The 144,179-nt window shown below is 47.5% G+C and overlaps 2 protein-coding genes across 3 annotated transcripts; both read right to left on the bottom strand.

The window, feature by feature from the left end:
• Positions 1-40,368: 40,368 nt before the first annotated feature.
• LOC140430026 (sperm-associated microtubule inner protein 10-like) lies at positions 40,369-73,915 on the bottom strand. Its single transcript, XM_072517585.1, has 3 exons — positions 73,749-73,915; positions 49,440-49,548; positions 40,369-40,738 (listed from the first exon to the last, which is right to left on the bottom strand). Exons 1-3 carry the CDS (start codon positions 73,829-73,831, stop codon positions 40,526-40,528), a joined length of 405 nt encoding a protein of 134 aa, XP_072373686.1. The 5' UTR covers positions 73,832-73,915; the 3' UTR covers positions 40,369-40,525.
• Positions 73,916-84,427: 10,512 nt separating this feature from the next.
• On the bottom strand, positions 84,428-131,835 carry phax (phosphorylated adaptor for RNA export). 2 transcript variants are annotated; one of them, XM_072516569.1, is made up of 5 exons: positions 131,673-131,835; positions 115,960-116,645; positions 106,136-106,256; positions 95,108-95,191; positions 84,428-85,075 (listed from the first exon to the last, which is right to left on the bottom strand). In XM_072516569.1, exons 1-5 carry the CDS (start codon positions 131,748-131,750, stop codon positions 84,803-84,805), a joined length of 1,242 nt encoding a protein of 413 aa, XP_072372670.1. In that variant the 5' UTR covers positions 131,751-131,835; the 3' UTR covers positions 84,428-84,802. The 2 variants fall into 2 exon arrangements, with proteins under 2 accessions (XP_072372670.1, XP_072372671.1); XM_072516570.1 differs by lacking the exon at positions 95,108-95,191.
• Between the last annotated feature and the right edge of the window lie 12,344 nt (positions 131,836-144,179).

Raw genomic sequence — 144,179 nt, 5'->3', positions numbered from 1 at the left:
CCACAGATCTTTGAAGGTGGCAACACAAGTAGACAAGGTAGTCAAGAGAGCATACGGAATGCTTGCCTTCATTGGACAGGGCATGGAGTATAAAAACTGGCAAGTCATGCTACAGTTGTATAAAACCTTGGCATGGCCGCACTTGGAATATTGTGCACAATTCTGGTTGCCACACTACCGTAAGGATGTGGAGGCTTTGGAGTGGGTGCAGAGGAGGGTTACCAGGATGTTGCCTGGTCTGGAGGGTGTTAGCTATGAGTAGAGGCTGAATAGACTCTGACTGTTTTCATTAGAAAGACGGAGGTTGAGGGGTGACCGGATAGAGGTCTATAAGATTATGAGGGGCGTGGATAGAGTGGATGGGCAGGTACTCTTTTCGAGGATGGAGGGGTCAGTTACCAGGGGCATAGGTTTAAGGTCCATGGGGCAAAGTTTAGAGCAGATGTGCGAGGCAGGTATTTTACGCAGAGGGTGGCGAGTGCCTGGAACGTGTTGCCAGGGGAGGTTATATAAGCGTTCAAAAGGTATCTTGACAAACACATAGATAGGATGGGTATAGAGGGATACGGCACAAGGAAGTGCTGAGAGTTTTGGCAAAGGTTGGTATCATGAGCGGTACAGGCTTGGAGGGCCGAAGGGCCTGTTCCTGTGCTGTATTTTTTGTTCTTTGCTCTAATCCCCCTAACCTTCACATCTTTGTACTGTGGGAGGAAACCAGAGAATCTGGTGGAAACCCACACAGACACTGAGAGAACGTGTAAATTCCACCACACAAGTCACCCAAGGCTGGAAGCAAACCAGGGTCCCTGGTGCTATGAAGCTAATAACTGTGCCTCCGTGCTGCCCATAATGGCACCTTCCTGTCCCATGCCCCTCAATTCAGAGCACAGCCTCATCCTGCTATCTGACATGATGATTAAGCTGTGGCTGGTGTAATATGGGCCTCTCACCTACCACTTCACACACTTTCCCTCACACCAACCTCCCCTTACGTAGCCCTGCTTTCAGACACCAAAAACTACCACCTGTCAGCCACAAGAATCCTCGGAGAAAGGGAGAAAGAAAAACAGCGTGGCACTGGTGAAGAGGCCCCATCACTTGATTTGATGCAGCCACAAGCTCAAATACGAGCCCAGCACTTACTTGAAGGTTACTTTAGAATTGGAATCAGTGTGTCCCAGGCAGGGATAGGGGGGCTGTCTTTCCGTAGGGCAGCGATCCATTTTAGATATCTGGAGGTGCAGGGGGAACGGGGCTGGGGGGGGGGGTGGGGGGGGGGGCTCCGTATGTACAATCTTACTAGTTTGGTAGGGAGGGTCAAGACGGACTTGGCAAGGTGGGATGGTCTTCCTCTGTCGCTAGCAGGTCAGGTGCAGGTGATTAAAATGAATATGTTGTCGCGGTTTTTGTTTATATTTCAGTGCCTGCCGATCTTCTTACCAAAGTCCTTTTGTAAGGAGGTGGAGAAGATGATTACCTTGTTTATTTGGGTGAGGGAGGTGGCTCGGATTAGGACGGTGCTTCTGCAGAGAGGACGGCTTCCCGAATCTAATATATTATTGCGGGCCAGCGAATGCTGAAAAGGTGAGGAGCTGGGTCAGAGGGGGTGGGGAGTCCCAGTGAGAGCGTCTGTGCAGCGGGTTGGGGCTGAGGGCGTTGGCAACAACACCGCTCCCGATGGCTCCGGGTAAATATTTGGGGAGTCCGGTGGTGGTGGCGACGTTGAAGATCTGGAGACAGTATTTTAAGCTGTGGGCAGGGTCAAGAGAGATGCCGATCAAGGGGAACCATAGGTTTGAGCCAGGAAAATGGGATGGGGGCTTTCGGAGATGGGACAAGAGGGGAGTAAGGGTATTAAAGAATTTGTTTCTGGGGGTTCGTTTTGCGATGTTGGGGGAGAATTATGGACTGCGGCAGGGGAGGTATATAGATATCTGCAGGTCCGGGATTTTGACAGTAAGGAGGTTCAGAGCTTCCCGATGGGGCGGCCTCCACATTGTTGGAGGAGGTAGTGACAACATGGGGAATGGAGAGGGGGGTGGGTTCAACGATCTACGGGAAGATTCTGGTGGAGGACAACGTATCATTGGAGGGGATTGAAGCAAAGTGGGAGGAAGTGTTGGGGGGGAGCATGGAGGATGGACTGTGGTGTGAGGTGCTCCGGCGCGTGAATGCCTCAACCTCGTGCTCGAGGTTGGGGCTGATACAGTTGAAGGTGGTATATAGGACACACCTCACAAGGGCGAGGATGAGCCGACTCTTTGAGGGGGTAGAGGATATGCGTCAGTGCTGTGAGAGGAGCCATGCAAAACATGTTCACATGTTTTGGTCTTATCCGAAACTGGAGGGGTATTGGAGGGAAGTTGTTAAGGTCATCTCGGGGGTGGTGCATGTGAGGTTCGGACCAGGGCCCCTAGAAGCCATATTCGCAGTGTTGGACCAGTCTGGACTGTAGGCGGATGCGGGAGCAGATTCTTAGCCTTCGCCTCCCTGATTGCCCGAAGGCGTGTCCTGCTGGGCTGGAGGTCAGCTTCTCCAACCTGTGCCTCGGCGTGGCGGGGGGACCTGCTTGAATTTTTGATGGTAAAGTTTGAGCTGAGGGGGAGGATGGAAGGGTTCTACGATTCATGGGCATTGTTTATCCTGCACTTTCAAGAATTGGATGCCATCGAGCATTAGCCGGGGGGGGGGGGGGGGGGGGGGGCGGCGGTAAGGGGTTGAGTGTATTGTTTATTGTTTACCATGTATGGGATGACAGTGGATTCCCTTTTGGTCTTTCTTGTTTCGCATTTGGGATGTAGGGGGGAAGTTTGGGATTATATGATGAAGGGGATGCAGGTTGGGGGATTGCTATTGTATTTGTTATTGTTGGTTATTTTTTGTTTGGCGTATATTTAATGAAAAAGTGGAAAATGAGGAGAATAAAAATATTTTTTAAAAAAGGATTGGAATCAGCACAGGGTGAGTCACCAGACATAAGTGGGCTACAAACAGCCAACGGTGAAAAGATGGTTTATTTGCCAGCTCTCTGGAGGACGAATTTGCAAATAAATACGACTGCAGGTGACTCCAATGAGGGCCTTGGTGGCATGAAGGAGAACACTGATGGGCAGAGGGGCTGGTTTAGCAGAGGGCTTAATAGCTGGCTTTAAAAGCAGACCAAGGCAGGCCGGCAGCACGCGTTCAATACCCGTACCAGCCTCCCCGAACAGACACCGGAATGTGGCGACTAGGGGCTTTTCATTTGAACTTCATTTGAAGCCCACTTGTGACAATAAGCGATTTTCATTTCATTTCATGTATCCTGAGATGCTGGGTACACTGGCTGATCTGCTAAGCAGCCTCTTGTCACTGTTTTTTTTAAATAAACATTTTATTGAGGTATTTCTTTGGCATTGTAACAGCAACAAAATCAACAATGTACATAACAAGGAAAATATAAACATAGTGCAAAAATCACTTCCGTCTCCCACAGGTCCTACCATTGCTTACCCCCCTAATCTACGCTAACCTAACCCACTCCTCCCCCCCTCCCCTCTTCTGCTGACGATTAGTTCTCTGCGAGGAAGTCGACAATTGGTTGCCACCTCCGGGCGAACCCTAACAGAGACCCTCTCATGGCGAACTTAATTTTCTCTAGGCAGAGAAAGCCAGCCATGTCCAAAAGCCAGGTCTCCGATTTCGGGGGCTTTGAGCTCTTGTCACTGTTATGGAGGAATCCGACTCTGGCTTGGCAGAGACCAGAAGACCATAAGACATAGGAGCAGAATTAGGCCACACGGCCCATCGAGTCTGCTCCACCATTCAATCATGGCTGATATTTTCTCATCCCCTTTCTCCTGCCTTCTCCACATAACCCTTGATTCCCTTATTAATCAAGAACCTATCTATCTCTGTCCGAAAGACCCTCAGCGATTTGGCCTCCACAGCCTTCTGCGGCAAAGAATTCCACAGATACACCACCCTCTGGCTGAAGAAATTCCTCCTCATCTCTGTTTTAAAGGGTCGTCCCTTTAGTCTGAGATTGTGCCCTCTGCTAGTTTTTCCTACAAGTGGAAACATCCTCTCCACGTCCACTCTATCCAAGCTTCACAGTATCCTGTAAGTTCCAATAAGATCCCCTCTCATCCTTCTAAACTCCAACGAGTACAGAACCAGAGTCCTCAACCCTTCCTCATACGACAAGTTCTTCATTCCAGGGATCATTGTTGTGAACCTCCTCTGAACCCTTTCCAAGTCCAGCACATCCTTCCTTAGATACGGGGCCCAAAACTACTCACAAAATACTCCAAATGGGGTCTGACCAGAGCCTTATACAGCCTCAGAAGTACATCCCTGGTCTTGTATTCTAGCCCTCTTGACATGAATGCTAACATTTCATTCGTCTTCTTAACTGTCGACTTAGCCTGCACGGTAACCTTAAAAGAATCGTGAACAAGGACTCCCAAGTCCCTTTGTGCTTCTGATTTCCTAAGCATTTCCCTGTTTGAAAATAGTCTATGCCTAAATTCCTCCTTCCAAATTGCATAGCCTCACACTTCTCCAGATTGTATTTCATGTACAATCTGAAAAACCTGGGGGCAGCACGGTAGCATTGTGGATAGCACAATTGCTTCACAGCTCCAGGGTCCCAGGTTCGATTCCGGCTTGGGTCACTGTCTGTGCGGAGTCTGCACATCCTCCCCGTGTGTGCATGGGTTTCCTCCGGGTGCTCCGGTTTCCTCCCACAGTCCAAAGATGTGCAGGTCAGGTAGATTGGCCATGATAAATTGCCCTTAGTGTCTACAATTGCCCTTAGTGTTGGGTGGGGTTACTGGGTTATAGGGATAGGGTGGAGGTGTTGACCTTGGGTGGGGTGCTCTTTCCAAGAGCCGGTGCAGACTCGATGGGCCAAATGGCCTCCTTCTGCACTGTAAATTCTATGATTCTATGTGCCACTTCATTGCCCACTCTCCTAGCTTATCCAAATCCTTCTGCAGCCCCCTTACTTCCTCAATGCTACCTGTCCCTCTACAGATCTTTGTATCATCTGCAAACTTAGCAACAGTGCCTTCAGTTCCTTCTTCCAGGTAATTAATATATATTGTGAAAAGTTGTGGTCCCAGCACAGACCCCTGAGGCATACCACTAGTCACCGGCTGCCATCCTGAAAAAGACCCCTTTATTCCCACTCTATGCCTTCTGCCAGTCAGCCAATCCTCTATCCATGCCAGGATCTTACCCTTAACACCATGGGCTCTTATCTTATTTAACAGTTTCCGATGAGGCACCTTGTCAAAGGCCTTTTGGAAATCTAAATAAATCACGTCCACTGGTTCGCCTTTGTCTAACTTCCTTGTTACTTCCTCAAAGAACCCGAACTGATTTGTCAGACATGACCTCCCTTTGACAAAGCTGTGCTGACTCAGTCCTATTTTATCATGCAGGTCCAAGTACTTTGCGTTCTCATCTTTAATAACAGACTCTAAAATCTTACCAATTACCAAATTCAGGCTAACCTGCCTATAATTTCCCGTCTTCTGCCTCCCTCCCTTCTTAAATAGCAATGTTACATTAGCCACTTTCCAGTCCTCTGGGACCCTTCCTGCCTCCAGTGATTCCTGAAAGATCACCACCAATTCATCCACAATTTCCTCAGCTATCTCTTTTAGGACCCTGGGGTGTAGTCCATCCGGCCCAGGTGACTTATCCACCTTCAGACCTTTCAGTTTCCCCAGAACCTTCTCCTTAGTGATGGCCACTGCACTTACCTCTACCCCCTGCTTCTCCTGGAGCTCTGGCATCCGACTGGTGTCTTCCACCGTGAAGACTGATGCAAAGTAACTATTCAAATTCATCTGCCATTTCTTTGTTTCCTATTATTACTTCTCCAGCCACGTGTTCCAGTGGTCCAATGTCTATTTTTGCCTCTCTCTTACCTTTTATATATTGAAAGAAACTCTTCCTATCTTCTTTTATATTACTAGCTAACTTGCACTCCTATTTCATCTTCTCTCCCCTTATTGCTTTTTTAGTTCTCTTCTGCTCGCTTTTAAATGATTCCCAATCCTCTGGCTTCCCACTAATGCTTGCCACTTTGTATGCTTTTTCTTTTGCTTTTATGCTGTCCTTGACTTCCCTCATCAACCATGGATGCCTAGTCCTGCCGTTAGCATGTTTCCTCCTTCTTGGGATGAATTTCTGCTGTGCCTCCCGATTAACTCCGGAAATCTCCTGCCATTGCTGTTCCACTGTCTTCCCTGCTAGGCTCCTTTTCCAATCAACTCTGGCCAGCAACTCCCTCATGTTTTTGTAGTTACCCTTATTTAATTGTGATATGGAGATGCCGGCGTTGGACTGGGGTGAGCACAGTACGAAGTCTTACAACACCAGGTTAAAGTCCAACAGGTTTGTTTCGATGTCACTAGCTTTCGGAGCGCTGCTCGTTCCTCAGGTGAATGAAGAGGTATGTTCCAGAAACACATATATAGACAAATTCAAAGATGCCAGACAATGCTTGGAATGCGAGCATTTGCAGGTGATTAAATCTTTACAGATCCAGAGATGGGGTAACCTCAGGTTAAAGAGGTGTGAATTGTATCAAGCCAGGACAGTTGGTAGGATTTTGAAGGCCAGATGGTGGGGGATGAATGTAATGCGACATGAATCCCAGGTCCCGGTTGAGGCCGCACTCATGTGTGCGGAACCTGGCTATAAGTTTCTGCTCGGCGATTCTGCGTTGTCGCACGTCCTGAAGGCCGCCTTGGAGAACGCTTACCCGGAGATCAGAGGCTGAATGCCCTTGATTGCTGAAGTGTTCCCCGACTGGAAGGGAACATTCCTGCCTGGTGATTGTCGCGCGATGTCCGTTCATTCGTTGTCACAGCGTCTGCATGGTCTCGCCAATGTACCACGCTTCGGGACATCCTTTCCTGCAGCGTATGAGGTAGACAACGTTGGCCGAGTCGCACGAGTATGTACCGCGTACCTGGTGGGTGGTGTTCTCACGTGTAATGGTGGTATCCATGTCGATGATCTGGCACGTCCTGCAGAGATTGCCATGGCAGGGTTGTGTGGTGTCGTGATCACTGTTCTGAAGGCTGGGTAGTTTGCTGCAAACAATGGTTTGTTTGAGGTTGCGCGGTTGTTTGAAGGCAAGTAGTGGGGGTGTGGGGATGACCTTGGCAAGATGTTCATCTTCATCAATGACGTGTTGAAGGCTGTGAAGAAGATGTCGTAGTTTCTCCGCTCCGGGGAAGTACTGGACGACGAAGGGTATTCTGTCGGTTGTGTCCCATGTTTGTCTTCTGAGGAGGTCGTTGCGGTTTTTTGCTGTGGCGCGTTGGAATTGTCGATCGATGAGTCGAGTGCCATATCCTGTTCGTACGAGGGCATCTTTCAACATCTGTAGATGCCTGTTACGCTCCTCCTCGTCTGAGCAGATCCTGTGTATACGGAGAGCTTGCCCATAAGGGATGGCTTCTTTAATGTGTTTAAGGTGGAAGCTGGAGAAGTGGAGCATCGTGAGGTTATCCGTGGGTTTGCGGTAAAGCGAAGTGCTGAGGTGACCGTCCTTGATGGAGACGAGTGTGTCCAAGAATGCAACTGATTTTGGAGAGTAGTCCATGGTGAGTCTGATGGTAGGATGGAACTTATTAATGTCATCGTGTAGTCGTTTCAGTGATTCTTCGCCGTGAGTCCAAAGGAAAAAAATGTCATCGATGTATCTGGTGTATAACGTCGGTTGACGGTCCTGTGCGGTGAGTAGGTCCTGTTCAAACTTGTGCATGAAGATGTTGGCGTATTAGGGTGCGAATTTGGTCCCCATGGCTGTTCCGTGCGTCTGGATGAAGAACTTGTTGTCGAAGGTGAAGACGTTGTGATCCAGAATGAAGCGGATGAGTTGCAGAATTGCGTCTGGAGATTGGCAGTTGTTGGTGTTGAGTACTGAGGCTGTTGCAGCAATACCATCGTCATGGGGGATGCTGGGGATTCAAGGCGGCCTTCAGGACGCGCGACAACGCAGAATCGCCGAGCAGAAACTTATAGCCAGGTTCCGCACACATGAGTGCGGCCTCAACCGGGACCTGGGATTTATGTCGCATCACATTCATCCCCCACCATCTGGCCTGCAAAATCCTACCAACTGTCCTGGCTTGATACAATTCACACCTCTTTAACCTGAGGTTACCCCATCTCTGGATCTGTAAAGATTTAATCACCTGCAAATGCTCGCATTCCAAGCATTGTCTGGCATCTTTGAATTTGTCTATATATGTGTTTCTGGAACATACCTCTTCATTCACCTGAGGAAGGAGCAGCGCTCCGAAAGCTAGTGACATCGAAACAAACCTGTTGGACTTTAACCTGGTGTTGTAAGACTTCGTACTTATTTAATTGTAATACTTTTACATCTGATTCCAGCTTCTCCCTCTCAAACTGCAGGGTAAATTCCACCATATTCTGGTCACTGCTCCCTAAGGGTTCCTTCACATTAAGATCCCTATTCAAGTCTCCCTCATTACACATCACCAAATCCAGAATTGCCTGTTCCCTAGTGGGCTCTACCACAAGCTGCTCCAAAAAAACATTTCTTAAACATTCCACAAATTCCTTTTCGTGGGATCCACTTCCAACCTGATCTTCCCAGTCCATATGCATATTAAAGTCGTCCATGATTATTGTAATATTGCCTTTTTTACATGCTTTCTCCAACTCTTGATTTATTTTCTGTCCCGCATCATGACTACTGCTAGGGGGCCTGTACATAACTCCCATCAGGGTCTTTTTACCTTTGCGATTCCGCAACTCTACCCATAGAGATGCTATGCCTTCTGATTCTATATTGCTCCTTGATATCGATTTAGCTTCATTCCTTACTAACAATGCAACTCTGCCCCCTTTGCCCATCTGCCTGTCCTTTCGATAGGACATGTATCCTTGTATATTTAGATCTCAGTCCTGATCCCCTTGCAGGCACATCTCTGTGATGCCCACAACATCGTACTGGCCAATTTCAATGTGCGCAACAAGCTCATTTACCTTGTTCCGTATACTGCGCGCATTCAATACCCTCAGTCCTGCATTGACCTCCTCCCTTCTCACACTTGTCACCTTTTTATCTCTGCCTGATGGTGATGTTCTCTTATTTTTGTCCTCTATTTCCCCTTCAGTTATGACACCTTCTAAGCTAACGCTCTGGTTCCCACACCCCCCTGCCATATTAGTTTAAATCCTCCCGAGTGACACTAGCAAACCTAGTGCATACACACACTTCCGAATTATGAATTATTAATCAGAACTGCTTGAACACTTGTGGTTTTTGTTTCCAATTGGATTCTAATTCAAAATTTCTTGGGTTCTCCCGGAGTGGTTTTCCACTTCTAGATCGGGTCTCGGCGGAGTCGCCAAAACGTTGCTCTTATTAGCCTTCGTTTTATTAGCTCTAATTCTGTCACCTTTGCTCACGAGTCGCCAGGTATCTTTCTGATACCGCCACGTGGTTCAAGCTCAAGTAATGATTAATAATGCAGCACACCGCTTAGTAAAAGTTAAATCAGCGATCATTTATTATATACAGCAATAAATACTTATACAATAATCCTACTTCTAGACTATTACCTACCACTAAAGGCCAATACTTAACTTTGGTGATGGCCCACCGGGTCAGGGAAACAAATGGTCTATCGAATTGGTCTGGCCTGCGGGATTCAAAAAGGCTGGTCCGGGTCGATAGTCTGGAACACCTATCTGGTAGCGATCGCTGGAGTAACACTTACTTGTTTCTTCGTCGAAGGGTCTCGAAGGTTGCGAGCAGGAGAAGAAGGGTCGATCTGAACTTGGCCCCTATCTTTATAGTTCCCTGGGGCTTCCCGCCTCTCAGGGCGGACCTTGACCCTGGTTCCAAGTGATTGGACTTGGTCCCAATCATTGGGTTCGATATGCTCCAATAATGGGGCGATTCCTTGATCGGGGGTGGTCGTCCACCTTTCTTTGTCTCAGCCACTGCTGGCGCCGGAAAGTCTGGATCGGCTTTATGTTGCTAATGTGTAGCAATTGTTCCCGGGAATGGCTGCTTAGTATGCAGATGGCACAGAAGTTGTGCTGTTAATAGTTGCAGGTATCGGTCTGGGCCGACTTCCCCAGAGCCGAATACACTGTTTTGCCTGCAGCTGTCCGTTTGAGTCCTGTTGGCTGATTTTCCCATCAGCCTCTTTCGTTCGCCATTTTAGATCGGGGTTTGACCATTCTAATCGGGAATCAGCCATTTTAGGTGGCTACAGTGCGCAAAGCTTCGGAGGGTGTTTGCATTTTGAAACGTAATCAGACTGATGTCACATCTGGCTTTCTGTAGTCCTGTGACTGTGCCATGAGGCTATATCTCTAGAGGCAGACCTCTTAAGGCAGTTCAATTAATACCTCTCACTGAGAAGACACTAATGAAGCTCTGAAGTTTTTAACCGTGGAACATTGTGTCAAGAAATAAAATAAAATGTTGCAGAGAAGACACAGCTCCGAAAGGCACAAATAAATGTTCAAATCTGTAAAAAAAAGCTGCTGAAAAGGACAGAAAGAAAGCAAATATATTCCAAAGACTGCAATTAAAATACATATTCCAAACACTATCGGGGAGGAACAGCTACAAATTGCATTCCACCCTAAATCTAACCGACCAACAAAAAAAATGGACGGCAGAGATTTTAAACACCTCAAACGCATATTTTGTAGCCTATGTGAATGTTACATATGAACACAATGTATTGAACATTAGAGCTCAAGAAGAGACAGAAACCACAGAACAGTGATTTGCAGAATCATGTGGACAGCTAATAGATGACCTGATTAAAGATAGAATAGTCTTGGGTGCGCGAGACCCCTCGGTGAGTGCAAGGTTACTGAAAGATGAGACAGCTGTCAAAGTGCATAAGTTGTGAAACGTCAGCTAGAGCGTATGTATGGCAGAGCAAACTGGGAGATACAATATGCTGTGAGACATCCCTGGCAAAAGGAGCAGAGCAATCAAAGACAAAGAGCAAGATACAAATACTACGGAGGGCAGCATACAAAGGAAAATAGGGATTGCCCAGCATGGGGAAAACAGTGTTTTAACTGCAAGAAACAGAATCATTTCGCATACAAGTGTTCAGTTAGGAAACAGCAAAACAAGCCTATACAGATGGCCACTGGGGAAATATCAGCAACAGAATATGATGAACTATACACAATATAATGTGCTGGTTCCGTCAAGTCTATAGAAGACTAATGGTTTGTGACTGCTACAATGATGACCACAGAAGGAGAGTATCAAGCGAACAGGTGCACCATACAACATAATGATTTTCATAGATCTGTGCAAAGTAGCACAACATTTTGATCCAAAAATGGAACCCTCAGAAGTGAGGTTGAGCCTAGATGATAGCACGATACTCATACCAAGATGACACATTAGGCTGAGAGCTCAATAAAGTGGCAAGAAGGAAGATCTACAGTTCCAGATAATAGATGGGATGCAACGGCCACTCTTCTCAGCTGAAGCATGTCTAAAGTTTGGGATGGTAATCTTAAATGTGCCAACAGAGAAAGGGCAGCAAAAGACCCGCGAGAAGGCAGCAGAAAACCCCAGAAAGCTGGAAACAAAAGACTCCAGAGCGAGAGGACAATATTCAAGTTAACCAGAAAATGGTTGCCACCCACATCAGTACAATTAAATGCACAAGCTGAAGGTAAATGAAGCAGTTCTACATGAAAATGTTCACATCAAACCTGAACTGGAAGATTTGAAGTGTAAGATTCAAGCTGAGTATATTTGCATTGCATGATAAACTTAATTCAGGCAAAGAAGTTGCAACCTTGAAAGATTCCGTACCGAGTACAGAACTACCATTAGCCCAAGAGGTCCACATGTCCCCAAAAACCACAATGGAACAACAGCATTCACCAAGGAAACAAGGGCCATGGGAAGGACACACTCCAGACAAGGTACAGCTCGACGCTACAGTGGTTAACATTGCTGCCAAACAGCGCCAGGGACCCGGGTTCAATTATGGCCTTGGGTGTTGTCATAAAATACACCAGTATATCATGGTGCAGATACACACACACTGATGGACACACAGGAAGACCAATCAACACACACAACACCGCAGCCAATCACCAGTTAGAGCACACGCACTATAAAGACAGGCGGCATCAGAGTTCCCGCTCATTCGAGATGCAGCCTCCTAGTAGGACAGAGCTTACAGCTTGCAGCACAGATCTTCACCATGTGCTGAGTGCATAGACTGGTTAGGACAAGGCATAGGTCTTTAGTTCAATCTAATATTGTGTTAACCCACAGTGAAAGTATGTTCAACAGTTTCTGACTTAATAAAATAGTGTTGCACTATTTTAAGTGTTGGTGGCCTGTATGTGTTCCACGGATCCCGAGCACCCAACACATCAGTTGTCTGTGTGGAGTTTGCACATTCTCCCGTGTCTGTGTGGGTTCCCTCCGAGTGCTCGGTTTTCCTCCCACAGTCCAAAGATGTGCAGGTTAGATGGAGTTAAGGGTGTTAAATCTCTGATATTAACTCAACAATGACAAAATGCTGATGTAGGTCAATGTCATATGGACCTGGATTCGCCGCCACCAGCAGCGGGGTCTCCGATGTGGCGGAGAATCAAATAATCTGGATTGGCTCCTGGTATCAGCAGGTGCCGATCAAAATGCGATGCTCCGCCCCCCCTGTTGGCGGCAGGATTGAGTTTCACGCTCGTGTGCCAGAGGCAGGATGTAAATGAATGCAAGGGGTCTTGCATCCATTTAGCAGGCCCAGCATCCTAATCTCCGGCCCTCCGTGATGCTCCGATCCCCTGGGCTGGGAATCACGTGGGCGAGGATTTCTTCAGGTCTCACTAAACATGAGCCTGACGTGGTGGACTTCGCAGTGGGCCAAGGAGGTAGCCTTCCCAATCACAGCTTTCCATCTTCCAGCATTGCAAGCCCCTTCCATCCAGCCTTCTCAATTGCAGCATCTTCCACACCCATCTACCACTTTGCAAACATTAGGCCATGGTATGAGAGGAAATGTAACAGTATTGGATTGACTTAGTTGGTGACAGAAATCAAAGGTTTAGGGTTAGTAAAAACAGAAAATGCTGGATAAACTCAGCAGGTCTGACAGTATCTTTAGAGAGAAATCGAGTTTGCTTTTCAGATCTAAATGAAGGTCATGAATGATTGCTAAATGGGATTACAACTTGCCTTATTTTTAAGATGACTTGGCATCTTGTTCAGATTACAGTAGAGAAACCTTTTAAAGTTTTTGAACTGTATAAAGACAGACTGTGAACAGCTATTTTGTGTGCAGAACCACCAGGACAACTCCAGAAAGGGTTCCAGGCCAAGGGACGATAAAGAGAAAGGTATTAAGAAATCAACTGCGGTCGCTGCCAAGGAAATTCAGGCAATCATCAAGTGCCTTAACCACAGGAGTAGAAATGAATAGGAAACCGCCCTCTCCCAAAAACATGTTGACCTGCTGAGTCCACCTGAAAGAGGGAAAAACTGACTGATCAACTGCAAAAGCTGTTGCAGCTACTTAATCAGACCTCAGGTTTAAACCCATTCACTTTAGAAAGGAAGGAACTCAAGCAACATGCTCACAATGATATCTCACAGAGACTAACTTGAAATCTCATCTTTAAATACCTTATTATCTTTTTATCTACTTTTAATCTTTGCTTTGGTATTTTCAGTGAATAATTTTATCATTTTTACCTCAGTTCATTTCAGCAGTAATAAACTAACCTTTTTCTTGTTTATGACTAAAGCTTGTCTGCCTGGTTATTTTTAAATTGAACCACTCATAAATTAAAAAGGGACGGGCGGTATGTGGCGCAGTGGTTAGCACTGGGACTGCAGCGCTGAGCATCCGGGATCAAATCCTGGCCCTGGAGTTTGCACGTTCTCCCTATGTCTGCATGGGTTTCACTCCCACAAACCAAAGATGTGCTGGTTAGCTGGATTGATGCTAAATTGACCCTTAATTGGGGAAAAAAAAATAATTGTCTACTCTAAATTTTAAAAACAATTCTTAGTTGATGGACCACTTTAAAGAAATACCTTTTACACGGTTGTGACAAACAGGTCACTTGTTCACAGAGATGGTGGTTGAAAAGTTTCAGGCCTGAAGGATTCTCTCTCATGAATCACTGGGCACAACAGAGTTTGAAAGCTTCCAGCTGTTTCAGACAAAATTGTGGCCGAGGTCCTGTAGTGAAGAAAATGTAGGGCGCGATTCAACTGAAAAATGTCAAAGTCTGGTTTTGGGTGCATTTGGCGGGGTGTTTCGCAACAGCTGGGTTGGCGAGATCACGACCCGTATTCATGGCACTTAGTGCCAAAAATGAGCCCCCCGCGAGATGCTTGACATTCCTGGCTCCCTCGTCGTCTGATTTGGCTGACTGTCATGTGAGAGTACCTTTAAGAAATGGGTGTTTATAAATGGGTGTGTATATAAATATCTGTAGTGGGTGTACCTTTAAGAAATGGGTGTTTATTACTGCAGTGATGTCAGAGAGTGGGTGGAGCTGGACTGTGTCAGCTTTTTACTTTCGCTTTAGGCTTTTTGCTGCAGGGTGGGTTTGGTTTCATTTTAGTTTTGGAGAAGCTGAAATCACAGCAGGATTTGTATGAATCTCTGCAAGGTTATGAATGTTCATTTGGTGGTTTCAAAGTGGTAACTGCTCTCAGTAGTGAATTTAAACCTGATGTGCTTCTGTTAAAAGGTGTTTTTTAAGTCTTCTGGATGTTAAAAGGAAAGTAAGGATTACTAAGCGTTGTATTCTTTGGGGGTTGTATTTGAATTAATGGTTGCTAAGATATTCACTGTATGTTTCAAAAAGGTTAACTTGAGTTCATAGAATAAACATTGTTTTCCTTAAAAAATACTTTTCCATTTTTGATGTACCACACCTGTAGAGTGGGCCGTGTGCTCCCCATACCACAATTTATTAAAAGTTGTGGGTCAGGTGAACTCCATGATACACTTTGGGGTTCGCTAAACCCCGGCCCATAACAAATTGGGGGCTCGTCCAAGATAAAAGTTTATCTATTGGATTGGCTTAGTGAACTTAAAGACAGTGAGGGGTGAGCATATTGTGGTTGCTTTTCAGGTGTGGTATTCCAATTTAAGTAGGGAGTGTGTTGTGGACAATGGCTCTTTCAGACGCTCTGAAGGTTTCTGGGGTGGAGACGGTCACACGCAGTACCTTACGGACAGAGACTAAAAGCAGACTGTTAGATTTGACAAAAACATTGCAGTTAACATTACCTGACAAAATACGAAAAGATGAGGTAATTATGGCGGTGGCTAAACATTTAAAGTTGCCTGAGATACAGTTTGACTCATTGGAAATGGCAAAAATTCAGTTACAAATTAAACAAATGGAACATGAGAAAGAATTAAAGCAGGTTGAATATGAAAGAGAGAGAGAGGAAAAAGAGAGAGAGAGGAAAAAGAAAGAGAGAGAGATGGAGAGGACAAAGAAAAGGAGAGAGAAGAAAGGAGAAAAGAATAGACCGAGCAGAACAAAAAGAAAGAGAAAGGGAGATACAGATCCGGGAAAAAGATAAAGAGAGAGAGTTTGAATTTCAGAAAATGGTCATGAAACATGACAGTCAGTTAAAATTGGCAGACGTAAAGGGAAACGTACAGTTGGATGATAATGATACGGATAGTGAGAAAGAGCGTCAAAGTCGAAGGCTTGGTGGGGATCTATTTAAATATGTCCAAGCATTGCCAAGGTTTGATGAGAAGAAGGTAGAAGCGTTTTTCATTTTGTTTGAGAACGTAGCTAAACAAATGAAATGGCCACAGGACATGTGGGTATTACTGATTCAACAAAGCTGGTAAGTAGGGCTAGTGAAGTGTTTGCATCACTACCGGAGGAGGTATCTAGGACGTTTGAGGAGGTGAAAAAAATCCATCTTAGGTGCATATGAACTAGTGCCTAAAGCCTACAGACAAAGGTTTAGAAATTTAAGGAAAGAATTTGGTCAAACATACATGGAGTTTGAAAGACTCAATCAGAGTAATTTTGATAGGTGGATAAGGGCTTTGAAAATAGACCAAATGTATGAGGCTCTCAGAGAAATTATACTCTTGGAGGAGTTTAAAAATTCAATTCCTGATGTGGTGAGAACACATGTGGAAGAGCAGAGGGTTAAAACTGTTAATATGTGGAATTCAGGGTGAGAGGAGTTGTGTTCCATTATTTAAGGTAAGGTTGGAAAGTCCAGTGAAGAGTGGTGAAGTGGTAGTAGGGGTAATAGAGAAACTATCTTGTCTCGGAATACAGTTTATCTTGGGTAATGATATAGCTGGATCGCAGGTGGAAGTGATGCCTACTGTGGTTGATAAGCCAGTGGAAAATCAGACAACTGAAGTGTTGAAGGACGAGTATCCTGGCATTTTTCCGGATTGTGTAGTAACAAGGTCGCAAAGTCACAGGTTAAGACAAGGGGAAAAATCAAAGAGTGAAGATGAAGTTGAAGTGCAATTATCAGAAATGATTTTTGATCAGATGGTTGAAAAAGAACAAGAACAGGTGGAGGATGAGGCGGATATTTTTAGTTCAGGAAAATTGGCGGAGTTACAACAGAAAGATATAGAAATAAAACGGATGTATCAGAAAGCATATACGGAAGAGGAATCTGAGTGCATACCAGAGTGTTATTACTGTAAAAGTGCTGTCTTGATGAGAAAATGGAGACCTTTACATATGCAGGCAGATGAAAAGTGGACAGAAGTTCATCAAGTAGTATAGCCGGTAGGGTATAGAAAGGAGGTGCTGCGAGTTGCATATGAGGTACCAGTGGGAGGTCATTTGGGAATAATGAAAACTCAAGACAAAATCCAGAAACATTTTTATTGGCCTGGACTACATAAAGATGGAGTTAAATTTTGTCAATCATGTCACACATGTCAAGTGATAGGGAAACCTCAACAGTGATGAAACCAGCGCCCTTAATACCCATTCCAGTATTTGAGGATCCTTTTACAAGGGTCCTAATTGATTGCGTAGGATAGCTTCCTAAAACAAAAAGTGGGAATCAATATCTTTTGACGATAATGGATGTGTCTACTAGATTTCCAGAGGCCATTCCAGTACGTAATATTATAGCTAAAAAGATTGTGGAAGAGTTACTTAAATTCTTTACTAGATATAGACTGCCCACAGAAATTCATTCGGATCAAGGATCAAATTTTACCTCAAGGTTATTCAAAGAAGTTATGGATAGTTTAGGAATAAAACAATTTAAATCAACTGCGTACCATCCAGAATCGCAGGGAGCATTAGAAAGGTGGCATCAGCCATTAAAGACAATGTTGAGGGCTTATTGTCACAATTATCCAGAGGATTGGGAGAAAGGAATTCCATTCGTACTGTTTGCATTTAGGGATGCACCTAATGAGTCAACCAAATTCAGTCCCTTTGACTAATTTTTGGTCATGAGGTAAGAGGACCACTTAAATTGATTAAGGAAAAATTGGTGAGTGAGAAATCGGAAATTACATTATTGGATTACATGTCAAATTTTAGCGAACAATTAAATAGAGCAGGTGAATTGGGAGCAGGTGGGACAACATTTAAAAGTTGCACAAAATGTGATGAAACGGGTAGCAGACAAGAAATCCAAAGTTCTTAGTTTTGTCAGTGGAGATAGAGTTTTAGTATTGTTACCAGCGGTAGGTGAGCCTTTAAAACCAAGGTTTTGTGGACCTTATCAGATTGAAAGGAAATTAAGTGAGGTGAATTATGGGGTAAAAACAGCAGATAGAAGGAAGACTCGCCGAGTGTGTCATGTGAATATGCGTAAAAGGTACTTTGAAAGGGAAGGAGAGAAAAAGGAGGAGGTTTTAATGATTCTAACTGAAAGTGACGAACCAAATCCTGATGACTGTGAATTTGTCATACCTCAAATTAAATTGGAAAATGAGGATGTTCTTAAAAATTGGGATAAATTGTTGAGATACCTTCCAGAGGAAAACGGACTGACCTGAAAGAGTTATTGATATCACGTGAGCAAGTTTGTAGAGATAAATTGGGAAGTACTAAAATGGCTATAAATGATGTAGATGTGGGAAATGCTGTTCCAATCAAACGACATCCATACAGACTTTAAAAAATAAAAAAAATTTAGAGTACCCAATTAATTTTTTCCAATTAAGGGGCAATTTAGCGTGGCCAATCCACCTAGCCTGCACATCTTTAGATTGTGGGGGCGAAACCAGTGCAGACATGGGGAGAATGTGCAAACTCCACACGGACAGTGACCCAAGGCCGGGATTCGAACTGCAACCTCGGCGCCGTGAGGCAGCAGGGCTAACCCACTGCGCCACCGTGCTGCCCTACATCCATACAGACTTAACCCTTTAAAATTGGCACAGGTTAACAAAGAGATTGGATGTATGCTTAAAAATGGCATAATTTAAGTGGGTTGCAGCCAATGGAGCTCACCCATACTGATGGTACCTAATCCAGATGGTACCCAATGGTTGTGTGTGGACTATAGAAAGGTTAATGCAGTTACAAGAAAGGACTCTTATCCTATTCCACGTTTCGAGGATTGCATTGAGAATGTGGGACAATTAGCTTTTATTTGCAAACTGTATTTACTTAAAGGCTACTGGCAGGTACCTTTATCCGAAAGGGCAAAGGAGATTTCAGCTTTTATGACGCCAGATGGTATATACCAATTCAAAGTTATGCCATTTGACATGAAAATCGCTCCAGCCACATTTCAACGGTTAACAAACAAAGTTGTTTCAGGATTACCCAATTGTGCGGTATACATCGACGATCTGGTAATTTTCAGCCAGACATGGAAAGAACATTTAAAACATCTGATGGAGTTATTCAATCGACTTCAGGAGGCGGGTTTGGTGATTAACCTAGACAAAAGTGAATTTGGAAAAGCCCAAGTCACTTTCCTTGGCCATACAAACGGACAGGTTTGAATGGTCACACGGGCTGTGAAGACAGGTTATTGAGGAGTTTCCAATACCCTCAAGACAAAGGGAAATAATGCGATTTCTTGGCATGAGTGGATTTGATCGAACATTTATGAAAAAGTTTTGTAGCGTGGTTGCTCCACTGATGGACTTGCTGAAGAAACGTTGAAAATTTCAGTGGTCAGTGGACTTCCAACAAGCATTTGGCTGCCTGAAAGCTGTGATAACCAAGGCTCCTGTGTTGGAGAATTACAAGGGACTCTGCGATCAGATTGAACTAAAGAATCTGACTTTAAAGAGACATGCCGAGGCGTAGAGAAATGGATGGATCGTGCAGAGACCTTCTTGTTCAAAGGGACTGTCAATCGAGAAGGATTTCGGTTGGAGGAAGAACAAAAAAAAATGGACTATATTATTAGACCTGTTTGTGTGTGTTGTTTTTTGAAACGAAAAAGTACATTTACTGTGTGCATTTCTTAAAGGATAGTGAATAGGTGAAAAATGAAAACATCTTGAACTTGATGGTTTGTTTGTTTTTCTTGGGGGGAGGTGTCATGTGAGAGTACCGTTAAGAAATGGGTGTTTATAAATGGGTGTGTATATAAATATCTGTATTGGGTGTACCTTTAAGAAATGGGTGTTTATTACTGCAGTGATTTCAGAGAGTGGGTGGAGCTGGACTGTCTGTCAGCTTTTTACTTTCGCTTTGGGCTTTTTGCTGCAGGGTGGGTTTGGTTTCATTTTAGTTTTGGAGAAGCTTAAATCACAGCAGGATGTGTATGAATCTCTGCAAGGTTATGAATGTTCATTTGGGATTTTCAAAGTGGTAACTGCTCTCAGTAGTGAATTTAAACCTGATGTGCTTCTGTTAAAAGGTGTTTTTTTAAGTCTTATGGATGTTTAAAGCAAAGGATGGAGTGCTTGGTGTTGTGTTCTTTGGGGATTTTATTTGAATTAATGGTTGCTAAGATGGTCACTGTATGTTTTAAAAAGGTTAACTTGAGTTCATAGAATAAACATTGTTTTGCTTAAAAAATACTTTACCATTTCTGCTGGACCACACCTGTAGAGTGGGCCGTGTGCGCCTCATACCACTATCTATTCAAAGTTGTGGGTCAGGAGAACTCCATGATACACTTTGGGGTTCGCTAAGCCCTGGCCCATAACATGACTTGTGCCTCGGCAGCACACAGCTAACCAGGGAGAGCTGTTTTTAACCACTTACTCCCAGTCAGCAAACAAGCATGGCAGCACACAGACCTGCTCCTCGCTTTGGAGATGACACCCTCACAAGTCTTCTCGATGCTGTGGAGGAGAGGCGGGCCACCCTGATCCCTTGAAGGGGGTTGCGACCAGCAGCAGGGTCAGCAATGCCGACTGGCTGTCTGTACGGGCAGCATGACAAGGAGGATCGCTGTCCAATGTAGGAAGAAGACAAAGCGACCTCCACCGAGCTGCAAGGGTAATTCACAACTCTCTCCTGGCATCAGTTCTGCCCCCCCCCCTCCCCCCCCCCCCCCACCCTCCCACCCCCACTCCCTACCCCCGTCCACTGGCTGACACCTCGCATCCTCCCCATATCCGATCTTCATGCTTGTTACTCAGAACCCCCGGCACACACCAGTACAACCCCTTCATGTCCAGGCGCGGTGCCTACACATGTCACCTGCTATAGACTCCCTGACCCATCAATCATGCAGCTCATAACAGTCTCTCTTTGTCCCTGCAGGAGAAAATAGCCCACAATAAACGGGAAAGGGCCAAGATGGGGGGGGGGGAGAAATCCTGGAGATTCAAATCCTCACACGCTGGACATCGTGGGTTGCCCGAGAAGAGAGCAATCCGGTAGCAAAGTTAGCCTGCACCAGGGAAGTGAGGATCCACTGCCTTTCCACCCAGATGACTTGTCTCAAGTGAGACACATTGGGTTGAAACCAATATAATTGACACCATGGGGGAAAATTTGATTTTCCATCAACATTCCAGCTATGATTGTCCTCCTGAATGACTTTACTTGAAATCACACCTCCATTGGGTTGGCAGGTCTAGGAGCCATTGTCATTTTAAGTTTCTTCCATTGAAAAGAGGGGTAATCAATCAGCACATGGGACCTGCATCGGGTTTATCTTGTTCCTTTTCTTTTTAAACAAAAAAACACAATAAAAATACTAGTTGGCCCAGTGGCTGAGTGCATCAGTACAAGAATGTCAGGACACAGGAAACACGGTAGAGCATTAGGCCTATCCTGGCTCCATGATTTTATTAGCTGCACCACCATTTTATTTTAAATCTTTACTTTGCTCCATATCGCTAAATACTTTTACTTTCCGAGTGAAGATGGGGAGATGTGATGGTGCAGTGGTAATATCACTGAACTGGTATAGTAATTCAGAGGCCGAGGTTGAGTGTTGAAATACGGGACTTCCGGTTGCGCTATGCCTAGGTAGGTCGCACGTTCGGCAGCTCCCGCCGGGAACGGACTTTTGGGCTCTCCAGAGGGGCCCCAGCGGCAATTGTTCGACGGCTTCCAGTCTGGGAAGGTGACAGCAAGGTTCTCCCGACATTATATGGATTGGACCAGGAGTGGAGCGGTTAAAAATGTGATCCTGGGGCAGCAAAAAGTGCGAGGGAGGAAAAGCACGATGGCGGCGGGTGGAGACCAAGCAGCGTGGGCGCAGTGGTCGCAGGAGCAGCAGGAATTTCTTAAACGGTGCTTTGAGGAGCTGAAGACAGAAATGCTGGCACCAATGAAGGCGGCGATTGAGAAGCTTGTGGAGACCCAGAAGGCCCAAGGGGCGGCGATCCGGGAGATGCGGCAAAAAGCCTCGGAGAACGAGGACGAGATCTTGGGCCTGGCGGTGAAGGTGGAGGCGCACGAGGCGCTGCACAAGAGGTGGGTGGAAAAATTCGAGGACCTGGAGAATAGGTTGAGGAGGAAGAACCTTCAGATTCAGGGTCTCCCTGAAGGAGTGGAGGGGCCAAATGCCGGGGCATATATGAGCACGATGCTCAATTCGCTGATGGGCGCGGGAGCTTTCCCGAGGCCCCTGGAGCTGGAGGGGGCTCATCGGGTCCTGGCAAGGAGACCCAAAGCCTACGAGCCACCAAGGGCTGTAGTGGTGAGGTTCCACCGCTTTATGGACAGAGAGTGTGTCCTGAGATGGGCCAAAAAAGAGCGGAGCAGCAGGTGGGAGAACACGGAGATCCGAATTTACCAGGACTGGAGTGCGGAGGTGGCTAAGAAGAGGGCTGGTTTCAACCGGGCTAAGGCAGTGCTCCATCGGAAGGGGGTGAAGTTCGGGATGCTGCAGCCAGCGCGATTGTGGGTCACGTTCCAAGATCGGCACCACTATTTTGAAACGCCCGATGAGGCATGGAACTTTATACAGACTGAAAAGTTGGACTCAAATTGAGGGTTTGTCGTGGGGGGATGTTTACTGTGTTTATTGCGTTTGGGGAATGTTCTCTTGGTTTGAGTGCTGGGTGGGGATGGGTGAATGGATTTGATGTGGGGGCTGTGGGAGAGTGTGGGCGTCGGTGTTGGAGGGGCAGGGCCCCACGGAGGAAGAGGGGGAGTGGAGGCCCGGGGATGGGGAGTTGGGGTTAGGCCGCAAAAAGGAGCTGTGCCAGAGGGGGCGGGGCCGGCTCAGGAAAGCGCAGGCTTTTTCCCGCGTTAGGGAAGGATGGGGCTGGGGCCGGGGGGGAATGGCGGTGCTGGAGAGGAGCACACACTGACTGCCAAGGGGTGGAGGGATTCTCACACTGGGGGGTCGATGGAATGGCGGAAGAGGCCAGGGTCAGCAGGAGCCAGCTGACTTACGGGAGTGTCATGGGGGGAGCAAAATGGCTAGTTGTAGATCTAGCGGGGGGAGGGGGGAACAGGGTTGCTGCTGCATTGGCCAAAGGGGAGCTGGAAGTAGGAGAGGTAGTCGGGGCAGGGATCCGCCGCCTGGGGGACTGGAGGGTGAGGGAGGCGCGGGCACGTGGCTGGCCTAGAAAAGGAGATGGCTAGTCGGCAGAGGGGGGGGGGGGGCGGGGGGCGAGTAGCCCCCCAATCCGGCTGATAACTTGGAATGTGAGGGGCCTGAACGGGCCGGTCAAGAGGGCCTGGGTGTTTGCGCACTTAAAGGGACCGAAGGCAGGCGTGGTTATGCTCCAGGAGACACATCTGAAGGTGGCAGATCAGGTTAGGCTGAGAAAGGGATGGGTAGGGCAAGCCCTTCATTCAGGGCTGGATGCGAAGAACAGAGGGGTTGCAATACTGGTGGGGAAGCAGGTGTTGTTTGAGGCACTGAATATTGTAGTGGATAATGGAGGTCGATATGTGATGGTGAGTGGTAGGTTGCAGGGGGTGCGGGTGGTACTGGTGAACGTATATGCCCCGAATTGGGATGATGCCGGATTTATGAAACGCATGCTGAGTCGGATTCCGGATCTGGAGGTAGGAAGCCTGAAAATGGGGGGGGGGGGGGGGGGGGGGTACTTCAACACGGTGCTGGACCCAGCACTGGACCGTTCTAGGTCCAGGACGGGTAAGAGGCCAAGGTGCTCAGGGGGTTTATGGACCAGATGGGGGGAATGGATCCATGGAGGTTTGTCAGGCCACTGGCCAGGGAATTTTCCATCTTTTCCCACGTCCATAGAGCCTACTCCCGGATAGATTTTTTCATTTTGAGTAGGGCGCTAATCCCGAAAGTGGAGGAAACGGAATATTCGGCCATAGCCATCTCGGACCACGCCCCGCATTGGGTGGAGCTGGAGTTGGGGGAGGAGAGGGACCAGCGCCCGCTGTGGCGCCTTGATGTGGGACTATTGGCGGATGAGGGGGTGTGCGGGCGGGTGCGGGGTTGCATTGAAAGATATTTGGAGGCCAACGACAACGGGGAGATGCAGGTGGGGGTAGTCTGGGAGGCGCTGAAGGCGGTGGTCAGGGGAGAGCTAATCTCCATTAGGGCCCACAGGGAGAAGAGAGAGAGGAGGGAGAGGGAGAGGTTGGTGGGGGAGATTTTAAGTGTGGACAGGAGGTATGCAGAGGCCCCCGAGGAGGGGCTACTCAGGGAGCGACGGAACCTCCAGACGGAATTCGACCTGTTGACCACGGGGAAAGCAGAGGCACAGTGGGGGAAAGCGCAGGGGGCGACGTATGAGTATGGGGAGAAGGCGAGTCGGATGCTGGCACATCAGCTTCGTAAGAGGGAGGCAGCGAGGGAGATTGGTGGAGTTAAGGCTAGAGAGGGGAATACGGTGCGGAGTGCGGTGAGAATAAACAAGGTATTTAGGGACTTCTATGGGGATCTGTACAGGTCTGAGCCCCCAGCGGGGGAGGAGGGGATGCGACGATTCCTAGATCAGCTGAGGTTCCCGAGGGTGGAGGAGGAGGAGGTGGCTGGTTTGGGGGCGCCGATTGGGCTGGAGGAGCTGGTTAAAGGATTGGGGAGCATGCAGGCGGGGAAGGCCCCGGGGCCGGATGGGTTCCCGGTTGAATACTACAGGAAATACGTGGACCTGCTGGGCCTGTTGCGAGTGAGGACTTTCAATAAGGCGAGGGAGCAGGGGACCTTGCCCCCGACAATGTCTAGGGCGCTGATCTCTTTGATCCTGAAGCAGGACAAGGATCCACTGCAATGTGGGTCGTACAGACCAATCTCGCTCCTCAATGTTGATGCTAAGTTGCTGGCGAAGGTGCTGGCTACGGGAATTGAGGACTGTGTCCCGGGGGTGATTCATGAGGACCAGGCGGGATTTGTGAAGGGTAGGCAATTAAATACAAATGTGCGGAGGCTCCTCAATGTGATTATGATGTGGAGGGGGAAGTGGAGGTAGTGGCAGCTATGGATGCGGAGAAGGCCTTTGACCGGGTGGAGTGGGAGTATCTTTGGGAAGTGTTGCGGAGGGTTGGGTTCGGGGAGGGGTTCATCAGCTGGGTCAGGCTGCTATATAGAGGCCCGGTGGCGAGTGTGGCTACGAATCGGCGGAGGTCGGAGTACTTTTGGCTGTACCGGGGGACGAGGCAGGGGTGCCCCCTATCCCCCTTGTTGTTTGCACTGGCAATTGAGCCTCTGGCCATGGCACTGAGGGAGTCCAGGAAATGGAGGGGACTGGTCCGGGGGGGGGGGAGAGGAACACCGGGTGTCGTTGTATACTGATGACCTGTTGCTGTATGTGGCAGATCCAGTGGAGGGGATGGCGGAGGTCATGCGGATCCTGAGGGAGTTTGGGGACTTTTCGGGGTATAAACTCAACGTAGGGAAGAGTGAGCTCTTTGTGGTGTATTCAGGAGACCAGGGAAGGGGGATAGACGAGCTACCGCTGAAGAGAGCGGAAAGGAGCTTTCGGTATCTAGGGATCCAAGTAGCTAGGAGTTGGGGGGGCCCTGCACGGGCTCAATTTGATGCGGTTGGTGGAGCAGATGGAGAAAGGATTTTAAACGATGGGATATGCTGCCAGTCCCGCTAGCGGGTAGGGTGCAGTCGGTCAAAATGACTGCCCTCCCGAGGTTTCTCTTTGTGTTCCAGTGTCTTCCCATTATGATCCCCAAGGCCTTTTTCAAACGGGTAAGCAGGAGCATCATGGGTTTTGTGTGGGCGAATAAGACCCCGAGGGTGAAGAGAGTGCTTCTGGAGCGTAGCAGGGACAGTGGGGGGCGGGGGGGGGGGGGGGGGGGTGGCTGGCGCTGCCGAATTTGTGCGGCTATTATTGGGCAGCCAATGTGGCGATGATCCGTAAGTGGGTAATGGAGGGAGAGGGGGCGGCGTGGAAGAGGCTAGAGATGGCCTCCTGTGTGGGCACGAGCCCGAGGGCGCTGGTGACGGCACCGCTGCCGCTCTCGCCGACAAGGTACACCACGAGTCCGGTGGTGGCGGCGACGCTGAAGATCTGGGGGCAGTGGAGGCGACACAGGGGCGAGGTGGGAGCCTCGGTTTGGTCCCCAATTCGGGAGAATCATCGGTTCGTCCCGGGAAGGATGGATGGGGGGTTTCGGAGCTGGCATCGGGCAGGGATTAGAAGAATGCGGGACCTGTTCATCGATGGGACGTTTGTGAGCCTAGGGCGCTGGAGGAGAAGTTTGGGCTATCCCCGGGAAACGCTTTCAGGTACATGCAAGTGAGGGCGTTTGTGAGGCGGCAGGTGAGGGAATTCCCGCTGCTCCCGGCACAGGGGATTCAGGACAGGGTGATTTCGGGTGTATGGGTTGGAGAAGGCAAAGCTTCGGCGATTTACCAGGAGCTGAAGGAAGAGGAGGAGGCCTTGGTGGAGGAGTTAAAGGGCAAGTGGGAGGAGGAGTTGGGGGAGGAGATAGATGAGGGTCTGTGGGCTGATGCCCTGAGTCGGGTTAATTCTTCCTCCTCTTGCGCCAGGCTCAGCCTAATACAGTTCAAAGTTAATCACAGAGCGCATATGACAGGGGCGAGGTTGTGTAGGTTCTTTGGGGTGGAGGACAGATGTGGGTGGTGCTCGGGAAGCCCGGCAAATCACGTCCATATGTTCTGGTCGTGCCCAGCACTGGATGGGTTTTGGAGGGGTTTTGCGAGGACTATGTCCAAGGTGGTGAAAGCCCGGGTCAAGCCGAGCTGGGGGTTGGCATTATTTGGGGTAACGGATGAGCCGGAAGTGCAGGAGGCGAAAGAGGCCGGTATCCTGGCCTTTGCGTCCCTGGTAGCCCGGCGGAGGATTTTGCTATTATGGAAAGATGCGAAGCCCCCTAATGTGGAAGTTTGGATCAATGACATGGCAGGGTTCATCAAGCTAGAGAGGATAAAGTTTGCCTTGCGAGGGTCTGTGCAGGGGTTCCTCAGGCGGTGGCAACCGTTCCTAGACTATCTCGCGGAGCGTTAGGAGGAGGTCAGCAGCAGCATCAGCCCAGGGGCGGAGGGGAGGTGGGGGGGGGGGGGGGATATTTTGGGGTGGCGTTTGGGTGGGTGGGGGGGGGGTTCCCTATTGGTGTTTTTAAATGTCATATGGGGGGGTTATTGTAGATGGGGGAAATCCAATGTACAATTTTTGTATAATTTTTGATTGTTGTGTTCTTGTTTCTTTCTTTTTGTTGAGGGGGGTTTGTTGAAAATCTGTTGAAAAAATTTGAATAAATATATATATATTTTTTTAAAGTGTTGAAATACAACAGTTGGTGGAATTTGAATTCAGTTAATAAGCTGGATTTGAAAAGCTATGCTCCATAATGATGACCATGTATCGATTATCGTAAAAAAGAGATTCTATCCGGTCCACTAATGTCCTTTATGGAAATCTGGCGCTACTACCTGGTCTGAAGTACATGTGATCCCAGACCAAAGTGCGACCCACACCACATCCTCTGAAATGGCCAGCAGGCCACTCAATTCAGACAATTAGTGAATGGGCAACAAATACTGATGCCCCGTCTCAAAACAGTGAGCAGCTGGCCATCCTTCAGCAGCTTCCACTGGTGACTTCCAGGCCGGTCATTCTGAGCGATGACTTCAACTGCATCACTGATGTGGGTGGACGAGCCGACAGCACTGACAGCAAATTAGACGCCATATCCAGACTCCTGATGAAAGAGTTAAAAGATGTCAAGCTGCACGCTACCTGGTCATGGCCAGACGTGTTTGCCTGCTCCAGGATAGACTTCTGCTTTGTGTCCCGAGCTTTCACATTTTAAAACATTTTTCCAATTAAGGGGAAATTTAGCATGGCCTATCCACCTACCCTGTACATCTTTGGGTTGTGGGGGTGAGAGCCACGCAAACACAGGCAGTAAACCAGGGCTGGGATCGGCGCGTGAGGCGGCAGTGCTAACCATTGCACCATCGTGCCACCCCATCCTGAGCTTTCATGGTCAGATCCACTGACGTCGAGCTGGTGTTCTTCTCTGACCACTGCCTCCGTCTGGGCGATTATCACCTACAGGAGGGCCAAAGTTGGCAGGGGAACATGGAAAAAGTTGACGCCAGAGAACATTGAGGAACTCAAAAGGTATTACAAAGGTTGGGGAGCCCTCTTTGAGTCCCTGACTCACTAGTGGGAGACAAGAAATGAGAACATCAAGAGGTTTTAACACCCTCAAAGGGGTTCACATGGCAAGAAAGAGACCGGGGAAAATATATCCCGAGTCCAGAAAAGCATGATGAATCTGCTTTGGCTGCAGTCAATGCGAGTCGATGTCATGGTGGATCTCCAGGAAGTGAAGGACCAGCAAGCCTTTTTCATTGCCACAGAGGCTTCCAAGATCATCATCCAGTCCAGAGACTACTGCGTGAAGCAGGATGAGATGTGATGTGTGTTTCTTCTTGCTAAAGGTACACACAAAAAGCTCTGTGATAAGCATCCTGAAGGAAGAAGATGGCTCAGTAAAGTCATCGCAGTCTGACATTTTGAGGATCAGCAAATCCTTGTATGCTGGACTGCATGACGTGAAGCCCATAGACAGCATGGTCTCCCGGTCCTTCCTGTATTCTATCATGGAGGTTTTAGAGGACAGTGAGCAGGAGAGCCTGAACACACCGCTAACTCTGAATGGGTTGACCAAGACCCTCGACACCTATGAGCAGAGTAAAACCCCCGTAAGCAATGGTTTATTGGCTGAGTTGCATTAGGCTCTGTGGGACTGGATTGCTTCAAATCTGCTGGAGGTATACGAGAGTATGCTTCTGGCCAAGAGCATGTCAGTATCCATGAGGAAAGGCATTATTACCCTCATCTACAAGCGGGATGGAGAAAGGGAAGAAATTAGAAATTGGCGACGCATTTTACTCTTGAATGTGGACTATAAAATACAGTCCAAGGTCATCACTAATCAGTCAGATCTCTTCTGGAGTCGGTGTTCCACCCTGACCAGACTTGCTCGGCACTCGCCAGGAAGATCTCTGATAACCTCACACTACTCAGGATTACGATCGCTTATATGCGGGACAGGGGTGTGAACACTTGCCTCATCAGCCTGGACCCGGAGAAGGTCTTTGACAGTATATCACACACCTTCATGATGGACGTGCTCTCCAAAATAGGGTATGCAGAGGGAATCTGCAATTAGATCCAACTGCTCTACACAAACATCTCAATCAACAGGTGGGAATCAGAAAGCTTCCCAATTAAATCTGGAGTCAGGCAGGGCTGCCCTCTCTCCACCGTCCTGTTTGTGTGTTGTATAGAACTCTTTGCTGAGTCCATTAGTAAGGATTCTGGCACAAGAGGAGTGACGATCCCAAGTAGTGGAAGCGCACAAGTCTAAGCCTACCTGTACATGGATGATGTCACCGTCTTCTGCTTGTAACCACTGTTATAGATCATAGAATCAATCATAGAATCCCTACAGTGCAGGAGGCCATTTGGCCCATCGAGTCTGCACCGACCCTTCGAATGAGCGCTCTACCCATGCCCACTCACCCATCCACCTCGCCCTATCCCCGTAACCCCATAACCTAACCTGCACATCACTGGACACTAAGGGGCAATTTAGTATGACCAATCCACCTAACCTGCACATTTTTGGACTGTAGGAGGAAACCAGAGCACCGGGAGGAAACCCACACAGACACGGGGAGAACAGGCAAACTCCACACAGACAGTGACCCAAGACTGGAATTAAACCCGGGACCCTAGCGCTGTGAGGCAGCAGTGAACCACTGTGCCACTGTGCCGTCCTGGCAGTGCGCCCACTGATCCACATCTGCAACCAGTTCAAACTGGCCTCGGGAGCTATAGTAAATTGTGGCGAGAGCACGGCCATGTTCCTTGGGAACTGGGCCAACCAATCCCTTGTCCCTTCACTTTCAGGACGGACAGCCTGAAGGTGCTTGGGATATGGATCAGAAGTACCAGGGCATGCATTAGAAACTGATAGGAGCGAGTAGGTATAATGAATCAAAAACTAGGTATGTGGGAGCAACTTGTTTATCAGGTGTGAGGCACTATGGTGTTGCTGTGCGTGAAGCAGGTCTGACCCATTCTCCACTTCTGCATTGTTTTCTGCTTCATCTGTGGGTCAGAAATGGATGGCATTCAAAGGGTTGCGATATACAAACCTCCAGATAAAGGGCGAAAAAAATTCCCAATATTGACCTAATCCTGATGGCCACCTTTGTGTATAGCTGCATGAAGCTGTGCATAGATCCTCAGTATGTAAACACCAAGTGTCACTATGGGCTGAGGTTCTGCCTGTCCCTGGTGTTGTGAAGGGTGGACCTGGCCATGCTGCTATGGAATGCTCCAACTAGTTGGACTATCATAGAATTTACAGTGCAGAAGGAGGCCATTCGGCCCATCGAGTCTGCACCGGGTCTTGGAAAGAGCACCCTACCCAAGGTCAACACCTCCACCCTATCCCCATAACCCAGTAACCCCACCCAACACTAAGGGCAATTTTGGACACGAAGGGCAATTTATCACGGCCAATCCACCTAACCTGCACATCTTTGGACTGTGGGAGGAAACCCGAGCACCTGGAAGAAATCCACGCACACACAGGGAGGATGTGCAGACTCCGCACAGACAGTGACCCAAGCCGGAATCGAACCTGGGACCCTGGAGCTGTGAAGCAATTGTGCTATCCATAATCCTACCGTGCTGCCGATACTATGCTGTATCACTTGTGCCTCGTGGAAAAATATATGCAGAGAAACACCTTTGACTGCAAGACCATCAGGCAGTGGTCTGCATGTAATCTAGAATCCCTACAGAAAAAGGCAACGATGGATCCTATCTGATGGTTCTCTGAGCAGACTGTCAAGGTTATTTGGCAGAATGCCTCATCACCAAAACCTTCAAACAAGCACCAAGACCTAGCTTGGCTGGTGGTGAGAAAGGCCTTCCCTGTCAGATCCTTCCTCCAAGCCTAGAATCTGACCCCATCTGCACGTTGCCCTCGAGGTGACTGTCATGGGAGGAGATCGTTGTCTACCTCCTTGTGGAATGTGCCTTTGAAATGAAGGTCGGGAGAGAGATGAGGTGGTTTTTGTAAAGCTTCATCCTGAGCAGCTACTGATGCTGGAAACTGTGCTCCACAGGCTGTTCCCAGAGACTCACACCGAGACAACATCACCAGTCGATTTCGGCGTGAGAACAGCTGGTGAGTCAGTTTCAGCGGGAGCATTGCGGAAGGAGGTTGCTGGGAGGTAAGTCAACCTTTAAAAGCACTTGTCTTTGCAGGGGCAGGCCAGTCGATTTCGGCGTGAGAACAGCTGGTGAGTCAGTTTCAGCGGGAGCATTGCGGAAGGAGGTTGCTGGGAGGCGGGAACAGGAAGTCGACCCGCGGACGTCTGGGAAGACCCTCACCAATAAATTCTGGTGGAGAGGAAACCCGAGACACTACACGTGTAGTGTCTCCCACCCACCCTCCTCTTCTAACCTAATAATAAAACCCATTGGTCTGAGGTAAGTACCATATTTTATTATATTATTATTAATTTTTATAAAAATTTAATTTAGTTGTTAGCCAGATCTTGGTAGAAAGTTAGAGGAATGGCAGGGATGGGAGTGCAATGTTCCTCCTGCAGGATGTTTGAGGTGAGGGATGCAGTTAGTGTCCCTGCTGATTTTACCTGCAGGAAGTGCTGCCATCTCCAGCTCCTCCAAGACCGAGTTAGGGAACTGGAGCTGGAGTTGGAAGAACTTCGGATCATTCGGGAGGCAGAAGGGGTCATAGATAGCAGCTTCAGGGAATTAGTTACACCAAAGATTGGAGATAGGTGGGTAACTGTAAGAGGGACTGGGAAAAAGCAGTCAGTGCAGGGATCCCCTGCGGTCGTTCCCCTGAGAAACAAGTATACCTCTTTGGATACTTGTGGGGGGGGGGACTTACCAGGGGTAAGCCATGGGGTACGGGCCTCTGGCACGGAGTCTGTCCCTGTTGCTCAGAAGGGAAGGGGGGAGAGGAGCAGAGCATTAGTAATTGGGGACTCTATAGTCAGGGGCACAGATAGGAGATTTTGTGGGAGCGTGAGAGACTCACGTTTGGTATGTTGCCTCCCAGGTGCAAGGGTACGTGATGTCTCGGATCGTGTTTTCCGGGTCCTTAGGGGGAGGGGGAGCAGCCCCAAGTCGTGGTCCACATTGGCACTAACGACATAGGTAGGAAAGGGGACAAGGATGTCAGGCAGGCTTTCAGGGAGCTAGGATGGAAGCTCAGAACTAGAACAAACAGAGTTGTTATCTCTGGGTTGTTGCCCGTGCCACGTGATAGTGAGATGAGGAATAGGGAGAGAGAGCATTTAAACACGTGGCTACAGGGATGGTGCAGGCAGGAGGGATTCAGATTTTTGGATAACTGGGGTTCTTTCTGGGGAAGGTGGGACCTCTACAGACAGGATGGTCTACATCTGAACCTGAGGGGCACAAATATCCTGGGGGGGAGATTTGTTAGTGCTTTTTGGGGGGGTTTAATCTAATGCAGCAGGGGCATGGGAACCTGGATTGTAGTTTTAGGGTAAGGGAGAATGAGAGTATAGAGGTCAGGAGCACAGATTTGACGTCGCAGGAGGGGGCTAGTGTTCAGGTAGGTGGTTTGAAGTGTGTCTACTTCAATGCCAGGAGTATACGAAACAAGGTAGGGGAACTGGCAGCATGGGTTGGTACCTGGGACTTCGATGTTGTGGCCATTTCGGAGACATGGATAGAGCAGGGACAGGAATGGATGTTGCAGGTTCCGGGGTTTAGGTGTTTTAGTAAGCTCAGAGGAGGAGGCAAACGAGGGGGAGGTGTGGCGCTGCTAGTCAAGAGCAGTATTACGGTGGCGGAGAGGATGCTAGATGGGGACTCTTCTTCCGAGGTAGTATGGGCTGAAGTTAGAAACAGGAAAGGAGAGGTCATCCTGTTGGGAGTTTTTTATAGGCCTCCTAATAGTTCTAGGGATGTAGAGGAAAGGATGGCGAAGATGATTCTGGATATGAGCGAAAGTAACAGGGTAGTTATTATGGGAGACTTTAACTTTCCAAATATTGACTGGAAAAGATATAGTTCGAGTAAAATAGATGGGTCGTTTTTTGTACAGTGTGTGCAGGAGGGTTTCCTGAAACAATATGTTGACAGGCCAACAAGAGGCGAGGCCACGTTGGATTTGGTTTTGGGTAATGAACCAGGCCAGGTGTTGGATTTGGAGGTAGGAGAGCACTTTGGGGACAGTGACCACAATTCGGTGACGTTTACGTTAATGATGGAAAGGGATAAGTATACACCGCAGGGCAAGAGTTATAGCTGGGGGAAGGGCAATTATGATGCCATTAGACGTGACTTGGGGGGGATAAGGTGGAGAAGTAGGCTGCAAGTGTTGGGCACACTGGATAAGTGGGGCTTGTTCAAGGATCAGCTACTGCGTGTTCTTGATAAGTATGTACCGGTCAGACAGGGAGGAAGGCGTCGAGCGAGGGAACCGTGGTTTACCAAGGAAGTGGAATCTCTTGTTAAGAGGAAGAAGGAGGCCTATGTGAAGATGAAGTGTGAAGTTTCGGTTGGGGCGATGGATAGTTACAAGGTAGCGAGGAAGGATCTAAAGAGAGAGCTAAGACGAGCAAGGAGGGGACATGATAAGTATTTGGCAGGAAGGATCAAGGAAAACCCAAAAGCTTTCTATAGGTATGTCAGGAATAAGCGAATGACTAGGGAAAGAGTAGGACCAGTCAAGGACAGGGATGGGAAATTGTGTGTGGAGTCTGAAGAGATAGGCGAGATACTAAATGAATATTTTTCGTCAGTATTCACTCAGGAAAAAGATAATGTTGTGGAGGAGAATGCTGAACCCCAGGCTAATAGAATAGATGGCATTGAGGTACGTAGGGAAGAGGTGTTGGCAATTCTGGACAGGCTGAAAATAGATAAGTCCCCGGGACCTGATAGGATTTATCCTAGGATTCTCTGGGAGGCCAGGGAAGAGATTGCTGGACCTTTGGCTTTGATTTTTATGTCATCATTGGCTACAGGAATAGTGCCAGAGGACTGGAGGACAGCAAATGTGGTCCCTTTGTTCAAAAAGGGGAGCAGAGACAACCCCGGCAACTATAGACCGGTGAGCCTCACGTCTGTAGTGGGTAAAGTCTTGGAGGGGATTATAAGAGACAAGATTTATAATCATCTAGATAGGAATAATATGATCAGGGATAGTCAGCATGGCTTTGTGAAGGGTAGGTCATGCCTCACAAACCTTATTGAGTTCTTTGAGAAGGTGACTGAACAGGTAGACGAGGGTAGAGCAGTTGATGTGGTGTATATGGATTTCAGCAAAGCGTTTGATAAGGTTCCCCACGGTAGGCTATTGCAAAAAATACGGAGGCTGGGGATTGAAGGTGATTTAGAGATGTGGATCAGAAATTGGCTCGCTGAAAGAAGACAGAGGGTGATGGTTGATGGGAAATGTTCAGAATGGAGGACAGTCACAAGTGGAGTACCACAAGGATCTGTTCTGGGGCCGTTGCTGTTTGTCATTTTTATCAATGACCTAGAGGAAGGCGCAGAAGGGTGGGTGAGTAAATTTGCAGACGATACTAAAGTCGGTGGTGTTGTCGATAGTGTGGAAGGATGTAGCAGGTTACAGAGGGATATAGATAAGCTGCAGAGCTGGGCTGAGAGGTGGCAAACGGAGTTTAATGTAGAGAAGTGTGAGGTGATTCACTTTGGAAGGAATAACAGGAATGCGGAATATTTGGCTAATGGTAAAGTTCTTGAAAGTGTGGATGAGCAGAGGGATCTAGGTGTCCATGTACATAGATCCCTGAAAGTTGCCACCCAGGTTGATAGGGTTGTGAAGAAGGCCTATGGAGTGTTGGCCTTTATTGGTAGAGGGATTGAGTTCCGGAGTCGGGAGGTCATGTTGCAGCTGTACAGAACTCTGGTACGGCCGCATTTGGAGTATTGCGTACAGTTCTGGTCACCGCATTATAGGAAGGACGTGGAGGCTTTGGAGCGGGTGCAGAGGAGATTTACCAGGATGTTGCCTGGTATGGAGGGAAAATCTTATGAGGAAAGGCTGATGGACTTGAGGTTGTTTTCGTTGGAGAGAAGAAGGTTAAGAGGAGACTTAATAGAGGCATACAAAATGATCAGGGGGTTGGATAGGGTGGACAGTGAGAGCCTTCTCCCGCGGATGGATATGGCTGGCACGAGGGGACATAACTTTAAACTGAGGGGTAATAGATATAGGACAGCGGTCAGAGGTAGGTTCTTTACGCAAAGAGTAGTGAGGCCGTGGAATGCCCTACCTGCTACAGTAGTGAACTCGCCAACATTGAGGGCATTTAAAAGTTTATTGGATAAACATATGGATGATAATGGCATAGTGTAGGTTAGATGGCTTTTGTTTCAGTGCAACATCGTGGGCCGAAGGGCCTGTACTGCGCTGTATTGTTCTATGTTCTATGTTCTATGTTTCTAGTGGATTCAACTCGGTGATAGATGCTCTTTGATCTGCCTGAAACTTGTTGGTCTTGCATTGCAGAGTTGTCCCCGAAGAAGTGTTGCAGACTTGCACAACCCAAAGCATAGGACTACATGCTGAGGAATGCACTAAAGCTTGGGGCAGCTGTCACAAAGGCACAATGGGGGAAGGTCACTGTCTAAGATCTGTCAACCATAATGCACCAAGGAGAGTGGAATTGTATAGCAAGCCTTTGGGCTGTATGACTTGCATTGAATGTGTACAGTGAATATTGCATTAATTGTATCACAAATTGTATTGAAGCACGTCTGAGGGCAACTTGATCTAGGTAGACAACTTAAATAACTTTGTACCATTTGTAATGACCATTTTCAAATGTCTATAATGTTTCATTGACTGTTTTGAAGCGCCTCAGAGTATAATATGATCTATGTAGAGCAGTGTTTTTCAAATTTTTTTTCCCGGGATGCACTTTTGCTAACCACCCGACCTTCTGGACCCACAGCAGCGACCTTCGCAACTCACGCTGGCCCATCCTGTCCTGGACTCTCCTGATGAACTCTCTTCAGCAGATTCTGCGGTGAGATCCTGTCCAATAGGTAAACTGCCTATTTGAGTCTCTGGCCGTACCTGACTTTAAAAAAACCCATTCATCTTCACAGTTCACTTGCCTTGCTCGTCAACAGCTGGAAAGTGGAAGCAACACTGCTCGTGATTTGGTGCCAAAAGCACGACTCTGGAGCTTAACGTCAAGTGTTATTGTCAAGCGACCTGCTCTCTGCTGCCACCTCTGGCCGGCAGATTCCACACAGCCTAATTTATTTTCTTGTAAAAGGCGGTAGTGGCCACCATTCTCAATGTAATAGCCGGTCGCTTCTCCTGCAATCAGGACCACCACAGGAACAGTGCAACCAATCACTCTACAACTCTCCCGACAGGTCGAGACCCGCACTTTGGAAAATCCTGATGTAGAGGACCTGCTATTATTGCAATTTGTGTGATGGTCACTTTGAAATGTTTGTACTAGTCTTTCAGATATTTTACAAATAAATTATATTTTTGCCGAAAAAAGATGGTGGCCTTACTAGTGATAGCCACATTGCATGGAAGAACTTTTAAGAAGTATCTATCCATCACTCTTTTAAATATCATATTTGATTCAGTACATCCAAATTCAGTACATGGGCAGTACATCCAAATTCCCATGAATTTGTTTCAAGACATTTTTGCAGATTTGCTTGTAACCATTTTATTATTAATCTCAGGATTTTGTTTCTTCATTTTAGAAAGAATTCACTTTATATTTGAAATCTAATTTCCCTGCATGACTTTAAACAACTCAATTAGAGCACCCACAAATATAGAAACTACAACCCATAATTACCCAGTCTTTCATCAAATTTAACTGTCTTTATTCTAGTTTCAACCACTCGTTTTGTTCCAAGGGTGGCATTCATCACTACATTTTCCCTGATTGCAGTTCCTCAAATCATCTGTCAGCTTTTGGGGCAAGAGTCTCGCCTTTTACTGGGATGTAAGCCCCAAAGGCAGCTAATTAACCACTCCATGGTCTAAATGTGGCCATGGTTGCACCAAATGGCTGAGGTGGGGTTGCCCCTGGTTTTCCAGCCCATCATCCAGGCCCCATTGCCCCAGCAAAATTCAGCCCCAGCAGTGTGTACCAGAAATTCAGGGGTGACTTTTAAACTAGTTTAAACTAGTATGGCAGGGGGTTGGGCACCGGAGCAATAGGTCAGAAGGTGAAAAATTGAGGGAGATCTAGGAAATAGGGCCACTATGGCTCTGAGGAAGAGCAGACAGGGAGATGTTGCTGAAAACAGCGGGACTGGTGGCCTGAAGTGCATATGTTTTAATGCAAGAAGTATAACAGGTAAGGCAGATGAACTTAGAGCTTGGATTAGTACTTGCAACTATGATGTTGTTGCCATTACAGAGACCTGGTTAAGGGAAAGACAGGATTGGCAGCTAAACATTCCAGGATTTCGATGTTTCAGGTGGGATAGAGGGGGAGGTAAAAGGGGCGGAGGAGTTGCGCTACTGGTTAGGGAGAATATAACAGCTGTACTGCGGGAGGACACCTCAGAGGGCAGCGAGCTATATGGGTAGAGATCAGGAAGAAGAAGGGTGCAGTCACAATGTTGGAGGTTTACTACAGGCCTCCCAACAGCCAGTGGGAGATAGAGGAGCAGATAGGTAGACAGATTTTGGAAAGGAGTAAAACCAACAGGGTTGTTGTGATGGGAGACTTTAACTTCCCCAATATTGACTGGGACTCACTTAGTGCTAGGGGCTTGGATGGGGCAGAGTCTGTAAGGAGCATCCAGGAGGGCTTCTTAAAACAATATGTAGATAGTCCAACTAGGGAAGGGGCTGTACTGGACCTGGTATTGGGGAATGAGCCCGGCCAGGTGGTAGAAGTTTCAATAGGGGAGCATTTCGGGAACAGTGACCACAATTCAGTAAGCTTTAAAGTGCTGGTGGACAAGGATAAGAGTGGTCCTCGGGTGAATGTGCTAAATTGGGGGAAGGCTAATTATAACAATATTAGGCGGGAACTGAAGAACATAGATTGGGGGCGGATGTTTGAGGGTAAATTAACATCTGACATGTGGGAGGCTTTCAAATGTCAGTTGAAAGGAATTCAGGACCGGTATGTTCCTGTGAGGAAGAAGGATAAATATGGCAAATTTCGCAATCCTTGGATAACGAGGGATATTGTAGGCATCGTCAAAAAGAAAAAGGAGGCATTTGTCAGGGTTAGAAAGCTGGGAACAGACGAAGCCTGTGTGGAATATAAGGAAAGTAGGAAGGAACTTAAGCAAGGAGTCAGGAAAGCTAAAAGGGGTCACGCAAAGTCATTGGCAAATAGGGTTAAGCAAAATCCCAAGGCTTTTTACACGTACATAAAAAGCAAGAGGGTAACCAGGGAAAGGGTTGGCCCACTGAAGGACAGGGGAGGGAATCTATGTGTGGAGCCAGAGGAAATGGGCGAGGTACTAAATGAATATTTTGCATCAGTATTCACCAACGAGAAGGAATTGGTGGATGTTGAGTCTGGAGAAGGGTGTGTAGATAGCCTGGGTCACATTGAGATCCAAAAAGACGAGGTGTTGGGCGTCTTGAAAAATATTAAGGTGGATAAGTCCCCAGGGCCTGATGGGATCTACCCCAGAATACTGAAGGAGGCAAGAGACAAATTGCTGAGGCCTTGACAGAAATCTTTGAATCCTCACTGTCTTCAGGTGATGTCCCGGAGAACTGGAGAATAGCCAATGTTGTTCCTTTGTTTAAGAAGGGTAGCAATGATAATCCAGGGAACTACAGGCCGGTGAGCCTTATGTCAGTGATAGGGAAATTACTGGAGAGAATTCTTCGAGACAGGATCTACTCCCATTTGAAAGCAAGGGGTCGTATTAGCGAGAGGCAGCATGGTTTTGTGAAGGGGAGGTCGTGTCTCACTATCTTGATAGAGTTTTTCGAGGAGGTCACAAAGATGATTGATGCAGGTAGGGCAGTGGATGTTGTCTATATGGACTTCAGTAAGGCCTTTGACAAGGTCCCTCATGGCAGACTGTACATGAGGTGAAGTTACACGGGATCAGAGGTGAGCTGGCAAGATGGATACAGAACTGGCTAGGTCATAGAAGGCAGAGAGTAGCAATGGAAGGGTGCTTTTCTGATTGGAGGGCTGTGACTAGTGGTGTTCCGCAGGGATCAGTGCTGGACCTTTGCTGTTTGTAGTATATATAAATGATTTGGAGGAAAATGTACCTGGTCTGATTAGTAAGTTTGAGGACGACACAAAGGTTGGTGGAATTGCGGACAGCGATGAGGACTTTCAGAGGATACAGCAGGATATAGATCATTTGGAGACTTGGGCGGCGAGATGGCAGATGGAGTTTAATTCGGACAAATGTGAGGTGATGCATTTTGGAAGGTCTAATACAGGTAGAGAATATACAGTGAATGGTAGAACCCTCAAGAGTATTGACAGTCAGAGAGATCTAGGTGTACAGGTCCACAGGTCACTGAAAGGGGCAACACAGGTGGAGAAGGTAGTCAAGAATGCATACGCCATGCTTGCCTTCATTGGCCGGAGCATTGAGTATAAGAATTGGCAAGTCATGTTGCAGCTGTATAGAAGCTTAGTTAGGCCACACTTGGAGTATAGTGTTCAATTCTGGTTGCCACACTGCCAGAAGGATGTGGAGGCTTTAGAGAGGGTCCAGAAGAGACTTACCAAGATGTTGCCTGGTATGGAGGGCATTAGCTATGAGGAGCGGTTGAATAATCTTGGTTTGTTCTCACTGGAACGAAGAAGGTTGAGGGCCGACCTGATAGAGGTCTACAAAATTATGAGGGGCATAGACAGAGTGGATAGTCAGAGACTTTTTCCCAGGGTAGAGGGGTCAATTACTAGGGGGCACAGTTTTAAGGTGCGAGGGACAGGGTTTAGAGGAGATGTGCGAGGCAAGTTTTTTACACAGAGGTGCCTGAAACTCGCTGCCGGAGGAGGTGGTGGAAGCAGGGACGATAGTGACGTTTAAGGGGCATCTTGACAAATACATGAATAGGATGGGAATAGAGGGCTACGGACCCCGGAAGTGTAGAAGATTTTAGTTTAGACGGGCAGCATGGTCGGCGCAGGCTTGGAGGATCAAAGGACCTGTGTTCCTGTGCTGTACTTTTCTTTGTTCTTTGTTCTTTGACTTGCACAGAATTTTTCGACTAAAAATTTTAATAGTCAAATATCGTGAGCAGCAAATATCCAAATTTCCAAAATATATTGCTAATGAGTATGGCTCCCCACCAGAAGCACAGGATTGGAAAATGAACCGTCATGTGTGTTTACATTTACTCCTCTAAAACTAATTTCAGTGCTGATGATGTTGGAAAGAATCATCAGAGGTTTTGCCAATTGCAACTTGTTGACTAATTAAATTGGACCATCATTTTTGTTCCAATTGTTATTGATTCACTTATGATGAATCCCTTTTATTCAAGTCACATAAATAAACACTTTAGCAATTGATTTAATGCTACAATTTTATTGAGATGGTGATGTGGTTATTTATTCTTTACAAGCATGAAAAAATTAGCATCTAATGACTAGCATGCCCAGAAATACGAACTACTACTTAGATGTTGGCCAAAGAATACAGGAATGAAACAAATCTGAAAGTTCCTAGGTGCGAGATCTGCCCCAACGACGTATAATAGTGCTCCCGTACCTGGAGAGATGGGAGGATATAGGAATATGAAGGATATTGCCTGGGGTCAGTTGGTTCATTTGATCGTGGAGGCAGAGTCTGTCCTCTCCATGGCAAAGCCGTTCACGTTTTTCTAAGAATAAGCTCTCCTCTCCTTCATCATTAGGTATTTCACTTAGTTTTTGATGCTGTGATAGGAATATAAAGTAATGGTCAAAAATGTGATTGTGTTCTGTACTAATTCATTGAGTTAACTTCCAAATGCTTTAAAAATCATTGTTCAACATTTACAAATTTGTAGAACTGGAAATTTAAGTTAATCAACTTATGTTGTGAATAGATGTTTATGAAGTCATTGGTTTTGAGCTGTGGCTGGGTTCGTAGCCCTCTCAGTTGAGTTGCAAGGTTGTGGGTTTAAGTCCCATTTCTTGACTTGAGCACAATAATTTAGGTTGACACCATGGGGCAGTGTAAAGAGCGGTCCTCCATCAGCGGTACTGTCGTTCGGGTAAGATGTCAAATTGTCTGTCCTCTCAAGTTGTCATAGAACATCCCACAGCAGTACTTTGAAGATGAGCAAGAGAGTTATCGCCAGTGTCCTGGACAATACTAATCCCTCAATCAACACCATCAAAAGACCAGATTATCTGGTCATTATCACATGTTTGTGGGAGTTTGCTGTATGCAAATTAATTGTTATGTTTCCCACACTGCAACAGTGGCTACACTTCAAAAGTATTTAATTGGCTGTAAAGCACTGTGGATGTCCTGTGGTTGTAGGAGGTATTATATAATCACAAGTCTTTCTTTCTTTTGATAAGATTACTTCTTCCTCACTAATCCTGGGATAATCTAATTGCAATATTGTTCTTAATTTCCATTATGAATGTACAAGTTGGGAACAAGAGCAGGCCACTCAGTCCTTGAATTTGCTAACCCATTGAATAAGATTGTGATTGATCTGATTGTAACGTCCAGCCTACTGTGATTAACTTTCACCCCGTTGTTTATCAAAAATCTATCAAGAATTTAAAAATAAAACATGCTGTACTTATACTTATTTAGCATCTTGTTAATTTGCTGATGAACATCTCAAAAGTGTTGTACATGCAATGAATTAATTTGAAGTCTTGTTATTTACATAACACATTCCATATTCAGCAACTTTGAAATGGCCATGGGAATCCCTGCTCCATGGAGATGAACAGGTAATGAGGTAATTTTAAGACCAGTTCTCTCCCGCCAGTGCCACAACTTGCTCAGTGTCACTGTGTAGGTTGTGCAACTATGCTGCAGGGAAAGCCTCTCACCTGGAGGTCAGTGGTCCAAGTGTGCTGTATTAATTCACAGCATCATGAGGCTGCAATGTTTACAGAGGACCAGGAGCGGCAACAGGCTCTTTTCCACCTTGAGATCACTTACTTTGTCAACCTTGTCACCAATTGAAGAAGGGCTTTCTGAGCATTCATTTTGACACACCTCGTAGGTCTCCCACTTGTCCAACAGTGATCACTTCATTCAGTGGTTCAACCATCTGGACATTCAGGAGGGCCTCCAGGTTATTTTCCCAACCATCATCCTTAATTGGATGGCAAACAAGAAGTGAACAGTGAGGAGGCTACCTCATGTAAAGTTTCACCAACTGACTGTTGCTCTTTTTAACCTTAGACTATTTGCTTTGATTACGTCACCTTTGCTCATGAGTCGCCAGGTATCTTTATGATACCGCCACGTGGTTCAAGTTCAGGTTATGATTAATAATACAGCACACCGCTTCGTAAGGATTAAAACAACGGTCATTTATTATATACAACAAGCAATATTAATACCCTAATACTACTTTCTGTATAATAAACCTATCACTACTGGCCCATACTTAACTTAGGAAGAGCCCACCAGGTCAGGGAAATGAATGCTTGTCCAATCAGATCTGGCCCGCGGGGTTCAAAAGGCTGCTACAGGTCGGTGGCTAGGTATCTCTACCAGATAGCGATCGCTGGATTCAAACTTACAGTTGCCGGTTGCTGTTCTTGCGAAGGTCTCGAGCAGGCGAAGAGGAGAGAGAGAGAGATCTGAACTTGGCCCCTCACTTTTATAGGGCCCAGGGGCCTCCCGCCTCCCGGGGTGGCCCTTGACCCTGAGTCCCAAGTGATTGGATTTGTTCCCAATCCCTGGGGTCGATGTGTCCAATGGTGAGGCAATTCCTCGATCGGGGGGTGGTCGTTCACCTGTCTTTGTTTCGGCCACTGCAGGCGCCGACAGGTCTGGCCCGGTATTCAATTGCAAATATGTTGCAATTGTTCCCGGGGATAGCCGATTTAACTGCAGATGTCTGAATAGATGGGCTGCAAACAGTCCTGAATGTAACTGCAAATACCTGAGTTGATGGGCTGTTGATAGCCCTGAGTATCGATCTGGGCTAACTTCCCCAGAGCCGAATATGCAATACTGTCTGCAGCTGCCTGCTTGTGTCTCGTTAGCTGCTTTTCCCAGCAGTCTTTCGGGTTAGCCATTTCAAACTGGGTTTTGGCCAGATTAATCGGAACGCAGCCATTTTACGTGGCTACATTCCCGCCTTGTGATCCTAACGCGAAGCGTGAAGGATCACATAAATTTTGTCCTCTTCGTTCCCTGACCGCACCCGGGGGGGGGGGGGGGGGGGGGGGTGGGGGGGGGGGGCATCTCCTACATGGCCACTACTCTGACCCTAGCTATGCACAAAAATTTACCTAAACAATTCTTGAGGGCGCTATGTCAGGCAGGGGCATGTATCTATAAAAAATAAACTGGGAACCTCTAATTTTACCTAAACAATTCTTCAAGCATTATACAATCTTATCTCTCTAAACATACAATAACAATCACAACATTTAATATACTCTTTCCTGGCTTGGCAGTCAAGCTCAGGATCATACATTTCCATACATTTTCTTTTTATTTACAGGAAAAACCGCCAGTGCATCTTTTATTATTCATATGTCGCGGGGGTCTGGGATCTGGTCATAGCCGAATATCGGGGATCGGATCCGATAGACCGGGGTTCGAGCGCGGTACGCTCACCTTTTCCACTTGCGGAGGCGCATGGTCTGTACTGCACAACTGAGTATAGCCAATGCCAACAGTGCCTCAATGATGTACAATAAGGAGTACCGAGTTATGAACTTGGCACACCAGGATAATGCAGCGTGGTTGGTGACTGGGCCCTCGGTACTACTGGACCGTGAAGTGTTAACAGTAAAGGGGTTTGGAGTGATGGGGTCCGCGTTCCCGCGCAACCAAAAGTCCAGAACGAACATGTTGAGCACGATGAAAGGAGTCCTCATGGCTGTCTTCTTTCTTTCCTTTTCCTGTGTTCGCTGGTTTTCTCTGGACTTGGAGCTTCTGGAGTTCTGTAAGACAAGCGTAGTGTGTATAAATACTTCGGTTTAATATCTGGTGTGTTAGTGTGTCTGTCCTTCTTGGGGCCAATTAAACCCTTATAATTGGTCACAGTATGTGACTCTCCCCCCCATTTTTTTTTTCAAAACAAATGTTTGGACACGGCACACTTCCCAATGGTGGACCAGTGCTAACTTTATCATCCAAATGTTCCAGGATGTAAATAGCATGTGGCAGCAACCCAAAGGTTGCCTAAATAAAATAAACTGTTTTTGAAAGAAAAGGTCGAATGAGGTGCATGTGGGCCACGACAGGTAAGACTTGGGTGAAGTCCCCATGTAGGACGGCTACCAATACCGTATCTTCCCTACCCGAGCATTTTTGACCAACGGGGGGGTCCCCAGGCAGGGCGGGTCTCACGCCGTTTCTCCACTGCCTGAGCAACCAAAGAACGGACAAAAATATAGTCATCATGGTGGGGTTACTGTTCTGATTCTACCATCAAATCAGAAGAGTAGCTACGATCGGGCGTCTGGTCTGGTGACCACATATCTGTGGACAAGTTGGTACCGCTGAACAAGCGTCTGGCTTGTCCGTTTGGAAAAGAGCTACAAAGTTCAGGTGAATGGGTGTGGGGCGGTGAGAAAATTCTCCTGTAGGACGAACAACATTTAACAAACAGACAGACAACATAAAACATTCTGCAGGTTCCATCAGAATACGGGACATCGTAAATCACATTTGGGCTGGGGTGTAATTAGCATATGGAGGGAGTGCAGCGTGACCAAAAAAGAAAGGAAGGAGGAGTGAAACAAAAATGAAGTGGCCTTGCTGAGGTAACGCTGCCATGAGAAGTGGTGGGTAAGCGCTCACAGTTTGCATGGGGCAGCTGGGACCTTGTAGCTGCTGTGGGTGGTGTTCTCTTTCATATCTGGGGGCTAGTCTAGCTGGTGGGGGTCTCCTGCAATCTCAGGCAAAGTGTCCTGGCTGCTCACAGTTGTAACATGACCCCTGAGGCACATAAGGTGGAGCAGGCTCTCTGGTGCATTGTTCCCTTGGGTATGGTTCCCTGGGTGGGGGGTCGGCTGTTGGTTTCTTTGCTGGTTCGGGGAGCATTTGTGGGCTTATCCCGTTGCTGTTTCAGGGGGGCTTGACATCCCGTTGCTGTTTCAGGGGGGCTTGACATTCTCGTGCGTAATGTCCTAATTGTCCGCAATTGTAACATTCCGGTGGTTTCTGTGGGGGGCTGTTCCTATCTTCGTTTACCCATGCGGGATTCTGGTGTGTTTTAACTGGATGCATGTCTGCCTGCTCTTCCTCGGGTTCCCTAACTGCGGGTTTGTCTGCTTCTGCCTGCTGTTCTTCAGGATTTTTAACTGTGGGTTTACTTTGTACAGACTGCTCCCAGGCGCGGGACAATCTTTTTAAAACCCATTTCTCATTGTGGGCTTCCTCTGATGGGTCATAATTTGTACAGGCTTTTTGTCCTGCCTCTGTGGCATGGGAGATAAGGGTGCGGGTCCATTTGGCCATATTGTCTGCGGACAAATGGGCACGGTCTACATTTCCGAAAACGGCTTCGAAGTGAATCCACAAGCGTCCTGCGAACGCTGTGGGGTGTTCAGACTTTTTCTGTTTGCATTTATTCAGACCGTCTACGGGGTCGCCCCGGTTGTACCCGATCGCATCCAGGATGGCGGCCTGCATTTCTGCAAGGGTGCCTCCTCCTACATTCGGTGGGTCGGGAAGGGCTGCTGCGACCGATAGGTCTAAGCTGAGGACCGTGAGCTTTACCTGCTCTTTCTCATCCAGGCCGTACATGGTCGCCTGGTATTTGACGGTGGCAAAGAAATGGTGTGGGTCTGAAGCGGGAAGGAATGGTGTGATTTTGGCACACGCGTCCCGTAATTGGGTCACTGTGAGGGGGGTGGAATATAAGACCTCCTCCTCGTCTGCTGTGGCGGTGCGGTGGGTTGTTACAGGGTTCATGAGAGCCTGTATTATCTGTTGTGTGGGGGGTGGGGGTGCTTTCCTCCTTTGGGGTTTTCCCTGCGCACATGCTCCCTGAACATATCTCTGCGCTGTCTCTTGCAATTCTTCCCAATCAGGGCCGTCTTCCTGGTCTAAACTTTCCCCAAAGATTTCTTGAAATCCCTTTTGGACAGAAAGCAGTGCTTTCAAGTCTGCAACCTGCTTTCAGCACTTTTCATGGTCCAAAGTACTCTGCCTTTGTTCCGTGGTTGTGGCGTGGAGCGCTCTCAAGGCTGCCTTGAGATCACTGCGTTGTTTCTGGAGCGTCTCTAACTGGTTTTCTGTTTCTTTCTTTACCAGGACTGCACGCTGCAGGTCCTGATAAGCCTTTTCATGTTGTGACTGGAAACTACTCAAGTGCGCCAGACAAGATTGGTGACCCCGTTTGGCGTCAGCCACCTCTTCGTCTTTTGCTGCTAATTTCCCTTTTAACTCCAGGTTCTCTTTCTCAATTTCACATACATCGATTTTACTCATCCGATGTATGCCTTCTATTTCCTTGCAGAGCGTCCTGACGACCTCCTCTGTGCCTCGCAATTGTGCCAGACAGGACACAATTGCCATCGGCTTGCGCGCTTTTGCTAAACTCTTTTTGTGGATCTCACTCAGGTTCTCCCACCAAGTATGCCCTATACTTCCAGGACCTGAGTCGTCGTTATTGCAGAAATCCTTCCACATGGGCCATCCTTTGCTCTGCAGAATTTTGCGGATTTCCACTTCCCAAACGGGACACTGTCCCGCTCCTACGCTGCTGACTGATACGACAGCAAAATCTTCGGGGTTCATGAGGCGCTGCATCGCTTGCATTGCCTGCATGGCTCTCTCTTATCTGCTCATTACGTTCGAATTTGGAACAGGGGGCTAAGGTGGTGTGGTAGATGCGGGTACGGCTTGCGCTAATTTCCGAAATACCAACTGCCGATAGTTTCGACGCAACAAAAAATCTATCAGTTTTGCCTTATAAACCTTTTAGATACGCATGCATATACACACTTCCGAATTGTGAATTATTAACCAGAACCGCTTGAACGCTTGTGGGTTTTTTTTGTTTTGTTTCCGATTGGATTCTAATTCAAATGTTGGGGTTCTCCCGGAGTGGTTTTCCACTTCTAAGTCGGGTCCCGTCAGGATGTCGCCAATTATGTTGCTCTTTTTAACCTTAGTCTATTTGCTCTGATTACGTCACCTTTGCTCATGAGTCACCAGGTATCTTTATGATACCGCCACGTGGTTCAAGTTCAGGTTATGATTAATAATACAGCACACCGCTTAGTAAGGATTAAAACAACGGTCATTTATTATATACAACAAGCAATATTAATACCCTAATACTACTTTCTATATAATAAACCTATCACTTCTGGCCCATACTTAACTTAGGAAGAGCCCACCAGGTCAGGGAAACGAATGGCTTGTCCAATCAGATCTGGCCCGCGGGGTTCAAAAGGCTGCTACAGGTCGGTGGCTAGGTGTCTCTACTGGATAGCGATCGCTGGATTCAAACTTACAGTTGCCGGTTGCTGTTCTTGCGAAGGTCTCGAGCAGGCGAAGAGGAGAGAGAGAGAGATCTGAACTTGGCCCCTCACTTTTATAGGGCCCAGGGGCTTCCCGCCTCCCGGGGCGGCCCTTGACCCTGAGTCCCAAGTGATTGGATTTGTTCCCAATCCCTGGGGTCGATGTGTCCAATGGTGAGGCGATTCCTCGATCGGGGGGTGGTCGTTCACCTGTCTTTGTTTCGGCCACTGCAGGCGCCGACAGGTCTGGCCCGGTATTCAATTGCTAATATGTTGTAATTGTTCCCGTTGATAGCCGATTTAACTGCAGATGTCTGAATAGATGGGCTGCAAACAGTCCTGAATGTAACTGCAAATACCTGGGTTGATGGGCTGTCGATAGCCCTGAGTATCGATCTGGGCTAACTTCCCCAGAGCCGAATATGCAATACTGTCTGCAGCTGCCTGCTTGTGTCTCGTTAGCTGCTTTTCCCAGCAGTCTTTCGGGTTAGCCATTTCAAACTGGGTTTTGGCCAGATTAATAGGAACGCAGCCATTTTACGTGGCTACATGACTAGCTGAGGCTATGTGCAGGCTCTGAACACACATATGATTCCAAAACCGGGGTCTCAATTCCCACTGGAAAATTCAGCCCCTCTTTTCCGAACTGACGTGGGAGGGGTCCTGCTGCTTGGTCTGAAAGAGTGGGGAGAGTGGGAACCTACTTTTGCAGTCGGTGGAACCTGGAGCCACATCTTGTCGATGGCAAGAGATTATTTGGCTGTTGCTGGGACTGCCATCCCTATTAAAGATGACAACCTATCCTTAAGCCAGACCAATCAGAGGACCCACAGCTCAGTAGCATCTGCAGCACCAACACACAGGATGCACTTGCAAGAAGAGAACACATCAATGGACACGCACTCTCAAAGTCAAATTAGTGGAGCTTGGGGGTGCTAGGACCAGTAAGTCAGGCCTTGGTGACGTGGTGTGCTGTGGGCAGGTGCTGTGGTTGTCATGGATTTACCATGGCAACTGGTGGCCTTGTGATGGACTGAAGAGTGCCCAGATGGAAGGCGGGATTAATCCCTGCCTGCTGGGAGGCCACTAGAGTTTAACTGGTAGTCTCCCCTCAGTGGAGGACCCCTCCAAGCATTGATAAAATGCCAGAAATGACAGGAAAAGGCTCTTACTTGGTTACCTAAATGGCTCAATTGGGTTCTGGGTGGGTGGATCATCTGAATCCTTTCCCACCACTGAGAAGGTGGCATGGTGGTGGGAAGATGATGAGCATGCCACCTGCCCACACTACGCTTCCCAGCCCAACCCCAAAAGAGCTAGTAAAATCCTGTCCCAGATTTCGGCAGTCTTTCTTAATAAATCAGATCCCTGACCATCAGATCAATCCTGAACTCTTCTCTGCACTGTCCTCTTTTTGTTCCAATGAAATAACATTTTACTGCTAAACACTACATTAATGCAGTAATTGTTGTTATCGCTTAGCGTTACCCGTTGTTCATTCCTATAGACCTCACTTTGTCCACTGATCACTTATTTGGTGCCTTTCTTCATTTTCTTTTACCATCAAAGTATGGCCTTTTTTCTCCTTCTGGTAATATGTAGTAAAAAAAACTCTCCAAATAGCACAATTGACACTAAATTTGTTAAACTTGCTCAAAAAAGGCTAAATCAATGGCTGGTGTAAAATATGGAAAGATTTCCACTTTAAATAATCCACACCGTCAAGTATTACCATTAACATGAGATAGTTGTGACCTTCCTGATCACAGGGAGTTTGAGATTGCAAATTAAAGCTATTTGTCCTGCAATATTGTACTAAATTAAATATTGTACTTCCCTCCGCAAAGGAAAATTGTAAGTTTTCAATCATAAAAACTGTTCACACTGTTTATAAATATGAGAAATGCCAATAAAAAGATTTTTTTTAAAATAAAAAATAAAAACTGTTCACATTGATTAACCGTACATGTAAAATGATTTTCCTGTTTTTCATATCCTGTTTCCATGGCATTACATAGCGTCTTGGAATACAAGGATGGAGGTCCGAGAAAATTGGCATATGAACGATGTCACAACTGGAAATAAAATTAAAAACAATATTTTCAGTTCCAGTTTTGCTTAAAACATTATTTAAAGGCTTTGTTAAAGGAGCTGATATTACAATTCCGTACCATTGTTTCAGCAGATGACTGGTATTTTCATTCTTATGTCCTTAAAATTAACTGTTGCCACTCAATAACTAACCAATAATTATGCCAGTTATTAATTATTTTACTGTGATTGAATAAATCAAATTCTATTTTCTTGCATTGGGTCATGGGGTTTACTCGAATCACTTCTCCTTACTCCATCTGCTTTTTTTGTGAAAACTGCTAATGATTGTCTTTGTAACAATATGTATATTGTAAAGAAGACAAAGGGTTAACAATTTTATGTTAATACTTCTGACCACCAGATGGGGATAAAGAGTAGTCATATAAATATCATGTGACTCCTAAGATTCTGGGAGAAGGTGTTTAAGCGTGAGAGAGATTTGTTGCATAGTGAGAGAGTTCTGTAGTTAGAGTTATTGTATAGTTTAGTTTAATATCTTTTTACCCAGGAACTTGATCGAATCTAATTTAAGTAGTATAAATAAATCAGCTTTGTTCATTTACTTAGCTTAATGTTCTTTGTTCAACACTACGTACTCCAGACATCCTGACAAACAAAACATGGTACATTACATGCTACCAGGAGTGGAAATATTAAGGTACAGGTTCTCACGTGATACCAGGCGTGGTTCCTAAGGTAGTATATATAGTAAGATTTAGAGAGAGAAAGAAAAATCACAGAGAAAAAGAAAACTTGCGAAGATCGGGGGAAAGAAATCTCAACCAGACTCTGATCGCAACAACATCGTGGAAGCCAGTTGCATCAAAGAACAGAGCACAGTCGAAGCTTCATGGAGGGTTTGCAGACTCCAAAGCAGTTCAGGCCATTGGTAAAGTAAATGCAAATAACAGTTTGAACTGTACCTCTCAGCTTTGGACCTCGAAGCTGCCAGTGATCAGCAAAAGATGTCGCTGTTCTTAACAATGGCTGGACCGCAAGCGTTAAAACTATTTAATTCATTCCACTTCGAGAATTAAGTTGATAAAAAGAAATATAACACAGTTATAGAAAAGTTCGGCAGACACTGTGAGCTGCAGATTAACAAAACATTTGAGCATTATATATTCCGAAAAAGAGTCCAAAAAGCAGGTGAAACAATTGACTGTATCGTAACAGATCTTGGCCTCAAAGCTCAGATCTGTAATTTTTCTCTATTATTAAACTTCCTTCTGCATGATCAGATTGTACATGGTATAAAAAATGAAAAGCTGTGCAAGAGATTGTTCAGGCAACAGAAATTATCGCTAGAAGGGCAGCACGGTGGGACAGTGGTTAGCACTGCTGCCTCACGGCGCCGAAGTCCCAGTTTCGATCCCGGCTCTGGGTCACTGTCCGTATGGAATTTACACATTCTCGCCGTGTTTGTGTGGGTTTCGCCCCCACAACCCAAAGATGTGCAGGCTAGGTGGATTGGCCATGCCAAATTGCCCCTTAATTGGAAAAATTGAATTGGGTAAGGTACTCTAAATTTATTGAAAAATAAGAAATTAACACTAGAAGAAGCTATCAGTATGTATTGTGCGAATGAACCTGCTCAGAATCAATACTCCGAAATGTTGGTTCGCGAAAGTGGCGTGAAAAAGAACAATGTGGCTGATGCCATTAATGCGGTGGCACACTTGAGAAAACAGTTACAGAAGTTTCATTATGATACGTTGTAGTCTCGGTGACATATCAAAGAAGACAAAGGGTGAACAATTTCATGTTAATACTTCTCACCACCAGATGGGACAAAGAGTAGTCATATAAATATCATGTGACTCCTGGGATTCTGAGAGAACAAAGGCGTGAGAGAGATTGGTTGCAGAGTGAGAGAGTTCTGTAGTTAGAGATATTGTGTAGTTCAGTTTAGTACCTTTTTACCTAGGAACTTGTTCAAACCTAATTTAAATAGTGTAAATAAATCAGCTTTGTTCATTTACTTCGCTTGATGTTCTTTGTTCAACACTACATACTCAAGACATCCTGACAAACAAAACAGAGAACATCACAGTCTTGAATCAAGGGTTGATTTGTGAGGTATAGAAACAGGTAGTGCTGGAAAAACTCAGCAGGTCTGACAGCATCTGTGAAGAGGGAAACAGAGTCAGCATTTCAGGTTAATCAAAACATTCAAGCGGGCATTTGATGTTCATCAATATGCAAGGTTTGGGGGAAAAGACAGGAGACTGGCACTAAGTCTTAGTGCTCTTTTGGAGAGCTGGTGCAGACACAATTGGCCGAACGGCCTCCTTCTGCATTGTAATAGCTCTGTGAGTCTAATATGACTTGCTGAGTGGTTCCAATGAGACGCCTGAATGTTGACAGGGAGAAGGAGCTGCTGATGAACAAAGTGATGTTTATTATAAGTGCTATATTACAGTGGGGACCCATTTAACTAGTGCCTTTGTTCACCAGTGCCTACAAGGTGCCTGCTGTTTTTTAATCTTTCTCACCATCCCTATATGTCTAGGGGTATCCCCTGGATCCACAGCTGAGGTTGAAGAGGCCACAACATCCAGTTGCCTGAGATTACCTTGGCGGGCATCCCTCGGGGCCTGGACCTTGAGGTTCGGACCTACTTTCAGGCAGCAGGATTTTCAGTGCTGTCCTCCATGATGTGCTGGGCTAGAGATGTGTCGCTCACATGGAGGGAGGGTCTCCTAGGTGGAGGGCACCAGGCTGCTCTCGTGCTAAACCTTCCCTTCGGATGCCCGGAGGCTCCTGTGCTTCTCCATGGGATAGAGGGACAGCTAAGTAAGGTCCAGAAGCCCCGTCATCTTCTGGCACTGACACTCGTGGATTCCTATCAGTGCTTGCATCATGGAGTTCATGCCCTTATCCATAGAGGTCATGAGCTAAACCATGGAGGTCATGAGCTGAACCATGGAGCGTATATCTCCCGCCATGGAGTGCACGTCCTCCACCAAAGTCTCCACTGCGGACACCATCCTCACAGTATTGGCCTCGTTGTATTGGAGTGACAGCACAATCTCCTCAGAAAGAAGGCAATGGGACACTTCCAGTCGGCTTTGCAGTTTGAGGAGGGATGCTCACGGCTCTGCCTTAGCAGTTTCATCAGCTCTGGACGAACAGACCCAGGGGCATGTAATCAGCCAGGGGCTCAGCAGTATCCTAGGCTCTGGCTTCCCCTGGAATGCATCCACCTGCTGTGGATCTTCAACTGTGAGGTGCTCACCAGTGAGTTATACAGCAGCCTGCCTACTACCAACTCCCGCCGAGGTGTGAATATCTGCATTGGTGGAGGGTGGGGCTGACAGATGTAACGCCTCTTCTATGGCGATTTCTGAGAATATTCCCTCTTAGCTGTCCAGGTCAGTGGTATCCAGTGGCCTCGAGAACGGACCGGGCTGCTCATCTGATTGCTCTGCAAGGGAAGGGAGATAACATTAGTACATCATGGGGCATAAATAATGTGAGATGTTTACTTGTGTGAGGCTTAAGGAATGTCTGTGTATCGTTAAGGTTCTCAGTTTTGCCCGCTGCCCCAATCGCACAATCGCGGTCTTTCTTCTCCCTCGCCAGCTCAAGGGCTCTTGCCTCATATGGAGTGAGGGTGCGGAGCTCTTGCATCACTCCAGGTGGTTGTCCCTCTTACGTCTGTTGTGCTCTATTTTGTCTTGCAGTGAGACAGATGGGGAGAGTGTAGGTGGGAGTCTTGCTAGTTCAGATGGTTGAGGAGTGGCATGCATGAGACTGGAGTAGGAACAGGGATGTGAGGAGAAGAGTAGAGACTGGGGGGCATTATGAGGATTGGGGAGGGAGGAAAGAGAGCCTTATGACAGGTGGGCAACCCATGAGTCTGGGTGACAGGAGGTGCGAGGGGTGGGTAAAGGGATGAAGCGAGCGGCCTGAGTTGGCAGACATACTCTGGTAGCCTGAAGAAGATCATTCATTTTTTTTGGCACTGCTGCCCCGTCCTCTTCTGGAGGGAGCTGGCACGAGCTAATGCAGCTACGGTCTCCCCGGCTGGGTGGTCGCCTTGCTGGAGGGACTTTCTGAAATGCGAGTGCAGCCTCTGCTGGACTCCATCCAATAGTCTGGTTAGGGGACCCTCTCAGAACTTTGGAGCAGGCTTTCTGGCTGCCAAGCCCTCTAATAGATCTGAAACAAGTGCTGGGGAGGCATTTAAATGGAGCTCCCCAGTGATTGCTGTGATTCAGGTAGCTAGTCAGGTTAGTTAAAGGTGAGAAGTGATATTTTGTAAGGATTGTTGCCGGGACCACTGTTGTTCACCATATACTCAATTTGGAATTGGGAGTTGGACTTCAAGTTCAACATTTGTGAACGACACTAAATTAGGGGTTGTAGTTAATACAGAGGTAAACTATGACAAAATACAGGAAGACATTAACAAATTTGAAGAATGTGTGTGTAAGTTTACAAATTAACTTCAATATCGAAAATTGTGAGGTGGTATATTTTGGTCCTGAAGGAAAGAATAATGAGCCAAGTGGATGATCCATCCTAGCCATCTCTGGAGGCCGGGGTCAAACCCACATCCTCAGTCACAGCGCCAGGATCCCAGGTTCGATTCCCGGCTGGGTCACTGTCTGTGCAGAGTCTGCACGTTCTCCCTGTGTCTGCGTGGCTTTCCTCCAGGTGTTCTGGTTTCCTCCCACAAGTCCCGAAAGACGTGTTGTTAGATAATTTGAACATTCTGAATTCTCCCTCTGTGTACCCGAACAGGCGCCGGAATGTGGCGACGAGGGGCTTTTCACAGTAACTTCATTGCAATGTAAGCCTACTTGTGACAATGAAGATTATTATATTATAACCACTACGCCACCATGCTGGCCACCAGGAAGTTTGTTACTGATAAAGATCTAGTAACAGCCATGAGGAATGGGAAATTAGGAAGTGAGGAAGATTTGAACATGTGGAATTTGTCTCATCTGATGGCTGAACGAAGAATTGGCCCCCTCGTTGAACTTGAACTTGATTTTGATTGGACACATGTAAATGTAAAACGTCGCTGCAGTCCGAGGGGACAATAGGCTGCTCTCCCTTTCACATGCCCCTTGCTCATTAATATTTGCAAATTAGTTCCTTTTTTTGTCTTTACTGTGAGGGTAGATATAAAATATTTGTTTAAGTACCTGCCATTTTCATTTGCCTGTTGTATTTTCTGCTGTCTCATCCCCTAAGGAATCAACATTAGCTTTCACTAATTTCTCATTTGGCTGGGCGCTGGTCGATGATGTGGAGCGACATCAACAGCGTGGGTACAATTCCCATACCAGTTGAGGTTATTCATGAAGGCCCCACCTTCTCAAACTTGTTCCACACTTGATGTGTGGTAACTCTCAGGTTGAATCACCACCAGTCAGCTCTCAAAGGGAGGAGACAGAGACTGAGTGAGCACTTTATGGAATTCAGTGCATAGGGAGAAAGAGGTGTTTTAGGTAAGAGTCATGTTATGTACCAGAGAATATATCCCTGTTGATGAAGCCTCACGTGGTATGTAGTGACGTCAACAGAGTATTTTGCACAAGCTTCCAGTTCTCCATCTTAGGTTTTTAAAAAAAATCTTTTTATTTGACACATTTCCTAAATTTTCATCAAATAAACAACAAAGCAAAACAACAAAAAGAACAACCACAATAACAATCCCCCAGAAAAAACACCCCCCTCAACATACATCCATTTGTGTATTCCAGGTAAACGTTAACAATCAAACAGTGAACAATGCAACAATAATAAATCCAATCCTCCGCCCTTCCCCCCTCCTAATGTTCAATGGCAACCAGTTCCTGAAAGTGCATAATAGGTAGTCCCCATGAATTGTAGAACCCCTCCTTCATTCCCCCTCAGCTCAAATTTCGCCTTCTCAAGGGTCAGAAATTCAAATAGGTCCCCACGGCCATGATAAGGCACAGGGCAGAGAAGCTGACCTCCATGCCAACAGGAACCACCTCCGGGCAATCAGCGAGGCAAAGGCCAAAACATCTGCACCCGCACCCACCTGCAGCTCGTCCAACACCCCGAAAATGGCGTCCAGGGGACCTGGTTCCACGTTCACATGTACTACCCGTGAGATGATACTAAAAACCACTCTATAATACTTCTCCAGCTTCGGACAGGACCAAAACATGTGAACATGGTTTGCGGGGCTCCCCCCACATTGCTCACATACGTCCTCCACTCCCTCAAAGTGTTGCCTTATCCTCACCCTTGTGAGGTGCGCTCTATACATGACCTTCAGCTGTATCAGCCCCAACCTCACACATGAGAATGCGACGTTCACCCTCCGGAGCACCTCACACCACCAACCATCTTCCATAATCTCCCCCAACCCTTCCTCCCACTTGGCTTTAATCCCCTCCATGGACATACCGTCTTCCTCCAAAATCTTCCCATAAATCGACGACACCACTCCATTCTCCAGTCCCCCTGCTGTCAAAACCTCTTTCAACAATAAGGCGGTTGGCACCAGTGAGAAGCTTGGAACCTCTTTCCTACCAAAATCGCAGAGCTGCAGGCACCTGAATCCTCCCCCTTGCCCCAGTCCATATTTCTCCCCCAGCTCTCCAACTTCGCAAAACATCTTCCCAGGAACAGATCTTTTAAACTCTTAAGCCCCCTGTCCTTCCATCCCCGAAACCTCCTATCCATCCACCCCGGCTCAAACCTGTGATTCCCCCTAATCGACGTCTCCCCAGACCCAGCCCCCAGCTTAAAGTGCTGTCTCAAATGCCTCAAATCTTCAGCGTTGCCAGTGTTGCCCAGTGGGCAGCGTGGTAACACAGTGGTTAGCACTGTTGCTTCACATGCCAGGATCCCAGATTCGATTCCCGGCTTGGGTCTCTATCTGTGCGGAGTCTGCACGTTCTCCCTGTGTCTGCGTGGGTTTCCTCTAGGTGCTCCGGTTTCCTCCTACAATCCCGAAAGACGTGCTGTTAGGTAATTTGGACGTTCTAAATTCTCCCTCCGTTTACCCGTACTGGCACCGGAATGTGGTGACTAGGGGCTTTTCACGGTAACTTCATTGCAGTTAATGTGAGCATACTTGTGACAATAAATATGATTATTATCACTACCAGACTCCCAGAGTACTTACCTGGGGCCATTGGGAGTGGCGCTGTTGCCAATGCCCTCAATCCCGACCCCCTACACAGACCCTCTCCTCCATCCTAACCCACCGGGATTCCCCACCTCCAACTCAACTCCTCACTTTTTCCGCATTCGTCGCCCAATAATAATATAATAAATTTGGGAGGCCTGACCTCCCACCCTGCCGCCCTCTCTGCAGTACCACCTTCCAGACCCTGACTACTTTCACCCCGCCAAATGAATAAGGTCTCCAAATTGTCCACTTCCCTAAAGAATGCCTTCGGCAAAAAGACCGAAAGGCTCTGAAATAGAAAAAAAATCGCGGCAGCACATTCATTTTAATCACCTGCACCCGACCTGCCAGTGACAGAGAGAGGCTATCCCACCTTATCAAGTCTGCCTTCACCCTCCCCATCAAGCTAATACAATTGTACCTATGGAGCCACCTGCACCCCCAAATACCTGAAGTGGGTTGCTGATCTGTGAAATGACAGCCCTCCAATCTCCGCCCCACTCCCGGCCGGGACACTACAAATATTAACTCTTCTCCGGGTTCAATTAATATCCTGAAAAAGACCCAAATCTTCGGAGAAGTTCCATTCGGTTCCCCTCAACGCACTGAGCTCCGATGTATATAACAATAAGCTGTCTGCATACAAAGACACCCTATGTCCCATCACCACCCGTACTATTCCCTTCCATAGTCCCAAACTCCTTAAAGCGATGGCCAAAGGCTCTAGCTAATGCAAATAGCAGAGGGGACATTGGACACCCCTGCCTGGTCCCCCGGTGTAGAGCAAAGTACCCTGAACTCATGTTGTTTGTGTGGACACTCGCCATCAGTTCCTTATATAATACCTACTCCGTAAATCTCGGCCTAATCCCGAACCTCTCAAGAACTGCCATCAAATATCACCCCCTACCCCCACCCCCCCCTCCCCAATTCTACTCGATCAAATGACTTTTCTGCATTTAGTGCAACCACCATCTCCTCTCCTTCCCCTCAGCCGGCGTTATTTAATAACCTGATATTTGAAAATAGCTGCCTTCCTTTCACAAACCCTGTCTGTTCACCTTCGGGAGGCCTAGTCGCCAGCACCATCGCAAGTACCTTGGCATTTACATTCAGTAGCGATATAGGCCTATACGACCCACACTCCGTCGGGTCCTTATCTTTCTTTAACAGGAGGGAGATTGAGGCCTGCCCCAGTGTTTGTGGTAGCACCCCCTTCCCTATTGCCTCCTTTGAACATCCCCACCATCAAACAAACAAACCCTGTGCAAACACACAAACACCAGAAAAACTGCCCTTACAAAAATTCCCAACTCTTACCTCACCCAATTGGATAACTCACCCCATTTAACACATATAACTACATAGAATAAAAACCATGAAATAGGAAATAAAAAAATAGAACCAAATATCATCATCCACCCCCCCTACCCTCAGTCCAAGACCAATCCTCAGTCTCATTTCTAAATTCTGCCCCAGTCCTTTTGCCTTCACAAACGCCTCCGCTGCTTCCACCATCTCTAAATAAAAGTACTTGGATTTGTAGGTCACCCTCAACCACGCCTAACCGCACCCTGCTGTTCTACAGTGCCCTCTTCACTCGACCAAAAACCGCCCGCCTCCTCGCCAACTCCACTGTTAAGTCCTTGAACTCCACTGTTAAGTTCTGGTATATGAGTATATCAGCTCCAACCCACTGCACCTTCCACGCCTGTTTCACCCAACTCAGGACCTTCTCCTTCATATGGTACCTATGAAAACACACAATTACCGACCGATGAGCCCCATCCAGTTCATACCGGGAGGGGTCTTTCCCCTCCCCCAACAGTTCCGCCAACATCTTAGCAAATTAGTCCGTCAGCCTTGGGCCCTCCACCCCTATGGGCAGGCCCACCATTCTCAAATGTTGCCGCCTAGATCTCTTTTCAAGACCTTCCACCTTAGTTCTCAGACCTTAGTTCTCCACCATCCTCTGCATCTCCTCACCCATCGAGGTGAACTGATCACTGTGTTGCAACAAGACCTCTTCCACCCCCTTCAGTTTCTCACACTGCTCCAGCACCTCGGCCAGTGTTTTCGACACCGTCGCCTTCACCAGGGCAATCGCCTCCTTCACCAGTATCTTCATTGCCGCCATCATCTTTCTCTTCATCACCTCCATGTGCTTAGCAAAATGCTTCTCGAATTCCAAAGCCATCACCTTGGTCACCCTTTTTGCCATGAGCAGTGAGACTGCGACTCAGCCTCTGCCGTCTTTCTAGTCGCTGAACTGACACTTTCGCTCAATGGCGAACCTTCACTTGCCCCCTTCTTCCCAGCAGCTTTCTTTTGGTTTTTAGACAGTCCCCTCCTTCCTTATGTCTTGCTGCACTTATTTGTTGAAAAATTACCCTTGGGATCTGGTATATAGTTCCTAAAAACCAAGTCACGAGCAGGGGCCACCCAATGCGTGACGTTTTCCTACATGCCGCCACCAGAAGTCCTTCTCTATCTTAGATTGTATGAACAACACCTCTTAATAAAACCACTCATCATGAGTGTGGGCCCCTCCATATATTTTCTATTTGTGATTAACTCAGAGATATAACAAAAGAGAAAACTGGCAATGAAGATTGAGGCAAGAAAACAAATTGCTAAGAAGAAAGTCATCAACAGTGGAGACGGCACCGAGAGAAGAGGAAGATTCTCGGGACTGGACTCTCACCTTCACCTGATAGCTATGAAAGGAGACTATTACAGCTCTAGTTGGATCATTTGCCTTTGGTTTTGGCCGAAGAGACCGGTGAGCCCTGTCCAGCTCATTTTATGAAAGGGAAGTTATGTTTGTCTAAGTGATTGTCATGCCTTTCTGAGGGCTTAAGCGGCAAGTAGATGAGGGGAAGGCAGTAGATTTAGTACATCTGGATTTTCAAAGGCACTAACTGACATTATTAGACATTATTAGAACTCATGGGGTTAGGAGTGATATATTACTACAGTTTGAGCATTATTTAGTGGATAGAAAAGAGAGTGGGAACAAATGGGTAATTATTGGGCTGTCAGGTTGTAACCACAAGAATTAGTATTTGGGCCTTAGCTATACAATCTATATTAATCGCACAGATTAAGGGGCAGAATGTAATGTATACAAGTTTGCTGATTATACAAAGTGAGATGGGAAATTAAGGTACAAATTAAATGCAAAGGGACTTAGATGGGAATAAATAAGTGGACAAGAGTCAGGAGATAATGACATAGTGATAATGGTGTGGGGGACATGGGTTCAAATCCTGCCACAACAGCTGATGAAATTTGAATTAAATTAATAGATCTGCTATATAAAGCTAGTCCGTGATCATGGCAACTATCATTGAGTTTCATGAAAACCCTCTGGTTCATTAATGCCCTTTAGGGAAGGAAATCTGCTGTCCCTACATAGTCTGGTCTACATGTAACTCCAAACCCGCAGCAATATGGTTGTCTCTTCAATGGCCCAGCAAGCCACTCAGTTCAAGGGCAATTAGGGATAGACAATAAATGCAGCTCTTCCCAGGGATGCCTACATTCCATGAAATAAAAAAGCAACATACAGAGTACAATGTGGGAAATTACCCACTTGGTAAAAATAGAAAAGTGGAATTTTTTTAAAAGTGAGATACTGGCAAATATTAATATGCTGAGGGATTTGTGGGTCCTTGTCCATGAATCTCAGAACAACATATAGGTAAAGCAAGCAATTAGGAAGGAAAATGGTATGCTTTTCTTCATTGCAAGGGAGTTGGAGCAAAGAAATATGATGTGATTACATAGGGCATTGGTGAGACAATGCCTGCACAGTTTTGGTTTCCTTACCCAAGGATGTACTTCCCTTAGATGGCAGTGCAACAAAGATTCACTGGATTGATTCTTGGGATGAGAGGGTAGTGGTACGAGGAGAAATCAAATAGAAAGAACCTATTCCTCTCATGTTTAAAAGGATGAGAGACAATCTCATAAAATTAGATGCTGAGAAGCCGTTGCCTCTGGATGAAGAGATTAGGATACAGGGGGCAGTCTCAGGATAAGCAATTGAACATTTTGGATCGAGACAAAATCAAACTGCTTCAATCAAAGGGTTGTGAATCTTTTGAATTATCTGCCCTTGAGCATTTTCAAGACTAAAACCAATAGGTTTTCGAACACCAAGGGAATCAAGGGACATGGGGTTAGGATAATGAAGCTGAATTGAGGTATCGATGAACCATTATCTTACAGAATGGTGGGGCATGCTTAAGGAGAAACTGTTGTTCCTACAGTAAGTCTTCCTTCTTTATCAGATTTGTTGGGGATCTACTAATTTTCAGGAACAAACTTCTTTTGAGAAATTGCTCAACACGTTTGATTTAGCCTACCTGCTGAAACAAGAATGAGTGAGTGCCTTTCCTTATTTAAATTTTTGTTTGTGTAAGACGAACTTCATTGGAATGTTCTCAATGCAACCTGCATTCACAATTTTAGATAATACCAAATAATTATCCAAATAGTATAAGCAAACTTTTTGTTTTTATTTTTTAAATATTTTTTTATTCTCCTCCTTTTTCACATTTTCTCCCAAATTTACACCTAACAATAAACAATAATCAGTAACGAATGTGATGTCAATCCCCATATCAATAACAACGATCCCATCTTCCCACCAAACCACAGATATTGGCCTGCATATTAACATAAACAAATGACAAAAAGGAATCAGGAATCACCCATAGTCACCATTTTAAAAAATATATATATATTTATTAAAGTTTTTTAACACAATTTTTCTCCCTTACAAACAATAACCCCCCCTCGTAACAAAAAAAAACGAGAAATCGCGCAGAGCAAGATGTATACATGGCAAAATGATATATTTACACAGCTTTGTACACTGGCCCTCACCCGTACATGCCAGTTTTCCCGACCCTTCATGTTATCTCTTGCTCATCCACCCTCCCAGGCAGTCCCCCCTTTCCCCCCTCCCCCCCCCCCCCCCCCTCCCAGGACGTCCCCTCCACCCCCCCCCAAGGTTGCTGCTGCTGCTGACCGACCTTCCTCTAACGCCCCGCAAGATAGTCTAGGAACGGTTGCCACCGCCTGTAGAACCCCTGCGCAGACCCTCTCAAGGCGAACTTAATCCTCTCCAACTTTATGAACCCAGCCATATCATTTATCCAGGCCTCCAGGCTGGGGGGCTTCGCCTCCTTCCACATTAGCAAGATCCTTCACCGGGCTACTAGGGACGCAAAGGCCAGAATGCCGGCCTTTTTCGCCTCCTGCACTCCCGGTTCGTCCACTACTCCAAATATTGCTAGCCCCTAGCTTGGCTTGACCCGGACTTTCACCACCTGAGATATTGCTCCCGCCACTCCTCTCCAGAACCCCTCCAGTGCCGGGCATGACCAAAACATATGGACATGGTTCGCCGGGCCCCCTGAGCACCTTCCACATCTGTCCTCTACCCCAAAGAACCTACTCAACCTCGCCCCCGTCAAGTGCGCTCTGTGGACCACCTTAAATTGTATCAGGCTGAGCCTGGCACATGAGGAGGAGGAATTAACCCTACCTAGGGCATCAGCCCACAGACCTTCCTCGATCTCCTCCCCAGCTCCTCCTCCCATTTACCCTTCAACTCTTCTACCAGCGCTTCCCCCTCTTCTTTCAACTCCTGGTGTATTTCCGACACCTTGCCCTCCCCGACCCATACACCCGAGATCACCCTGTCTTGAACTTCTTGTGCCGGGAGCAACGGGAATTCCCTCACCTGTCGCCTCACAAAAGCCCTCACCTGCATATATCTAAAGGCATTTCCCGGGGGTAACTCGAACCTCTCCTCCAGTGCCCCTACGCTCGCAAACGTCCCGTCGATGAACAGGTCCCCCATTCTTCCAAACCCCGCTCGATGCTAGCTCTGGAACCCCCCGTCCATCTTCCCCGAGACAAACCGGTGGTTACCCCTGATCGGGGACCACACCGATGCTCCCATTGCACCCCGGTGCCGTCTCCACTGGCCCCAGATCCTTAGCGTTTCCGCCACCACCGGGCTCGTGGTATACTTTGTCGGCGAGAGCAGCAGCGGTGCCGTCACCAACGCCCCCAGGCTCGTTCCTTTACAGGACGCCATCTCCATCCTCTTCCATGCCGCCCCCTCTCCCTCCATAACCCACTTGTGGATCATCGCCACATTTGCTGCCCAGTAGTAGCTCCCCAGGTTTGGCAGCGCCAACCCTCCACAGTCCCTACCGCGTTCCAGGAACCCTGTCCTTACTCTCGGGGTCTTATTCGCCCACACAAACCCCATAATACTCCTGCCTACTCTCTTAAAAAAGGCCTTAGTGATCACGATGGGAAGGCACTGAAGCACAAACAGAAACCTCAGAAGGACCACCATTTTGACCGACTGCACTCTACCCGCCAGCGAGAGCGGTAACATGTCCCATCTTTTGAAATCCTCCTGCATTTGCTCCACCAACCTCGTCAGATTCAGTTTATGTAGGGTCCCCCAACTCCTGGCTATCTGGATCCCCAGATACCGAAAGCTCCCCTCCGCCCTCCTCAGCGGTAGGTCCCCTATCCCTCTTTCTTGGTCCCCCGCCTGTAATACAAAGAGCTCACTCTTCCCTACATTGAGCTTATAGCCCGAAAACTCCCCAAACTCCCTTAGAGTCTGCATGACCTCCACCATCCCCTCCATTGGATCCGCCACGTACAGCAACAGGTCATCTGCATATAGCGACACCCGATGCTTTTCTCCCCCTCGGACCACCCCCCTCCATTTATTAGGCTCCCTCAATGACATGGCCAATGGTTCGATCGCCAATGCGAACAACAGGGGGGACAGGGGGCACCCCTGCCTCGTCCCTCGGTACAGTCGAAAGTACTCCGACCTCCGTCGGTTCGTCACTACACTCGCCATCGGGGCTCTGTAAAGGAGCTTAACCCAATTGATAATCCCTACCCCGAACCCAAACCTACGCAGCACCTCCCAGAGGTACTCCCACTCTACTCGGTCAAAGGCCTTCTCCGCGTCCATTGCTGCCACTATCTCCGCCTCTCCCTCCTCCGATGGCATCATTATCACGTTTAAGAGCCGCCGCACATTGGTGTTTAGTTGCCTGCCCTTTACAAATCCCGTCTGGTCCTCGTGGATTACCCCCGCGACACAGTCCTCGATCCTCGTGGCCAGCACTTTTGCCAGCAACTTTGCATCCACATTGAGGAGCGAGATCAGCCTGAACGATCCACATTGCAGTGGGTCCTTGTCCCGCTTTAGGATCAAAGAAATTGTCGCTTCCGACATTGTCGGGGGCAGGGTCCCCTCCTCTCTTGCCTCATTAAAGGTCCTCACCAGTAGCGGCGCCAACAGGTCTGCGTACTTCCTGTAGAACTCCACCGGGAATCCATCCGGTCCCGGGGCCTTCCCCGCCTGCATGCTCCCCAAACCCTTGCTCAGCTCCTCCAACCCAATTGGTGCCCCGAAACCAGCCACCTCTTGCTCCTCCACCTCGGGAATCTCAGCTGATCTAGGCAGCGTCTCATCCCCTCTTCCCCCGCTGGGGGCTGGGATCTGTACAGCTCTTCATAAAAGGCCTTGAATACCTCGTTTATTTTCGTCGCACTCCGAACCGTGGCTCCCCTTCCATCTTTGACTCCCCCTATTTCCCTCGCTGCCATCCTCTTACGGAGCTGGTGTGCCAGCATCCGACTAGCCTTTTCCCCATACTCGTAGGTTGCCCCCTGCACTTTCCTCCGCTGTGCCTCCGCCTTCCCTGTGGTCAACAGGTCAAACTCCGTCTGGAGCCGTCGTCTTTCCCCAAGTAATCTTTCCTCCGGGGCCTCTGCGTATCTCCTGTCCACTCTCAAAATCTCCCCCACTAACGTCTCCCTTTCCATACCCTCTGTCTTCTCCCTATGAGCCCTAATGGAAATTAGCTCTCCCCTGATCACCGCCTTCAACGCCTCCCATACCACCCCCACCCGCACCTCCCCGTTGTCGTTGGCCTCCAAGTACCTTTCGATACACCCCCTCACTTTCCCACACACCACCTCGTCCACCAGCAGTCTCACATCCAGCCGCCACAACGGGCGTTGGTCCCTCTCCTCTCCCAGCTCCAGTTCCACCCAATGCGGCGCATGGTCCGAAACGGCTATAGCCGAATACCCCGTCCCCTCCACCCTCGGGATGAGCGCCCTACCCAGAACAAAGAAATCTATCCGGGAGTAGGCTTTATGTACATGGGAGAAGAAAGAAAATTCCCTGGCCTGCGGCCTTGCAAACCACCATGGGTCCACTCCCCCCATCTGATCCATAAACCCCCTAAGTACCTTGGCCGCCGCCGGCCTCTTTCCAGTCCTTGATTTGGAGCGGTCCAGTGCTGGATCCAACACTGTATTGAAGTCCCCTCCCATTATCAGGCCTCCTATCTCCAGGTCCGGAATGCGCCCCAACATGCGCTTCATGAATCCTACATCATCCCAGTTCGGGGCGTATACGTTTACCAACACCACCCACGTCCCTTGCAGCCTACCGCTCACCATTACATATCGCCCTCCATTGTCCGCTACAATAGTCTTGGCCTCAAATGACACCCGCTTTCCCACCAATATTGCCACCCCTCTATTCTTCGCGTCCAGTCCCGAGTGGAATACATGTCCTACCCATCCCTTTCTTAACCTGACCTGGTCCGCCACCTTCAGATGTGTCTCTTGGAGCATGACCACGTCCGCCTTCAGTCCCTTTAAGTGCGCGAACACTCGAGCCCTCTTCACCGGCCCATTCAGGCCCCTCACATTCCACGTTATCAGCCGGATTGGAGGGGCTCTCACCCCCCCCCCCCCCCCCCCCCACCCCCCCCACGCCCCGCCGACTAGCCATCTCCTTTTCCGGGCCAGTCCCGTGTCCACGCCTCCCTCACCCTCCAGTCCCCCAGAGGGGGGACCCCCGTCCCAACCACCTCTTCTGTGTCCCATTCCCTTTCGGCCAGTGCAGCAGTAACCCTTTTTCCCCCCCCCCCCCTCCCCTCCCCCGGCTAGACCCCTGTCTTTTTTGCTCCCCCCATGTCACTCCCGTAAGTTAGCTGACGCCTGCTGACCCCGGCTTCCCCCGCCATCCCATTGACCTCCCCGCGTGTGAGTCTCCCAATCAATATGCATTCCTTTGTTCCCCCTCCCGCCTTTCTTCCCGCGCGCGGGAAAAAACCCCGTGCTTTCCAAAGCCCACTCCGCCCCCTCTGGCGCAGCTCCTGTCGCGGCCTTGTCTCTCTCCCCCAGCCCATGTAACATTTCCTGCGCGTAATTGACCCCCTATATACAACAACCATCACACATCAAACCCCAAAACATCCCCCCCACCCTCACAAACCCTCAGTTGGAGTCCAACTTTTCGGCTTGTACAAAGGTCCACGCCTCCTCAGGCGTTTCAAAGTAATAGTGTTGGCCCTTGTATGTGACCCACAGTCGCGCTGGCTGCAGCATTCCGAATTTCACTTCTTTCCGGTACAACGCCGCTTTGGCCCGGTTGAAACCCGCTCTCCGCTTTGCAACCTCCGTGCTCCAGTCCGGGTATATTCGGATCTCTGCATTGTCCCACTTACTGCTCCGCTCCTTCTTGGCCCATCTCAGGACCCACTCTCTTTCCGTGAACCGGTGGAACCTCACCACCATCGCCCTTGGCGGCTCATTTGCCTGGGGCTTCTTCGCCAGCACCCGATGTGCCCCGTCCAACTCCAGCGGCCTCGAAGGGGCCTTCGTGCCCATCATTGTCTCGAGCATCGTGCTCGCGTATGCACCGGCATCAGCCCCCTCCACTCCCTCAGGGAGACCCAGGATTCGCAGATTCTTTCTCCTCGACCTGTTCTCCAGGCCTTCGAGTCTTCCCGCCCACTTCTTGTGTAGCGCCTCGTTCTGCTCCACTCTCACCGCCAGGCCCACGAGCTCATCCTCGTTCTGACTGACTCTTTTCTGTACCTCCTGGATCTTAGCTTCGTGGGCCTTCTGCGTGATCCCAAGTCCTTCAATTGCCGAAAGCATAGGCGCCAACATCTCTTTGCGCATCTCCTCGCGCTGCTCCTCGAAGCAGCGCTTGATGAACTCCTGCAGCTCCCCTTTGTCCCTGGCCGCCGCCATTTTGTTTTCTTTCCCTCGCTTCTCCCGTTGCTCCAGTGCCGCTCCTTTGGCCGTTACACTTCTGGTCCATTTCATAGAAGTTGGCAGTGTTTGTTTCACCAGTCTGCCCCAAAAAGTCTATGCAAACGCCTGAAAAAGGTCTGAGAGTCCGTTCCAGATGGGAGCTGCCGAATGCGCGACCTACTCCTCCATGGCTGCCACCAAAAGCCTCGTCCCCGCCTCTTCAATGGCCTTGGTAGATCCTTTCACAGTTGTTCCCTCTGCTGCTAGAATTCACCTTTGATAGAGTCAAGTCAGATTGCAGCTTTAAGCTTGCCCTTCCCCCGCCTGCATGCTAGAAGAGGCCTCTGTCTATTGCTGCAGCTCAAGCCAAATCCTTCACTGTTTCTGCCGGGTCTGGCAGCCAAAAGACACAACATTCCTGGGGGACACCATCAGGGGAATGCTGCAGTCTTCTTCTCACACCGGGAAATGTCAAACAAATGCCGTGGGGGCCCTGTAAAAGAGCCCAAAAGTCCGTTCCAAGCAGGAGCTCCCGAATATGCGACCTAGGTCTGCATCGCCGCACCCGGAAGTCACCCATAGTCACCATTAACACATACAGTCCTCCTCCCCCAAACCCCCCAGCCCCCAACCCCCCTGTGGTAGTCACCACTGTTGTATTATATTGTATATACTGCACTGCATACAAGGGCATTACGGTAAGGCCCCTGTACTACAGGTACGGGGGTAGATCCCTGCCTGCTGGCTCTGCCCAGTAGGCGGAGTATAAATGTGTGTGCTCTCCGAACTGCAGCCATTTTGGCAGCAGCTGTAGGAGGCCACACATCTTTGTGTAATAAAGCCTCTACTCTCGTCTCGTCGTAATTGATAGTGCATCAATTTATTACACAGAGATTTTACAAAGATGGATCTCCGCATCAAGCCTGATCGCCTGCAGCTGCATCCTCAAGCAGACAATGCCAAAAAGGACTTTGCACATTGGCTAGCTTGCTTTGAAGCATTCATCGGATCTGCGACAGACCCGATCCCAGAAGCACAGAAGCTCCAGATTCTGTACAGGCGGCTGAACTCCGATGTCTTTCCCCTCATCCAGGACACGCCTACCTACGCAGAGGCCATGGTGCTACTGAAGGAGAACTACGCTCAGCAGACCAACAAGATCTACGCCAGACACCTCCTGTCCACGCGGCACCAACTTCCCGGTGAGTCTGTGGAAGATTTCTGGCGTGCCCTGCTCGCCCTGGTGAGAGATTGTGATTGCAGGCCGTTTCAGCCACTGAACATTCTAACCTGCTAATGAGAGACGTGTTCATTATGGGCATAGAGTCAGCCTACATCCGCCAGCGCCTCTTAGAAGGGGCTACGCTTGACCTTGCAGCGACCAAGAAACTAGCTCACAGTTGCCTCACACAATGTACAGGCGTATGCCCCAGACCGCACGGCCCACTCCTACCGGGCATCGTGGACCCCGCCAGCGGCCACCCCATCATGGACCCCATCAGCGACCGCCCCCAGCCAACCCCACGGCTGCGCCGCGCGGCAGGCAACCAGCCCCAGGGGACCCAAGTGCTACTTCTGCGGACAGACACCCCTGGCAGCGCTGCCCGGCGTGAAGCGCGCTCTGCAAGGCCTGCGGCAAGAAAGGACATTTCGCTGCAGTGTGCCAGTCCCGCTGAATCGCCACTATTGTCCCTGCACCCACCATGTGTGGCCCGTGGGTGCCGCCATCTTGCTCCCCTCACAACAGTGCGGCTCGTGGGCACCACCACCTTGCCTGCCCCAGGATATGTGCGGGCCGTGGGCGCCGCCACCTTCCCCGCCTCAGAACCCCTTCCCGTCGGGCACCTCATCGGGCCGCTCATCGCCTGCAACCACCGACGACCAGCCGCGTCTCACCTCCGTCAGGATCGACCAGTCCCGACCGCACAACCTCACGACTGCGTCGACAAAGGTGAAGGTCGATGGGCATGAGATATCTTGCCTTCTGGACTCCGGGAGCACTGAGAGCTTCATCCACCCCGATACGGTAAGGCGCTGCTCCCTCGCGGTACACCGCATTAACCAAAGAATCGCCCTGGCCTCCGGATCCCACTCTGTGGAGATCCAAGGGTACTGCATCGCCACCCTCACCATCCAGGGCTAGAGTACAGCGGCTTCCGGCTCTAGGTCCTCCCCAACATCTGCGCTGCCTTGCTACTAGACCTGGACTGCCAGTGCAACCTCCAGAGCCTAACCCTGAAATTTGGTGGGCCCCTACCACCTCTTACTGTATGCAGCCTCACGACCCTTAAGGTCGACCCGCCTTCTCTGTTTGCAAACCTCGCCCCGGATTGCAAACCCGTCGCCACCAGGAGCAGACGATACAGCGCCCAGGACAGGACCTTCATCAGGTCTGAGGTCCAGCGGCTGCTGCGGGAAGGTATCATCGAGGCCAGCAACAGCCCCTGGAGAGCCCAAGTGGTAGTGGTGAAAACGGGGGAGAAAAACATGATGGTCGTTGACTACAGTCAGACCATCAATCGGTACACACAGCTCGACGCGTACCCCCTCCCAAGCACATCTGATATGGTCAATCAGATTGCACAGTACCGGGTCTTCTCGACAGTGGACCTGAAATCTGCCTACCACCAGCTCACCATTTGCAAGGCGGACCGCCCGCACACCGCGTTTGAAGCGGACGGCAGCCTTTACCATCTCCTTAGGTGTCCCTTCGGCGTCACTAACAGGGTCTCGGTCTTCCAACGGGAGATGGACCAAATGGTTGACTGTTACGGACTGCGGGCCACTTTCCCGTACCTGGATAACGTCACCATCTGTGGCCACAACCAGCAGGACCACGACGCTAACCGTTCCAAATTTTTCCACACCGCCAAACTCCTCAACCTAACCTACAACAAGGAGAAGTGTGTGTTCAGCACGAACCGATTAGCCATCCTCGGCTATGTGATTCAGGACGGAGTTCTAGGGTCCGACCACGATCGCATGCGCCCCCTCATGGATCTCCCCCTTCCCCACTGCCCCAACGCCCTCAAACGATGCCTGGAGTTCTTTTCGTACTGCGCCCAGTGGGTCCCTAACTATGCAGACAAGGCCCGCCCACTCATCCACTCCACCGGTTTCCCATTGACGGCTGAGGCTCACCAGGCCTTCAACCGTATCAAGGCCGACATCGCCAAGGCCGCGATGCAGGCAGTCGTGAGACGCTCCCCTTCCTAGTCGAGAGCGATGCATCAGACGTCGCTCTGGCCGCCACCCTCAACCAGGCAGGCAGGCCCGTGGCATTCTTTTCCCGCACCTTTCATGCCTCCGAAATTCAGCACTCCTCCGTCGAAAAGGAGGCCCAAGCTATCGTTGAAACTGTGCGGCACTGGAGGCATTACCTGGCCGGCAGGAGATTCACTCTCCTCACAGACCAACGGTCGGTTGCCTTCATGTTCAACAACACACAACGGGGCAAGATCAAAAATGATAAGATCTTGCGGTGGAGGATCGAGCTCTTCACCTTTAATTACGAGATTTTGTATCGCCCCGGTAAGCTCAACGAGCCCCCCGATGCCCTGTCCCGAGGTACATGTGCCAGTGCACAAGTGGACCGACTCCGTACCCTGCACGACGATCTCTGTCACCCAGGGGTCACCCACTTTTATCACTTCATAAAGGCCCGCAATCTGCCCTACTCCATCGAGGAAGTCAGGGCTATCAACAGAGACTGCCAGGTCTGCGTGGAGTGTAAACCGCACTTCTACCAGCCAGACCGTGCACGCCTGGTGAAGGCCTCCTTTGAATGCCTCAGCTGGAGTTCAAAGGGCCCCTCCCCTCCACCGACCGCAACACGTATTTTCTCAATGTGGTCGACGAATATTCCAGATTCCCCTTCACCATCCAATGCCCCGATATGACGTCTGCCACCATCATCAAAGCCCTCAACACCAACTTCGCTCTATTCGGTTTCCCTGCCTACGTCCACAGCGACCGGGGATCCTCATTTATGAGCGATGAGCTGCGCCAGTACCTGCTCAACAGGGGCATTGCCTCGAGCAGGATGACCAGCTACAACCCCCGTGGAAACGGGCAGGTGGATCGGGAGAATCGGATGGTCTGGAAGGCCGTCCAGCTGGCCCTATGGTCCAGAAATCTCCCGGCCTCCCGCTGGCAGGAGGTCCTCCCCGACGCACTTCACTCCATTCGGTCACTCCTGTGCACGGCGACTAACGAAAACCCCATGAATGTCTCCTTGCCTTCCCCAGGAAGTCCACCTCCGGGGTTTCGCTCTCAACGTGGCTGGCAGCTCCAGGACTCATTGTCCTCCGCAAGCACGTGCGGCTCCACAAGGCCGACCCATTGGTTGAGAGGGTACAGCTACTCCATGCAAACCCGCAGTACGCCTATGTAGCGCACCCCGATGGCCGCCATGACACAGTCTCCCTGAGAGACCTGGCACCAGCTGGGTCCCCACACCCCCCCCCCCCCCTCTGCCCCGCCGCCTCCTTCCTTCCCCCAGCGCACCCCACCACAGCCCCCGCTCCAGGACAATCCGTCCTCCCCTTGGTCCCACACAGGGATGAAGAGGATGTCGACACGCTCCCGGAGTCACCGATGACCGAGCCGATGCCTGACCTGCCACCAGCGCTACGGCGCTCTCAACGACGGATCAAGGCGCCCGACTGTCTAAATTTGTAACCTTCTCTGAAATTGTAATGACAACCTGTATGTAAATAGTTTTCCACCACCCCCGCTGGACTCATTTTTAACAAGGGGTGAATGTGGTAGTCATCACTGTTGTATTATATTATATATACTACACTGCATACAAGGGTATTATGGTAAGGCCCCTGTACTACAGGTACAGGGGTAGATCCCTGCCTGCTGGCTCCGCCCAGTTGGCAGAGTATAAATGTGTGTGCTCTCCGAACTGCAGCCATTTCGGCAGCAGCTGTAGGAGGCCACACATCTCTGTATAATAAAGCCTCGATTACTCTCTTCTCTCGTCTCGTCGTAATTGATAGCGCATCATCCCCTAATGTTCGATGTGATCCAATTCTCAAAAGTGCATAATGAATAACTCCCATGAATTGTAGAACCCTTCATCCTTCCCCTCAGTTCAAATTTGACCTTTTCAAGCGTTAAGAATTCCAGCAGGTCACCCTGCCATGCCAGGGCACCGGATGGAGAGGTTGATCTCCACCCTAAATGGATCCGCCTTCGGGCGATCAACAAGGCGAAGGCTACGACATCTGTTCCGTGCCCGTTTCCAACCCCGGCTGGTCCGTCACCCCGAATATGGCCTTCCGAGGGCCCGGGTCCAGTTTCACGTGTACCACTTTAGAGATTACCCTAAACCCCTCCTTCCAGTAATCCTCCAGCTTTGGACAGGACCAAACATATGAATGTGGTTTGCGAGGCCTTCCCCGCAACGTTCACACACATCTTCTACCCCCTCAAAGAGCCGGCTCATCCTCGCCCTTGTAAGGTCCGCTCTCTCTATACACCACGTTCAGCCGTATCAGCCCCAACCTCGCATACGGGGTGGAGGCGTTCACCCTCCGGAGCACCTCACACCAAAACCCCTCCTCCATACCCTCTCCCAACTCTTCCTCCCACTTTGCCTAGATCCCTTCTAGTAGCGCCGTCTCCTCCTCCAAAATAGCCCCGTAAACTGCCGATACTACAGTAATGTCGTCAGTACCTCCTCCAGCAATGTGGAAGCCAGCTGTACTGGGAAGCTCTGTATTTCCTTTCTGGCAGTCTCGAACCTGCATGTATCTAAATATTTCCCCCTGCTCCAGCCCATACTTTGCTCCCAGCTCCTTCAATCCCGCAAAACGACCCCCAAGAAATAAATCTTTTCGTGTTCTAATTCCTTTCTCCTCCCAGCTCCGAAAATTTCCATCCCACTTCCCTGGCTCAAATCTATGGTTCCCCCGAATCGAAATTTCCCTTGACCCTGCCCCCAACCCAAAGTGCTGTTGAAACTGCCTCCAAATTCTCAACGAAGCTATTACTTCCGGACCCCCTGAGTTAAGCAAACTTTTCTTGAACTTCATTTTGTCAATATGTTAGGAAAATATAACCTTTTAAGTTAGTAAAATGGTCAGACTAAAAGGTCTTTGGCTGGCACATTGAATTTGATGTGAAAAATATTAGCTGTGAAGCAAGAAGGGAGAAGGAAACACTAATTGGAGCATTTGTGGGGGGGTGGGGGGGTGGAAGAGAGGCGGGTGAGCAGAGGCATATGGCCGAATGGCCTCCTTCTGCATTGTATGTTCTATGTTGTATGTTGCCCTTCAGAAGAGGGGAAAAGAAGCCAAAATCAGGTCATTTTCGGTTATCTAAATTAAAGGTTCAAATACCATCTTCTGTTTCTGTGCCATCTACACAGGCATATTTCATACTCTATAGAGAAAGAACAATAGGCAGACTAAAAAGGAAATTCTTATTTAAAAAGGAACTCCTTAAGGCAACAATGGCAATTTAGAACATACTACATACAACATAAAGCATACAATGCAGGAGGAGGCCATTTGGCCCATCGAGTCTGCACCGACCCACTTAAGCTCTCACTTCCACCCTATCCCTCTAACCCAATAACCCCCCCTAACCTATTTGGACACTAAGGGCAATTTAGCATGGCCAATCCACCTAACCTACACGTCTTTGGACTGTGGGAGGAAACCGGAGCACCCGGAGGAAACCCACGCACACACGGGGAGAACGTGCAGACTCCGCACAGACAGTGACCCAGCGGGGAATCGAACCTGGGACCCTGGCGCTGTGAATCCACAGTGCTAACCACTATGCTACCGTGCTACCACGTTCAAAATAAATTATCCTGAAATTTGATGCAGATTGACGTGATGTTTTTCACACTCAGGAAAAATTGGTAATATTTATGCTCCACACAAGCTATGGTGCTAGAAGTTAAAACACTTTCCTTACGTTTTGGATTTGGTGTTGGTTGCAGCATCGATCCTTGAAGAGCTCATGCTGGTTGTTAATGCAGAATCTATTGTGTACTTCATGCAAAGGATATGGTCTTATAGTTCCAATTTTACTGATGATCAAAACTTTCTTATGTAGCTTTCTTCATATCAACACTTCTCATTCATTGAATGTCTAATGACATTTAAAATCGCAGGCATGAACATTCTAGATATGTGAATTGTACGCTATTATGATGTAAATACAAAGTCCTTTATTTTTGCTTAGCAACAGGAATGGCCTGTGACCTAATCAATATAACAATGAATGTCAACTTGGTGTATACATTAAAGAGGCAAACCACATCCATGAGATGTGCTTATCTCTCAATCAGTGAAGACAAATACTGCAAACATGCCAACAAGTTTCACAACTGTTGTCATTCTCGAGGTGCCACCTGAATTATACTACTTACTCGGTTGACCATAAAAAAATCATTCAATTTTTCCAATTCTCGTGTCTCCATGTTTCTATTCTGATGAATCTAACTTTGTTATCGGTTTCTGATGTGTCTTTTGAGCTCAGCAGAGTTTCCCCTTAGCTGTCATTGATGGACCCCGTAACCCATTGACTGTCAATTGTCTTTCCTGCACTTTTATCTTTTCTCCCTCCTCCTTCAAAATCCTCACGTTTTCAATCAAAATATCTTATTTTTTAGGTCATTTTCTGAAATTTACACCACCTACAGTACCACGAGGCAGACATTATTGCTGCTTTCCAAGGGAGCTTTTCCTCTATCATATATCTAATAATTCTTCCACCAGCTTGACAGGAATGGACACTATTGAATGTGCAATATTGTTTATTTTTCCCAGAGCTCTAAGTGACAGACATTCCTCCAATCTAGCATATGGGAGAGTTGGTGATATAGTAATAATTTTACCAAACTAATTGAATCACATAGTCAAGATAGTGAATGCTAGGAATCAAGCCCTAAAGACAAGGATCCAGTGCTCCAAAATGTTCAATGACCTCATGAGTGGCCAAGGTCAGTGTATACATTTTCATTAAAAAATATATTTTTATTGAACTTTTATCATTCTGTACAAATCACAACCCCAATAACACAGATAACAACAATAGCAATGTAAAAACAAAAGAAAAATCAAACACCCCACCCAGACCTAACCAACTAACAGCTAACAATGACCAGCTATAAGTGCAGTATAATTGGCCGCTATCTACAATAGAACCCATCGATTGACCCCTTCACTGTGAACTTGACCTTCTCAAGGTACAAGAACTCCTTCAAATCACCCAGCCATGTGGCGGCACTAAGCGGTGTCGCCTGCCTCCAACTCAACAGAATCTGCTACGGACCAGCAAAGAGGCGAATTCCAAAGCATCCACCCTCACTCCTATCCCCGTCACTAGCTAAGGCTGGTCTGACACCCCAAATACAGCTACCAATGGGCATGGCTCTAGATCCACATTCGAGACAGTCGACATGGGGCTAAAAAAGGCCCACAAACCCACCAGCTTAGAGCAGGAACAGAACATGCACATATGGTGAGGTGGCCCTCTCGAGCACTGCTCACACCTATCCTTGACCCCTTCAAAAAATCGGATTATCCTGGCCTTGGTGATGTGTGCCTTAAGCACCACCTTTAGCTGAATCACACTCAGCCTCGCGCAGGATGACGTCGCATTCACCGTGCAAAGGGCTTCACTCCACACCTCCACCTCCAAAATTGGTCCTAGCTCCTCCTCCTCACATCTGGCCTTCACCTCTTCCACTGAAACCTGCTTTTCCCCCACGATCCGCCCATATACCCCCAACGTGCTGCCCTCCTCCACCCCCACACAGGAGAGTATCATCTCCATCAAGGTAGATGGCAATAGGGTGCAGCATGGTGGCGCAGTGGATAGTATTGCTGCCTCACGGCACCAAGGTCCCAGGTTTGATCCGGGCTTTGGGCCACTGTCCGTGTGGAGTTTGCACATTCTCCCTGTGTTTGCATGGGTTTTGCCCCCACAACCCAAAGATGTGCAGGGTAAGTCAATTGGCCACGCTAAATTGCCCCTTAATTGAAAAAAAAAATGAATTGGGTACTCTAAGTTTTAAAATAAAAAGGTAGACGGCAATGCCTCCGGGAATTTTGGAAATGCCCGCCAAACAAAATCCAGCACCTGAAAATACCTGAATGCATCCGATCCCCCAAGTCTCATTTCTCCTTCAACTCTTCCCCACTGGCAAACCCTCTCCAGCCCTTTGCCTCTCCACCCCCCAAAGGTAGCATCCAATTTCACCAGCTCAAACAAATGGTTCCGACAGATAGGGGCCCATCTTCACACCGACTTAACTGAAAATGCTGATGGAGTTGCTGCTATATTTTTAACATGGAGACCACCACCGGGTTTGAAGAATATTTTGCTGCAGCAAACGGCAGAGACGCCGTCGCCAGCACCTCCAAGCCCGTCCCTTTACAGGACCCTAACTCCATCCTCACCCAAATAACGTTCTGATCCCCAAACCACCTTTCCGCATCAGCAGCCCAATAATAATTTTTAAAAAAATGTATTTTATTACAAACATGTATCCAAACATGTTACAGCACATAAACACCCCGGGAAACATACTTCCCAGCAATCAACTATACAGTCTGTACAAATCTTTTCCCCCTTTTCACCCTCCATCCCCCCTGCAACGAACAGTTCCTCAAACACGGTCACAAACATCCCCCACCTTTTCTCAAACCCCTCTGCAGAGCCCCTTAACTCATACTTTATCTTCTCCAACCGCAGGAAGTTGTACAGGTCACCCAACCAAGCCGCTACCCCCCGTGGCGATGCCGACTGCCACTCCAGTAAAATTCGCCACCGTGCAATCAGAGAGGCAAAGGCCACGACATCGGCCTTCCTCCTCTCCATGAGCTCCGGGTTCTCTGAAACCCCAAATATCGCCACCAAAGGGTCCATTCCACCTCCTCCTCCATTATCCTGGCTAAGACCGTGAACACTCCCGCCCAGAACCTTCCCAATTTTTCGCAACCCCAAAACATGTGCGTGTGATTCCTTGGCCCCCGCCCACACCTCTCACACTCATCTGCTACCCCCTGAAAGAAACCACTCATTCTCGCCCGAGTCATATGCACCCTGTGCACCACCTTGAACTGTATCAGGCTCATCCTTGCGCAGGAGGAGGTCCCGTTAACCCTATGCAGTGCCTCACTCCATACACCCCAATTGATCTCCCCTCCCATTTCTCCTTGATCTCCACCACCCGCTCGCCTCCCTGCTCCCCCACCCACTTGTATATATCCCCAATTCTTCCCTCCCCTTCCACATCCGGAAGCAGCAATCGCTCCAAGAGGGTGTAGCAGCCCAATAATAATACATCAGCTTCGGCAGCGCCACTGCACCCCCCCCCCCCCCCCACATGCCTCTCCCGCTGTAAGACCCCCCCCTCTGGATCAAAGGAGTTCTCCCCACCCAAATGAAAGCCGTTATGAGCCATTCATTTTCCCGAAAAAAACTTTGGTGGAAAAACTGGGAGGCATTGAAACAGGACAACGAATTGTGGCAAAATATTCCTCTTAATAGATTGAACTGGACCCGCCAACGACAATGGGAGGCAGTCCCCCCTTTGTAAATCCGCTCTAAACCCACTCACCAGGCTCGTAAAATTTAACTCGGGACGTCGCATCCTGTCCTGGGCCACTTGGACCCGCAATTAGCGAAAACTAGTCCCCGCCAAACGGAATGTCAGCCCCTCCAGCCCAGTTCCTCCCCTAGAAGGGCTAATCACAAAATACTCGCTCCTCCCAGCATTCAGTTTATACCCTGAAAAGGAGCTGAGCCTCTTCAATATTATATCCTCCATTACTGGCCCAGGATTCCTTCTGAATAGCACCAAATTGTCCCTATGCTCTACCACCCCCCCCCCCCCCCCCCCCTTGCCTCATCGCCCTGTATTGTCTAAACACCCCAAACTCAAAGTTGTTCGTTCGCACTCGCAGACGGTACATCAGATAACAGCCTAACCCATGACACAAACCCTGGACTGATCACAAACCCCTCTAACAATGCAAACAGCGAGCTTCATTCACCCCTTCAAACGCCTTTTTTGTGAGTCACATTAAGTAACGCCTTATATTAGTCAACAACTTTCTACCCTTCACAAATCCCAAACATATATGTAAAAGTGACTGCTTATTCCCTGAAATAGGGATTCCCTTAAACTATTTTGTGGCAATCAAGATTTTTTTTCAAGGTACTTCCGGTGGCAGCCATGGAGTGAGAGGTCGCTTATTTGGCAGATTCCACTCGTGGTGGACCTTTGGGACCTTTTCCCCCGATTCATGGGGGATTTGATCGGTAAAATTGGAGATATGTGAGGTAGAGGCGAAGAATCCCCCATCAGTTTATGGAGTCGTGGACCAGAAGTGGTCTGCAAAGGAGAGATTGTTGGGCAAATAAGGGAGTGGAGTCTACAACACAGGAAAACATGGCGGAGGCTCAGGGAATGGGATTGCCGGCCCAGTGATCAATGGAGCTGCTGGTGGAATTCCTTCAGGAGAGCTTCGCCAAGAAAAGGCAAGAGTACCTGGATCTGATTGACTGGGTAGAGCAAAGGTTGGAAGCCCAGGGCCAGGCGATCCAGAAGGTGGAAGAGGCAGTGGCTGAGCACGAGGACCAGCTAACCGCGATGGCGGCAGAGATGGAGCTGATGAGGGACCACCAGAAAAGGCTGCAGGAGAAGTGGAGGATCTGGAGAACAGGCTGCGCAGGCAGAACCTGAGAATCGTTGGCCTCCTGGGGGGCATCGAGGGATTGGACACAGGAGCATATGTGGTGCATATGTTCGAGAAGCTGCTGGGGGAAGATGCATTTACTTGACTCTTGTAAGTGGACAGGGCGCATAGAGCGCTTGCGAGGAAGCCGCGGATGAATGAGCCGCCGAGGGCACCGGTTCCTGGACAAGGAACAGATCTTGAGGTGGGCCAGGCAGACGAGGAGCTGTAACTGGGAAAATAACGAGCTGCGCATTTACCAGGACTTGGGTGCGGAACTGGCCAAAAGAAGGGCATGCTTCAACAAAGTTAAATCGTCCCTCTTCAAGAAAGGGGTGAAGTTCAGTACGTTGTACCCAGCTCGTTTGTAGGTCACTTACGAGGGTCAAGAACTTTATTTTGGATCGCCGGATGAAGCAATGAACTTTTTTAAAGACAGGGGACTGGCAAGTGACAGAGGCCATTGAAGTTGGGGACGAGTAATTATGTGCTTATGCTGCTAAATTTATTTTCTCTTTGAGCTGTGTATGTGGTGTTTTTGTGCCCATCTTTGGGCCGTTGCTCAGTTTTGTATGCAGGTTAACTTTGTTTTTGTGGGGGGATGGTGGGTGGAATTTTCTTCTTCGTGTTTGTTGGGAATTGTTATGTTTTGCATATGCATTTTCGAGTGGGGGGAGGGAGATCAGTGGGGGGTAGGATGCTTGGTGCCATGGGCGGGGGTTACCAGGCTATCTGGGCTGGCTAGCTCACGGAAGCGCAGTGGGGGGCAAATAGGTGACCAGTTTGATATGGGGGGTTGGGATTGTTGTTTTGTTAGTGGTGGAGGGAGGGGGTGGGAGGGGTGAATTGTTCTGCTGACGGGGGAGGGACTGACGTTGGGAGACAAATTGGAGGTCGATGATGCCCGAGGGCGGGCCTGAGGAGGCACGGGATGTGATGCTGGAGGCTGGCCTAAGAAGGACGATGGTTGATAGACATGGGGGGTGCGAGTGCCCCCCAACCAGGCTGATCACATGGAACATGAGAGGGCTGAATGGGCTGGTCAAGAGGGCTCGCGTATTCGCGCATTTGAAGAGGATGAAGGCGGACGTGGCAATGCTACAGGAGACACACCTGAGGGTAGTGGATCAGACTCTGCTGAGGAAGGGGTGGGTCAGGAAGGTATTTCATTCGGGGCTAGACTCTAGTGGGGTTGCGATCTTCATCAATAAGCGGGTGTCATTTGATGTAGGGAATAAAGTGGCGGACTCAGGGGGTAAATACATTATGGTGAGTGGGAAGCTGGAGGGGATGCCGATGGTATTAGTGAATATTTATGCACCAAATTGGGACGACGCAGAGTGTATGAGGCAGGCGTTAGGGAAGATTGCGGACGTGGACTCACATAGGTTGATCATGGGGGACAAGGCAAGGATGTCCCCTCTCCCCACTGCTGTTTGCCTTGGCTATAGAGCCATTGGCGATGGCGCTGAGAGCATCAAAGGATCAGAAGGGGCTAGTCCGGGGGGGGGGGGGGGGGGGGGGGGGGGGGTGGGTTGGGTGGAACACAGAGTCTCATTATATGCAGACGACCTACTCCTGTATATTTCTGACCCGTTAGGGGGGAGAGATTATGAGGATCTTAGAGGAATTTGGCCAGTTCTCAAGCTATAAATTGAATATGGGTGAAAGCGAGGTTTTTGTGATCCAGGCGAGGGGGCAGGAGAGGAGACTGGGAGTTGTCGTTTAAAGTGGTGCGAGGGAGTTATCGCTACTTGGGTATTCAGGTGGCACGGGGTTCGGAGCAGATACATAAATTAAATCTGGCCCATTTAGTTGAATAAATGAAGGACTTTCGGAGATGGGACATGCTCCCATTGTCACTGGCGGAGAGGGTACAGACCGTAAAAATGACCGTCCGACCGAGATTTTTGTTTGTTATCCAGTGCCTTTTTTTATACCAACGGCCTTTTTGAAGCGGGTGAACTCTGGATTTGTGTGGGCGGGTAGTGGGGGAGGGGTCAGTGTGGGAGCAGGTGGAGTCTGCCTCATGTAAGGGCACAAGTTTGGGGGCATTGGTAATGGCTCCTCTGCCATTCTCGCCGGCCTGCTACTCCACAAGCCCAGTGGTAGTGGCGGCCCTGTGTCTGGGAGCAGTGGCGGAAGCATGTGAGAGTGGAGGTAGCGTCGGTGTGGGCTCCAATTTGTGGTAATCACCGGTTTGTCCCAGGGAGGATGGATGGGGGGGTTTTGGACGTGGCAGAGAGCAGGGATTGAGGGGCTGGAGGATCTGTTTATTGATGGGAGCTTTCCTTGTTTGTAGGATTTGGAGGAGGAGTTTGAATTGCCAGGGGGGAATGGGTTTCGCTATCTGCAGGTAAGGGATTTTGTTCGAAGGCAGGTTTCGACCGTTCCGCTTCTGCCGCCGCAGGGGATACAGGACAAGGTAGTTTTTAGAATGGGGGTGGGGTTGGGCCGCTAATATTTCAATGGTGAGTAAGTGGATGGGAGAGGAGGGAGTGGCGTGGAAGAGATTAGAGAGGGCGTCCTGTAGGGGGACTAGCCTACAGGCTATGGTGACAGCCCCATTGCCGTTCTCACCGAGGAACTACACCACAAGCCCGGTGGTGGTGGCTACACTGAAGATTTGGGGACAATGGAGACGGCATAGGGGAAAGACTGGAGCCTTGGGGGGGGTCCCCGATAAGAAACAACCATATGTTTGCCCTGGGGGGAATGGATGGGGGATATGGAATGTGGCAAAGAGCAGGAATAACGCAACTGAAAGATCTGTTTGTGGATGGGAAGTTCGCGAGTCTGGGAGCGCTGACCGAGAAATATGGGTTGCCCCAAGGGAATGCATTCAGGTATATGCAACTGAGGGCTTTTGCGAGGCAACAGGTGAGGGAATTCCCGCAGCTCCCGACACAAGAGGTGCAGGACAGAGTGATCTCAAAGACATGGGTGGGGGATGGTAAGGTGTCAGATATATATAGGGAAATGAGGGACGAAGGGGAGACTATGGTAGATGAACTAAAAGGGAAATGGGAAGAAGAGCTGGGGGAGGAGATCGAGGAGGGGCTGTGGGCAGATGCCCTAAGCAGGGTAAACTCGTCGTCCTCGTGTGCCAGGCTAAGCCTGATTCAGTTTAAGGTATTACACAGGGCGCATATGACTGGAGCACGGCTCAGTAAATTTTTTGGGGGTGGAGGATAAGTGTGCGAGGTGCTCGAGAAGCCCAGCGAATCATACCCATATGTTTTGGTTATGCCCGGCACTACAGGGGTTTTGGATGGGGGTGACAAAAGTGCTTTCAAAAGTAGTGGGGGTCCGGGTCGAACCAAGCTGGGGGTTGGCTATATTTGGGGTCGCACAAGAGCCGGGAGTGCAGGAGGCGAGAGAGGCCGATGTTTTGGCCTTTGCGTCCCTAGTAGCCCGGCGCAGGATATTGTTAATGTGGAAAGAAGCCAAGCCCCCGGCGGTGGAGACCTGGATAAATGACATGGCAGGGTTTATAAAGCTAGAGCGGATTAAGTTCGTTCTAAGGGGGTCGGCTCAAGGGTTCACCAGGCGGTGGCAACCGTTCGTCGAATACCTCGCAGAAAGAGTGATGGAATGGAAAAAAGAAGGCAGCAGCAGCAGCCCAGGATCGGGGGGGGGGGGGGGGGGGGGGGGGGGGGGAGGAGGAACCAGAAGGACTCTCAGGGTTGTTAATATATACTGTATAATATGTATAGGTCGTTGCTACAGATAATTATATATTGGACTGTTAAATTATATTTTTGGAGAGTGTTACTTGTGATAAGGCAGTTGCCAATTAGGGTTTGGTTTCATTTTTGTTATTTATTATTTATTCATTTTCCGTTTATAAAATAGGTCATTGTTATTTGTGTTATAATATTATGTAAAGAATGCACAATGTACTGTGTTGGTTGACCAAAAATTTTCAATAAAATATTTTATAAAAAAAAAAGAATGGGGGTGGGGAGGGGAAGGTATCGGAAATCTATAAAGAACTTATGGAGTGGGAAGAAACCCAGATAGGTGAGATAAAACTTAAATGGGATGAGCTAGATAAGGAGTTTGAGGCGGGCCTGTGGGAGGATGCTCTGAGCAGTCAACACATCCTCATCTGCCGGATATAATTCAAGGTGGTTCACCGGGCACACATGACGGTGGCTCGGATGAGCAGGTTTTTTGGGGTGGAGGACAGGTGCATAAGGTGTGCAGGAGTGCCCGCGAACCATGTCCAAATGTTTTGACACGTCTGAAGTTTAAGGGATTCTGGCAGGGATTTGCGGATGTCATGCCAACGGTACTAAAAACAAGGGTGGCGCGAGTCCAGAAGTGGCGATTTTTGGAGTGTCAGAAGACCCGGGAGTCCAGGGGGCGAGAGGGGCTGACGTTTTGGCCTTTGCCTCCTTGGTAGCCCGGAAACAGATATTAGTAGCGTGGAGTCAAAGCCCCCGAAATCAGGGGTATGGGATAGCGACATGGCTGGGTTTCTCAGACTTGAGAAAATTAAGTTCGCCCCAAGAGAATCAACGTTAGGGTTCATTTGGGCTGGCAGCCTTTTATCGACTTCTTCGGAGAAAACTAAACTGTCAGCAGATTCAATAGGGGGAAGGAATAGGGAGGAGTTAGGCTACGCACTGAACTATGTTTACATTTGTATCTTTTGTTATAAAACCATAAATGCATTAATAAAATGTTTGTAAAAACCAAGCTTTTTCTAAATTCATTTTTACGAGATGTGGCGGCACTGATTAGGCCAGCATTTATTACCCATTCCTAGTTGCCTTTCAGAAGATGGTGGCGAGTTGCCTTCTTGAACCGCTGCAAGGTGTAGGTACACCCACTGTGCTGTCAGACAAAATTCCAGGATGTTGACCCAGCTACAGTGAAGGAGCGGCGTTATATTTCCAAGTCAGGGTGGTGAGTGACTTGGAGGGGAATCTTCAGGTGGTGGGATTCCCAGGTATCTGCTGCTCTTGTCAGGGTTGAGTTCACAAACTGCAACAGCCTTCAGGTTCATAGTCCCAGAAGAGATAACATACCCAACATCCCCCTCACATTAATGTATCAATTTCTCAATCTGGGGAAAAGAAATTACATGTCATTTGACTTCTTGTTTTGCCAACCTAGAACAATCCAAAGCAAATCTTCCAGTCTGATTGAAATATTTATTCCCTTAAAAGCAATAATCTCTGCCTCAAGTATTCAATGCTTGCACTAACTCACACTCTTTATTCTCCCTCAGTAGAAACTCTAAATTAATGAATTGGAGACATAGTGGGAATGTCATCAGATTAGCAATTTAAGACATCCAGGCGAATGTTCTGGGTACACTGGTTCAAATATCACTAGGTTAGTTAATGGAATTTAACTGCAATTAATAACATTAATAAATCTGGAATTGAAAGCTTACTCTCAATAATGACGACTATGAAACTCTCATTGAATGTCAGAAAACCAATCCATTTATAAAAAAAAAAAAACAAACAAACTTACCTGACCAAACTCCTCAATTTTATTTTAAAATATCTCAAACTACCCCATAGCCTTGTCTACTCTGGTAGAAATAATTCCAATATCTCACTCCTCCACTGAACTTATTTTGGTAAATCTATACTGTACAATATTTTGCTTTTATTTTATAATGGATACCAATTGTGCACCATAGTCAGACTACAAACTAACAATTGGCATGTATATGTTAGTTACCCCTGTGCTTTCAGACAACATAATCATTTATAAAATCCAATTTGCTATTGCCCATTTTAATGGCTTTACCTACCCACCTGCCAATGCTCCTCCAAAGCATTGAACCCCATAAAATCCATTCACCCACTACCATTCATCAATTTTGAATGTAGCTAAAATCAGAATCATATGCTGAAATGAATCAAATAAACTGTAATGGAATTTGCATTTAAATAAAAAAATTTACTGAATTGGTGCCGAGCTATGATTTGCGAACTAGTAATATTTACATGCAGAATGGAACATTTTAATTTTAGTTTGCAGATATGAATGCATAACGTTACTCTGTATTCTCAGCAATGCTGCTATATGAGCATAACAAAGTTAACTGGTAATTTATGTTGTTTTATTAAAAAGGGAAAACATGAGTTTGCAAGTTAACTAACACCACAATACAAGAACCCAAAAATAGTATTAAATGAAACGGAGGGATGTTTGTAATTCAGAATTTTCAACTAGAAATGTCAATAAGATCAACAGAGGGATATTCATTACATTTGTTTTATAATATTTCAGTGTTTTAATTTGGCAAGCTTTTCAAAAGGTTTCCAGATCATTACTGTTATCAAGTTCAATTGCATCTTCTGGATCTAATGCTGGCTTCTCCATATGAACTTCTTCTGTATCCTCAACAGAAGCCAAAGCATCATTTGTGTCACTAGCAAAAGTCTCCCGTGAAGCATCATCATCCACCTGCAGGTTCAGCTCCTTAATAGCCTGTTTCATCTTTTTCCCAATGATATGTCGTCTCCTTTTTTTTGCTGCCTTTTTGCAATTATATTCTCTCTGATTTTCATCATAAAAGATTTCCTGTTGGTTGGAAGCAAAGAGATGACTCAGATACTTTAGTATTTTACCTACAAGAATAAATATTGGTTGATCATACATTTTGACACCATTATGAGAGCTTAACCAACAACTTAACAGAGGAATACATAGCAGGACAAAGGCAGATAAAGTAGCTCGAGGAGAATAGAGTTAGGGAGAACAAAAATGGCATAATGTGGCTGTGGTTTAAGAGGCCCTCTAGTGGCCTTATCCAAGAAGCCATTCCACATATGAAAGCATGAGCAGCAAGTGTAGCTGTGACAACACATCACTCAGGATTAGTAAGGTTTAAGGTACTGTTGGATAAAGATAATAGTCCTCAGGTGAAGGTGCTAAATTGGGGGAAGGCTACAACAATATTAGGCAGGAACTGAAGAATCGAGATTAGGGGTAGACGTTTGAGGGTAAATCAGCGTTTGGCATGTGGGAGGCTTTCAAATGTCGGTTGATAGGAATTCAGGATCGGCATGTTCCTGTGAGGAAGAAGGATAAGTATGGGAACCTTGGTTAACCTGCAATAATGTGAGCCTAGTCCAAAAGAAAAAGGAAGCATTTGTAAGGGCTAGAAGGCTAGAAACAAATGAAGCCCAGAGGAATAGAAGGAAAGCAGGAAGGAACTTAAGCAGTTGAGTCAGGAGGGCTAAAGGGGTCACGAAAAATCATTGGCAAACAGGATTAAGGAAAAACCCAAGGGTTTTTATACACCCAAGGGTGTATATAAAGAGCAAGGTGGCCAGGGAAAGGGTTGGACCACTCAAGGACAGGGGAGGGAATCTATGCATGGAACCAGAGGAAATGGGCGAGGTACTAAATTAATACTTTGCATCAGACTTGGTTGATGAGGAGTCTGGGAAAAGATGTATAGATAGTCTGGATCACAGAGAGATCAAAAAGGTATTGGGCGTTACCATAGCATAGATCATAGAATTTACAGTGCAGACGGACTGAGGGAGGCAAGGGAGGAAATTGCTGGGACCTTGACAGAAATTTTTGTATCCTCACTGGCTACAGGTGAGGTTCCAGAGGACTGGGGAATAGTTAATGTTGTTTCTTTGTTTAAGAAGGGTAGCAAAGATAATCCAGGAAATTACAGGCCGGTGAGCCTCATGTCAGTGTTAGTGGAAATTATTGGAGAGGATTCTTCGAGACAGTATATACTCATTTGGAACAGTGGGCGTATTAGTGAGAGACAACTTGGTTTTGTGAAGAGGAGGTTGTGTCTCACTAAATTGATCGAGTGAGAGAGGAAATGATGAAGATGATTGATGAAGGTAGGGCAGTGGATGTTGTCCACATGGACCTTCGTAAGGCCTTTGACAAGGTCCCTTATGGCAAACTGGTACGGAAGGTGAAGTCACATGGGATCAGAGGTGAGCTGGCAAAATGGATACAGAACTGGCTCGGTCATAAAAGACAGAGGGTTGCAGTGGAAGGGTGCTTTTCTGAATGGAGGGCGGTTACTAGTGGTGTTCCACAGGGTTCAGTGCTGGGACCTTGCTGTTTGTAACTAGTCTGATTAGTAAGTTTGCAGACGACACAAAGGTTGGTGGAATTGCAAATAGCGATGAGGACTGTCAGAGGATATACATCGGTTGGAGACTTGGGCGGAGAGATGGCATATGGAGTTTAATCCGGACAAATGAGGGAATGCATTTTGGAAAGGCTAATACACATGGGAAATGTACAGTAAATGGCAGAACCCTTCAGAGTATTGACAGTCAAATGGATCTGGGTGCACAGGTCCACAGGCCACTGGAAGTGGCAACACAAATGACGAAGGTAGTCAAGAAGGCTTACGGCATGCTTGCCTTCATCGGCCAGGGCATTGAGTATAAAAACTGGCAAGTCATGCTGCAGCTGTAAGAAACCTTAGTTACACTTGGAATATAATGTTCAATTCAGGTCGCCACACTACCAGAAGGATGTGGAGGCTTTGGAGAGAATACAGGAGAGGTCTACCAGGGCGTTGCCTGATATGGAGTGAAAGGTTATGATGAAAGCTATGATGAAAGGTTGGATAAACTCGGTTTGTTCTCACTGGAAGGATGGAGGTGGAGGAGCGACCCGAGAGAAGTCGACAAAATTATGAGGGACATGGACAGAGTGGACAGTCAGAAGCTTTGTCCCAGGGCTGAAGAGTGAATTACTAGGGGACATAAGGTTACGGTGCGAGGGGCAAAGTTTAGAGGAGATGTGCGAGGGAAGTCTTTTTTTAAACAGAGGGTAATGGGTGCTTGGAACTCACTGCCCGATGTGGTGGAAGCAGCTAGAATAGTGACGTTTAAGGGGTATCTTGACAAATACATGAATAGGGTGGAAACAGAGGAGTACAGACCCCTGAAGTGTAGACGGTTTTAGGTTAGACAGACAGCATGATCGGCACAGGCTTGGAGGGCTGAAGGGCCTGTTTCTGTGCTCTACTTTTCTTTGTACATAGGAAATATGGCATAAACACACCATTCATCCCAAACTGTCCATGCTGGCACTTGAACCTCTTCTCATCTTTGCTCATCTAAATCTACCATTGTAACCACCCATTCCCTTCTCCCTCATATGCTTGTCCAGATTAAATGTATCAATACTATTCGCTTCAACCACTGCCTGTGGTAGAGTATTCCACATTCACACCACTCTTGGGTAAAGATGTTTTTCATAAATTGCTTCTTAAGATTTCTTGGTAACTCTCTCACATTGATGGTCTCTAGTTCTGCTATTTCCCACAAGTGGAAACATTCTCTCTGTATCCACTATCAAATACTTCCGTAATGTTAAAGCCCTCTATTAGGCCACCACTCAGCCTTCATTTTTTCAAGAGACACAGTCTGTCCATTCTTTCCTAATATTTATAGCCACTAATTTCTGGTTATCATCCTTGTAAATCTTCTCTGCACTCCTTCCAGTGCCTCTACTCTGCCAGAACTGCAGGCAATATTCCATGTGGTCTAACCAAGGTTTGATACACGTTTAGCATAACTTCCTTATTTTTCAATTCTATTCCTCTAGAAATAAAGTTAAATTTATTGTATTTATAGCCTTACTAACAACCATTTAAAGGATAGCTTATTTGCCTCAAGATCTCCATGTTCCTCTACCCTACCTCAACTCTCATCTTCCAACGAATAAGTGACCTCCATGTTCTTCCTGTCAAAATGTACTACATTATCCATGAACTTAATTTGCCAATTATTTGCTCATTCTGCATGTTCATTAATGTGCCCCAGTAATTTGTTGCAATTTTTCACGAGTCTTGATTTTCTCATCAATTTGGTGCAATCCACAAATTTAAAAACGGTACTTACAACTCCAATATCCAAACTGTTGTGAACATCTTTCGCCCCAGAACAGACCCTTGTGGGACACTACTTCCCACCTTCTGCCACTCTGGATAATGTCTCTCTACCCCCACACTCTGCTTTTTCTTGAAGCTGGCCAACAATCCAACCTGCCACTTACTGACTCCATCTTTGTACCTTTCTTCATTAGTCTATAATGGGGAATCTTACCAATGGCCTTGTGAAAATCTAGATAAATTACTTCAACTACATGATCACCGTCTCTGTTAGCATCTCCAAAAATTCAATAAGACTAGTAGAGTAAGATTTTCCCTTGTGAAATCCATCCTTTAATAAGTCATACAATATTTATTTTACCCAAAACACAGAACAATAAAAGATATACTAGTGTTGAAAGTCACTGTCTGCAATAGAACATAGAACATTCAGTGCAGAAGGAGGACATTCGGCCCATCGAGTCTGCACCGACCCACTTAAGCCCTCACTTCCACCCTATCCCCGTAACCCAATAACCCCTCCTAAACATTTTGGCCACTAAGGGCAATTTATCATGGCCAATCCACCTAACCTGCAGGTCTTTGGACTGTGGGAGGAAATCCACACGGACACGGGAGAACTTGCAGACTCCACACAGACAGTGACCCAGCAGGGAATCGAACCTGGGACCCTGGCGCTGTGAAGCCACAGTGCTTGCCACTTGTGCTACCGTACTGCCTGAAAATGATTACATGTTGGTAGATGGGCATTCAAATGAAAGTAATTCTTGGCAAATTATGAGTTTGAAAGAAGCCACAGTGCCATTTCTTGAAGCAGGTGTTATTAAAAATTAAATTGAGCTTTTAAAGTTTTCAAAACACAAAAATGTAATTGTGTTTTACAATCAGGATGTTTGGAAATGACGGTGTTCATTAGTGGCTCCGTAAAATTATGCTAATATAAGCTGATGAAAATACTTATATGCAGAAATGTTACCCATCAGCGCAAACAGCTCTGCACCAGTAAGGTTCTGGAGCCTTTAAAACAGCAACAAACCCTGGCTACAATATTCAATGACACTTTTTTCAATTACACAGATTTTAGGCAATAAATAAAGTTATTTTATCTTTCTTCACTGTAGTTCATTAAAGACCAAGACAAATTAAGCAAGCAGGATTTCTAATAGTCATACATTTGGGGATACTGGTAAATATATGTAAGAAAAACCTTAGTTTGCTTTGTAACATTCACAGGAAATCCTCAAATGAATGAATTAAAACTTCCAATAGCGAAGCATCTGCTCACAACAGATGTCTTACACCTGTGCTAAGCGACATGTTGATGCAAATGCGAAAATTATTACAGGTATAACCTTTTGGAACCTAGAGGTCAGTCGGTATTCAAAAGATTTAATTTCCTTACCCTGGTCTCCAAACCCCTGCTGCGAATCAAAATGGTTTGAGCATGTTTTAAATAACTGATGGGATCATTTTTTCTTTTCTAAATGTTCTTCTATTTTCTCCTTTAATAGAACTTCCACTCATTTTCTTAAACAATGTTGAGCAATTTTGATGCAAGGTCAACAACCCAAAATGTTAGCCGTTTCTCCCTCCACAGATGCTGCTAGACCTGCTGAGTACTTCCAGTATTTTCTGTTTTCATTTCAGATTTCCAGCATCCACAGTATTTCACAATGTTAAGACAGTCTTTCGGTGCCTAGGCATGTTTGGTTTTTAAATATGAGAATTACATTTGCTATGCACGGGTCCTCCCACATTGCACTTGTTACTAAAAAATTAAAATGTGGAGAATAATAGTTCTGATCGGTCTTTGCCAGATTATTTTCAAATGTGTGGATTCAATCTATTTGGACCACAGGTTTTATATGTTTGATTATTTTATTCAACATATCCCACTTTCTAAAAATGCTTAAATGCACTTATTCCATTACTCATCTCACCAACTTTTTATTTTATTTTTAAATTTAGAGTACCAAATTCATTTTTTCCAATTAAGGGGCAATTTCTAGTGTGGCCAATCCACCTACCCTGGCACATCTTTGGGTTGTGGGGGCGAAACCCACGCAAACACGGGGAAAATGTGCAAACTCCACACAGACAGTGACCTAGGGCCGGGATTGAACCTGGGTCCGCGGCGCCGTGAGCCAGAAGTGCTAACCACTGCACCACCGTGCTGCCCCATCTCACCAATTTTATCTCCCTGGCAAATATTGAAACAAAATAGCTATTTACTCCTTCTGCCAACTCTCTATCATCACCTGCGGCATTAGCCTGATGATCCCTTAACTGCCTTATTCTTATCATTTAATTGATGTGTGCGAAAAACTTTACTATTCTGTTTTATGTTTTTTGATCATTTAATTTGATAGTTCCGCTTTGCCTTCCAGTTGTTTTTTGACTTCTGGGACTCCCAATGGCACGGCGCGACCTGAAGGGAAGATGGAAAACTGAACTTTTTACCCTTTTTTCCTGGCGGCACAGGTCTTTAAGTCTCAGAAACTACTGAAATTTGGCCATGCATAGGTCTCTCATCGTGGAGGTGCCCAAAGAAGGCAGAGCCAGAAAATAATTAATCCAAAAATCATCGACTGACCCTGACGCATCTCACGAGATCTACTGGAGGTAAGATGGCAGAGTCAGCGGCTTCTTCAACCACTCCACCAACAGCCGAAGCTGTCAGACGTAGCTGTCACCAAGATTTTGGTGGTCGAGCTCGATACACACCAACAAAACCTGTGGATGGATCTTAAACGATCAATGAAAAAGACCTTGGCCCCCATTCATTTAGTTCTTCAAACCACCAGTAAGACTGTTGAGGCTCACGGAGCCACAATTAAGGCCATGGAGGCTGCATTGTCAGATCATAGTGAGAGGATCATCTCCCGGAGTCCAACCTTGCTTCAGTGGTCCAAGTTAAAAAAACGTCAACAACTAAGATGAATGATCTAGGGCGGCATGGTGCCGCAGTGCTAAGCACCGAGGACCTGGATCCCTGGCCGTGTGGAGTTTGCACATTCTCCCGTGTCGGTGTACCCAAAAGATGTGCAGGGTAGGTGAATTGGCCACACTAAATTGCCCCTTAATTGGAAAAAAAATTGGCCACTCTAAATTAAAAAAAAAAAAATGATCGATCTGGAGAACAGATCCAGGAGGCAAAATGTGCTTGTTGTGGGGTTACCAGATGGGATCGAGGGCCGCACCCCTGCTGAATATTTCTGGGAACGGTTTCACATGATGGCGGGTGAGGGTGTACTTGCATCCTCCCCAGAATTAGACTGGCCCATCACTCACTTCGACCCAAGCCTCGCACTGGAGATCCGCAGCGTGTGGTGATCACAATATTTCATAGTTTCAAAGAGAAGGAGTTAGTTCTTCGATGGACAGGGGAGCATTAGGATAAGTGGGACGGCCACTCCATTAGTCTGTACCAGGACACGATTGTGGATTTAGCCAATAAAAAAGCTGCTTTTAATGGGGTGAAATCCGTCCTGTACAAGATTGAGTCAAATTCGGGATGATCTATCCAGCTCTCCTTCGAGTAACGCTCCATGGAAAGGACCACTTTTCTGACTCACCAGGTGCTGCAGAGACCTTTGTCCAAAAGTACAAGTTGTGGGCTGTTCTTTGGCTCTGTGTTGGGCAATTTGTATCTTATTTCTTTTCAGGTTCGTTGTTCGGTTGCACAAGGCCTTTAGTTATATTTGAGAGAGTTCTGCTGTTTGTTTATTGCATTAATCTATTGTTCCCTTTTTCTTTTTTTTGTCATCTGGTGAGTCTTTTAGTCACTTGCATGGCATTGCAAGACAAATAAGCTTTTACTCTGAAGTTGGGAGTCTCCCTGCTAACAGGGTGCAGTAGTGAATAAGAGTGGCATGAGAGTTTTCTGCAGCTCATAGCAATAGTTTTTAAAATGACCTTGGGAGTGTATGTTAAGTTTTGTTTTGTTAATCGTAGACTTTGGGATAAGTTCGTAGCAATCATTCCATTTGCTTTTGGGTGTGGTTATACTCAAATGTGATGCCGTTTTTGGGGTGGGGTGGGGTGGGTTCAAGTGTAAGTTTGCTTAGTGTTAGTTAGTGTTACATCGAGTCATGTAACTTGACTCGTTGGCTACCGTAGGTGGGTCTTTTTGCTTGATCTTAGCCATGCCCTTTGTATAATACCTCGCTTTGGGAATTGCTGACTTCGGTTTGAGGGGTGGTGTGAGACCGCCAAACCATCTGGTTACTTGGAACGTTAGGGGTTGAACAGCCTTTTCTGACCTTGTAGAACAGTCAAAAGCATTTGCTCATCTTAGGAGCTTAAACTGTGATATATTTGCGTTGTCAAGGATGAGGCCAGGCTTCGCACTGGGTTGGGCAAGTTTTTCATTCCCGTTTCAATGGCAGGGCCAGGGGTACGGCGATTTTAATTAATAAAAATAGTCTAGTTGAAATGAAAAATGAAATGAAAATCGCTTATTGTCACAAGTAGGCTTCAATGAAGTTACTGTGAAAAGCCCGTAGTCGCCACATTCCGGCGCCTGTTCAGGGAGGCTGGTACGGGAATTGAACCGTGCTGCTGGCCTGCCTTGGTCTGCTTTTAAAGCCAGCGATTTAGCCCAGTGAGCTAAGCCAGCCCCTTCTCCTCTATTCAGATTATGGCTGACCCCAATGGTCGCTATGTTGTTGTTTATGGCTCCCTGTCAAACAACCCAGTAATTCTGATCAACATTTATACCCCTAACTGTGATGATATGAATTTCATAAGTGTTAGTTTCCATCCCCATCCTCGACTCAGAGCCGCTTATTTTAGGAGGCGACCAGAACTGTGAATGAGACCCTAAATTGAACCATTCTAAACCTAAAATCTCTTGTCCAGTCAGGAATGGCCAGGGCTTTGTCTTCTTTTATGGCTCAGATGGAGGGGTAGATTCCTGGTGCTTATTGCACCCGAACGACAGGGATTTTTCCTTTTTTCCATGTCCACCATGCATGTCCCCTGCATTTATTTTTTCATTTTAGATAGGGCTCGCCTTTCTTCGGTAGTGGCGGCTGAGTACTCAGCAATTGGCATTTCTAACCACGCCCCACAATATGTTGATCTGTTGCTGGAATTCAGCCCCGCACAACGCTCACCCTGGAGATTGAATACTACTTTGCTGGCTGAAAAAAAACATGTTGTGAGTGCCTGCCCACCTCTATTGGTGACTACATTTTTTTGACTTCTGTCCTGATCCCTTTATCTTCTCTCATATCTTGCATGCCTCTGCTACATATGTAATTAATTTATACCTCTTTCCTAACCCTCAATTGTTCCCCAATGTCTTTATTCATCTGTGGAAACGCACTGGTTTCCTTTCAACGGAATATATTTTTCCTGCACTCTGTTGAAAACCATGTTAAATGTTTCTGATTGATAATTTACACTGTTGTTTTCTAATCTTGCTACTCATTTTGTTTCCCCAAGTTCTTTGCTCAGCCCTTCAAAATCAGCTTTTCTCCAATCTATTAACCTGGTTTTTGTCATACCCATGTTCTTCTCTACCATCTTAAAGGGACCCGGGTTCGATTCTCGGCTTGGGTCACTGTCTATGCGGAGTCTGCGCCTGCTTCCAGTATCCGCATGGGTTTCCTCCGGGTGCTCATGTTACCTCCCACAAGTCCCAAAAGACGTGCTTGTTAGGTGAATGGACATTCTGTACTTTCTCATATGCTCTGGCTCATTCTTGATTACTGAATCCAATCCCAACCTTCCTTAGGCTTTTTACATATCAGGTTATAAAAAACGAGTCCTGTTACACATTGTAGGAAATCCATTCCAGTTACCTAACTCTTCTGTCCCATTAGGGGTGTGGAAATTTCCCCCGATTCCCTAACTTGCCTGCATTTTCATTCCTCCACCTCCCTTCCACTATTAGGTGTTAAACTATTAGATGTTATACAGAACCAGTGTCTGCCGGACCTCCATCTCAACTTCTCTGCAATTCCTGACACCCAGCTGCCGAACAATCACACTTTCCCTTTCCTGAACGCTTCTTTTCCTTTGAGAAAGACTGCATTCCAGACAAATCTGTCCAGAAATTCCTCCCCGTCAGTGTGTCTCCACTTCGCACTCCAGCTCAAATGATTTTCAAGCTGGAAAGATCCAGGATGGAAGCATCTTCTACAGGCATGTTTGTTCCAGACAGTCTCACTGTCCACAAACTCCCACATTCCAGCCAATTTACCCTGTAACATCTTTGACTAGTTTTAAAAAAAATTATTTAAAGTCATTATTCAAGGATTTTTTGCTGCTATTTTAAGTCAGAATACCGTCCTTCTATTTTGCTTATCCGAATCACTACTTTAGAGGAAAGAAACTGTAAAGCTCATCAATGAATTACGTACCTGCTTATATAATATTTTTTTAAAAAATTTTTTATAAAGAGTACATAATTATTTTTCTCCGATTTAAGGGGTAATTAACGTGGTCAATCCACCTAACCTGCAAACCTTTGGGTTGTGGGGGTGAAACCCACGCAGACATGGGGAGAATGTGCAAACTCCACACGGACAGTGACCCAGAACCTGGATTCAAACCCGGGTCCTCAGCGCCGCAGTCCCAGTGCTAACAATTGTGCCACTTGCCGCCCTCCTGCTTATATAATTAATTCTATCAATACCAATATAGAGTATATTTTAACCAAAAATAGTGCCCTTACTGAAGGTTAAATTCTTTATTCAAAAAAATGCTTGAACTCTAACCTTTAGCTGGTCTTGGGTGATGCTTGGTGTATTCTTCAATAATTGCAAATAAACTCCACCAGGTGTTCTTCTGCGACTGCCATCCTGAGTAGAAGAAAGATACTGAAGGACACATCTGTGCTCACGCAGAAAAATCCCCTTTCTTTCTGCAAGTACGTCTTTCCTTAACCACCACTAATTCATCATCCCTTCCTCTCCGGTTAGACTTAGATTCTTATTTTTACCTGTGCATCTCTCTCAGACATTTGCACGTTTTTATGTAACATCTTTTTTTTCATCTCCTGTGACATGTGTTTCTAATCCCTCGTTATCCTCCTGGACATTCTCACTTTCAAGGCATAGACAAGACCTGCAACCTTAAACGGTCACAGAAACAATTAATCTCTCCCTGAGCACCAAGCCACAATGCATATTTTAATTATTAGTCCTCGTGCAGAACACCACAAATACTATAAATTGGGAGATGTCACCCATCTTAATACAAAGCAGATTTCCCAATTGGACTTTGACCATCCATTCTTCAAAACAAAAACGCATCAGGAAATTGGAATACCTTAAGCAGGTTGAGGACCTTACTTTATGGTAGTTGACTCAATGCTCTAAAGCTACTTGCAATAATGGAAGCCATATGACCTGGACCATATATCAATGTCTTCTGCATATCTATTTGTTCAGTCTCTCCAGTTTACTATGTGCGACGCCACAAATCAGCAAGCAGAAAATACAATTATAAATATAACCCATTCACAATTCAATTGTGTAAGACCTTAGGAGCTCTATTTGCAAAAACATCATCTTTGTCAAAGGGCACCCTCAAAATAAAATAAAATAAATTTAAACTCTTCATTGGCAATTTTCGCATTTTGTGCATTTGTCAACTCACAAATGGGACTTTGAAAATTTATCATAGAATTTATAGTGCAGAAGGAGGCCATTCTGCCCATCGAGTTTGCACTGACCCTTGGAAAGAGCATCCTACTTAAGCCCACGCCGCCACCCTGTCCCCATTACCCAGTAACCCCACCTAATTGTTTGGACACGAGGGGCAATTTAGCATGACCAATCTACCTAACCTGCACATCTTTGGACTGTGGGAGGAAACCGGAACACCCGCAGGAAACCTACGCAGACACGGGGAGAAAGTGCAAACTCCACACAGACAAGTCACCCAAGGCTGGAACTGAACCAGAGACCCTGGAGCTGAGGCAGCTGTGCAAACCACTGTGCCATCGTGCCACTCCCAATTAGTAACGTTTGCGGATATCCTTTATGTAAATTCAAGTATTAAGTTAGAGCTCAAATCAGCATAACAACATAATAGTAATCTTTGTTGTCACAAGTTCCCCTTCAAAACAAGCATAGCGTTTTGGATATGGTTTGTGGGGGGCGGGGGGAAAAGAGAGACTTACCTGGGGAAGGCCATAGCAGCCAGGTCTCTGGCACTGAGCTTGGCTCTGTGGCTCAGAAGGGAGAATAGAAAAATAGGAGACTCAATGGTGAGGGGAATTGATAGGAGATTCTGTGGTCGTGAACGAGACTCCCGCAAGATATGTTGCTTCCCAGGTGCCAAGGTCAGGGATGGCTCGGATCGAGTCTACTGGATTCTTAAGGGGGAGGGGGAGCAACCAGAAGTCATGGTGCACATAGGCACCAACGACATAGCTAAGAAAATGGTTGAGGATCTAAAAAGTGATTTTAGGGAGTTAGGTTGGAAGCTAAAGAGCAGGACGAGCAGAGTAGTAATCTCTGGATCGCTACAGGTGCTACGTGCAAGTGAGGCAAGGAACAGAGAGCGAGTGCAGCTGAACACGTAGCTAAGTAGATCATTTGGATACCTTCTGGGGAAGGTGGGATCTGCACATGAATAAGGGAGATGAACATAGAGCATGGATCAGAACTTGGAACTACGATGTTGTGGCCATTATGGAGACATGGATTTCACAGGTTGTTAGAGATTCCAGGGTTTAGATGTTTTAAGAAGAATAGGGAGGGAGGTAAAAGAAGAGGGGGAGTGGCACTGTTAATTAGTGCATCACAGCAACAGAAAAGGAGGTAGTCGGGAAGGGTTTGTCTACTGAGTCAGTATGGGTGGAAGTCAGAAACAAGAAAGGACCAGTCACTTCATTGGGAGTTTTCTGTAGACCCCCCATAGCAGCAGAGAGATGGAGGGACAGATTGGGCAACAGATCTTGGAAAGGCACAGAAGTAACAGAGTTGTTGTCATGGGTGACTTCAACTTCCCTAATATTGACTGGAACCTCCTTAGTGCAAATGGTTTGGATGGAGCAGATGTCAGGTGTGTCCAGGAAGGATTCCTGACTCAATATGTAGATAGGCTGATTAGGGAGAAGGCCATATTGGATTTGGTGCTTGGCAACGAACCAGGCAAGATGTCAGATGTCTCAGTGGGAGAGCATTTCGGTGACAGTGACCACAACTCCTTGACCTTTACCATAGTCATGGAGGGGGATAGGAACAGACAGAAAGGGAAGATATTTAATTAGGGGAGGGGAATTATACTGCTATTAGACAGGAGCTGAAGAGCAAAAAATGGGAACAGTTGTTCGGAGGGAAATGCACAACTGTAATGTGGGGGTTGTTTAAGGAGCACTTGCTGTGAGTGCTGGATAGTTTCATGCCACTAAGACAAGGAAGGAATGGCAAGGTGAAGGAGCCTTGGATGACAAGAAAAGTGGAGCTTCTGGTCAAGAGGAAGAAGGAAGCTTACCTAAGGTTGAGGGAGCAAGAATCTGGCACGGCTCTAGAGGGTTACAAGGTAGCCAGTAAGGAACTCAAAAATGAACATAGGAAAGCAAGACGGGGGCATGAAAAAACCTTGGCGGGAAGGATTAGGGAAAACCCCCAAGGCATTCTACACTTACGTGCAAAATAAGATGATCATAGTGAGAGTAGGGCCGATCAGGAATAGTGGAGGGAACCTGTGCCTAGAGTCTGAGGAGGTAGAGGTGGCCCTAAATAAATATATTGCTTCAGTATTCACGAGAGAGAACAGCCTGAACCAGGTTAACAGACTCGAACAGGTTGATATTAAGAAGGAGGATGTGCTGGAAATTTTGAAAAGCATCAGGATAGATAAGTCCCCTGGGCCAAACGGGATATACTCAAGGTTACTACAGGAAGCGAGGGAGGAGATTGCTGTGCCGTTGGCGATGGTCTTTGCGTCCTCACTCTCCATTGGAGGAGTACCTGATGATTGGAGGGAGCCGAATGTTGTTCCCTTGTTCAAGAAGGGGAATAGGGAAATTCCTGGGAATTACAGACCAATCAGTCTTACGTCTGTGGTGAGCAAAATACTGGAAAGGATTCTGAGAGATAGGATTTATGATTATTTAGAAAAACATAGTTTGATTAAAGATAGTCAGGATGGCTTTGTGATGGGCAGGTCCTGCCTCACACGTCTCGTTGAATTCTTTGAGGATGTGACGAGACACATTGCTGAAGGTCGGGCAGTGGATGTGGTGTATATGGATTTCAGTAAAGCATTTAATAAGGTTCCCCATGGTAGGCTCATTCAGAAAGTCAGGGGGCATGGGATACAGGGAAATTTAGCTGTCAGGATACAGAATTGGCTGGCCGAAAGAAGACAGCGAGTGGTAGTGGATGGAAAATATTCCGCTTTGAGGTTGGTGACGAGTGGTGTCCCGCAGTGATCTGTTCTGGGCCCGCTGCTCTTTGTGTTTTTTATAAATGACTTGGATGAGGAAGTGGAAGGGTGGATTATTAAATTTGCCGATGACACAAAGGTTTGTGGAGTTGTAGACAGTGTTGAGGGCTGCTGCAGTTACAACAGGACATTGACAGGATGCAGAGCTGGGCTGAGAAGTGGCAGATGGAGTTCAACCTAGATAAATGTGAAGTGAATCATTTTGGAAGGTCGAATTTGAATGCTGAATACAGGGTTAAAGGCAGGATTCTTGGAAGTGTGGAGGAACAGAGGGATCTTGGGGTCACGTACATAGCTCCCTCAAAGTTGCCACCCAGGTTGATAGGGTTGTTAATAAGGCGTATGGTGTGTTGGCTTTCATTAGCAGGGGGATTGAGTTTAAAGAGCCACGAGGTTTTGCTGCAGCTTTATAAAACCCTGGTTAGATCACACTTGGAATATTGTGTCCAGTTCTGATCGCCTTATAGGAACGATGCGGATGCTTTGGAGAGGCATAGAGATTTACCCGGATGCTGCCTGGACTGGAGAAGAAAGGTTGAGGACGCTAGGGCTTTTCTCACCGGAGCGAAGAGGGAAGAGAGGTGACATAATAGAGGTGTAAAAGATGATGAGAGGCATGGATAGAGTGGATAGCCAGAGGCTTTTCCCCAGGGTGGAGATGGCTGTCACGAGGGGACATAGTTTTAAGGTGATTGGAGGAAGTTATAGGGGAGTTGTCAGGGGTAGGTCTTTACACAGAGTGGTGAGTGCGTGGAATGCACTGCCAGCAGAGGTGGTGGAGTCAATCATTAGGGACATTTAAACGACTCTTGGGACAGGCACATGGACAGCAGTAAATTGAAGGGGTGCAGGTTAGGTTGATCATCGATTGGGATAAATGGTCGGCACAATGTCGCGAGCCGAAGGGCCTGTACTGTGCTGTACTGTTCTAGTAGGCTTACATTAACACTGCAATGAAGTTACTGTGAAAATGCCCTAGTCGGCACATTCGGGTACATAGAGGGAGAATTCATAATGTCCAAATTACCCAACAGCACGTCTTTCGGGACTTGTGGGAGGAAACCGGAGCACCTGGAGGAAACCCACGCAGACATGGGGAGAATGTGCAGACTCCGCACAGACAGTGACCCAAGCGCTGTGAAGCAATAGTGCCAACCACTGTGCTACCGTGCCAACCAATAATAATATTAATTTTTGAACCTAACCAATGGATCAGTTTTCAACTGGACTGATGAAATCTGATCACTCATGCTCAGCTAATCCAACTGCCATAATTACCTCCCCAGGAAGATGTTGACTCCTTGCTGGAGTGCACCAAATGTGTTCTGCTAAAGGAGTTTTAATGTAATACTAATGCTTAAAAGGTGCATTGTGGCTTTGTGCTCAGGGAGAGATTAGTTGTTTGTGGCCTTTTAAGGTTGCAAGTCTTGTCCATGTCTCAGAGTACTGTCTCCTGTGTACTAAATTCTGTGAAGTATCTTGCCCAATCAATTGTTCAGATGTGAGTGTTGCCAAGTTATTCCATTGCAGAAGGTATCACAACCAAGCCCACTCCTCTCCTTGCTCGGGTGTTCATGCAGACACTCAGGTCCAACAGCACCCTTGGAGGGAACACCAGTTACGTTCCCTCTTCCTAACCCAGGGAGGGGTGCAGTGGTCAATTAAATTAACCATTAGCGACTTCCGGTTGCGGCGATGACCAGCTAAGCCGCACGTTTCGGCACCTCCCGTTTCAACGGACTTTTGGGCTCTTATTGGGAGCCCCAACGGAAATTTTTTGCGGCCAAACCCAGTGTGAGGTGACAAAGGAAGGAGTCCCCCCGGGTGTGGATGGAAAGGAGCGACAGTAGTGGCCAGATTGCGGAGGATCCTTTGGAGCAGCGGCAGAGAAGAGAAGGGAGAAACAAGATGGCGGCCGAGGGAGCCCAGATGGTATGGGGCCCGGAACAGCAGGAGTTCCTCCGACGATGTGTGGAGGAGCTCAAGAAAGAGTTGCTGGCGCCGATGTTACTGCCAATCGAGGGACTAAAGGAAACACAAAAGGTCCAGGCGATGGAGCTTTGTGGAGTGAAGGCAAAGGCAGCCGAGAACGAAGACGAGATACAGGGCCTGGTGGTAAAAACGGAGACGCACGAGGCACTACACAAGAGGTGCATAGAAATGCTGGAAGCCCTGGAGAACAGCTTGAGGAGGAAGAACCTACGGATTTTAGGTCTCCCCGAAGGAACAGAGGGAGCTGATGCTGGGGCGTATGTGAGTACGATGCTCCATACTCTAATGGGAGCTGAGGCCCCAACGGCCCCCTGGAAGTGGAGGGAGCGTACCGGGTCCTCGTGAGAAGACCAAAGGCAGGGGAAACACCGAGAGCAATAGTGGTGAAGTTCCATCGCTACAGGGACAGGGAGATGGTCCTGAGCTGGGCTAAGAAGACACGGAGTAGCAAGTGGGAGAACGTGGTGATAAGTGTGTATCAAGACTGGAGTGCGGAGGTGGCGAGTAGGAGGGCGAGTTTCAACCGGGCCAAGGCGGTGCTCCATAGGAAGAAAGTCAAATTTGGGATGCTGCAGCCGGCGAGATTGTGGGTCACACATCAGGGCAAACACCACTACTTCGAGACGGCGGAGGAGGCATGGACATTCATTCAGAAGAGAAATTGGACTAGACTTGAGAAATTGGTGCCCGGAGACAGGTAGCGAGGTGGTGGCATAGAAATGTAAAGTGGGGAGAGGGGAGGGCTAATGTATAATAATGTTGGACGGGGAATTTTTCTCCCCCCGATGTGGGGGACATGAAGAAATGTGGGCGCCGGTGGAAAAGGGGACAGGGAAGGGGAATGAGGGAACTGCGCCATTAGGGGCGGGGCCGAGAGGAAGGCGCAGATATTTTCCCGCGCTATGGAAACTATGGCGGGAAAAAGGGCGCAGGAAGGAAGGGAGCCTCACACGCAGGGAGGTCAAAGGATGAACGGGGGAAGCCGAGGTCAGCCAGAGTTAGCTGACTTCCGGAGGCAATATGGGGGGAGTAATCAAGCTAGAGGGGGATCTTGGGGGGGGGGGGGGGGATTAACTGGGTTGCTGCTGCTGAGAGTAAGGGGCAGCTGATACGAGACGAGGTGGTCGGGACGGGAGGGCGCCGTCTGGGGGACAGACGGGTGCGTGAGACCTGGGTGAGGAGATGGTTTAAAAAAGGGGATGGCTAGTCGACGAGGGGGGGGGGGGTAAATGGCCCCCCAACCCGGCTGATCACGTGGAATGTGAGAGGTTTAAATGGGCCGAGTAAGAGGGCAAGGGTGTTTGCGCACTTGAAGAGACTGAAGGCGGACGTAGTTATGCTCCAGGAGACGCACCTGAAGTTGGCGGATCAGGTTAGACTAAGGAAAGGATGGGTGGGACAGGTATTCCACTCAGGGTTGGGCGTGAAAAACAGAGGGGTGGCAATACTGGTGGGGAAACGTGTATCGTTCGAGGCTAAGACCATAGTGGTGTGGATAGTGGGGGCAGGTATGTGATGGTCAGTGGCAGATTGCAGGGTGAGGCGGTTGTGCTGGTGAACGTATATGCCCCGAACTTGGATGACGCGGGATTCATGAAGCGAATGCTGGGATGTATCCCGGACCTGGAGGTGGGAAACTTGTTAATGGCGGGGGGGGGGGGGGGGGGGAAAGAGACTTTAACACAGTGCTTGACCCAGGGCTGGACCGGTCCAGATCCAGGACCGGGAGAAGGCCGGCAGCGGCCACGGTGCTTAAGGGATTCATGGAGCAAATGGGGGGAGTAGATCCGTGGAGATTCGCCAGACCGATGGGTAAAGAGTTTTCCTTTTTCTCCCACGTCCACAAGGTATATTCCCGGATAGACTTTTTTGTTTTGGGAAGGGCACTGATCCCGAAAGTGGCAGGAACGGAGTACTCGGCCATAGCCGTTTCAGATCACGCCCCACATTGGGTGGAGCTGGAACTAGGAGAGGAAAGGGACCAGCGCCCACTCTGGCGATTAGACTGGCAGACGAGGGGGTCTGCGGAAGGGTGAGGGGATGTATCGAAAGATACCTGGAGGTCAATGACGATGGGGAGGTCCAGGTGGGAGTAGTATGGGAAGCGCTGAAGGCGGTGGTTAGAGGAGAGCTGATTTCCATCAGAGCCCACAAGGGGAAACAAGAGGGTAAAGAAAGAGAGAGATTAATAGGGGAAATTTTGAGGGTGGATAGGAAGTATGCGGAGGCCCCAGACGAAGGGCTATACAGGGAAAGACGAAGATTACAGACGGAGTTTGACCTGCTGACCATGGGAAAGGCAGAGACACAGTGGAGGAAGGCACAGGGGATACAGAATGAATATGGGGAAAAGGCGAGCCGGCTGCTGGCCCAACAACTTCGGAAAAGGGGGCGGCGAGAGAGATCGGAGGAGTTAGGGACGAAATGGGAAAGATGGAGCAGAGAGCAGGGAAAGTGAACAAGGTGTTCAAGACATTCCATGAGAGGCTGTACAAGTCCCAACCCCTGGAGGGGAAAGAGGGAATGACACACTTTTTGGACCAGCTAGAGTTCCTGAGGGTGGAGGGGCAGGAGGTGGATGAGGTGATCAAAGGAATTGGGAACATGCAAGCAGGGAAGGCCCAGGGACCAGATGGGTTCCCGGTGGAATTTTATAGGAAGTATATGGACCTGTTGGTCCCGCTTTTGGCGAGAACCTTTAATGAGGCTAAGGAAAGGGGGACATTACCCCCTACAATGTCGGAGGTGACGATATCGCTAATCCTGAAACGAGACAAAGACCCGCTGCAGTGCGGGTCATGCAGGCCCATCTCCCTCCTAAACGTAGACGCCAAACTGCTGGCCAAAGTGATGGCGACAAGGATAGAGGATTGTGTCCCAGGGGTGGTACATGACGACCAGACAGGGTTTGTTAAGGGGAGACAATTGAATGCCAATGTACGAAGGTTGCTGGGGGTGATGATGATGCCCCCACCGGAGGGGGAGGCAGAGATAGTGGTGGCGATGGATGCAGAGAAGGCATTCGATAGGGTGGAGTAGGACTATTTGTGAGAGGTGCTGAAGAGATTTGGGTTCGGGGAGGGGTTCATTAGATGGGTTAGACTCTTGTACGCGGCCCCGGTGGCAAGCGTCGTTACAAACAGGCAAAGATCGGGATACTTTCGACTACATAGGGGTACAAGACAAGGGTGCAACCTGTCCCCGTTACTGTTCGCGTTGGCAATTGAACCCTTGGCCATAGCGCTGAGGGACTCTAAGAAGTGGAGGGGGTGTTTAGAGGGGGAGAGGAACATCGAGTGTCATTATATGCAGACGATTTGCTGCTATATGTGGCGGACCCGGTAGAGGGGATGCCAGAGGTAATGCAGATACTCAGGGAGCTTGGAGAGTTCTCGGGATACAAATTAAATATGGGAAAGAGCTAACTTTTTGTGATGCACCCCGGGGAACAGGGCAGGGGGATAGACGCTCTGCCGCTGAGGAGAGTAGCAAGGAATTTTCGATACCTGGGGATTCAGGTGGCCAGGAACTGGGGAACCCTACATAAACTTAACCTGACGCGATTGGTAGAGCAGACGGAGGAGGACTTTAAGAGGTGGGATATGGTGCCCCTGTCATTGGCGGGCAGAGTACAGGCGGGTAAAATGGTGGTCCTCCCAAGGTTTCTTTTCGTGATTCAGTGCCTCCCCATCCTGATTACAAAGGCCTTCTTCAAAAAAATAGACAGGAGCATTATGAGCTTTGTGTGGGCGGGAAAGACCCCGAGGGTAAAGAGGGGGTTCCTGCAGCGCAGTAGGGACAGAGGGGGATTGGCACTGCCGAGTCTGAGTGACTACTATTGGGCCGCCAATGTGTCAATGGTCTGTAAGTGGATGAGGGAAGAAGAAGGTGCGGCGTGGAAAAGGCTGGAGATGGCGTCCTGTAAGGGAACGAGCCTAAAAGCGCTGGCGACGGCGCCGCTACCATTCTCCACGAAAAGGTACACCACAAACCCAGTGGTGGTGGCGACCTTGAAGATCTGGGGGCAATGGAGACGACATAGGGGAGTGACGGGGGCCTCAGTGTGGTCCCCGATAAGGAATAACCACAGGTTCGTCCCGGGGAGGATAGGATGGGGGATTTCAATGTTGGCAGCGAGCAGGAATTAGGAAGCTGAAGGACCTGTTTGTGGACGGGATGTTTGCGAGTTTGGGAGCATTGGAAGAAAAATATAAGATGCCACCATGGAATGCTTTCCGATACATGCAAGTGAGGGCATTTGCGAGGCAACAGGTGAGGGAATTTCCGCGGCTCCCGACGCAATGGGTCCAGGATAGAGTGATTTCGGGAGCATGGGTTGGAGAAGGTAAAGTCTCCGAAATATACAGGGAGATGAGAGACGAGGGGGAGGCGATGGTAGAGGAGCTGAAGGGAAAATGGGAAGAGGAGCTGGGGGAAGAGATTGAGGGGCTGTGGTCAGCTGCCCTAAGAAGGGTAAATTCCTCGTCCTCGTGTGCCAGGCTTAGCCTGATTCAATTTAAGGTTCTACACAGAGCGCATATGACGGGAGCAAGACTGAGCAGGTTTTTTGGGGTGGAGGACAGGTGTGGGAGGTGCTCGGGAAGCTCGGCGAACCACACTCACATGTTCTGGTCGTGTCCGGCACTGCATGAGTTCTGGGAGGGTGTGGCAAGAGTGATCTCAAAGGTGGCGGGGGTCCGGGTCAAACCAAGCTGGGGGTTGGCTATATTTGGGGTTGCAGAAGAACCGGGAGTGCAGGAGGCGAAAGAGGCCGACATCTTGGCCTTTGCGGCCCTAGTAGCCCGGCGAAGGATTCTACTTATGTGGAAATAAGCGAAGCCCCCGGGCGTGGAGGCCTGGATAAACGACATGGCAGGGTTCATACGACTGGAACGAATAAAATATGCGTTAAGAGGATCAGCTCAGGGGTTCACCAGGCGGTGGCAACCGTTCCTTGACTCTCGCGGAACGATAATGGAAAAACAGAAAAGACAGCAGCAGCAACCCAGGGGGGAGGATTATTCCGTGTTTTTGTTTTTTCTTAGTTAGTTGTTGATATTTGCTTTTTGTTTATTTCTTTTTCCATCTGTTGTTAGTTTAATATATTATTTAAATAACGTTTAATGTATATTCCTTTATTAAGTTGTAAAAACGGAAAATCTTTGTTTGAAAAACTTCAATAAAATATATATTTTTTAAAAACAACCATTAGCTCAGCTGAGATTGGCTAATTGAACAAGACTGAGGATTGAGCCTGGGAATTTCCTGATGTATATGGTTCAGTTTCCCCATGGACAGAATTTGAAAGTCATGTGTTCATTCTTTTTAGGAATAGAAAATGTATTACTTACAACAATCATGAGTCCTCCGCTTTGTTCTACTTCAGCTGTCTGAATCAGTAGTTCTATGGCTTTCTTCCTTCCAACAGTTTTCACAACCCTATGAATCAGATCAGTTTTTGGTTCTCGGAGCCTGAGTAATTGAATGTCAAATGTCAGTAGTTTTCTACAATACATTTATACAATTTCACCGTTAGCAGCTAATTGTTGCCCCCCCCCCCCGGGAAAAACAACATAATTTTGATTTAAAGCCAAGGCATTTGTGGGGCACATTTTAAAAATAATTTACTCTGGAAAAATGAGCCCCAAGGCAATGCATATAAGCTCCAATGTCCCCATGTTATTATTATACTTTAAACCTGATTCAAGCATCATGATATATTGGACTATTACATTTTGTTCAGTTTTACAATATAGACGGAATACGAAATCCATGCATCTCCAAGCAACTGAACACACGAGACTGGAGCACATGATCTAGGCTGACATTCCAGTGCAGTACTGAGGGAGTGGTGTACTGCTGGAGACGTCATCTCAGAAATGAGATATCACGCAGGCAGCACGGTGGCGCAGTGGGTTAGCCCTGCTGCCTCATGACACCGAGGTTCCTGGTTCGATCCCGGCTCTAAGTCATTGTCCCTGTGGAGTTTGCACATTCTCCCCATTTGTGTGTGTTTCACCCCCACAACCCAAAGATGTGCAGGTAGGTGGATTGGCCACGCTAAATTGTCCCTTAATTGGAAAAATGAAATTGGGTACTCTAAATTTATTTTTTTAACAAGAAATGAGATATTACACAGAGACCCCCATCTGTGAGTGTAAAAGATCCCACTCTTTTGCTAGAACAGGCGAGTTTTCCAGCATGTTGTTGGACAATATTTATGCCTCAATCAACATCACTAAATAGATGTTTTAGTAATAATCACATTACTGTGGGAGCTTGATGTCTGCTAATTGGCTGCTACATTTCCTACATTTCAACAGAGATTGCACTCCAAAAGCATTTAATTGGTTGTCAAATACTTAAGAAAGGCACTATACAAGTTTAAATCTTTTTCTTTTAGCAACCTTCATGGGTAGAGTTTTTGTTCACATATTGTGGGCACTCCACTTAAAACCTTGAGAACTTGATTAAAGATTGGTCATGGCTTGAGGATCTTTGCTAAGGCACTGGTATACCACCAACTGGAGTTTAACAACATTATTTAAGTTGCAAATAATGAGGCTGGTTGGTCAATCAGCAAGCCTGTTTCAATATTGTCTGACAGGGGAAACTGAATTTACAATATCATAGAATGTACAGTGCAGAAGGAGGCCATTTGGCCCATCGAGTCTGCACCAGCTCTTGGAAAGAGCACCCTACCCAAGGTCAACACCTCCACCCTATCCCCATAACCCAGTAACCCCACCCAACACTAAGGGCAATTTTGGACACCAAGGGCAATGTATCATGGCCAATCCACCTAACCTGCACATCTTTGGACTGTGGGAGGAAACCGGGGCACCCGGAGGAAACCCACACGCACACGGGGAGGATGTGCAGACTCCGCACAGACAGTGACCCAAGCCGGAATCGAACCTGGGACCCTGGAGCTGTGAAGCAATTGTGCTTTCCACAATGCTACCGTGCTGCCCCCTATTTGCTGCAGTTTGGCATTTCACCTTGGGCCCATATTTGGTCCCCTCCCCTAAACAAAAACTGCTCACCTCCCTAACAAGGAATAGTCATGAGGTTGAATTTACTTCACTGAAATAGGTGTATAAAACAAGTTCAAAAGTACATTCCTCGGCTGGACAGTTTAAGATATCCAAATTGTTCTACTTCTTAATTCAGAGATACAGTAGTGTAGAATATTCAGAACTGAAAAGTTTAATATCTTTATTTAGTGGTGGCAGCTGAGAAGAGAAGAATGCTTTGCTCAACATTGGGGCTCATCTGATTAAAACATTTGCATATTTACGTATGTACTATATTCCATCATTCAATGAGCAAAATGTATCCAAATTCCAAACATTTACCTTGGTAACCATATAGCTCATTTTGTTCAGAATTGCATACAAAACACATGGCACTATTCAAACATGAGGAAATGTCTTGGTCAATATTAATCTCTCAGCCATTGTTGAAACAGACTATCTGGTCATTTATTTCATTGCTCTTTGTGGAATCTTGTTATGCGCAATCTTCCCACTGTGTTACCTACATCAAAATGGTGACTGCAGTTCAACAAGTATTTCATTAGTTCAAGTTGTGCGTAATGTGTAATAAGTGCAACTTTTTGTTCTGTTAACTTACCTATGTGAAATAGACTTTCTGTAGATTTTTCATTTCACAATATTTGATTAGATTAAAAAGAGAACACACCATACTCTTAGAAGTGCATCAGTTATCGTCTCCCCAGACGCAGAAAAGGCCTTCGACAGAGTCGAATGGAAATACCTCAGAGGTACTGGAGCGGTTCAGGCTTGGAACAGGGTTCACCTCCTGGGTAAAGCTCCTAAAAAACACTCCCATGGCGAGCGTACGGACCAACAACACCAACTCCCGATACTTCCAGCTACACAGGGGCACCAGACAAGGATGCCCACTGCCCCCCCCTGCTGTTCGCTCTAGCGATCAAACCACTAGCAATCGTGCTCAGAGCAGCAAAAAGCTGGAGGGGGATCCGAAGGGGAGGCAGAGAGCACAGATACTCACTCTATGCAAATGACCTGCTCCTCTATATTTCGGACCCACAAAGCAGCATGGTCGGAATCATCACGCTCCTGAAAGAGTTTGTCACCTTCTCGGGATACAAACTCAACACGAGCAAAAGTGAGATCTTCCCGGTATACCCACAAGTAGGGGGGTCAGCACTAAAGGGACTGCCGTTTAAACAAGACCGACACAAATTCCGCTACCTGGGGATCCAAATAGCCCCGACTGGAAAGGGATCCACAAATGGAACCTCACCAGTCTGATGGAGGAAGTAAAAAAGGAACTGCAAAGATGGAACACACTCCCACTCTCCCTCACGGGGAGAGTCCAGACGATCAAAATGAACGTACTGCCCAGGTACCTCTTCCTACTTAGATCCATTCCGATCTACATCCCCAAGGCCTTTTTCAAAGCACTGGACAAGTTACTGGACGCAAGCATACTAGATAAAGGAAACTGTAACGATATGTGTGACCGACTGGTAGAGGGCCGACACCGAACTGGACGCAACAAGAAATGGGAGGAGGACCTGGGGATTGAAATAGGGTGGGGACTCTGGAGTGAAGCACTGCACAGGGTCAACACCACCTCCACGTGCGTAAGGCTCAACCTGATGCAGCTAAAAGTGGTGCACAGAGCCCACTTAACAAGAACCCGTATGAGTAGGTTTTTCCCGGACGTGGAGGATAGATGTGAACGGTGCCAAGGAGGTCCGGCCAACCACGCCCACGTGTTCTGGTCTTGCCCTAGACTTGCGGGGTACTGGGCAGCCTTCTTCGAGGCAATGTCCAAAGTGGTGGGGATGAGGGTGGAGCCATGCCCGAAAGTGGCAGTCTTCAGGGCTCCAGACCAGCCAGATCTATTCATGGAGAGTGAGGGTGGACACCCTTGCCTTTGCCTCCCTGATCGCCTGCCGTAGAATCCTGTTCGGCTGGCGGTCAGCAGCACCACCCAAAGCTGCAGACTGGCTGCCCGATCTCTCGGAATCTCTCCAAATGGAGAAAATCAAATTTGCCATCAGAGGGTCAGAGGACGGCTTCCACAGAACGTGGTAGCCATTCACCCAATTGTTCCGGGACCTGTTTGTGGCCAACGAACAAGCAGAAGAATAGCCAGGTAGCCAAGAAACAGGGGAAAGTAGTCAAAGCATGAGAGGGAGAGATGGACTGGGGGGGGGGGGGGGGGCAGCTAAACCTAAGAGGAAAGAAAGCCCACAGGAGGGGCTGGGGAAAAAGAGAGAGAGAGAGAGAGAGAGAGAGAGAGAGAGAGAGAGAGAGAGAGAGAGAGAGAGAGAGAGAGAGAGAGAGAGAGAGAGAGAGAGAGAGAGAAGAGACAGGGAACGAGAGAGGAGAACCAGGGGGGGGGCAGGGAAATGACAGCCGGAAGGAGGGCATGGGATACGATAACAAATTTGGCATCTCCAGGAACAGAGAACAAGGAGAATACAGGCAAAAGACGGGAGGAATGGCTGAAGCGGAGGTGAGCACGAGACGACAACGGCAGCGAGATCCGTCCGGGAGAAGCAAGTGACAACACCAACACCAAACCCATTCGAGTATTGCCCACTGTAATTGTTTCTCTGGCACCCAAATGTATATTTACCTCCCCAGTCTCCACCCCCCCTCCCCCCCACAAACAGTCGCCTACTTGTGTTGTAAATAATTTTGCCAGTTGTACAGAGTTGCTGCTGTTGAGCTGGTGCACAATACCCTACCAGTTATTCGATCTTATTTTTTATTACTACTTTTTTGGGGGTATATTTGGGTGTGCCCTTCACTTATATATTTCTTATTCTGTGTACATAACAGTAAATATACTTTGTTCAAAAACCCAATAAAGAATTGCATCAGTTGACTTCTGGTGGTGGCCATGGTGTGAGTGGTCTATTTAATTCCCCACTTTTTATTAACCCAATTTCCCTAACATTCGTGCCTTTCTCAACAGTAAATACAGACGAGAAATATTCATTTAGGACATCTCCCATTCTGTGGATCCGCACATAGATGATCTTGTTTATTCTTAAGAGGCCCTACCCTCTCCCTAGTCACTCTTTTGCCCTTTATATATCTGTAAAAGCTCTTTGGGTTTTACTTTGCCTAATCTGCCAAGACAATCTCATGTCCCCTTTTGCACCCCCGATTTCTCTTTTAATTCAACTCCAACAAGCCCTATACTCTTCAAGGGATCTACTTGGTCCCAGCTGTCTATGCATGACATATGCCTCCTTCTTCCTTTTGGCCATGGCCTCAATATCCTGAATCATCCAGGGTTCCATACTTTTACCAGCCTTACCCTTCACTCTAAAAGAATGTGTTCACCCTGAACCCTAGTTAACACCCTTTTGTAAGACTCCCACTTACCAGCTGTTCCCTTAACTGTAAACAGGCTCCCCCAATCAACTTTTGAAAGTTCCCGCCTTGCCCCAATTTAGAATTTTAATTTTGGGGCTAGAACTATCATTCTCCATAGCTATCTTAAAACTAATGGAATTATGGTTACTGGTTCAAAAGTGATCCCTCACTAACACTTCCATCACTTATCCTTCCTTATTCCCCAAGAGGTCGTCAAGTTTTGCCCCCTCTCTCGTCGGGCCATCTACATATTGAATGAGGAATTCTTCCTGAATACACCTCGACAATTTCTCTCCATCCAAACCCCTAGTCCTACGGCTGTCCCAGTTTAATGTTGGGAAAGTTAAAGTACTCTACTATTACCACCCTATTTTTCTGGCAGCTAACTGTAATCTACTTACATATTTGCCTCTCGATTTCCCGCTGACTATATGGGGGCCTATAGTACAGTGCTGTCAAAGTGATCTCATCCTTCTTATTTTTTAGTTTTACTCAAATAGAAAAATTTGGTATTTGAGTGCGAATGAGGCGAGGGACCCGGGTGGGAGATATGTGATTGTGAGTGGGGTATTGGAAGGGGCACCGGTGGAGTTGGTAAATGTGTATGCCCCAAATTGGGATGGTGGGTTTTATGAGGGGGTTGCTGGCAGCAATCCCGGATTTGGCCGTGCACCAGTTGATCATGGGAGGAGATTTTAACTCTGTCCTAGAGCAGAGGGTGGATAGGCCGAGCCCCAGGTTGATGGGAAGGGTACGAATGGCAAGGTAGCTGGGTGGGTTTATGGAGAGGATGGGTATGGTGGATCCATGGAGCTTTATGAACCCAGGGAGAAGGGAGTATTCCTTCTTCTCACAAGTCTATAAGGTGTAGTCAGGGATTGATTACTTTGTAGTGAGCTGGGAGATTTTGGTTGGGGTGGAGGGGGCAAAGTATGCGGGGATAGTTATCTCGGACAACGCACCCTACTGGCTGGAGATTCAGTTTAGATCGAGACAAGAGCAGAGGCCAGGGTGGAGGTTTGATTCTGGGTTGTTGGTGGATGGAGGTTTTTGTGATAAGGTAGGGGTGGTGATTAAGGAGTATGTGGAGTTGAATCAGAATGGGGAGGTGATGGCAGCCAATTTTGGGAAGCACTGAAGGCAGTGGTCCAGGAGGAAATTATTTTGTTTAAGGTTTGTGCAGATAGGGAAAGGTGGGATGAAGATGACCGTCTCGTGAGCGAGATAGTGGAGGTGTACAGGGAGTATTCGAGCACCACTGCAGAGGGATTGGCGAGGAGGAAAACGTTGCCGGGCAGTTTCACAACAGGGAGGGCGGTAGGGCAACTGCGAGGTCAAGAGAGGCACAATATGAGTATGGGGTGAAGGTGGGCCACGTGCTGGCGCAGCGGCTGCGGAGGCAGGACTCCCCCAGAGAATATTGAAGATATGTACTGGGGATGGAGATGTGGCGTCGGAGCCAGGAAGGTAAACAAGCGTTTAGGGAGCACTACCAGAAACTGCACAAGGCGGACCCGGTGGAGTGGAGGGGGACATGGGGTGGTTTCTGGACGAGCTGGAATTTCCCCAGGTGGAGGAAGCAAAGAGGCCGGCGTTGGAGGAGCCCCAGGGTCTGAGGGAGGTGCTGGATAGTATCGGGGGTATGAAGCCCACGGTGAAAATATGGAATCAGTTGAGGAGGTATTTTAGAGTGGAAGCGATGTCGGTGTTAACGCCGCTCTGCAAGGGGGGGGGGGGAAAGAGATCGCCACCGGGGGTAGCGGCTTGATTGGTGACCTATACGACTTCCTGTGGTTGGAGAAGATAAAGTATGAGATATGGGGCTCTGCAGAAGAGTTTGAGAAAAAGTGGGGGGTGTTTGTGACTGTGTTTGAGGAGCTGATTGCTGGGAAATATGCCGGGGTGTTTATTTGTTGTAACCTGTTTTGATACATGGTTGTAATAAAATAAAAAAAGTGAGATTTCAGGTAGTCTAGATGCAAACAAAATCATTGTCTGCTCTTTGACCTTACAGCTCCTTTCGTGACTCGGTTCCACTATTTCGCTGAAGTGCCTTGGGATGTCTTATTTTGTTAAAAGTGTTAAGTAAATACAAGTCATTAAGATAAAAAGCTTAGTACATGGTCAATTTGAGTATGCAATATGTCCTAGAAGCAACAAGTGGCCTACTAAATTAGATAATGAGACAGATTTTAAGTACAGCTAATTGGTGCATGAATATTTACCCAACAGCGATTTTAATACAATTGTGTTTGACATAGTGGTCGAAAAGTCAGGACTTGGGCTGGAGCATGTCATCAATGGAGAGAGGCTGGAGTTGTTTTCCTTAGAGCAGAGAAGGCTGAGGGGGGACCTCATGGAGATACAAAGTTGAGGAGCATAGATAGGGGGAAAAAAATTCTTCTTAGTGAGGGGTCAGTAACCTGGGGCATAGATTCAAGGTAAGGAGCAGATTGCGAGGGGATTTGAGAAAACCTTTTTCACCCAGATGGCGGAAATCTGGAACTCATTGCCCGAAAGGGTGATAGAATCAGGAACCCTCAACATTTAAGAAGCATTTAGATGAGCACAGGAAACTCCATAGCATACAAGGCGAGAGACCCAGTACTGGAAAATGGGATCAGAATAGATAGGTGCTTGATGGCTGGCACAGACACGATGAGCCTCTTTCTGTGCTGCAAAACTCAATGACTCTAAGATTCTACATTTAGGCAAAGCGGTCTACAGTAAATCGGACAAATCTGTTAATGAATAAAACAGGAGAGGAAATTGTTCCAAAAAAAAAAAAAAAGTGTGCTATAGAACCAGTTATACACCAAGGAGCAAGAATACACTTCCCAAAAAGACAATTAAAGTTGCGAGGTAGAGAAGCTTAAATAAAAGCATAGATTTTTTTTTTTTTTAAAAAGCACAAATAATGGGAAAGATACAGAATGTTAAAGAATGACGGAACAGAAGAGCTTCAAAATGGAAGTACGAAAAGAAAATTACAAGGGAAGGGGTATTGACAGCAGGGGGAATGGAGAGGGGGTGGTGTCGATGATCTATGGGAGGATTTTGGGGGAGGATAAGGTATCATTGGAAGGGATTAAGGCCAGTGGGAGAAAGAGTTGGGGGAGGTTATGGAATAATCTGTGGTGTGAGGTGCGCCGGAGGGTATAGCCTCAACCTCGTGCAAGAGGTTGGGGCTGATACAGCTGAAGGTCTTGTATAGGGAGCACCTCATGAGCACGAGGATGAGCCGGCTCTTTGAGGGGGTGGAGGATATATATGTGAGCCCTGTGGAAGGACCACCAAAAACCATGTTCACATGTTTTGGCCTTGCCCAAAGTTGGAGAAGTATTGGAGGGAGGTTTTTAAGGTCATCTCGGGGGTAGTACAGGTGAGTTTGGAGCCAGGGCCCTTAGAAGCCATTTTCGGGGTGCCGGACCGGCACGGACTACAGGCGGATGAGAGGGCATATGCTGCAGCCTTGGTCTCGCTGACTGCCCAGAGGTGGGTCCTGCTGGGGTAGAGGTCAGGTTCTCCTCCGTGCTTTGGCTTGGCAGGGGAACCTGCTGGGATTTCTGACTCTCAAGGAGGTGAAATCTGAGCTGAGGGGGAAGGATGGAAGGGTTCTACAATTCAATGGAATTGTTTATCATGCACTTTCAAGAATTGGTTGCCATCGAACATTAGGTTGGGGGGGGGGGGGGGGAGAGAAAGGAAAGAGGAGGGGGGTTATTGGTGGGGTTGAGCACATTGTTTAGAGGATGTTCCTTTTTGTTTTACTGGGATTGTACAGCTGATGGTTGGATTTGTATATTGAAGGGGATGCTGTTTGGGGAATTGGTACAGTATTTGTTATGGTTGGTTTTCTATTGTGTATTTGATGAAAATGTGGAAAATGAGGAGAATTAAAAGATTTTATTTAAAAAAAGAAAAACTGGAACGGCTTAAGGAAAAATGGTGATTCACATAGAAGTTGCATAGAAACAAAACTATTGTGTACCAGTTGTAGCTCTAATACAGTTGCATTCAAAACTGATCTGATAATAGTTTTAGTTGGACCAAGTACTCCCGTGTTACACTTTGGTTTATGTTGATGTTCAGCCAAAACCACTTGGCTTGTATTGATAAAGTCGTAAACTGCATTATGACATTCCCTGGAATGAGAGCCTGAAAACATACACTGATCTTCGTACTGGTGTATAAATTGAGAATGCTGTCACTATAGCAGCAAAGTCATGCAATCACATTTGAATCATGTGGAGCAGGAAGAAAATTAGATGGGCTATCACATGCCTCCCAACAGCTGGTTCAAGAGCAGCAACACCTAAATGCCCATGGTCATACATTATTTTCAACCCAATTGTTGTACCGTGGCAATGAGCTTGTGATGTTACTTAGGGCAGTTGACACATTGAGTACAGATATTTCCCCCATAAGGAAAAGAAAATTAAGACTAATCATATTTAACAGTCACTTCACTGGCTGCTTGGAGGAGGAGGAGGAGGAGGGGGGGGGGGGGGGGGGGGGAGATATCTCTCACTTTGCCTGTCCTTTGAGCAACACTGCCGTTTGTGGAACAAAAAGAGAGAATGAACAGATCATAGTTTGATAACCATTTCACAGCTGCGTACATTACAAAGACTCAGAGGCACACAAAGCAAGGGAAAATTTGCCAAGGTTCAAACACAAGGTCAATTTGAACTGCAGGTGGCACATTCACAACCTGGAGAGCAAAATTATCACTTGTCATACTCTAGATGATTTATTTTACACAACTGTAAAGAGCACATACTAACCTGTAAGCTATTTCATCCGAAATCTTATTTGGGCTATCATCTTCTTTAATATCATTCTTTCCCTCATAGTTCATTTCAAGCCTTTCCCCCAGCCTCTCCTTAACTGGCCTTTTGCGCTTGAGGTTGCTTTGATTACACTCTCCCTGGATTTTGATTTTCTTTCCATCCTGTACATGTTCATCTAATTCTGCTTCTAATTTATTCATTTTCTCCTCCTCTTCCTCCTCACGTTGCTTTTCCATCATTTTCTTTGCCATTACATAATTATAAGTCTCAGACTGTCGAGAATTCATGCTGATATCGCCTTCCATTCCCAAAATCCCCAGTTCTGTTGCCACAGCATCTTGATTTTGCTCCTGTAACACAGTGCCCCAAATATTGTTGACTTTGCGACCTCCTGCTTTGATAGAGTTTCCAGTCCCCATAAAACCATCACCAACCGGACCAAAGGGTATGACTGGAGATTTTAACGGTAGATTGTTTTCACTATGGGAACACTTCTGACGTTTCCGCCGCCACAGGAGTCTTTCTTCTTCATCAGAATCATGATCACTGTCTTCACTGGAGTTGTCAGATGCTGTGGTTCGGTAGCGACTGCTCAAGTCAAATGCAGGTGGATGAGCCTGCGTATCATTTTGTGCATTAAAGGGTGTAGTAGAGAAATTGGGGATAGCAGCTTGCTGGTTCTATGAAAGAAACACAATATAGTTAATATGTATGGACAGCACAATTAGCTGAGTAAAAATGCTTACTGCTTTGGAAAATCGTTATGGAAATGATCACTTGCTGTCACACAACTTGGACTTCCTGCTGTTACTTCCCCCACCATTCCCACACCCCCCAACCAGAATGTGTATTCCAAATTTATTCTTCACCTAAATTCCTACATCCACATTCATAATGCATTTTTCCTATGGAACTTGCCCAATTGTGCAACCCTGCTTTGATGTTCTCCCAGCCTGCCCAAAAAGCTAAACTAACATTTTTATTTCTATGTCCAAGGTAAAAATCTCACCAAAAATAAGAAACACTGATTTGGAATTACATTTGCCCCTTAAAATCATTGCGGGTTTAAACATCATCCTTAAAGTCTAATTTCTTTTTTCCCCTCAGCTGCAACTCAAATTAATGCAATTTGTCCAGTCTAAGCGACAATTTACATATTTATATGGTGCCTTTAAAGTAAAACAACCCAAGGCATTCCAACCAAAATTTGACATGAGCAGCACAAGGAAAAATTGGGAGAGATGGCCTAAAGCTTGGTCAGAGGCACCTGAAAGGTGTTATGGGCCAGGGCTTAGAAACTCCAAAGTGCACTATGAAGCTCACCTGACCTATAATTTTTATGTGGAAGTTGGCTAGGATGAGCACAGGGGCCTTCACTTCAGGTGTGATTTATCAGACTTCCAAGGGGCTTTTATCAAAACAATGTTTATTATAAGAATGCAGTTAACATATATAAAACACTTGTCAAGAATTTGATATCAAGTACAAACATGAAAAACACACAACAGCTACAGTAATCTATGTTTATAACTTTTTTTTAAAATAAACATAGAGGTATTTTTTGGTTTGACAACAACAAAATAAACAATGTACATGAATCTATAAACATAGTGCAAAAGACATCTCCCTCCCTGACAGGTCCCACCTTTATTAACCCCCTTACTCTAATCTAAACGAATTTCTGCTGACGATTAATTTTCCGCAAAGAAGTTGACGAACGGTTGCTACCTCCGGACGAACCCCAACATTGACCCTCTCAAGGCCAACTTCATTTTATCCAAACAGAGAAAGCTAGCCAAGTCAGATAGCCAGGTCTCAGACTTCTGGGGCTTGGAGTCCTCTTTCTCCTCCTGGATTCCCGGATCTTCCGACACCCCGAAAATCACCACCTTTGGATTCGGTGCCATCCTTGTTTTTAACACCGTGGACATGACATCTGCAAACCACTAAGCTTTGGGCATGTCCAGAACATGTGGACATGGTTTGCTGGCCCTCCCGCACACTTTGCACACCCATCTTCTACCCCAAAGAACCTGCTCATCCGGGCCACTGTCAGGTGAGCCCGGTGAACGACCTTGAATTGTATCAGGCTGCGCTGGCACATGTTGTGGACGCGTTGACTCTACTCAACGCGTCCACCCAGAGACCATTCTCTTTGTTTCCTCCCCCCATTTGCGCTTCAGCTCCTCAGTCTGCATCTCCTCTGACCCCATAAGTTCCTTGTAAATGTCAGAGACCCTCACTTCTCCCACCCACCCTCTGGAAACTACCCTGTCCTGTATCCCCCTTGGTGGTAGGAGCGGGAAGGTTGAAACCTGCCAATGTAGGAAGTCCCGCACCTGCAGGTACCCGATTTGGTTTCCCCTCACCAATCCAAATTTCTCCTCCAGCTCCCTCAAGCTAGGAAAGCTCCCCTCTATAAACATATCCCCCAACCTCTCAATCCCTGCTCTCTGCAATCTCCGAAACCCCCGTCCATCCTTCTCGGGAAACCAACAGATTGGAGACCAAACCGATGCTCCCTCTGCTCCCACATGCCTCCTCCATTGCCCCCAGAATCTCAGGGCCGCCACCATCACAGGGCTGGTGGAGTACCTTGCCGGCGGGAACGGCAGAGGTGCTGTTATCAACACCCCTGAGCTGGTGCCCTTACATGAAGCTGCCTCCACACGCTCCCATGCCAACCCTCCCCACCACCCACTTCCTGATCATGGCTATATTCGCCACCCAATAGTAGTTACTGAAGTTTGGCAGCGCCAGCACGCCCGCCCTCTCCCCAGCTCCGCTCAAGCATCCCCTTCTTTACTCGCAGGGTCTTGCCTGCCCATATAAAGCCAGTGATCACTTTGTTGACCAATTAAAAAAGGACCACGGAATAAAGATGGGGAGACACTGAAACACACACAGGAATCTCGGGAGGACCGTCATCTGCACCCTCCCAGCTCGTGACAACAGGTACGCGCCCCACCTCTGAAAATAGTCCTTCATTTGGTCCACCAGTCGGGCCAGATTTAGTTTGTGCAGCCGTTCCATTCCTGCACCACTTGGATGCCTAGGTAACGAAAGCTTTCCCCTACCATTGCAAACGGTAGCTCCCCCAGTCGCCTGTCCTGTCCCCTCGCCTGGACCGCAAACATCTTACTTTTCCCCATATTTTGTTTATACCCCAAAAACCAGCCAAATTCCCCCAGAATCTTCATGGTTTCTTCCATCCCATCTGCTGGGTCTGAAACATACAGGAGCAGGAGGTCGTCTCTCTCCCTTGCCTCATTGAATGTCCTCATCAACAACGGCCCCAATATCCCAGAGAACATTTTATAGAACTCCACTGGATACCCATCGGGCCGGGGCTTTACCCGACTGCATGGCCTTCAGACCCTCTGCTATCTCCTCCATCCCGATCGGGGCCCCCAGCCCTTCTACCAGCTCCCTGTCCACCTTCGGGAAATTCAACCCCCATAGGAAGTGCCTCATTCAACCGTTGGGGGTTCCGACTCATACAACCGACTATAAAACTCCTTATTCACCCCTGTGGAGTCTCCAACCAGGTTTCCATCTCCATCCTTTACATTCCCTACCTCCCTCGCTGCCTCCCTTTCTAAGCTGCTGTGCAAGCATTCTGCTGGCCTTCTCTCCATGCTCATAAATCGCCCCTCTCGCCTTTCTCAGCTGCTCCACCGCCCTCCCTGTGGTTAACAGGCCGAACTCCTCTTGTAGCCTCCACCGTTCCCTTAAAAACCCTGCCTCTGGGGTCTCCGCATACCTCCTGTCGACTTGTAGTATCTCCTTTACCAGTCGGTCCGTCTCTGCCCCGTCTACCTTCTCCCCGTATCGAGATCAGCTCCCCTCTAACCACCGCCTTCAGTGCTTCCCAGACCATCGCTGCTGAAATTACCCCAGTGTCGTACATTTTCCTCAGCCCCTCGCACACCCCTTCATCAGCTAAAAGACCCACATCTAACCTCCAGTGTGGCCGCTGGTTACTGTCTTTTACTAACCTGTAGGTCAACGCTAGTGCGGGGCATGGTCTGAAATTGTGATCGCCGAGTACCCAGTGTCCACCACTCCCGTCAGTAAAGCCCCTGCTCATATAAAGAATTCAATCCGGGAGTACACTTTATGCATGTGTGAGTAGAAGGAGAACTCCTCTCATCCTCGGCTGCCCAAATCAATTCAGGGGTCCCACCCCCAACACCCCCCCCCCCCCCCCCCCCCCCCCCCAACACCCCCAACAACCCCCCCCCCCCCCCCCCAAGAACCCTTTTAGTTCCTTTGTCATTGCTGGCACCCTGCCCCATTTTTGAGCTGGACCGGTCCTAAACCAGGGTCAATAACTGCGTTGAAGTCCCCTCCCATGACCAACTTATGCAAATCCAGGTCCGGTATCTTCCCCAGCATTCTCTTTATATACTCCACATCGTCCCAATTTGGCGCATACACATTTACTAGTACCACCTGCACCCCCTCCAATTTCCCACTGACCATAATGTACTGGTCTCCCACATCTGAAACTATTCTTCCCGTCTCAACCACCACCCGCTTGTTGATCAGGATCGCGACCCCTCTAGTCTTCGAGTCCAGTTCCAAGTGAAAAACGACCCAACCTTTCCTTAATCTAATCTGGTCAGCTACTCCAAAGATGTGCAGGTTAGGTAGATTGGCCATAATAAATTGCCCTTAGTGTTGGGTGGGGTTACTGGGTGGAGGTGTTGACATTGGATAGGGTGCTCTTTCCAAGAGCCGGTGCAGACTCGATGGGCCGAATGGCCTCCTTCTGCACTGTAAATTCTATGATACTCGAAGGTTCGTCTCCTGCAGCATTACCACGTCCGCCTTCAGTCCTCTCAAATGCGCCAACACCCATGCCCTCTTGACCGGCCCATTTAGCCCTCGTACATTCCAGGTGATCAGCCTAGTTGGGCGACTCACACACACATCCCCATCTCCCCCCCCCCCCCCCCCCCCCCCCCCACCACCAATAAGTCACCACCTTTCTTGGGGCCAGTCTACACCCCACTACGCTTCTGTGAGCTAGCCCACCCAGCTAGCTTTGTATCCCCCACCCCTGGCGCCAGACATTCTCCCATCCATTGTTCCCTCTCCCCCCCCCTTCCCCGCTCATACACACATATTAGATGACAAACAACCCAACATAATTGCCCGACAGAAAAAAAAACGCTGAATAAAGAAAAGATTAAGCAAGAGATCCAGCATCTAAACAAACACACTTCCATCCCCCAACAGTGCAAATGTGAACTTTAACTCACTCAGCTCTGCAACTGGCCCCAAATCAATACAGAAGGCATTACAAAAAGCTTCCACAAAACAAGAAACTTTTAAAAACATGAACGTTGCAGCAAAGTTCAAAAGTTCTCAGTCCGCCACCAGTCCTTTCCTCGAAGTCCAGCGCTTCCTCAGGCGACTCAAAACAAATATATTGCTCCTCATACGTGATCCAGAGACGGGCCGGATACAGCAGTCCGAACTTCACCTTTTTCTTAAAAAGGGTTGAGGTGGGTCGACCTGATCTGGTTAAACCCCGCTCTTTTCCTGGCCACCTCCGCACTCGGGTCCTAATAGATCCGCAGGATACTGTTCTCCCATTTACAGCGCCGTGTCTGCTTGGTCCACTGTAAAATACACTTCTTATCCAAATACCTGTGGAATCTCACCACCATTGCCCTCGGGGGCTTCCTCGCGAACACTGTGAGCCCTGTCCACCTGCAAGAGTTAGGAGAATGCCCCATCCCTCAGCAGCTTCTCAAACATGTCCGCTATGTATGCCCCAGCTTCCGCTTCTTCGGACACCTCCGGGAGCCCAACGATCCTCAAGTTCTGCCAGCGGGACCTATTCTCTAGGTCCTCCACCTTCTGTCAGGAGCCTTTTCTGCTGGTCTCTCAAGCATCCCCACCTCCAACTCCCACCGCAGTTTGATGTTCCTCCTGGTCAGCGAGTGCCTTCTCTACTTTCTGAATCGCCCCGATCTTGGGCATCCAATCTAAGCTCCAGCCACACAATTGACTCTTTAATTGGGTCCAAGCAGTCCCGCTTCGGCTTGCCGAAGCCCTCCTGGATAACCTGCATCAGCTGCTCCATTGACCGCTGGGTCGACAAGCCAGAGGTCCAGTCATCCACCATGCTTTCTCCCACTGCAGCTTCAGCCCAAGCCTTCTCTGTCCGTCTGTTTCTGCCTTTGCGAGCACTTCTAGTCCTCCTCTCCATGCACCAATGTGGGAATCCAGTACATAATTGCCTCTACCATCGATATTTCAAAGCAAGTCCAGTAAATAAAATCGGGGGGAAAGGTCCAAAAGTCCGACCCGAGCGGGAGACACCAAATGTGCGACTTACTCCTTCATAGCCGCCACCGGAAGTTATGTTTATAATTCTTAATGAGTCCCCTTTAGTAGCTGTTCCAATTCAATACAAAATCCAATAAACCAAAACCCCTTTCAAGGGCGTAGCCCAGAACACTAATCTCACTTGAATGGGACCGGTCCATCCCCTGAGATTCTGGTCCAGCCTACAAACAGCAGATTCAAAACTCCTTCTGGAAAGCAACTCTATCTTTAAAGTTACCAAGACAGTTTGCCACACCCAATGTGCTTTCAGTTCACTGGAACCACTTTAAAATAAAAACAGAGAAAACAGAGAAACACTGCTTCTCTGCTGCAGTCCAAACCAACAAACCGAAACGGAAACCCAAAACACTAAACTCCCTCGCACCTGGCAGCCACAGCCCAGCTCCACCCACAAATGACATCACTGAAGCCGTTCTACAAGCCATGTGGTCAAACAAAACCTTTCTTAAAGGAACTCTCACATGACAAAGACGAGAGAGACAAAGAGAGGGGTAAAGCTATCGAGATTTAGAGAAGAGATTCTATAGTTTATTACTTAAGACACAGCTAATGTCAGAGCAATTAAAATCAGGAGCACGCGACAGGCCAGAATTGGGAGGAGCTCAGAGATCTTGGAGGGTTATCAGGCTGAAGCACATTACAGAAAGCTGGAGCAAGACCACAAAAGGATTTGAAAAGAAAGATGAGAATTTGAAAAGTTATGGTGTTGCCAGACTGGGAGGCAAACTTGATCAATGAAGATGAGTTTAAAGGCAAATGGGATAGATGGGCTGAACAGCAAATGGGATTTCACAATTTAGGATACAGGCAGAAGAGTGAGTTTTGGATGTACCCTGATTGTTTGACTTCACCACCATCTCACTCAACTCCTACACTGTCGCTAAAGTGCCAGACTGTTTGTCCAACATCCAATACCAGATGAGCAGGAATTTCTAATTAAACTTGCATATAATAGCAGTAAATCTGGTGCAAGGGATGTTTCTTCTCAGAAACGTAGAGCAATTACTATGGAATCCAGCATGGAAATTAAAAGATTGGAAAAAGGTGAAACTCGCAATGAAACTGGTAGTGCTTTGGATATCCCCCGAACAGCCGTGCTGAAAGACAAGCTAAGAATTCAGGATCATGTTAAGGGTTTGGCTCCTATGCAATTAACTGTGATAATTAAGCAGCACATTGGATTTACTGCGCAAGTCGAGAACCTGGCTGGAGGACCAAATCATCATTGTTCTCCTGTGAGCTTAGGCACAATTGAGGAATAGGCTAGGAGTCTTTTTAATGATTTAAATAAGCAAAATGGGGACGGGTTCAAATGTGGAGCCTTTTAATGCAAATTGGGGGTGATTCAAGTGTTTCAAAGCCAGGAGCAATTTTCATAACATCAAAGCCTCCTATGAAACGGCCAGTGCTGATGAGGGGAGGTAGTTTATGCTTTTACTGAGACATTGGCTGATGTCATCGAAAAGGGTGGGTATTGAACTCAGCAAGTTTTGTTGATGAAATCGGACTCTTCTGGAAAAAAAAAAAAGCCTTTGAGAACCTACATTGCCAAAAAAAAAACAGAAATCTACGCCAGATTACAAGGCTGCTTTTAAAGACAGTTGCTCTTCTGCTCAGTGTCAATGCTGCGGGTGAATTTAAACTTAAGCTTCGCTTGTGAATCATTTAGAAAATCTCAGGACTTTTTAAGGATATTTCAAGGCATTTCTCCCAGTGATATAGAAGTCTAATTGTAAGGCGTGGGTCAATAGGAACATTTTTGAGGATGGCATAAGCATCATTTTATGCCGTGTGGCGGATTATTGCAGCAAAAACAATCTTGCATTTAAAGCATTGTTCCTCCTGCACAATGCTCCTGGTAATCTAACCATCCTTGATGACATGCACCCTGACATCCAAGTCGTGTTTTTGCATCCAACACCACCGCACTGCTGCAACTCATGGACCAAGACTTAATAGCATCCTGTAAAGCCTACTACCCGAGATGTACATTTACCCAGGTCATTTGGGCAAGTGAGAAAGAAGGTGGACCAACTCAAGAAATTCTGAAGGTTTACTATGCAGTTAAGAACATAAATGAGGCATGGTACAATGTCACACAATCAGATTTGCACTTTGTTTGGAGAAAACGGTGACCCAAGTTTGTGTATGCTTTCCTAGGCGTTACAGGCACGGTTGAAGAGGTGACCATAAAGAAGAACTCAACTTAGACATTGCACCAGAGGATGTTGGTGAACTGCTGGCATCACATTCTGAAGAATTAATGAATGAGGACCTCATTGAATTGGAATGGCAGAGTGGCAGAGGAAGAAGATGACACACCCGCTGTTGAAGAGATTACCCCTCAAAGCCTTAACAGCACACGCGTTGGCCAAGGCATTGAAACATTTAGAAGCTGCCATGTCCCTGCTTGAGGAACATGGCCCCAATACTGAACACATTGCAAGTACAGCTGCTACACAGAAATCCACAAAAGAGGAAAACATCTGTCTAAGCTTTCTTGGAGACTTGAAGGAAGCAGAGAAGACTATAGAAAACCTGAAGCCAAGAATCCCAAGAAGACTCCAGACAATGACCCTTCAAAATCTCCAACCAAAGTCCAGCAAACTCACTTCAAAGAAGTCCTTCTCCTGAAAACCTCACCCAGCCAGACCCACTAATAATGAAGACAAATTACTCTTTTAAGATTTAAAAAAATATGTTTATACTTTTTAGATCATTTGTAGGCAATGTGGAGTACTGTAATGTATGGTGCTGGTGGAGGGAATGAAGGAAGACTTTAGGATGTGGGATGTGTTGCCTTGGTCATTGGCCGGAAGAATCCAGATGGTAAAGATAATGGTGCTGCCAAAGTTCTTGTTTGAGAATCTCACGAGTTTCGTGCCCAAGTCTTTTTTTAGTGGGGCGAATAAGATGATACTGGGGTTCGTGCAGGTGGGTAAGGTTTTTGGGACCAGGAGGGTGTTTCTGTAAAGGGATTGGGGGGGTGGGGATCTTCAAAATTATCATTGGGTGGCGAACATAGCTATGGTTCGGAAGTGGGCAGAGGAGAGGCGGAGGAGAGGCAAAGTGGGGACAGATGGAGGAGGCTGCAAAGGGACCAGTCTGAGAGTGTTATTGTTGGCACCTCTTCCCTTCTCGCTGGCCGGGTACTCCACAAGCCCGGTAGTGGTATCAGTGTTGGTAACAATGTCGGCAGTACTGTAGGATGGACTGGATGTCCCTGTGGCCATCGATCTGTGGCAACAACAGGTTTGGTCTGGCAGGGCCAGATGGGAGGTTTCAGGGGTGGGGGCGATTGGGGATAGAGTATTTTCAGGACCTATTCTGGGGAGTAAGTTCATTGAACTGGAGGAGCTTGAGGAGGTGTACTTGCTGCTGAAGGGGAATGGGTTCAGGTACCTGCAGGTGAGAGACTTCTTGAGGATGGAGGTAGATTCATTCCCGTAACTACCATCTCCAGCGCTACAGGACAAACTGCTGTCCGAGGAGGAGATAGGCGAGGGAAGGGTGTCAAATATATATGGGTAACGGAGCAGCATGGTGGGGCAGTGGTTAGCACTGCTGTGTCACAGCACCGAGTCCCAGGTCCAATCCCGGCTCTGGGTCACTGTCTGTGTGGAGTTTGCACATTCTCCCAGTGTTTGCGTGGGTTTTGCCCCCACAACTCAAAGATGTGCAGGCTAGGTGGATTGGCCATGCTAAATTACCCTTTAATTGGAAAACATGAATTGGCATTCTAAATTTTTATATATATATATTGCACAAGTTCTGAGTTTGCTAATGTAATGTCGAGGATTTTGGGAGTGGAGGCGACACCGAGCCCACGTGTGGTGATACAGACATCTCCCAAATTGGGCCCCGTAGAATCAAGACATTCAGATGGATTAACTTCATCACTAGCAGTCATTCTCTGCTGGTGAACACCACACCGGCAGGTCAGGAATGTTCTCAAAAGCAGTTGTGCCAAAGACAGGGTCCCATCACAACACCCTCCAGCTGCCATGAATCAACAAGGATTTAAGCCTTTCATCCTGATTCAATAGAACTGAAAAATTGATCAACAACTCTCGGTACATAGCTGAAACTACGCAAACCAAGACAAAAAAACAGAGAAGTGCACAAGGACAAAAACAAAAAGGAAAACAAGCAGAGCCGGAGTTCGCAAAAATACACTGCTCCTGCGCTCACATCATGTGATCAAATATGTTAATATTGACATATTATCCATCATTTGTTTTATGAATTTAGAGTACTCAATTATTATTTTTTTCCAATTAAGGGGCAATTTAGCGTGGTCAATCCACCTAACCTGCACATCTTTGGGTGTGGGAGTGAGACACACGCACAGGGAGAATGTGCAAACTTCAAATGGACAGTAACCCGGGGCCAGATCGAACCCGGGTCCTCAGCGCCGATATTATCCATAATTGACCGAGTACAAAGTTCTGGGTTATTTTGTTGAAAATAGTGTCACAGGTAGGCTTACATTAACACTGCAATGAAGTTACTGTGAAAAGCTCCTATTCGCCACATTCCAGCACCTGTTCGGGTACACGGAGGGAGAATTCAGAATATCCAATTCACTTAACAAGCACATCTTTCAGGACTTGTTGGAGGAAACCGGAGCACCCGGAGGAAACCCATGGAGATATAGATATCTCCCCACTTATAATATGGTTTCTCATGCGAAAAATTGGTTCCCAGTTACGACATTTCAACTGCAGATGCGTTTTTCAGGAACCAATTGCAGCCGAGGACTGCCTGTTAACAGGTTTTGTCATTAGATGAGTTCAAGTTTATGAAGTGTGCAATGTTGGAGGCTAGCGAGAAGAACAGTGGAATGGTCAAGTCCACAGATAACTAAGGTATCAACAAGAGTTTCAGCCATCTCATTGCGCCGAGGACCCGGGTTCGAACCCAGCCCCGGGTCCACATGGAGCTTACACATTCTCCCAGTGTCTGCGTGGATCTCACCCCCACAACCCAAACATTTGCAGATTAGTTGGATTGGCACACTAAAATTGCCCCTTAATTGGAAAATAATTGGGTACTCTATTTATTTATTTTTAAAGAGTTTCAGCCATGTGATTTTGTGGAAAAGGAAATAGGTCATCTTTGTGTACTAGAGGATAAGGAAATAGAAGCTGAGCTCAGGCTCAATTAGAACACCAATGGTTGCAAACAAAGTGGTTCAGCTCAAGACAGTGGCCAGAGATCAAAGAAAATGGCTTTGGTCTGTCCAATATTTAATTTCTGCTCATCTGATGTCAGACCAGCATACTGACAAATCAAAGGAATTGGAAGGGTTGAGAGAGATGGTGAAGAACGAGAGCTAGATAAAGATCTAGATTTTAGTCTTCTGGATTCACTGTCAAGTTCAGACCATGAACTCCGTCCTCCATTTTCTATTTTTTTCACCTTCGGCCAGTTTGTATCTGGTTCTCATGTTTTGCTTTCAGACAGCACCGACTTTTCTTGTACAAATTAACATCTATCCTGGATCAATGCTTTATTCCTTTGTTAATACCATTCCCACACTCTTTTTTTTGTTGCATGACATGTGTAATTTAACCTTCTCCATCTTCTAACCTGTCCCTAACCCGCCCCTCACCCATGTCAACAGCATTAAATTCATCACATTTCTGCCTCTCTTCAGTACCAAATGGTCATATGGAGTCAAAACATTAATGCTGTTCCTCTCTCTCCAGATACTGCCAGGTTTGGGAATTTTTCCACTTTTTTGTTTTTATTCCAGAACATCAGCATCAGTAGTATTTTCATTCCAATATTACTGATAAACAGTAGAGTCTCGAGCAGGGCACAGTGGATTCCGTACTTGCTGAGCGAATTGGGGTATGGGTGGGGGCATGTGTGTATGGCTGTGAAACCAAAGGATTTTATTTGCTATTTTACCTGAGAAAATGTTCGAAATTCATTCAATTCATTTTAGTTGCCAGATTTTCAATCGGAAACTGCTGTCCTGTTCTTCATCTACTAAAGCCGAATCATTCAACGTCAACTGTGTCAGTTCAGGTTCCTCCACAATCCCAGTTTGGAAACGCATGGGAGATTTATTTATAATAAAATTTGCAAAATCATCATATATGGATTTCAAGTTATAACAATCTAAAAAAAAAAAAAGCCCGAAGAGAAAAAGTCAACACAAATATAGACGGTTGTTTTGAAGCATCACCTAATAAAAAGAGTGGCTGAGAAATAAAAAAGGAGCTCTTAAAACCAAATAGTCACCTTCAAGAAAGTCTCACAAAGAGCCCTTGGCTCTCCTGTAAGAGATAGCAGAGCTACACCTAAATCAGTCAAAAAAGGGGATACAAATCCAAAATGTTGAGGTTTCAACAAACTTGCAACGACATGTATTGTGCAAAGGTGTACCTCAAGTTAGATAAATAGTGAAAGAATGGGGCCTTTTTCCTCTTGAGCATTAGAGCTTTCTCAGGTCAGATGTAACCTTGATAGCAGATGAATTTCCAGGTCTGATCAACCGGACAAGAATTTATGATTGAAACAGGGTGCATTAAACACTCGCTAATGTATACTGCTGAACAGCTATGGAAATATACAAAAAGCAAGCCAGAAATAAAAACAAAATATTAGAAATACTAACAAGTCAGGCAGCATCTGTGGGGAGTGAAACAGAGTTAATATTTCAGGTTCGTGACCCTTTTCTGTTTTTATGCATAGAAATACTGTTGGCGAGTGTATGGTAAAGCTGGTTTAAAATTATTCAGACACTCTTTGAAGATGAACAGGGGAGCTATCCTTGTGTCCCAAATAGTTATCCGTTAATCAACATCACAAGAACGGACTATCTGGTCATTATCACATTGTTGTTCATTAGAATTTGTTGTGTGCAAAACTGGCTGCCATGCTTCCTGCATTACAACAGCGACTACACTTCAAAAGTACTTCAAATCGGCTATAAAGCAGTTTGATGCACACAGTGGTCATGAAATGCACAACATCAATGCAAGTTTTCTTTCAGGCCCGAAATTGCAGCACCCCCTTTCCTTGCAACATGGAGCCAGTCAATGAAGGGACCATTCCAGACCTTATGGGCTCAAGCAGTTGAAAAAAAAGTCCTTGACCCAAAAGGTTCTTTGTTTCACTCTCTTGTAGTGGTCGTGGGATTGGAAAGTACAGTCTAAGGAACCTTGGTGAGTTACTGCAGTGCATCTTGTAGATGGTACACATGGCTGCCACTGTTCATAGGTGGTGGAGGGTTTGAATGTTTGTGGAGGGTTTGAATGTTTGTGGAAGGAGGAGCGTCAAGCAAGCTGCTTGGTCCTGGACGGTGTCAAGCTTCTTGAGTGTTGTTGGAGCTGCACTCATCCAGGCAAATGGGAGAGTATTCCATTGCACCCCTGACTTGTTTGGGGGGGGGTCAGGGGGTGAATTACTCGCCATAGGATTCCCAGCCTTTGACCTGCCCTGGTAGCCACAGTATTAATGTGGCTAATCCAGTTCAGTTTCTGATCAACATTAACCCCCAGGATGTGGATTGTGGGGGATTCAGCGATGGTAAAGCCATTGAATGTCATGGGGCGATGGTTAGATCCTCTCTTGTACAAGATGGTCATTGCCTGGCACTCGTGTGGCACGAATGTAACTTGCTACTTGTCAGCCCAAGCCTGGGTATTGTCCAGGTCTCGCTGCATTTGGACAGACTGCTTCATTTTGTGAGGAGCCGCGAATGGTGCTGAACATTGTGCAGTCATCCGCGACCTTCCCCACTTCTGACCGTATGGTGGAAGGGAGATCACTGATGAAGTAGCTGAAAGATGGTTGGGCCCAGGACATTACCTTGAGGAACTCCTGCAGTGATGCCCTGGAGCAGTGATGTTTGACCTCCAATCACCACAGCCATCTTCCTTTGTGCCAGGTATGACTCCAACCAGTGGAGCGTTTTCCCTGATTCCCATTGATTCCAGTTTAGCTAGGGCTCTTTGATGCCATTCTCATTCAAATACTGCCTTGATGTCAAGGGCAGTCACTCTCACCTCACCTCTGGCATTCAGCACTTTTGGCCATGTTTGAACCAAGTGGCGGCACGGTAGCACTGTGGTTAGCACTATTGCTTCACAGCACCAGGGTCCCAAGTTCAATTCCCACTTGGTCACTGTCTGTGAGGTGTCTTCACATTCTCCCTGTTTCTGCGTGGTTTTTCTCCGGGTGCTCCGGTTTCCTCCCACAAGTCCCGAAAGACATGCTGTTAGGTCAATTGGACATTCTGAATTCTCCCGGTGTACCCGAACAGGTACCGGAGTGTGGCGACTAGGGGCTTTTCACAGTAACTTCATTGCGGTGATAAAGATTATTAATGAGGTCAGGAGCAGAGTGACCCTGGCGGAACCCAAACTGAGCTTCCGTGAGCAGGTTGTCAATTAAGTTCCACCCGATAACACCGTTGATGACTCCTTCCATCACTTTGCTGATGATGGAGAGTAGACTGATAGGGCGGTAATTAGCTGGATTGAATTTGTCCGGTTTGTGTATAGGACACGCCTGGGCAATTTTCCACATTGCCGGGTAGTTGCCAGCATTGTAGCTGTACTGGAACAGCTTGGCTAGGGATGCGGCAAATTCTGGAGCACTAGTCTTCAATACTATTGCTGGAATATTGTCAGGATCCATAGCCTTTGCAGTATCCAGTGCCTTCAGCCATTTATGTAGCCAGCTGAACTAAACCGGCCTGTTGAAGGCTGGTAATGGGGGGGGGGGGGGGGGGGGGAATTAAACTTGGATAGTGCTTAATAGGATCGAGCTGGAGCAGAGCAGAGATCGGAGAGGATTTTAGGGCTACAGGAGGTTAAACAGATCACGAGGCGACCCAAGGGCTCTGAAAGCAGATGCAAATTTTAAAACTGAATTTCTAGTGGACCAGGAGCGAGGAGAAGGGCTGAGACTGGGTACAAGTCTGAATGCAGATGGCTTCAGTAACAGACAATGTCGCACTCTCTCAGGACTGCATTAGCTCAAAGGAAAAGGAGACAGAAACTGGCTGCAAAAATCAATCAGGTCCCATTATCAATCATCTACTTTAGGAGAGAGAATAGTATTTTTGAAAAAGAGTACATGTCATGTTTGGACTCATTTATATTCAGTAATTTCTCTGAAGAAATCCAGTAAGACAGAACTAGTAGTTTCAGCTTTTAATATTGGATCGAGGCTGGGGGTCGGTTTTGCTCCATTAAACCTGCAAAACGCATGGAGCAGCAGCCGCAATGTGAGCGGCCCCTCTGCATCTTTCACCCCAGCCACTCCCCACAGCAGCTCGGCGGCCTCCGTCCCCCGCACCCCTCTCCCCGCCAAACCCTCATCACCTGCGGCTCGGCGCCGGTTGTCATCTCAGAATCCGACTCGGAGTCCAGAACCTCGCCGTCTTCCAACGGAGCCGCCATCGCTGGAGCAGATCCTGATCCCGGAAACAAAGAGCGGCACTTCCGGCTGGCTGGCCGCAAGCCTGCCTTTACCTCATCTGAGCACAGGGGACGCTGTTCTGCTGCTTTTGCTTCCCTCCCTTTCAATCCAAACAAGCGCCAAACAGGCAGCCCAGCCCATTGGACAGACAATTGGTTATATGCAAACCCCTCGACAAATAGCTGCAAGCAAACAAGCTGGATCAATGAGGGTAATTGTAGTTGCTGCAAGCTGACCAAATAATAAACGTCCCAAGTGTTTCGTTTAGGACACCACTAATATACTAAGAGTTGCCACAATCATCATAAAGTCCTACCAAACAAAAAAAACCAATCGCCATTCCAACTAGATCAAAATGTTGTTATTGATGTCTGCAAGACACACTGTACCTGTGCCACTGGCCACAGAAGGCGTCAAGAGCACCTGTGGACACCGCACTGCATGACCAAGGCACATGGAACAGAGGTGGACAGCCAGAGCTGACGATACTATCGTCTTGCATCTTTGACACTGTCTATATATACATATATGTTTCTGGAACCTACCTCTTCATTCACCTGAGGAAGGAGCAGTGCTCCGAAAGCTAGTGATTCGAAACAAACCTGGATAGAGCAGGGACAGGAATGGTTGTTGCAGGTGCCAGGGTTTAGATATTTCAGTAAACTCAGGGAAGGCGGTAATAGAGGGGGAGGGGTGGCATTGTTTGTCAAGGACAGTATTACGGTGGCAAAAAGGACGTTTGATGAGGACTCGTCTACTGAGGTAGTATGGGTTGAGGTTAGAAACAGGAAAGGAGGTCACCTTGTTAGGGATTTTCTATAGGCCTCCGAAAAGTTCCAGAGGTGTAGAGGAAAGGATTGCAAAGGTGATTCTGGATAGGAGCGAATGTAACAGCGTAGTTGTTATGGGGGTCTTTAACTTTCCAAATATTGACTGGAAATGCTATAGTTTGAATACTTTAGATGGGTCCATTTTTGTCCAATGTGTGCAGGAGGGTTTCCTGACACAGTATGTAGATAGGCCAACGATATTGGATTTAATACTGGGTAATGAACCAGGACAGGTGTTAGATTTGGAGGTCGGTGAGCACTTTGGTGATAGTGACCACAATTTGATTATGTTTACTTTAGTGATGGAAAGGTATAGATATATACCGCAGGACAATAGTTATATCTGGGGGAAAGGCAATTATGATGCGATGAGGCAAGACTTAGGATGCATCGGCTGGAGAGGAAAACTGCAGGGGATGGGCACAATGGAAATGTGGAGCTTGTTCAAGGAACAGCTACTGCATGTCCTTGATAAGTATGTACCTGTCAGGCAGGGAGGAAGTGGTCGAGCGAGGGAACCGTAGTTTACTAAAGCAGTTGAAACACTTGTCAAGAGGAAGAAGGAGGCTTATGTAAAGATAAGACGTGAAGGTTCAGTTAGGGCGCTCGAGAGTTACAAGTTAGCTAGGAAGGACCTAAAGAGAGAGCTAAGAAGAGCCAGGTGGGGACATGAGAAGTCTTTGGCAGGTAGGATCAAGGATAACCCTAAAGCTTTCTATAGATATGTCAGGAATAAAAGAATGACTAAGGTAAGAGTAGGGCCAGTCAAGGACAGTAGTGGGAAGTTGTGCGTGGAGTCCGAGGAGATAGGAGTAGTGCTAAATGAATATGTTTCATCAGTATTCACACAGGAAAAAGACAATGTTGTCGAGGAGAATACTGAGATACAGGCTACTAGACTAGAAGGGCTTGAGGTTCATAAGGAGGAGGTGTCAGCTAGGGAGAATATTGCTGAGCCTTTGGCTTTGATCTTTAAGTCATCTTTGTCTGCAGGAATAGTGCCAGAAGACTGGAGGATAGCAAATGTTGTCCCCTTGTTCAAGAAGGGGAGTAGAGACAACCCCGGTAACTATAGACCAGTGAGCCTTACTTCTGTTGTGGGCAAAGTCTTGGAAAGGTTTATAAGAGATAGGATGTATAATCATCTGGAAGGGAATAATTTGATTAGAGATAGTCAACACGGTTTTATGAAGGGTAGGTCGTGCCTCACAAACCTTATTGAGTTCTTTAAGAAGGTGACCAAGCAGTTGGATGAGGTTAAAGCAGTTGATGTGGTGTATATGAATTTCAGTAAAGCGTTTGAAAAGGTTCCCTACGGTAGGCTACTGCAGAAAATACGGAAGCATGGGATTCAGGGTGATTTAGCAGTTTGGATCAGAAATTGGCTAGCTGGAAGAAGACAAAGGGTGGTGGTTGATGGGAAATGTTCAGCCTGGAGTCCAGTTACTAGTGGTGTACCACAAGGATCTGTTTTGCGGCCACTGCTGTTTGTCATTTTTATAAATGACCTGGAGGAGGGCGTAGAAGGATGGGTGAGTAAATTTGCAGATGACACTAAAGTCGGTGGAGTTGTGGACAGTGCAGAAGGATGTTACAAGTTACAGAGGGACATAGATAAGCTGCAGAGCTGGGCTGAGAGGTGGCAAATGTAGTTTAATGCAGAAAAGTGTGAGGTGATTCAGTTTGGAAGGAATAACAGGAAGACCGAGTACTGGGCTAATGGTAAGATTCTTGGTAGTGTGGATGAGCAGAGAGATCTTGGTGTCCATGTACATAGATCCCTGAAAGTTGCCACCCAGGTTGAGAGGGTTGTTAAGAAGGCGTACGGTGTGTTAGCTTTTATTGGTAGAGGGATTGAGTTTCGGAGCCATGAGGTCATGTTGCAGCTGTACAAAACTCTGGTGCGGCCACATTTGGAGTATTGCATGCAATTCTGGTCGCCGCATTATAGGAAGGATGTGGAAGCATTGGAAAGGGTGCAGAGGAGATTTACCAGAATGTTGCCTGGTATGGAGGGAAGATCTTATGAGGGAAGGCTGAGGTACTTGAGGCTGTTTTCGTTAGAGAGAAGAAGGTTAAGAGGTGACTTAATTGAGGCATACAAGATGATCAAAGGATTAGATAGGGTGGACAGTGAGAGCCTTTATCCTCGGATGGTGATGTCTAGCACAAGGGGACATAGCTTTAAATTGAGGGGAGATAAATATAGGACAGATGTCAGAGGTTGGTTCTTTACTCAGAGTGTAGTAAGGGTGTGGAATGCCCTGCCTGCAACAGTAGTGGACTCGCCAACACTAAGGGCATTCAAATGGTCATTGGGTAGACATATGGACGATAAGGGAATAGTGTAGATGGGCTTTAGAGTGGTTTCACAGGTCGGCGCAACATCGAGGGCCGAAGGGCCTGTACTGCACTGTAATGTTCTATGTTCTATGTTGGACTTTAACCTGGTATTGTAAGACTTCTTACTGTGCTCAGTCTGTCACAGCTTACTGTCATTGTGTCATTCTCCAATGTGACCAGCATCATTGAGGGATAAAGGCACACATTTTGTTAACATGATTTAAACTAATTCTGTCTTCATTACAGCTTTGCCTTTGTTTTGTTTTTTAATTTAGAGTACCCAATTATTTTTTTTCCCAATTAAGGGGCAATTTCGCATAGCCAATCCACCTAACCTGTGGCAGCACAGTGGCACAGTGGGTTAGCCCTGCTGCCTCACGGCGCTGAGGTCCCAGGTTCGATCCTGGCTCTGGGTCACTGTCCGTGTGGAGTTTGCACATTCTCCCCGTGTTTGCGTGGGTTTCACCCCCACAATCCAAAAATGTGCAGGCTAGGCGAATTAGCCATGCTAAATTGCCCCTTAATTGGAAAAAATGAATTGAGTACTCTAAATTTATTTTTAAAACAAAAAAAATCCACCTAACCTGCACATCTTTGGGTTGTGGGGGTGAAACCCACACAGACACGGGGAGAATGTGTAAACTCCACACGGACATTGACCCTGGGCCGGGATTGAACCTGAGACCTCAGCGCCGTGAGGCAGCAGGGCTAACCCACTGTGCCACATGCCGCCCTTGCTTTGCCTTTGTTAGATATAAAGTGATGTAATGACATACATCACTTGATATTAATTATTAATGGCGGTGTTAGGATTCAAAAAGGTGGAAAAACTAGCATAAGGGCACTTTACTTGAATGCTCGCAGAATTCAAAACGCAGTAAATAAATTGAAGGCACAAATCATTGCGAATGAGTATGATTTAGTGGCCACTACAGAGACATGGGATGGGATTCTCCATTGGCTGATGCCGAAATCAGGAACTGCGATTGGGCGGAGAATAGGTTCTAACACCAAAATCGCGGCGGGCGCCAATTTGACACCAAATTGCAATTCTCCGTCACCTCAACAGCGGCGTCAATGAGGCCTGGAATGCATATACAGTAGACACCATTTGCATATCATTAGCGGGCCTGACCCGGTATTTTCCGTGGCCTGCGCGATTCTCTGCCTCCGATGGGATGAGTTCCCGATGGCGCGGTTCACTCATAAAAATCGTGAAACCGGTGTCATGGCTCTTGAGGTAGAGTGAGGAGGTAGGACACAGAGAGGCGCAACTGTGGGCTGCCGGGCTGGACAGTGGCCGGGCTGGCTGGGGTGGGGGGTCCCTGCCAGGGCGGGCGAGGAGGGAGTTGATGGGAGAACAGGACGAGTGGCCGGGGTGATGCCCACAGGTACTGGAGCGGTCGGCACTGACAGAATGGGTGCCCCCATCTCTCCACCCCAACACCCCACCCTCTGCCATACAACTCCCCCACCCCATCCCTGCCGTCACCCGCCAGCGGGGCATCAGGCGGCTCACCCAAGGCAATGGGCACTAAGGAGCTGGGCGGGGGCCACAGAGCGTACCGCTTGCAAGGGCAGTGCCAGCCGATGGTACCCCTGGCATCAGAAACAGGCGCCAGTGCCAGAGGCCCCGTGGGGCCGGGCACCGACGGGACCAGGGGTGCCTTTCACCTCCTGCAGACAATGGATATTGGAATTCAACCAGCAATGGTGGCATTCCTGCGGATCACTGCAGCGCTGGGGGATGCCTTGCAGCTATACGAGCTGGTGCTGCTCGAGGAGGAGGAGGAAGCTGCAGTAGTGGAGCGGGCAGCAGCGGAGCGTGCCTCAGAGGAACAGCATGCAGGCGCCCAGGAAGGAGAGCCAGCCTCCCAACAGGCCAAGGAGGAGGAAGTGTCAAGGTGGCGCCACATGAGGCCTCGCGTGTGCCGCATCTTCAGGGGGCCGAAGCACCATTCGATCACGCTCCTGGTTGTTCATTCGAGGACCTTTTGGACCGGGCTTGTGACAAAGTCTCTGGCTAAGCAGGAAGACATTGCGACATGTCTGCCAGATCATGGCACACTTGCCGCCGTGGGGGTATGGCGGAGGACAACGGCTCGCGGTGGCCATCAAGGTGATGGTTGCCCTGAACTTTTAGCAGGCACCGAGTGGGGATCTGTTCTGGATCTCACAGATCTCAGTGCACAGGTGCATCCGCGCCGCCAGGAAGGCCCTATATGCCCAGGCGGCACAATACATCCATTTCAATGTGGGCCGAGCCCACCAGGATGCCCAGGCAGCGGGGTTTGTCGCCATCGCCGACATGCCCCAGGTCCAGGGGGTGATCGACAGGATGCATGTCGCCCTATGAGCACCTGCAGATAACAGGTCGCTCTACACAAACCGAAAGGCGTTCCACTCGATGAATGTGAGGCTCATATGTGACCATCAACTGTGCATCATTCACGTCTGCGCTCGATACCCAGGCAGTATGAACAACGCCGTCATCCTGGCACACTCAACAATTCCTGACATGTTCAAGACGCCTTCCCCCACGCTAGGGGGTTGGCTCCTGGGTGACAAGGTTTATCTACTGCAGGCATGATTGATGACACCTATCCAGAGGCCACGGTTCAACACAGAGACCCGCTACAACGACATCCATGCAACAACCAGGAGCATGATTGAACGGTGCTTCGGCCTCCTGAAGATGCGGTTCAGGTGCCTGGACCACTCTGGAGGGGTCCTCCAGTATGATGTTGAGAGCGTTGCCCGCATCGTGGCTGCCTGCTGCGTCCTCCACAACATCGCACAGCAGAGAGGCAATATGCTGGTGGAGGAGGTTGAATGGCAGTCTTCGTCCAATGAGGAGGATGCAGAGGAGGGCGACATTGGTAGGACATGAGCCCAGGCAGGCACGGGAGGCCGCACGACGTGTGCGCCAGGGCCAACGCGCATGGGACTCTTTGATTGCTTCTAGGTTTACCAACTGGGTAGGGGGGGGAGGAACTAGCCAGGGTCACAGACACCAAGCCGCACCCCCACAGCCCTCCCCCCCCACAACCCCACCTGCAACGCCTTCCATGAAACATATCTGCTGCACTACAGGGTGCGGGCCCTGGGTTGGCAGTAATACTGGTCCCTGGCATGGAGGGTGATGACAACCCGCTTTGCGATGAGCTCTGGTGCTCTTCATCATTTGAAAATGTCTGGCTCCTGTCCACGATAGCACTTTTTACCATCCACCTAGGTGATCCCTGCATGTGAGCTGGCCATTCCATCACAAAGTTACATCGAATCCCTGGAGTGACGGTGGTGGGGACAGTCAGGCCACCCATTACCCCCCTCCCCCGCACCCTCTCTCTGCCCAGCCCAGGCCAGCCCACCCCCATCTGCCAGAGCACCGAGGCAGGTTGTAACAGTGTGAACAGGTGTTTAAAGTGACAACGTATATACAGATTTGTGCCCCTGCCCCTGTGCCAACTTAACTGGTGTCTACTTTTCTGGCTTTATGGGCCCTAACGCTATGTGTTGGTGGATCGATGGGACTGTCAAAGGGGAGGGGGTGGTGAGGGTGGTGTGGGGTGTGGGTGGGGGTGAGGGTGGTGTGAAGGTGAGGGTGGTGTGGGGGTGAGGGTGGTGTGAGGATGGGGATGGTGAGGGTGGTGTGGGGTGAGTGGTTGACACATGTGTCACGGGAAACCGCTACTCAGCAGGATCTCACCTCCACGCCCGTGGCCAAACTCCACCCCGGCAAGTTCCCTTTCCTCCGGGCTGCCGACCACATCCAGGGCCCTCTGCTCTGCCACGGTCAAGGGCCGCTGGTCCGGTGGTCCCAGTTTTCTCCCACTCCAGCGGTTATGAGCGGCTTTCACCTTAAGGGGAGGGAAACAGAAAATACAGTGTTAGACAGACCGACGCATGCAGCCCAGGTGGTGGGTAGCTGGTGGCCTCAGTGCCCAGGGCACCCAGCCATTGGCAGCTGGTATGGGTACCGGCATGCGGTGCAGGGTAGGGGTTCAGCTGCCTTTCGGATTGTGGGGAGGGTAGGGTTATGGGTGTGTGGGATGTGGGTTACTGCCATGGCCACAGTGCTGCCTACTCACACTGGCCGCCCTGAGGAGGTCATGCAGTTTTTTCAGGCAGTGTTGGCCAGTCCAGACGGTGTTGCTTACGTCGCTCACCATCTCAACCACCTGCGCCCAGGCACGATGAATGGTGGTAGTTGGCAGCCTCCTTCCCTGGTCGGGGAACAGGGTCAGCTGCCTCTCCTTCACCGCGTCCAGGAGTGTCTCCAGCTCGGTGTTCAAGAAATGGGGTGCCACTATCCTTGCTGCCATCTTGTTGCCTGGGATGGTGCGTGTGGGGAGTGCAGTGTGTATATGCGGCTGCAGATTGTCAGCCTCCTGAATATCAATTGCGAAACCAGCGAATCCGGCACCATTTCATTTTTTTAAAATAAATTTAGTATCCGATTTTTTTTTCCCCAATTAAGGAGCAATTTAGCGTGGCAAAAGGGATTATTATTTAAATGATAAAGTATTAAAACATGCTGCTGTGCAGAGGGACCTGGGTGTCCTAGTGCATGAGTCGCAAAAAGTTGGTTTACAGGTGCAACAGGTGATTAAGAAGGCGAATGGAATTTTGTCCTTCATTGCTAGAGGGATGGAGTTTAAGACTAGGGAGGTTATGCTGCAATTGTATAAGGTGTTAGTGAGACCACACCTGGATAATTGTGTTCGGTTTTGGTCTCCTTACCTGAGAAAGGACGTACTGGCACTGGAGGGTGTGCAGAGGAGATTCACTAGGTTAATCCCAGAGTTGAGGGGGTTGGATTACGAGGAGAGGTTGAGTAGACTGGGACTGTACTCGTTGGAATTTAGAAGGATGAGGGGGGATCTTATAGAAACATATAAAATTATGAAGGGAATAGATAGGATAGATGCAGGCAGGTTGTTTCCACTGGCAGGTGAAAGCAGAACTAGGGAGCATAGCCTCAAAATAAGGGGAAGTAGATTTAGGACTGAGTTTAGGAGGAACTTCTTCACCCAAAGGGTTGTGAATCTATGGAATTCCCTGCCCAGCGAAGCAGTTGAGGCTTCTTCATTAAATGTTTTCAAGATAAAGAAAGATAGTTTTTTGAAGAATAAAGGGTTATGGTGTTCGGGTGGGAAAGTGGAGCTGAGTCCACAAAAGATCAGCCATGATCTTATTGAATGGCGGAGCAGGCTCGAAGGGCCAGATGGCCTATTCCTGTTCCTAGTTCTTATGTTCTGATGAATCCACCTACGCTGCACAACTTTGGGTTGTGCGAGTGAGACCCACGCAGACACGGGGTCAATGTGTAAACACCACACGGACAGTGACCGGGGGACGGGATCGAACCCGGGTCCTTGGCGCCATGAGGCAGCAGTGATCTGGCACCATTTCCCATTGGAATCGATTGTGTTCCACGTGGCACTGGTGCTAGTTCCTTAACAGTAGCTGAATCAGTCGAGGTGCGGCGCCAGTTTTGCTGTCGTGGAACTCCATGAATCCTGCGCCGGCATCAACACTTCTTCTCAGAAATGATTGCACGTGGTCACGACTGGGAGTTAAATATCCAGGGATATCAGATATTCGGAAGGACAGACAGGAAGGTAAGGGAGGTGGTGTAGCTCTGATATTTCAGGATGACATCAGGGCAACAGTGAGAGATGATATGGGTTCTATGGAGAAAAAGGTTGAATCCATTTGGCCGGAAATTAGAAATAGTAATGAGAAAAGGTCACTGCTAGGCGTGGTCTATCGGCCACCAAATAATAACATCATGGTTGGGCGGACAATAACCAAAGAAATAACTGCTGCATGTAAAAATGGTACGGCAATTATCGTGGGGTTTTTAATCTACCTGTCGATTGGTCAAACCAGGTTGATCAAGGCAGTCTTGAGGAGGAGTTCATAGAATGTATCCCCGATAGTTTCCTCAAACAGTATGTAATGGAACCTATGAGGGAGCAAGCTAACCTAGATCTTGTCCTGTGAAATAAGACTGGAATAATTAATGATCTCATAGTTGGGGATCCTCTCGGAAGGAGCGATCACTGTATGGTTAAATTTAAAATACAGATAGAGGGTGAGAAGGTAAAATCCAATACCAGTGTCTTGTGCTTAAATGAAGACTACAATGGGATGAGGGAGGATTGGCTTAGGAAGACTGAGAACAAAGACTTTATGGTGGGACAATTGAGGAACAGTGGAGGACTTTCAGATGATTTTTCACAGTGCTCAGCAAAAGTACACACCAATGAAAAGGAAGGACTGTAGGAAAAGGGAAAATCAGCCATGGATATCTATGGAAATAAAGGAGGTTATCAAATTGAAAGAAAATACATACAAAGTGGCAAAGATTAGTGGGAAACTAGGGCATTGGGAAATCTTTAAAGGTCAACAGAAAGCCACGAAAAAGCTCTAAAGAAAAGTAAGATAGATTAGGGTTAGGGTTAGGTACCTCAGAATATAAAAACAGATAGCAAAGGTTTGTACAAATATATAAAATGAAAAAGAATGGCTAAGGTAAACATTGGCCCTTTAGAGGATGAGAAGAGGGATTTAATAATGGGAAATGAGGAAATGGCCGAGGCAATGAACAGGTATTTTGTGTCTGTCTTCACAGTGGAAGAGACAAGTAACATGCCAATAATTGATGGCAAGGAGGCTATGGCTGGTGAGGACCTAGAAACAATCATTATCACTAAGGAGGTAGTGTTGGGCAAGCTAATGGGGCTAAATGTAGACACGTTTCCTGGCCCTGATGGAATGCAACCCAGGGTACTAATGAGATGGTGGGGGAAATAGCAAATGCGTTTGTGCTAATTTACTGAAATTGGCTGGACTCTGGGGCAGTTCTGGCAGATTGGAAAACAGTAAATGTGACAGTACTGTTTAAAAAAGGAGATAGACAAAAGGTTAGCTATAGGCCGGTTAGCTTAACTTCTGAAGTGGGCAAAATGCTTGAACCTATAATCAAGGAATAAATAGCGAGACATCTGGAGTGAAATTGTCCCATTGAGCAAACGCAGCATGAGTTCCTGAAGGGCAGGTCATGTTTAACTAATTTAGTGGAATTCTTTGAGGATACTACTAGCATGGTGGACAATGGGGAACAGGTGGATGAGTTGTATCTGGATTTCCAGAAGGCATTCGACAAGGTGCCGCACAAAAGGATGCTGATAAGATAAAGATGCATGGCTTTACGGGTAATGTATTAGTATGGGTAGAGGATTGGTTAACTGAGTAGATTGGGACTATACTCATTGGAATTTAGAAGAATGAGGGGGATCTTATAGAAACATATAAAATTATGAAGGGAATAGATAGGATAGAAGTGAGGTTGTTTCACTAGTGGGTGAAACTTGAACTAGAGGGCATAGCCTCAAAATAAGGAGGAGCAGATTTAAGACTGAGTTGAGGAGGAACTTTGTCACCCCAAGGGTTGTGAACCTGTGGAATTCCCGGCCCAGTGAAGCAGTTGAGGCTACTTCGTTGAAAGTTTTTAAGGCAAAGATAGATTTTTTAACAGTAAAGGAATTAAGAGTTATGGTGAGGTGAGCGGGTAGGCAAGTGGAGCTGAGTCCACAAAAACATCAGCCATGATTGCACTGAATGGCAGTGCAGGCTCGAGGGGCCAGGTGGCCTACTCCTGCTCCTAATTCTTATGTTCTTATGATATTCATTTGAGTAAAACTGTCTAATCTGACAGTCTTCACATATTTTTAAATTTGACCTCAACAAAAAACATTTTGTAGCACAGTATGCTATATTGATACTGGTAAGTCTGCAAAACAATTTTTAAAGAAGCAGGTACTATTGAAGCTTACGTCTTGCACTGCTATTTGATCCTTACATAATGAACTTGTAGGACCACGACCTGGTTTCTCCAAGGTTCTCCTTATCACTGCTCTTTACATTTATCAAAACTCTGTTAAATTTACAAACATTACACACCTTTAACAAATCCATCTTTCATTAACTCATGCATTTCTCTATATTTACTATTTTTATCTGCACCATGCTCCCAATCATGTTTGCTTTCATATGTTCTGCAGTCTCAAACAGTCAGGTGGGAGGCAACTGTGCCAACAGACCTGTTCCTTTAAAATCCCCAGGAATTGAGCAATCTGAAACCTAAGGAAAATTGGGAATTGTATGCAACAGAAAGACCATGAAAGTATGAAGAGTTTTTGTCTTTTGCAGGTACATTGAAACGTTTCAGTGCTTTCTATTAACAGCAATTTAACAAAACTATTATGCATTTATTGACAAAATTAGGTTTAATTTGATCTACAGTTTTCTGTCCTTCCAGTGAAGGAGGGTTGCTCCTTGAAATTGTTTCACATTTCAATCATCAGATCAATGGCCAGGAGCTTCTGGTTGCGGCTATGCCTAGGTCGGTCACACATTCGGCAGCTCCCGCTGGGAACAGACTTTTGGGCTCTTCAGAGGGGCCCCAATGGCAATTGTTCGACGGCTTCCAGTGTGGGAAGGTGACAGCAAGGTCCCCCCGACCAGTGGTGGAGTGGTTAAAAAAGTGATCCTGGGGCAGCGAAAAGTGCGAGGGAGGAAAAGCAAGATAGCGGCGGGTGGAGACCAAGCAGCGTGGGCGCAGTGGTCGCAGGAGCAGCAGGAGTTTCTTAAACGCTGCTTTGAGAAGCTGAGGACAGAAATGCTGGCGCCAATGAAGGCGGCGATTGAGAAGCTTGTGGAGACCCAGAAGGCCCAAGGTGCGGCGATCCGGGAGGTGCGGTAAAAAGCCTCGGAGAACGAGGACGAGATCTTGGGCATAGCGGTGAAGGTGGAGGCGCACGAGGCGCTGTACACGAGGTGGGCGGAAAAATTCGAGGACCTGGAGAATAGGTCGAGGAGGAAGAATCTTCGGATTCTGTGTCTCCCCGAAGGAGCGAAGGGGCCCGATGCTGCGGCATATATGAGCACGATGCTCAATTCGCTGATGGACGCGGGAGCTTTCCCGAGGCCCCTGGAGCTGGTTGGGGCTCATCGGGTCCTGGCAAGGAGACCCAAAGCCAACGAGCCGCCAAGGGCTGTAGTGGTGAGGTTCCACCGCTTTATGGACAGAGAGTGTGTCCTGAGATGGGCCAAAAAAGAGCGGAGCAGCAGGTGGGAGAACACAGAGATCCAAATTTACCAGGACTGGAGTGCGGAGGTGGCTCAGACTGAAAAGTTAGACTCAAATTGAGGGTTTGTCGTGGGGGG

This window comes from Scyliorhinus torazame, chromosome 9, assembly GCF_047496885.1.
Source record: "Scyliorhinus torazame isolate Kashiwa2021f chromosome 9, sScyTor2.1, whole genome shotgun sequence".
In the NCBI taxonomy this organism is placed as follows: domain Eukaryota; kingdom Metazoa; phylum Chordata; class Chondrichthyes; order Carcharhiniformes; family Scyliorhinidae; genus Scyliorhinus; species Scyliorhinus torazame.
Note: the sequence above shows the minus strand (reverse complement) of the source record. Positions and strands in the feature narration are given on the sequence as shown.

Coding starts and splice junctions, on each gene's coding strand:
- LOC140430026 (XM_072517585.1), bottom strand. CDS start 73,831: ATGAAGTACACAATAGATTCTGCATTAACAACCAGCATGAGCTCTTCA. Junction 49,549..73,748: donor ACCAACACCAAATCCAAAAC/GTAAGGAAAGTG, acceptor TTTTATTTCCAG/TTGTGACATCGTTCATATGC. Junction 40,739..49,439: donor ACAGGAAAATCATTTTACAT/GTACGGTTAATC, acceptor TTCCTATCACAG/CATCAAAAACTAAGTGAAAT.
- phax (XM_072516569.1), bottom strand. CDS start 131,750: ATGGCGGCTCCGTTGGAAGACGGCGAGGTTCTGGACTCCGAGTCGGAT. Junction 95,192..106,135: donor GCGGAGGACTCATGATTGTT/GTAAGTAATACA, acceptor TCTTCTACTCAG/GATGGCAGTCGCAGAAGAAC. Junction 85,076..95,107: donor TCACCCAAGACCAGCTAAAG/GTTAGAGTTCAA, acceptor TCCAACCAACAG/GAAATCTTTTATGATGAAAA.